Source organism: Perna viridis, chromosome 7 (genome assembly GCF_037379345.1).
Source record: "Perna viridis isolate PV_CMFRI_1.1 ecotype Kerala chromosome 7, ASM3737934v1, whole genome shotgun sequence".
NCBI classification, from domain to species: domain Eukaryota; kingdom Metazoa; phylum Mollusca; class Bivalvia; order Mytilida; family Mytilidae; genus Perna; species Perna viridis.
In genome coordinates, this window is record NC_142451.1 from 42,903,158 (window position 1) to 43,047,336 (window position 144,179).

The following is a 144,179-nucleotide window of genomic DNA, read 5'->3' on the forward strand; positions in this document are numbered from 1 at the left end:
AGTTTTCTTTTAAAAAGCTAACTCGCCATATGGTGTATTTTTTGTAATGATTGTACGTCTTTTTTTTTCTCACTTCATTTGTTATCAATTCACTGTACACATCTACACGTTCGCGTTTTTCATCTATATTTTTAGTTTTCTGTGTTTTCTTACAGTTCCTGTATGTTTTTGCCGACTATGTATGTATATACATGTATTTTTTTTCCGTTCATTATTTTGTTTATATTGACCATGACTTGGTTGCTTTTTTTGGTTACGTTGAAATAAAATCGAACGAAGTATATCAGGACTTTCGTATCGTCGATTTTCCATACACACACGATTGTCTGCGGTTACACCCACCTGCCTCTGCATATTAGATTTGTACCAGTACTTCAAAGGATATATTTAAGCCAAGTAACAAATCTTGACGAATTAAAACCTCGGATTATTTTTTCGTCGGTCGTTAGGACATGATGGTAGTAATAATTATGTTAACAAAATATATATAGCATTAAGGAGCACTTTTAGGATAGTTAACGACAGAAATACTGTCATATTATTCAGTAATCAACTAAAAACACTTCTTCATCCAATTTTTATCAATTTAGATCGAAGATCAGAATTGATATAACAGTCGCCAGAATCGTTTAATAGATTTGTAAAACCTGTTACCATCTGAAATTATCTTACACAACCGCAAGAAAATAGTTCCACTGGCATACCCCATGAAGGTTCAAATGCAGATAGTTAAGGCCACTTTATAAGTATTTTTATTTATCATATTTAATTACATGCATTTGCTATTTAAGCCAATAAACAAATCCAATAAACAACTTTTACTGTGAATTAAATATGATAATTACATGTGTAATTTAGTTTTTATTAACGACCCAATTAAAAATAGTTGACCTCTAACCTCTTATCAGTACATGTTTATTTCTATACTCAAATAAACCAATCATTCATTATATTATATCGATAGATTTAAGTTGCCTAAAAAAGCTGCATACTTATACCCATGATAAACTATTTGATTTTTAGCTTGAAATGAAAACACATCGAGATTATAATAGAAACGAAAAAAACACTCTTAACGTTGACGTACTCCCAAACAGTTAGAGTGGGGAAACGCTCTCGGACCCACGTGGGGTCATGGAGTAGGCCAGAACGTCAACAGAGCAGCTCAGTCGCTAGTAGATCAGAACTCTTACTGAGTTCTTCGGTCGGGTATCCCGAAGGCTGGGCTCCGCTACCTTCTTCTATTAACTGGCATTACTAATAAAATCCCCGTAAGGGGCTGTCGTGCGAGATCCGTAAGGATAGTCAAGACCGTAAAAAACCCCAATCATCATCGAAACGAAAAAGAGCAATGCTGAGTGCCAATTGGAAGGGCAGTTTTCAGATATTTCACGCAGAGCCTGGCGGATCCATATATTTACAATAAGGGGGCAGTGGTTCCGATCAAGAAACTTATATAAAGAAAGAATTTCCAGGCAGTGACTACACTCCCTGTTCCAGGCTAATATTTTAATATTTGCCATTCATTTTTTTTGCTAAACCTTTATAGCAAAAGGGTAGCATAAACCCAGAAAGCATCCAGATCTATCATCCAATGTATCGCGTGTTTTTATTACGGTTGCCGCCTCATGACATTGGAGGCCCGGAGATGACAAATAAAAATGAAACTTTGTTTATAAAGGACGGCATTAAAATTTTGATAATGCATTTCCCATGAATGGTATCAGTCTGTAGTCTGGTGTAGTGTATGTATTTTGTATTTGTTTGACCCATACGAGTGTTATTTTGCAAATAAATATAAATAATCGTTAATTTGTGAACTGATGTGATGATCCCCAACGAAAACAGTCAGACGACATTGTTTATCTATTGGACACGACAGGCACCACATGACAGGTGTTAATAGAAAAGCAGGAGACACTTTCCCTACTTGAGAACCTAGTCAATAAATCAATCAATGTGGTGTCCTATTTACTGTTATCATTTTCATATATTCGCCGCCAATGTTCTGTTTTCTTTTTTTGTTTACAAGTGCCTGTAGTTTGTTTGCTCTTACTATGTTACACAGGCGAATATTTTTCACGTGAAATTCATATTAATCGAGCTTTACGTGAAATTCACATGAAAGTAACATGATTTTCATGTGAAATTCACTAAACACGAATATCGTGTGAACATTTCGTGTAAATTTCACGTGAAGGCTCCATTCACCCGAATTTCACGTGAACTCTGTTACTTAATTTACTTGCTCAACTCAGGTTAAAATCATGTGAAATTCTTGTGAAAATCATGTGAAGTAAGTTTGCCTGTGTAACAGACATGGAATCTGTATAAAATTACGTTCAACGTGCCTTTATATATATTTTTTTAAAATAAATACATTAAAACCCACTTAATTAACATACTCTTTTTTTTCGAAGCAAATTATGAAAAAAACTAATTTCCCCAAGAAAAACATTAATCTTATGAACAATTACATTTGTTTTTTATCACTGTTTAATATCATATAAATTAAACTTTATCTTCGTTTTTTAAATCTCGATGAATAAAGTAAAAAGAAATTCAGAGCTCATTTATATATACATTGTTGTGGTAGCATCAGTTGTTCACAGTACTGGGGCTCTAAAAGAGAGAGGGGTGCAAGAAAACATAGTATCAATTTTCATTTTTCATATTTGCATTTGTAATAAAAAATTAAACTGTTTAAGACTGTAAAAATCCAATACCATCATAGATAATCAATTAATCGGATACTTAAATTAGTAATCAATTAATCACTAAAATTATTAAGTAATAACATGATTACTACAAAAAAGCTAAGCAAATCTAAGAGAAAGGTCGGTACATTTTCAGCACTGAAATCCGACATGAGAGAAGATAAGAAACTATCATAACATTTTGATTTTTTTCACAATTGAATAAGGGTAACAACAAAATTACCGAACACTATTCAGATTCATAATCAAGTTAAGACCATTTTTATACATGTGCTGTTGTTTTTTGTTGCTTTTTTTAAGCGTATTTGGCTTTTTAACAGTACAGGGGAATAGCCGGAAGAGCTGTGAGTGACCGATCAAGATATGAGTAGGATGTTGGCCTGACAATTGATACGATACTTGGGTCTTTGGTTGTTGGATGTAATAATGATATAAAACGTAAAATTGTTTATCATTTACTGTTTCCTCGATGCACGCATGTAGCATGAGTACTACAAAGGGGTTTTTAAACTTCCTTGACCGGAGGAGGAAAATAGGAACATATAACTTTTGATACCAGATTAGCTAGAAAAAATCAATAACCAATAAAAATCAAAATTCACTTATAATTGGTCACCTATCAATCAAACACTTGACCAATGAAATAAAATATAACAAAATATTTCTAGCGTTAAATCGTCACTATTTGTCAGCTTAAAGTAATTTTAACTAAATCTTAAGCCCAATGGACATTCGTCCTTTATTGCATAATTGATCTCGGCTTTATTGTTTGTGTTCACTTAGCGAAAATCGGAACTAAGGAAGTCTTTGTACATAATAACTTGTGTCTCAGAGAAAAATGAAATGATTGCTAAGTTCATTTTAAGTGACGAAAATAAAATACATGTACATACAAAATCAATAAAGCACTAATATAAAATAACACAAAGCTAAATTATGAAAAACTTTTCCATATACAATTTTATCGAATTGTAGATTTTATGAAGGGAGTTTTATTTACAAAATATACACTAAATACACTATAATACCATAACAACAAATCTGTCATAATAGATATTACACCACCGAAGCAGCTGGTTCCTGACTTGGTGCAGGCATTTCAAACGAAATGGTGAAGTAACAAATTTCTTTGCCAAAGTCAAGTTTTCCGAGCGTACAAAATACATTTGATTTTCTTCAGATACATTTTTTTCGCCTTTAAATTTGGCGAAGAACAATTTTTTCCATGTCAATTCAAAGACATTTGTTTCTTCAAATATACGGTTAAGGCAAGTAAAAGCTGAGAGAACAACAAACAATTTTACTTTCACATTGCTGAAAAGAATGTTTTTCTCAAATTTGGAAACAAACTTTCAAAAAATCAATAGCCGAATCCAGACAGTTATATAGTTGCTACCTGAAAAATTAACCATTACATATATATTGATTTCTTGTGAAGTGAAAGAAGAGTGTTTTCAGTCTTGAACAACGATATAACTATGAATGGTAATAATTATGCAACTATCCTGTTGGATTATTGCATTGTTACTGTGTATTATAATTATTTAAATTATTTTTATATATAACCCGATTTGGTCACCTTTATATTTAGAAAGTGAAAGCCTAAATCGAATGCTATATCATGATATAAGAACAATATAACATAAAATAATAAATGGGTCATTACAGTACTAAACATACGGATTTGTTCACAGCGCAGAAAATTGACTTAAAGTTTTCCAAGCTCTAAACAGCGGTAAAAGCATTCGTAAACTCATTTACTTAGTAAGTCTTGTGTAGGAAGATGGGTCGCTGTTCCGGATTGATCTAGAAAGTTTTCAACCGTTGAAAGTTTGTAAGATTTCGGTAATATCACATACCATTAATTCTTATAAGTATTAGAGTATTACTGAGTTGAATGAATTTTATGGTATTTTTATATAATTTAAAGTAAAGAGAACAAGTTCACTGTGCATTATCAAAGAAAAGGGCAATGATTTGATATTTTTATGTAAAGTAAAGAAACGATGTTGAGTTGAACCAAGGACTTAGTTTGAAAATACAACATGTCAAGTATATATACTCCTTATGGTAATAAAATTGCGTCGGGCAACATTACGAGCGGGGCGATAAGGACAGTTTAATATAAAACCAGTTACAGAAAGAGAAAACTACTGACCTTATATGGACATATTATAAAAAAAACTCTGCACGCACATCATATGCTAGTAATGTTATTCTTACAGTAAATTCTATTGTGCGCACAAAATAACTATTTTATGCTCAAAGTATAAGAGCACAGTTTTAGAATTTTTTCAGCACACTTGAACTTTTTTGCATGTCCCTATCACAGCTGCGAGGCAGATAAGCCTACCTAGGGAACAACAAGCAACCAAGTTAAACATTTTATTTTAGTTTGAAATAGGGGTCCACGAAAACAGAGATGATATGAATGGCCAATGAAACATCACACAACAGGTGACAGAGACAGTCGCGTAACAATAATGCTGCTTAGGCTGAACAAAGTTAAGGTCGTTCAATGCTAAAATTGCTGTACATTTGTTTTGGTATGACAGCTGTTTATGTTTGCCCTAATGTATGTCATGGTATACATGTATCTAAAGCCGTTAACTTAGACCTTTTTACCTTAGCAGCATACACGACAAGGATTAACAAAGTATGTTGATGCAAGTATGCATATATAGATATATATAAACACGTCTAAGGTCCATCAAAACTATTGAATTGACGCGAGATGCAAATTTGCGATTTGGTCGCCCCCTCAGCGAGATTCGAACCCGTGCTCGGCCCTGATATATATGGTTACACTGCCTGCACTTAGTCCAACGCTCTAGACAACTCGGCAAATTAGGCTAATAAAATCTTGAAGTAGCTGTATTATTTAAAACAGTTTGCAGTTTCTCATATAGTTTCAATTTTAGAACCGGAAATTGTCAACTCTCAAAAAACTTTGCTTCTTCCGGTTACATAAACACATATAATTACCAGAATCAATGTTCCAAGCAGATATCTTGGAAACATCGTATTCATTATTCTATGTGTAATTATACCAATTACTGTTTACCGTGTTGGCATGTTGTGAATACGGAAGTTGTTTTATTCGGTGCCAACCTGCATAGGGTATGAGTAATATGTTTACTTATTTTTTTTAGTTTGTAACTTTACTGAATTGAAAACTGAACAAAAAATTGTTTCATGCAGTTGTTGATGATTTTGACTATAATGCCACAAGTCATTTCCAATAACTCTAAACGTATCAATTGTTATATTGCGATTTTTCAAAAAACAACCAAACAAAACTCTGGGGGTTTTGACTTCAAGATAATGCCATTTCGAGCTTTATATATTTGTTTCAGCTTGAGTAAGGGTACATATTTTGCTGATATATATGTAAATCAAACAGTTAGACAACACAACTTGCTTTTAACCATTGGAAAACGTAGACAGCTTTTTTTTCATCGTAAGAGGCCGGATGAAATCGGGAGTCCGAAAAAAAAAAACTGAGTTTATTTTGGTTAAAACGAACTTCAAAGCTTATGCGTTTATTAAAGAATCCAAACTAACCATAAGTAACAAGATGATATAAAACTATCTGGAAATCATAAAGGAATTGATCGGTATATGTGCGCGAAGCATGGCATCTACCCACGGAGCATAGCAATTATAAATGATTTTCGTGTTTGCAATTATCAACATCTATCTTAGGCTATTAACCTGAATGAAGCTGTCAGTCTCGCGTAAACTAACGGAATCTGACGAGACTTGAAATTCGCTTTGATCAAAAACAATTTATCCGTTTAGATATGCTCAATGTCTGAATAATATATAATTGAAGAGTTAATATCGAAGACAAATAAAAATACTAAAATGACTTGGCAAAGCTTTTCACTTTTGGCATATTAATATAGGATTCAAATTAGATATGCAGTTGTGAAAACAAATACAAGCAAACGGTTTTGAGCACATTATAATTATCAATTGTGAAATATTTTGAATAAATGGCTGGAATAATAGAAATTTAAAGACAGGTTGATAGTTATGTGACGTAATTATATTACATTTATGGTTTAAAACTCTTAAACTGAAACGAGTGAGTATAATCTTTAAGGTACATGTATATTGTTGAGGGGGAGGAGGACTCCGGTGCAACGAACAAACATAAAAGCTGAAATTGTTTTACCCTGACACAAGACATCTGATATAAGTAATAGACCCAAAAGAATGTGGTTCACTTATTGAATTTCAGTCGTTCTAAACAAATATTTTAAAAGCATAATTATCTTCCCACAATATCTCTGCTCAAAAGTGCGGCTCCCACGCAGGGTAATTATCAAACAAGTGCACAAATCCTATTGATTTTTTAATTCAAGTTTGTTTACTTTTTGAAAGAGTGTCGCGGGAAAACACATATTGAATCTGTCTCACAACTTAAAAACTGTGAGTTTCTCGTTTGCACACACTGAAGCCTTATAGACACGTACCACATAACTGCATAAAACTTAATTGTCGCAGTTTCTTTAACCGAAGGAGGGCGCGGTTGATGTGATAAAAATAATTAACATCTTCAGAGAACAACTTACCCGGAACATTGATTTTATTTTAGTAAATCATTACTGTTGTCAAGGCCAACAAGGTAGGTTGTATGTACATGTAGATTGCTCAAAGTTTCTTTTATATATACTATTACCTGTGTACATGTAATTACATTTCTTAATTAAGATGACCAAAGCGATCAATGCTATTGACGGGCTATCAAACACGTGACTCTAGGCAAACAAGTGACTCTAGGATTTTGTGCATTACAGCTGTGCAAAGTGAAGACTAGAGTAGCCATAGACAGACCTCTTGTATTCCCAACTGTCCATGTCATTACTGACTTCCGTTTCCACGAGGAACTAGGTTGTTCACATTTCGTATATTCTTCTTATCAAGGGAAATGGGACGTTAAGGGGTTCTCTTGGCCCAAGATATGACTGAGAACTAATCTTTACGACTATAGTGTTGAAAGTATAAATTATTATTGAATTTGGAGACTGGTAAAATTAACTAATACGCATGTCTAAATATTATTGCATTAGAATGACAAAAAATCGCTTAAGTATACGTATTTATAAGAATCAGACAAAATGGGAAAAATCAGCAACATGCATGCATGTCAAAAACCCACCGATTTGACTATATAATTTTACTTAAGAAATTCTTAACTACTACCTTTCCTTTATCTCACATTTCTGGCAGACACTCAAGAAACAACATCTTATTTAAAATAACATTCATTATTACATGCTTATAATAAGTAAACATATTAAATTGTTTCTTGGGTGTACATACAGGCATCATTTTCTGGATGTTAAAATGAAAAAAAAAAGGCAAAATAACTCAAATTTCTGACGTCATCACATTGAACCGGGAAAGTCATATAGCATATTTTTTCATATTTATATTAATTTCTGTCTTGAACACTTTTTATGTTGTTACACAGGCAAATATTTTCACATGAAATTCATTCGAACTTAACATAAAATTAACTTGATTTTCACGTAAAATTCACTGAACACGGCTTTCATGTGAACAATTAACGTGAATTTCACGTGAAGACTCGATTCTTCTAATTTTCACGTGAACTCTGTCACAAAGTCGATTTGCTCAATTCAGGTGAAAATCATGTGAAATTCGTGTAAAGATCATGTGAAATAATTTTGCCTATATATAATTTGTAGTTGATGTTTTTGGAAAGGACACAATGCCCTAGGTTCCTTCTCCTTTACATCAAACCCAGGAGGTCATAACTATCGGTTGATAGTTTTTTGCGCCAAGCCTAGAGCCAAACATGAATTTTTTGTGCACTGAAAAATATTTTGACCCAAAAACATTTTTGGCAACGTAAAGGTTTTCTTATTTTATATTTAGTATAGTATTCGAGCGTTTTTTCTTGCAATCTGTGATCTAAACCGAATATGACACTAGGGTCCCATGGATATGTACATGTATGTGCTTGAATCGCTGGCTTTTTATATCCTAGTATTTAATTTTTTTTTCTGCCGTTCTAGGTAAAAGTCTTATATTCTCCTTGTACAGACAGTTTTATCGATCAATGATATTGACTTTTGGTAACATACATTTCAATTTCAATTAACTGTTCTGCCTTATTATTATCAAGTTTCATAATTCAACATTATTAAATATTTACTGTTATGTCATGAATGGTTAGAGCTTAGAATTCAACTTGTTATCCACGTCTACCTTTTTTTAATAATCGGAATATGATTTTTGGAGAATTTTGACACGAATTTATTATTTAATATCAGAAGAAAAATTTGGATACAACCTATAAAATCGAATAAAATAAACGCATTCCGACAAACATTTCTGTGTTTTTCCATAACATTTATTTGAAACTTCTGCTTTGAGTAAGTTTTAAATTTTGTAAAGTTAGTAACATTTTTTACTTAATGCAAATACAGGAACGAATATGTAAATAATGTTGACATAGGTTAAAGTTCGAAGACACACTGTTATAGCTTAGAACACATGCACCGGTGCGAGGTTCCTTTCCATATGAACTATCCTTGGCAGTAGATATTGTTAAAAAAAACAATTACGAAAACTGGTTATAAAGGTCTGACAAACAATTGTTTATTACATTTTCACCTACTCCCTTTTACATGTAGTCCATAGTTTGTAGTAAATTAAGTACATGTATCCTTTCGTACCACCTACCCAAATTCTTTCCACTGTTTTGTTTGTTAAACAAAGCGAATAATCCAGGTTATTTTCGGTATGTAGTGAGACGGTATAAGCCATGTATATGCTAACTACAAAATGTATATGTGTTGGTCCGAATTTAGATAAAAATATTTTTTGCTGTACTTAGTACTTCCTTTTGTTTTCATAGATTTGTCATATTTTTAACAATGAATAAGTCACATACTAACTGACCATCTAAGACTGTAAAAGAAATGAAGAAAGAAGACTAGTGTTTGTGTCGAGTTCAATAATAATCTACATTTATGTATGTTACTGTTGATTTAAACTCGTTGACCAAAGCATGTGGGTCCAAAGCTTATAACATTTCATATAAACTACCTCCCTTTGAAAAAAAAAATGAAAAAAAGCGTACTCGTGTTTTTTTTTTTTCAGTAATGGTAGATATTTTAATCACTCATAGGCAGGGGTGGGTGGTGGCCCGTGCCCTCTTTTGATATCGATATGTCTTTCAAAATTTTATATTTCTTTCAGTGGAAGACTAGGACTTGCCCCCACTATCAAAAATGCAGTCCGACTAGTATATAAATATGAATTTCCGTGCAACATATTAGTCGGACAATCGGATTAAAATACAAGATCCGAATGTGCCAAGTCAAGGAGAGTAGCGTAATTAAAGATTTAATTTTAATTGGATTGTATAGTGGGAGGGAGCAAGTCCCTGTAGTTCGAAAATATTTTAAAATATTTAAAATACTCAGAAAACAATAGAGTTCAATAAAAGATTAAAGAATTTCGATACAAATATATTTAACATTTTATAATAAAAGCAAACAAATACCATGCGCATTTTTTTTATACATTTTTATTTAGGAAATAACTGGAAGCCAGATTAGGTCTCCATTTGTAAGTCTGTGGATCCGCCATTGTTAACTGTTTATTGATAGTATTTTTCTGTGTTTGTTTCTTCCATTTTATTCGTGCTCTTTCGGACTCGGGTCGAGAGATTTAGGAAAGCAGAAGTCAAAGGTTACCATTGATCCATTTTAGCGCAATTGTTATTAAGGGGATATCATACTTCATTGCTTTGGTCTAAATATTTTCCAAATTTATCTTAGATATGATGTGTGGTGAAATAATAATTTTTATATTTCAGTTCGACAAAAATGACCAGGTCACCAAATTTCGAATTCCATATAAATTACAGGGGATTATCCATATTTCTCTTTTATTTATGACAGGTCTATTTATGTTTTTTTTTCAATATTTTTTTCAATTTGAAAAAAGAAAACTTTTCTGATACGCTTAAGGAAAATTTCGGGTCATCGAGCTTATATCTTCATTTTCAATAAACTTAAGACTACTATTTACATTTTTACAAAACATTTTTTTTCATTAATAATTTTCGCTTGAAAAAAATTTTTTGAAATACTTTTTTTTTTGGTATTTTTGCCAGTAATGTATTTTTTTTTTTAGAAATAAAATATTTTAATCACCATATTAATCATTATTTGCTTGTTGAAAGCAATTTTTCTTCACAAATTTGCAGGATGGCAGAAAAAAGATGCTCCGTGTAATAGGGTATAATTACTTTAAACCAAACACTTCAATGACTATCCGATTTGTTACCAATGCATTGTAATCTTGGCTTAAAGGATTGGGAGTCGGCTGTATTCCGCGTCCCTTGCATCAACGATAAAAATTTGCACATATTTTTTTTTTAATACAAAGTGATCATATTAATTCCTAGTAATTTAAGAAGGTAACAATTCCATATTATTAGATTATATATCTGAATTCTGCAGGTATTATTCATACTTGGTAAACAGTTGCAATGATTTTATTAATGAAACTGATTTACAATGTACAAATAGATACTCATTTCAAATTGAACATATTAAAGTTAAAAGTCTTTTAAGGAATGGCTGTTATATTGCACACTGAAATATTTTGAAGGTGCACCACGGACATTGGACTTATTTCAAAAAGACCAAAAAAAATATAACAATTCATTCAATAAAATTTAATTTTAGTATCAAAATTTAAGGAGTAAATCAGCAAAAGAGGTTGATGGCGTCACAGTCACATTACAAAATTTTGTCTATGAGATAATGGACAATTTTTTTTTCATCAAATCAGAAAGCGTGTTGCATCTGAAATTAAATAATATGGTTACTATATGGTTATAAGACGGTCCAAAACAAATAATTATAGCACTATATGTTTACATTAAGCACAAATCCACATTAAAAATGATATAGAAAGCAAACAAACTTTAAAGAGCGTGATTTCCAAAAAAAGCTTATGTACCTCTGATGTATAAAGAATTGAATACTTAGTAGCTGAGATAATCGATGTAACCACTTATTATAATGGGGCCTATAGACCCTTTTGTGGTAAGTTGGTGAACATGCTCAATATACACTTCCGCGAGGCAGGGGTTGGGTAGAACAAAAGAATTTTCCTCGCGGAATTGTATATTGAGCATGCTCTACGCATATTCATCGACTATCCCCCCTACCTCCTTTAGCACAAAAGGGTCTATAGAATTGGAACATGAAAATGGAAGGCTAACAACAACAGTTCTTGTGCCCCTAAAAATCTGACTTTTGACCTTAGAAAAATGGCCATTACAGAGCCGGTTTTATTATAGAGCTGTTTTTGTATTTCTACCTCGTAGTAAGTTTGTTGATTCGAACTAAAAACATTAGAATCACTATTAGATCTTTACGCCGTCAGTATGAAACAAACTTTAAAGTCATTTATTCCCCTTTTCAATCAAGTGGTATTTTTTTTGTTGTGTGATGTATATTTTAACGATTTTGAGGTTCATGCTCGTATCTATCTACAATAAAAAAAACTTGAAATTTTTAATGGTTTTCAACATTATTTATGCTTTTCATGCCAGAATACTAGCTCATAAATAAATATAAACAATAAAACAGGAATTGCCATTTTATAGTTGTCACTCTTATAAAACATTTCTGAATAGGCATAAAAGAATGATTTGATAGCTTTTCATGAAATTCTGATGTATTTGAAAGTACGTGAGATGTTTTCAAAGTTGTTAAGTAGACTATCACGTTTTGTGTAGCATGTATGCTTTTCAATAACTTTGTATGGTAATTATGCATAACTGCATTAATCAACAATGGAATAATTATCATACTTTATAGTTTTAGTAACTATTTATGCTTTCATGTCAAATGTATGCTCTCAAGCTCAAACATCAACAATAAAACGGCTGTTTTCTTTTTTTTTTTTGTTTGTTTGCATGTTTAAAAAATGCTAAAGTTGTCGAGCAAGGAGAATATATTCAAATAACCATATTAATGAGATTCTTTTTTGTTATGAAATTCTGATGTGTTTAGAACGTACATATATATTTTGGGGGGAAAATGTCATATTTTCTATAACTTATTATTTGTTATAAAATGTGAAGATTTTGGTGAGAATTTTGCATGCTCGCATCAATTTACAACAGAAAACTTGATATTAAATAGCGTTTTGCGTTAAGTTCTAAATATCACTTTATTTGTTGTAATTCCATTTAGCATTTTGCATTCTTTTTTTTCTCGTGTTTCTCATTCTAAATTTGTTGACACAGTACATGAGTACTTTGCTTACCTTCTGAGATTGTTAAGATTTAAAGGTGTTAGTGATGGCATTGGCAATAATAAAGAGATAATCGTCTGCAAGCGCCGAATAAAAGTAATCTTTTTCTTTCCAAGACTCCAAGTCATTCAACAAAAAAATAATTGTTCTAATGCTTTTTTTAAATTACTATTTTTTATGTATAAATAATACTATACTCTATAAAATCATGTTTATAACGATAAAAGAACGGTGTTCTAATATCTATCGCATAATATCTCTGTAAAAGATATCCGTGCGACATTCGGATTTGAATGCTTTATATTCATATTTGTTTCTTTTTCTCCTCTTAATAATCAGTATCTTGAGTACACGAATTGTCGCATGAGAGCGAGTGAAATTTCTTAGAAAAAAAAACAAAAACAAAAGCAAAAAAACAAAAAAAAAGAAACCGCAAACACGCATGCCTTCATAGACCCCCGACACATTTTGAACGCACGTGTACCGTGTTGCGACGCTTGGTCAAGAATACCAAAAAGTTCTTTCTTCCGACATTTGCTATTGAAAGAGTAATTAAGGTTACCAAGATTCTAGCGGAAATTAAAAGAATGCAATTCAGGGATAAAGACCAGACATGGAAAACAGACAAACACAACAAAGAAGATAAAATACCAAAAAGTTCTTTCTTCCGACATTTGCTATTGAAAGAGTAATTAAAGTTACCAAGATTCTAGTGGAAATCAAAAGAATGCAATTCAGGGATAAAGACCAGACATCGAAAACAGACAAACACAACAAAGAAGATAAAATAACAAGAACAAGAAACAAAAGAAATAAGCAACTTGGACTCCACTAAAAACTGGGAGCATGGACCGGGTTCACCGGCAGGGTTAGTGCCCTAACATGCACAATAGAAAAGAGAATAAATATGATGAAACGCAACAAATGCATCAGCGTATAATAATATAAAAATGAGAACAACCGTACCAATTTAACTTTTACTACGTTCTAATGTACCGCACATTTATTCACAAAACATATTGCCAATTATTAACAGTGAGGCTTAGAATTGTGGTTTTGGATATACTTTAAAGGAAAACTTTAATTAACTTTATAACTATTCCCCATACTTAGTTAAAATCCCGACTCAAAAGCATTATACATCGTTGTTTCTCCAAAAAAGATGGTACACCTAGATACAAATATATAGTTCTTGCTACAGATTCCTCGTAATTTGTAACTACAATAGTTTTCCATTACCATCGATCTCTTAAGTGTAGGTCAAGATATGAGGCTGACTTCACGGTGTCTGTAGCGGAAATTTATTCTAGATCATTCACCACACATTGCCGTCAAATGGTTGCTTATTCAGCATTCATCAATAAACTTGGCCTTGAACAGGGAACCCTGAGGCATGCCACTTTGTTCTGCTATTCATTCTTTTCAAGTACACTGATCATAAATACAAAATGAACAATGATTAGTATGCGAAGGGTCACCCATTGTAAATTGGCGATTTGTCAACAAGTGATCTAAATGATCAAAAGATCAAAACGGTAGTACAGCAACGGATCGAGAGAGAAAAAAGGGGGTTCTAGATCATTACTGGTCAATGTTAACCCATTAAAATGCACAAAATTAAAATTTTCCAACAAAAAGAGGGGTCCAAACCTTGACCCTCTGGTTCAGCCACTGTTAGAAGGAACTTTAGTGCATCAACATGACTAAAGACTATAAAATAAATGGATATAGTCGGCCTTTAATGCCCCCGCGTTTTACATTGTAATACGATTTAGGTCTATTGCACTTTATTTTTTTCTAAATAGATGAAAGTAAGCAGGTTAAATTTTACCTTTAAATAGCACAAAAGCCTACTTAATTTGTAAGATTATGAAAGATTTTTTCACAGGTACATGTACTAAATATAATCAAAAGTTTTAAATTCCTGTATATGTAAAGATTTAACTCAAGGACAAGTGTTTTAACAATACACGTCGATTCCTTAAACCAGTTTAATGGTCCTTGCCTGTTTTCAACCGCCTATATCATTCTTAAAGTTTTGAAGATATTTATCAATAATGTTTTTTATATAATCCCACGCTTTTTTTCATAGTCATTCGAGCTCTTGGATTTTGACACGTGATCTGGTAGCGGGTACATGTAGAACAGTGGTTGGGCAGGTTCGACAGTTTGTGAAACATCTGCAAAGAGAACCGAAGGAAAAAAGGGTAAGAAGATTTTTTTCTTACTGTGTTAAGAATTTGTTTTTAATATGGTGAATATAAAAATATTAATCTTTATAATGTATTAGAAAAAAAAATACATGTACATTTATTATAGAAAAATGACATTTGTCTTTTTTAAATTATAAGTTTTCATGGTGATATTAAAGTGAATTTTTACCGGTGGTTTACAATCAGATAAAACTTGCTTCAATCTATTTATTCTAATTTTCAGTCGTGTCCTTCAAAATATATATGAAGATTTTATTCCTAGTTCTATGATACTGTGACTCTGATTATATTTTTTCAATAATTTGTTTTTATTTGTTTTGTCATTGATATTACTACAACTTACCAGCATGTGTCACGAAATAACAGCTTAACGTAAATTTTCAGTAGTTCAGGCAGAGCTGGATTCTTGGTGATCAATTTGTTCATGTAATATTATTATAAAGTTGCCCCTTTTTTGTTTTTGTAAAGGTTATTTAGTTAATCACATAAAAAAGGGGTTAATGCCTATTGCATTTGAATCATTTTTTTCAATTAACCTTTCATTTCTTTATGCAAACGCCGTTATGTGATACACAATAATCTTCATCATTTTTAATTTTGCGGCAACATTTACAAACATCTTCAGAAGCGCAACCAGGGAGGGGGTCACTGCTGTTGAAACATTTGGTTATTTTTGTGCATTTTGGGGTAAAGTCAACAAATAATTATATCATAGAACCCCCCTTTTTACTGAACCCCTTCTTATTTTTCACTTAAGAGCATAATACTTCTCTGATGTGGTTGTCATTTCTAAAAGTAAATAAGCATCTCGTCATCCCACTAAGTGCTAGTTTGTCACACAAGTTACCAATATAATGTTCAGCAAACTGTTATTCGTTTTAATTTATTGTATTATTTTTATTTTGAAAAAAAAATCTTAAAACGACGGATATGAAGAATATTTTACAGTAGATTTAAATTTGAGATTTTACACAACATAAGTTACGGTTGATAGGCCATTACACTAATGACTCGTTAGAAATTTGTCACATGGGCTAAGTTTTTGTAAAATCATTATATATTCAATTCCTTAGTACGCTGGATTGATAAGGCATCCCCTAGATTAGGGATTTTTTTAAATATAGTTTTTTTTTCAAATTTTATCCCCAAAAAATGTCTTGCCTCGCTACGCTTGGTCTTTAATTCTATGTATGCCCCAAAGTTGAAGTCCTGGACCCCCTGTAAGTTCTTGAGAGAACTGAATGTTGAATAATATTCTGGATTACTTTTTCGGAGTTTGCTTTTTTTTGTGAACCGCAGATACATTCCAGTAGTGTTTGCGTCTATTATTGTACAACAGTTTGCTCTGCTCTTTGAGACCGTCGGACGTATATCTAATATGAGTGGTATTTTTGTAATAAACTGTACAAACAAAGTTAAACAAAGTTAATGGGTAAATAATGGCTGGTAGGCGTCGCAAAATGCAAAATTTTACTGCTTGAACCACTAGGTTTTAGAGCTGCAAATAATTGGTAACATGGATGTATCACATGCTGCTTTTGGCAAAAAAGCAATTGTTTCATATTTCCAATTGGCGTTTATCACCGTATTTGGGACTCAAATGTGTTTCAAGATCTTAAATGCTTATGTTAAGAAATGTTACTGTAGTCATGGTTAATTCGGCTAAAAATGGAAACCGAAGAAAAAGTGTTGGTCTTGTTTTTTTCTTTCTTTTCTATTCTTTTTTTTTTTTTTTTGTGTCAAAAGTAACTTATTAAATGTATATAGTACTCAGTTTCTGTGAATACTTATTCTTTTTGCTGATAGTCAAATCAAAAAGTTATTGCTCTTGACAGCTTTAAGTAACACGAAAATTTCCGTCTATTGGTTCATTGTCGTCTGTGTTAAAGTAGCGATTGGAACATACAGCTTTCTTCCGTTTTTGATCAAACGGGTTTTTGTCTTAAATAATTACATACGATATATTGTAAGCTGCATTTAATTTAAAAGGTATTTCTTTATCTGCTATATAAATGGAAATGTGACCGTTTCTCCCAGTTGGATGTTAACGGGTTTATAGTTGCTATAGTCCGGCGGTCCCGAACTAAAGTTTACTCACACGTGAAATTGAATTATAAAATACTAGTTAAGAACATACATTAACAATCAAATGATTAATACCTACAACAGGAGATGGAAATTAACAATGATATGAATCAAATAGTATGTGTCTTGGTACTGAATCTCCAGTTTGGGTAGAAATGCAATTAATGGATTTTGAAAGAAGCGAAATGATTGAAGTGTTTTTATAGACAAAATCATAAGAAATGTCAAGTACTCAAGTATCATTCTATAGAAACCGTAGTAATATTAGAGTAATCAGTAAGATATAGTTTGCAATTCCCGGGGTTAGTGTTTTTAAGTAACAATCTTTCTAAAAATCAGACAGAAGGTAATTCATGCATGTCAAAAACTACCGAGTTCTGTATTATGTCTTGTTCAGAAACAATTACTGATCACATATCCAGTCTTAGTTTTTCATTGGTTGTTGCGCTTTTGAGATAAAAATCATAAAGATTGTACATGAAATTTGCACTTTGGAAGAGTTATCGTTCTTGATTTGGCTTCATTTGGTTGACTTCAGTGGGAGATGAATGTATGATTTTCTAAAAAGTGCAGATCTGAATGCAGAAAAGATTGTTGTTATCTGAAAGTATAGCATATGTAGACTGAAAAAGCATGGTTTGTTTGGTGGGTTTTCCTTCACCATGAATCGCTTTACCACTGGCAGTGTCTGAATTTTATGTGGACTGGTACTTAAAACATTTATTTGTTTTATCACGACAAGGGCATTAGATAAAAGTAAATTCTAATACGATGTTTCATATCGTCAAACAGTATATGTCGGTACAAACCCACCTCTAGCACCTGCGCACTGCTTCTTTTCTTTCGCTATTGCTTCGAGACGAAACACTCATATAAAACGTTTACACGATGATTTAACGACTAAAAAGTTATCTAATACTATACTAATACTTATTCAATAGATGGTTTACTTGGATATGTGGTTTATTTCATAATTAATCCAACTTCCATAAGGGGGAGATTAAACGGAACAGCCGTTATTTTGGCTGCGCGTAGGGATTTTTTTTTGTCAAAAAAAATTACCGTATTTGTCATATTAGAAAAGAAATTATTCCTTACGGGGGTAGATTTGTACTCATTTGAACATGGGTTTGGCATTTATATTTCCATTTAACAATAATCGAATATAAATGCCGTATCCATGTTACAATGTTTACAAATCTACCCCCTCCATGAATTATTTTTGAATTAACATTTATGAAAATGCTGTGTTGCACATAGTGAACCCGGAAAGATTCTTCGCAATGCATTTACTTTTTCTATCAAGACAAGGGGAAGCAGCATTGGAAATATTAAAACCTTCGCATGCATTTATTTTTTTTTGTATCACGACAAAGAGGGGAAAAGTGTGGAGGAGGGTGTAGCATTGAGAACAGAAAATTTCATTTATAAAAAACTGTGTTGCACGTAGACATTTTAGGACAATCGTTGCAAATGCAAACTTGTGATCACAACAGGCATTGCTTTTCATATACAATGCATGTTTTAAATGATTATAATAATTTTGAATGTGATCAACAGTAGGCGTTAAATCAGGTTTTTAAATGATCACAAACTGCTTTGCCGGAACATGATTAAAAATAGCCATAAATTTATAAAATTGTATGCATGTATGCTTTTGAAAATGATTTACTCTTTGAAGATATAATTTGTAGATTTAATATATTTTATGGTATCTGATCTTGTATAGCTCTAGTTGCACGAAGAAAAAAATCACTTTTCTTTATTTTAATGGATTTCGTTAACAATTGCAAAAAAAAAAAAAAAAAAAAAAAAAAAAACAGTTAAAGGTATTTGTGAGGGCATAACTTTTTGTAGGTTTAAATTGGTCCGGAGCTGGTATGTCAGTTATCTGCTAGTTGTCATTTGTTTGTGCATTTGTGTATATTCAGTTTAAGCTAGGGACTCCGACCTTTTTGAACTGATTTTTAGGTGTGTTTTTGCTCCTGTCACAAGTTAAAATTTCAGTATGCTTTGTTTCGTTTTCAATTTTAGTTTACGTTTACTTTCATGTTGCTGGAGTATATGGAGTCAACTTTTTCGCTGTATCTGTTTTGTTTCGGGACCAGCTGCAGCCTGCTCGTGGTTTGAGGGTTTTCTCGTTAATGAGTGGCATTGAACAGACATATTATATCCCGGTGGGGTTGGAGTCTCTTTGGCATATTCACCATATCCATTCTTGTTATATTATACAACCAATATATCAGCTATTTAGAATTAGTATGCGTTATCTCATCTCGTAAAAGCAAGAGAAACACCAATTTTTAAAAACAAAACGAAACAAAAGTGAGGTCTATACTTAAGGCTTCAATTCCACTAACGTTATAACCAGTGATGTGTACGAAAACACGTTCTTACCCAAACTGTTCACCAGTTCTCGATTTCACAAAAAGTCGTAAGTGTAAAGTTGATCGCAAGTAATGACGTCATAAACTAAAATAGCATTGGTCCATACTCTCGGTTTTAGTGAAGTCCGGTTTGCTCTTTTACTTCTGTTTCTTTGTACGTGGTATTATGTTTATTTCATTGTTGATTTCTTGTGTTTGTCTGTTATCCTTGCCTAATAGAAATTGATTTTTGCTCGATTCTTGGCCCCCTTAACAACTCGTTCCCTCTTGAAACGCCCACTAACGTTATTTTTATAGCTCAGGGAATAAGAGCAAATGTAACGCGGAGGGGGGGGGGCATGATATGAAAGGGCCATGCTGATTTTTCGTGAGGAAAACTAAAATCTTAGCAGAAATTAAATCGTCAAATGTTCGTGAACAACACAAACAGGGGAAATTTATGTTATCTTGTCAGTTCCGGTTAATTTAAGATTTCTCATGGCTTGGTGTGATAACACAAATACCGGCTTAAACCATTTGAATTTAATCAGGTGTTCTAATTTCTAATTTTATTTAAATTTTATTGGTGTTTTCTTTCCAGGTGATGGTGGGCTTCACAACAAGATCTGCCCTTTGGGCTTGCTGTTGTGTATTGCCTCTGTTTGTCATTACATGTTTGGCTCAAGGTATGTATCTGCATTCCATACTTCTGTGAGGCCATGTTAAGGAAATTATTTATTTTCCTTCGTGTACTACCGGATCAGCAAAATGGCTGTCAGCTAGCTATAGTTGTCAAGTACAAATATTTTGTTTCTTGATTTTTTTTGTCAGTTTTGTCTACCGTTTTGCTATATAAATAATAATAGCTTATGACCGAAACGATTTTTTAAAGAACACATTACACGCCTAAATATACTGAAATCATCAGAGCTGTACAATTTTTGTTACAGCAGAAATCTCAAATACAAAGCGGGTAAAACCGAATAATTAATTGCAACTGTATAAATTAGATATTGGACCAACCAACCATAACCATAAAAAATTAACGGCCCGTAGAATTCTTTAATATGTAGTTCCTTGGTAATTTATAAAACTCTTATTATAATATTTTTCCTATCTATACCTCAATGGGGTTTAAATGAATTGAATAACTTCCTACGCATGAAAAGATATATTATCAAAATCCTATGAATTTTTTTTCATGAAAATGATAAAGATGCGTTAACATATAAACCGCTGACATTGCTAAACAATCGGAACTACTCGGCAATTTCTGCTACACTAAAAATTAACCTCGGATGCAGAAAGTATAATTTTTGCCGGAATTGTAGTCGTACGCGAATCAATGTAAATCTATCCACCTGGTTGCACTACACATAGTAAGTAAAGAACAATAACACTTTCAAGAATTTTGGCGCGAATCGAGGAGCTTAGAAAAAAATAATGGTAAAAAATTTAACCAGATTTACTCTAATTACTGACAGATCCTCCCGCCTACTGCCTCCGAGGTTTTTCTTCTGTGTAACGAGAAAGTCAGAGAAGTTCCGATTGATTGCTGGAAAGATATACATTATTTCCTTAAGCCCGAGAATTTTCGAATTATTTTTACTGTAATTTTGATAATTTAATATTTGATAATAGGTTGTTTATTTTGGTTGTGGTTTGGGGGATAGAAAGTCATTATCATTTTTGTTGCTGAGAAATGGATACAAAAGATGTATTGTATACAGTTAATATTATTGATTGAACTACTACAGGGAACAAAAGTTTTTTTTGACAAGCCATGCACAAATAAGTAACGGGATTAATTGTTCCTTTTTGAAATAATTAAACTAAGTGAAGTGTACTCTCAACGTACTTTTTTTTGAAAGATTGATGCATATTATCCGCTATAATTAATGAAAACCATAGCGATTCATCGCGATTGTTATGAAGTTATAGCATCATGATGAAACGGCATTTGACTTCCATCATGGTGCTTTTAACTTCCGTCGTGATACTTTTAACTTCAATCGCGATGCTTTTGTCAGTTAATAGCATATCGTAATGCTCGGTGCTTTTAATTAGTATCACGATGCTTTTGATTAACAAGTATTGAGATGCTTGCTATATTTGTTAAGACTTTCACGATGTAAATTACAATGATGATGAAAGTATTGTTATTTTGACACGAAGCAACTCATACACGTGGCATGCAGAATGACCACTGGTTGGCGAGTCAGGACAATGTGTTTGATTGGGGTAGTATGCGTAAATGCGAGCCTTTGCTTCAAAAATACCAGACTCAACGTTTCGTGTACGATTGATCAAACGCTCTCATTCTGGTTCTGAACATCTGCTACAAAATGTAAAACAAATCACAATTAACCACTGAATTAATCATGTGCAGACATTATAATCAATTTTTTCCACATATCCTTCTGCTTAAAGGACTTTGGAATAACGAAAAAATGTATCTGTTGGATAGCCGATAAGATTGCGAAGCACATGCTCAATATACACTTCCTCGAAAAAATTCTTTTATTTCACCCAAGCCATACTTTGCGGGAGTGTATACTAAGCATGCTCATCAACTTTCCACAAAAGGGTCTATTCACATGTACAGCATTGCTGCTCATCCCCCAAAGGACTGTTGGACCTCTAATGTCTATCCACAACGCGTATTGAAATAATTGAAGTAAAATAGCCCTTGCCTGTGTTCAAGGTGGTCCTTTCTTCTTTCATAGAACCTTCAGATTGTATTTATGTCAGTTTAGAAATTGTCAATTTGGTGACAGAAAATTAAATGTATGTGTTTACTATTATCTTCAATTAAAATTATTTACTATTTATAAAAATATTTTGAATAAGATTTTCTATTTTGATATTACTGACCATTACAATAGAGTGTCCTTGGAGTAAGAGTCTTTAAGGGATGGGACTATTTAATTTTAATGATGCGTACTTTTTAACCCAGTTTTCAAGGTTAGCCTTAATGTAAATGTATTCCTTTTTTATTACTAACTGTATATAATACAATGTCCATGACAAAAAGGGAGGGGCATGTTCAGTAAATATAATGTTCGCCAATAAGACAAATATTAAGCATCTTCTCTAATTTGACACAACATAGGAGTTCTACACTATTTTTCTTAAACATATAGTTTCATTCGGTTTATTCTTACATGAACTACTTCCCAATAATGCGCAAATTTTACGAAAAATAGGCAGTTATGGCTTCATGGAGGAAAGTTTCGCTCAACGGTGATCCCAGGCAGCAATATTTGTAATATTGAGATGAGTTGACAAATAATCTTGTAATTTTTTAGATATACATATGCTCTTATTGCAAAAAGCCTAGTAAAACTTTCAAATGATAAAAAAAAATATGCCAAGCCATAGATCTTAAATTTGTCATGCTCGCGGGCAACATTCCTCATTTTGGGGATTTTAAACTGGTTTTTATACAATTGAGTGAGTTCATAGTAGTTTTGTAAAAATAATAATAAAAAAAAAACACTTCTCTTTGTAATATTTTTACGAAACGATATGACGTGTTTGACACTTCTAACAGCTTCATCGTCTGAATATAGCTGAAATATTGCTGCTCGGACGCTAAACCCCAACAAACAACATCTAACAGCTTCAGTATAGCGAATAAATGTAGCTTAACTCTGACCCCATTAAACGATTCGACCTCACACAGTTTGAATGGTATTTTTTGACCATTTATCGAAACCTCCCATCAAAATAACATAGATAAGTCATTACCGTTCTATGGTATGTCCTCTAATATAGAATTGGGTATTTTATACAAGTCAGATTAGAAACTGTTCATTTGGTGAACTGGAATTAAAACGCGTGTACCATTTAAAACAATATTTTGAATAAAAGTTTTCTATTTTGGTATTACGTACTGACCACCGCAATAGAGTGTCCTTGAAGGAACAAGAGCCTTTGGGGATATAGTATTTAAATCATACGGTTCTCTTAACCCTTAATATTGGTCAGTCTCGGTTTAAATGTACGTACAGCTGTGGTTGTCCGTATACAGAGAAGGCAACGACGTGTTTAAGGAGCAACCGTTAAATTTGAAATAAAAAGGCAGGACTCACAAATCCAGGAAAAATAGTCAGGACAGTGCAGGCTCTGAAAAAATGCAGAATGCAGGTTTAGGCTGTAAAATTTATGGTTCATTTAATGAAAGAGAAATTTTAATCCTAGCCCACCCATATATATCAAATGGTCGCTCCCTTAGTAGAAATTAAGTCGGTCATTCAGTCAGCCACAAATTCAGCATCGCATTTAAATTTGATACGTGTAACCGCATCACTTTTAAACATTGTAACTTTAATAATCTATTTTATCATATAATACACGTGTATAAATACAGCATTTTAGAATATTTGATAAATCTAAAATGTTATACCTTCCTTTATCACACCCCTGTATTCATATATCACATCCCTTTATCGCATGCTTACTTCTATCATTTTTATTGCGGGGGGAAGGGGGCGGGGGGCTACGAACAGTTTGTACACTTTAAATTCTTCCCTAGTTTAAAAAAGAAGTACAATAAAACGTAACCAAATCTGTATCACGTGCTGTATCACCTTCAATCAGCTCTCGACCTAGATGGTATCAGTCTTGCATTAATTTTCACATAGACTTCTATAGTGAAATGCATATTTTTAGGATTAAAAAATATGTATATTGAATCAATAAAACTTTCACTAATGTATCATTTCTAAGGACATGTTTAAAATGAATTTGCACAAAAAAGTAGGGTAAGTCCACAAAGATCAGAAAGAAAAGTACTAGACAGAAACAGTTTTATGTTATAATGTTAAATTTTCTTAACAAAAAGTTTGTCATCTTATAGTGCTGCGTTTGCTCTTTTTTATATGTAATTGTTCATATTTTTGACAAAACATAGGTTTGTAAAGAGACAAAAAGAAAACGCACTATTTTTCATAGCCTCCATGTTGGTATACCCGCTCAAGGATATGAAATGCAAGACTGGTACCAGATGCTCTCGTATGTATCGGGATGGAATAGCATAATCTTTGTCATGTATTGTGTACCATGACAACTCAAAAGTCTAATTGATTTTAAGCTTATGCTCTCAATTATTAATCATGAAATATCCTTTTTTTATGACACTAACACAATTTTGCAGCAGAGTTAATAATGATGCCTAAATAAATAGGTTTGGACGACTTTGAGAATATAAACAAGCCATATTTTGAATAATTTACACCCACTGGTTATACAAAGACTCATTTTAAAGTTGTAATGCATTTATAAGTACATAAACATTATACCGGATGGTTAAGAAAATATTCGTATTAACTTTTCCCTATTAGTGCCTATTCAAGTTTTGCCGAATTACCTTATACCTAGTTAATTACATGTTTATTTATTCTATAACATCTCGAGAATTGTTTTCGACAACATTAATTGCATAAGATTTTACGATCTACGCATTCTTTACTTGGATGATTGGCTGAAGATTGCGCTGGCAGCCTTTCAATGGGGAGCAACCATTTGATTTTTATAGGGGAGGGAGGGGGCTAGGATCAAATTTTCTATATGCTGCCATTTTATTTTGTGAAAATTTAGGTCCTGCCTTTTTTGTCTTTGGCGCTAAGCGTTTTTAAGATAAACAAAAATATTAGGACACCAATATATCCTGCTTTTGTATTCTTCCTTATGGTATGTCCTGGCTTTTTATTTCTTGAAAATTCCATTCCTTCCTTTTTATTAAAAAAATGATCCTAGCATCCTCACAAAAATCAAATGGTAGTTCCCTTATTCATATTTGTAAACCACCAGGTTCAGATTCAAATGCATATTTTGCATATTGATCCTTATATAATGATACGTGTAAATGCTTATTAATAATGTCATATATTTATACATTTAGACCCTCCCCCGGCGTAGATGAATACGGGTCACTCTTTTGGAAAATATCAATTGCTGACGTCTTAAACATTACTATTTTCCAAATCAGAGAGTTTTTTTCTATAGAGTCTGACAGTATAATCTTGATACGATTTTAAATAGTTGGACAATGGTGTCACTATTCAAATCATGATCCCAAAAGTACCTATCCCAGTATGTGGGTTAATTTCATCCTCATTTCAATACTATATCACATGTAATTATAACATTACTTTAGGATTTCGGAATTGAATTTGATACGCATAACAAACTTTTCTTTAAGACGATTAAAATAATATAAATATTAAGACGATAGATTTATAAATATTTGATAATATATACAAAAGAAATCATTTTAATGGAACTTGATTTAAGTAAATACACAAACGAACATTTTTAAAACATATTTTGAAAGTACTTGATTCTAACCGGCCTTTATCTGTGTAATTAAATCGTTCTCAAAACAGTATTTAAAGTGTTGAAAGAAAACTTTCTTACCATTTCCAATTGTATTTTAAAACAAGCAACTTGATTTAGAGAATTAATCAGTTTTGTGACTGAGCTCACACGATACGTCATGTAAATTGCATGTGAAATTCATACTCTTCTTCCCACTTCCGCTAAAAAGTTTCTCCTTCTATCTGCTTCGTTCGTTCTCGGTGAGCATTTTGTTTTTGTGTTTACAAGATTGCGTCGCCACGTCCCCCGCCGCAAAAAAAAAGATGAAGTCCAAAAGTCCAATAACTCCTGTAAAATTTGTTGAATCAAAATGAAGGCGGTATATGATCAGCTATATTTGGTGTCTGACAACCATACAGAATTTAAACAAAATTCGTTAAACGGTTTTTGAAGAGTTGGGTCCACAAAGTCAAGTGTGATGGACGGACGTACGAACATCGATATTTCAATGTCCATTCAGCGTAGTGTCATGGGCCAAACATTTCCAAAAGCATCATGAAAAACACCTTTGTAGCTACATGTAACTTACTACTCAGTTAACTATCATTTTAATGTAAGTAATATTGAGAGAAAATACAGTCAAGTTCCCTTAAGGTATATTCTTCCGTGATTATCATGAAATTGTAAAAAGAAACACTCAAACTGTATCGATTACCATATAATTTTATAGGTCATTTCGTAAGTTGTTTTTGCCATGTTGACTCATTTGATTTGAATTCTATTGTGCAAATTTTATGGGGAATATGACCAATGGCCCGCCCCAAAATGTGTCACTAGATAATGCTAATTAGTTAAATTTAATTTGGTATAAATAAAATAACGAATTAACGATGCCATTATATAAAGAATGCGAGATTGACCCTGCATCTTGATCTCTCATCTAATATGTTGCGTATTAGAGCTTGTCGGGTTTATTCATGCCATCATTTAATTTAAAATTTAAAAAAAATATCTTTGTTTGTCAAAGTTCACCAGAACATTGTAATCAGAGTCAATTGTCTTCTAAGAATGTTCTTCAATATAATAAGTACAGAGAGTATTAAAAAAGTTGGGTCCCAGAGGGCTTCCAGAAAATGAAGAGGAATTCCATGCTATTATTTGCTCGTTTTGCCAAAATTTTCGCAAAATCAACAAAATTTTTCGATAATGGTGGGTTGGATTTCCGAATTGAACGAATTATGGATGAAAAGTTCAAAAATATACAGAATTGCTTGTAAAAACGCACTTTTTTTTATATAATATACATATGTTTCTAACAAATTATACCTCTTTAAAAAACGTTTATTGTTTACTCTGCCTGAGATAATAACTAATTTATCGTTACCTTTTTTCAGTTCCTCCTGGTGTGCCGATTATATCTGGAACGCAAGTTATCATTCAAGGGAACACAATCACCCTTACTTGTACAGTAACGGGCGGAGATCCGTCACCCAGCGTTAAATGGTTAAGAGACGACGTCATCATTGACGACTCGTACACTCAAAATGGAAACACTGTACAGAACAACTACACATTCGTCGCCTCAGCCAAAGAACATCTTGCTGTATTTGAATGTCAATCAGAAAACGGAGTATTGCAAAACCCGCTGTCGAGAACAAAGTTCGTTGAAGTCTACAGTAAGTGAAAGTATACAGTGAAACCAAGATAGAATGAATCATTCATATATTCAGCAGTATAGTGAAACATATTTTAATACTCTGCAAAACCGAATACCAGTCTTGTTTAAGCCGAATGTGTTCGAAAAGTCATGTCATATCAGTTTTTCACAATGGTAATGCATTATAAACCTGTCTAAACGGAACCCCTTTTGGCCTAGAATTTGTTCTGTTTACACAGGTGTTCGGTTTATACAGGTGTTCGGTTTCCCAAGGTTCAACATACATTTAAGGTTCGAAGGAATTTCAAAAAGTTCAAAACATTTTTTTCGTTTTACTCAAGGCTCAGGGTCCGGTTTAGACAGATTGTCCTTTATATGGTATATGCCGTTTGTATTCTAAAAAAAGAAGCCATTAAATATGTCCATAAAGTTATGTTGTTATTACTAAGAAAATTGCACATAATAACGACTTTATTCCTTCTTTGTTTCCTATAATCAAGATAAATTTTGGACAAAGAGAAACGAAAACACTAAGTCTTGTTCTTAAAGAACGAAAAATTTTAAGTGTAAATACTGGTTAAAATTCGAATGGCCATCTTTGATGTTTTTTTTTGTCACCATTTAGTATCTTTATCGTGAGAGGTGCTATCCTACTATGTTCATGTTTATACACGATTTGGTATGCTTAAGGTTCCACTCAAGTCAATATCTAGGACATGCCTTGTTGAATTGTTTTCATTCATCATTTATAACATGAAATAAATATAGTTCTGAAACTTTGTAATGCATATCTTGATGTGTCATTCAACATAAAAGCATGTGCCAAGTTTTGAAAAAAAAAATTTCAAACTTCTGTATTAGTATTTCTCGAACAAAATAAGTAAGTAATATATTTTAAATAAATCTACAGTTTTCAAAATTCTGACTAAAAGACTGAAATTCAAATATTCCTGATCCAAAATGTATTATGCAGGGTAAGCAGACATTGGTTCCCATGAAATACTTATATTCTTCAGATTTTGATAAATTATGATAGTTTATGCTGTGGTTCAGCTAAATACCAACATCAATAATCAGAAAATATTAAAGTTTTCATTAAAATCTGGTTATCATTTTATAAAAATCGTGCCTGCACTAGAAGTCTAGTATACAAAATATGCGCACCTTCGAACAAAAATATGTCCTGGTAAATCTATAAATTTATTTTAAAAAATAGGTTACAGTAAGTACTTTTGTTGTTTACAAAATGTTTATGTATAAACATGTTTTGTTACACAATGGACCTTGTCTATGGGTAGGTAACTGTATTCAGAAGTGTTGAACAAAGTTTCAGGGATTTACTAGCCACATAAGTGAAAATGAAAAGGAAAATTATTTATCTAGTAGTATCCTAGATTTTGACTTTAGCGGAACCTTGCAGTTAATGTAACTCTTAAGAGATATCTCAATTTAAAAACGTTGATTTTTTTTTATTAAATGATAAAAGTACCCCCTTGTTGCTATCTACCCTAAGAACAAACATTCTCAAGCATCGAATCATCGAACCATGACCTCTGCTTCAATTATCTTCATTTTATTCTCATTCTATAGAACCACCCTCCGACCCCGTTTTGACGGGTCCTACCGATTTCCTATCGGGAACCCCTGGAACCTGGACGTGTACTACAACTGGAGCATATCCTGTGCCAACAATGAAAATGAGAATCGAAAACAGTGAATTCGCTGATCCCCAATTTACATCTACACCAGCATATGACGTCTCCCAAGCAAACTTCAACGTGACTGGTACCTTGACCTGGAGCCCAACAACAGCAAACGACAAACAGAAAATTTATTGTGACGTTTACCACCCACAAACTGGTGATGACGTTAGAACTGCAGATCTGCAGCTAAATGTTGGATGTACGTAAAACAAAATTTATATGTTACAGTGCATTTTGATATTGAACCTGCATGAAACGCACTTTCTTATCTGGTTTTGTAGAAAGTGTTCATGTTCTATTTCATTCATGCCCTAAAACCCTCAAGTGGCAAGCTCTCTTGCATGTGATACGCTATGACGGTAGTGTTAATTAGTCTCGTTCCGGGTTTATTTTTTATCCCTAATTTCTGCTGTAAAACGAAATAAATACCAAAGACCAATTGTTACCTCCGGGTACATCAATATGACGCCTAAATACCCGAATTTTCGGTTTTTGTGTAATTACCAAACTTATCGTATTTTGTTTTTCTTTGATAAGAAGTTAGTCTTAAGTCTATCAACAACCACTTTGTAGACTTATGAATGGGATTTAGGAACATGTCTTGTTTCTCGTGGAATAACACGGTCACGTGACGAGACTCACACTTGTAGTTGATTTTGATGAACTGTTGATGAATGAATGTCGTTCAGGTTGTTATTGAAATGATTTAGAGGAAAATAATTTTAACGGAAACTTCAAGAACGATTTGTTCCACAATCATTGACTTGGCATGGTTTCAAACTATGATTTATCGGAAGGAGGATACGTCAAATCAATGTGCGGCTTCATTTTACAATTAACAATAATTTGTTTACATTAGGAAACTCCGTAATCAGTATAAGGTGCATTAATAATGAAACAGCTTAAAGATCATAACATGAAACACTTTAATATTTTTATTTCACCCGCTATATGTTAAAATTGATGAACAATTGAAAGTTTTAATTCTGTTAAATCTTTTGTTGCCATTACAGCTCCACTTGCAGTCAACGCCCCACAGACTTTGTACGAAACAAACACTGGCAAAACCATCACGCTACAATGTGTCGTCACATCCGGAACAGCTACTCAGATCAGATGGTACAAAAACAACCGTCAACTCAACCTTGCCGCTAATTTTAGACTCACTGGTGGAAACCCAAACAACCCATCCTTGACAATTGCTAATGTGTTGATGTCTGATGCCGGCAATTATCTCTGTGAGGCGACTGATGGCACAGCCACCAAAAATACATCAGTGATTACTGTTACAACTAAAGGTTTGTATTGATTAAGTTCTACTTCTAATCATACTCACGGTGGGGTTGCTATACTCACCATATTCATTCTCCTCATATCATATCAATAGAAGACTTCTATGCTTAGTCTCACGACCCGTGCAGGTCCGGGTGTCAAAAGAAAAGGTCTGCAAAAGCGCTAAGCTTGTCGTAAAAGGCGACTAAATAGTGCTCAGAACCCTAGCCGGGGGCTAGGGCGCTCTACCCACAAATCAACTGGGTTGTGTGCCCCAGGTGGTGGAATGGGGTACCCCTGGCGTGTTACATGCTGGGGTTGTCAGGCTATAATACGGAAAACCTGACTGTAAACCATAGTGGTGCACCGTGTTGGGAAAGATGCCACGTTCCGCGCACGTTAAAAAACCCTATTGTGGTATTCTCTCGGAGTAGGAACCATAGGGCTGCGCCACAGTAGGCTAGATTGCCCGACTCTACCCACCTCTCCCTATTTTCCATGGCAATCAAAATTGCTCGACCCCATTGTCATTGTGTCCCGTCCCATTGTTAATTTCATCATCATTTCGTGATCATTTTATCATCCATTTCATGTTCATTGCCTGAATATAGCTGAAATATTGCTACTCGGGCGTTAAACCCCAACAAACAAACAGCTTAGTCTCACAAAACCTCTTTCTTAAGGGCACAATTTTTATGAAATTTGTAAATTTCTCTCAAGCAAGATATGTTTTTTTTTCTGAAATTTTAATTTATTTGAGTATTTTATATTTTAAATAGCATCTCCAACAACACCTGTGCTAACTGGCCCAAGCTCTGTTACGTCGGGCAATACTAAAACATGGACTTGTGTCTCCAAGGGAGGCAACCCACAGCCGACAATGACAATGAGAATTGGAAATAGAGCGTTTTCCTCTGAACTGACCGTCAATTCAGTTCTTGATTCGACAACCAACACATATGACGTGACAGGAACACTGAGCTGGGCACCACAAAGTACTGACAACAACGGAATAATTTACTGTGATGTAACTCATGAAACCCTGGATGCACCACAAACTGTAAACTTGCCTTTGACAGTCAACAGTAAGTAACTAATATTTTTTTCGAATATTTCTGTAGTGCTTGGGATGTAAAGAAGTTGACCATCAGTATTATGATAATAGATGACGTTTTATTATACTGTTGTACATTACTGAGCATGATACAATCAATCTTGCGGCAGTTAAAAAAAACAACAGAAAATATGTTTCAGATGGTTTTCGCATTGTTACATTTGATGTCCTTTTGTTTTCGTGCACAACCATCTTCACACAAAGTTATTAAAGTAGGGGATATTCATTGATAGGGGTGTCCGTCCGTACTCTCCTCCTTTTCCCTTCATTCCTACCGTTATGCAGAGAGGGACCATCTCGTATCCTTATCTTACTCTTCCTACAGCGCTGAATGAAATTTAATTATACTTTCACAGAATGTTGATTTCGTATTCCCGTGTTGTGCACATTTTATTGTTAATTTTGATCCAAACCATGTTGGGGTTATGAATATATCGGAACATTGGCCGTTGTATCAGTCTCTTATCCGTTCCCCATCCTCCACTGTGGAATGGGATTAAATGAAACTTTTTTTATTAGAATCTTTATTACATATTACCGTTGTGAACCTCCTTTTTTACATTTTGATCCGATTCAGTGTGAGAGTTTCTTATAGCAAAACATGACCTTTGTCATTCATGAATATCGGAACAGTAGTGTACCCATCTCTATACCATGACTCCTCCTCCACTGCTGATTTAAATTTAATGAAACTTTCTTAGAATCTTTATTACATTTTACCGTTGTGCTCCTTTATTTTAAATTTGATCGAAATCAATTGGCAGGTCAAAAAGTGCATTAATAAGAGGTATTAATTTAGTGGTCGTTGCTAAGTTTCCTTGTTTATATCACCCGTATCAAACTTTTCTAGCTATGTACTTTAGATGTATTTTAGATTTAATTATAGCGAACGATTGACTTCGCAATACATCTTCTTCATATCGATGTCGAATATCTAATCATGAATGCTTGCTTCTATTTTGCAGCACCACCACAGCCACCAACACTTACTGGACCCACTGACGTAAAATCTGGTACACCATACACCTGGACATGCACGTCTGTTGGCGCCTTTCCCGAACAAACAATGAATCTACGTCTTGGAAACACACCAATCAGTAATGGTGTCTCAACTAACTCAATATTTGATCAAGGCTCAAAGCTTTATACTGTGACCAGTACTCTTTCGTGGACTCCATCATCAAACAACGCTGGAAATACACTATTTTGTGATGTTTTCCACCCAGAAACTTTAGGCCAGACCCCACAGACTGCAAACTTGCCATTGAACATCCAATGTAAGTTAGCCCTTCGACATTTCACTTCCATTTCAGATTTTGCATGTTGTTGTGCAAGCTTGATTTTGTTGGTGTTGGTGTTTTACATTCTATTTAACTATATGGCACAGAATAATTAAAATTTGTCATCACCACCTTTTTCTAAATATTTTCGTCATAAATCATCTTTCCAATGCATTTTTCCAGACAATCTTGGTATTACGTTTAAGGCCTTTTAAAAGCATATTTATATACATTGTATTCCTTTTTAATATTACTTTTTACAGACATAAAATTCCTGTGGACTTTAATAGTCAATTTAATTACAAGTGACATATATTTATACAAGTAGAAATATGTTTGCTTCTGTAGAAATTATAAAATCTAAACCGAATAGTGAAATTTCGTATTTACCTTCCAATAAGGGGCATCCTACTATGTATGGGACATTAATACCAAACAAGGTTCATCTTTCCTACGACTAACATTCTTACCCTTTAAATATCTAACCCATTTTGAGTTGTTTTGGTGACAATACATTAATAGTGCCGTAAAACATAACAATTAATTTTAAATCAAAGTGGAAATTTTGTGGTTTAAACAATAAAAAGGGTAAGCTTGACTGATTGAATTGTTTTCCAGCTCAACCCCAAACTCCAACATTAACCGGTCCATCAGAAGTAGTTTCTGGAACTACTGAAACGTGGACATGTGTATCGAAGGGAGGTAATCCTTCACCGACCATGTCTATGAGAATTGGCAATACTATTTTCAACAACGAATTGTCAGTCAGTTCGGTATTAGACCAATCCACTAATTCCTACACAGTGACAGGAACACTTCAATGGGCTCCTAATGGTCAACACAATCAACAGATATTACATTGTGATGTTTCACACCCAGAAACACTTGGAAATACACCACAGACAGTCGATCTTCCTCTTACAGTCAAATGTAAGCTCATTTTCCACATACACACCATAGCTTTTGCCATCTACACTTCTAATATACCCTTTCCAGGTTCTATCATTTAGTATTATACTCATGGGGTGAATTTAACATTCCTTCTATATAACGCTTATAAACATTCGTCAACTTGTTTCATGAGCTTTTGTACAATGCTTAAACTTGATTTTGTCCTTTTCTTTGTCACTACTTTAAGTATGTGTTTGTGTGTGTATTCCTCACAAATCTAAGTGACTAAATATTTGGAATGAGATCATAATTTTTTTTCGGTCTTTGGAAATACACAAATCACAACTGTATCATTGCTCTTTCTCTTTGAATATATCATTATTGTACCTAATGGTACTCTACAATGCCTTTAGTCTACTCCATACCTTTGCATGATTTATTGCTTTGTACAAGGCAAATTAGAAACACCTGTTCATTTTTCACAACGATTAACAATTTCCGTGCCAAAATTTCGGACAAGACTGAAAATAAAACATATCAATTGTTACCAACTCTGTATACTAAATCTTGCTAGTAAGATGAAACTTTTTATCAGAAAAAAAAAATTTTTCAAATAATTAGTTATTCAGAACGTAAAAAATATATTTATTTTTTAGTCTTAATGATTTATTTTTCAATATCCAAACTTCACATTTTAAATTGTACAATCTCATATTTTTAGGGTCCCTTTTCTAATAACATTTCGAAAAATGGACTTATGATCACAAGTTCGACCAATTTCCAAATGAAAGAATGGTTTCATGTTTGGTATGCAGCTTTAAGTTTATATGCGAAGTTCATATCTTCCCCAATCAACTTCGAGGGTTTAAATGACAATGTTAGCTGGTAATACATTTGAAAGTAAAAACAAATTGCATCACATTTACTCCTAATTCTACTGAACGAAATGAGATGATATTTGCCATACTGATTAGACAAAAAGGGAAGTCATCCTTTATCAATTCGTCGATACCTGAATAACTAGTGATTAAGAGATATTTTGTAAATCAATCTTTAGCATATCTAGATCTTTATGTATCACACTTTCAAATGCAATCGTTATTGTTACTGATAGCATGTATTCTTATATATTAAACACCAAATTTCGAAATTTTTAACAGGGATATATCGATCTATGTAGATCCTAAAATCTCATTCGGGTTTTTTTATCTTCAGTTTTTATATGCCACTGTATTTTTGTTGTTGTTAGCCACATTGTGAATGCAAATCATCTCTGTTTCCTGGTTTCATGTTCATGATTTTGATGTCCCTATTCATGCTTCAGTACAACTTTTTTGCCGATATTCGCTTAAATATTCTGAAAGTTGCAAAGTTATAATTATTTGCATTATTGTACCTGTTAAAAAGACCTGACCAATTGAATTGTTTTCCAGCTCAACCTCAAACTCCAACATTAACCGGTCCATCAGAAGTAGTTTCTGGAACTACTGAAACGTGGACATGTGTATCGAAGGGAGGTAATCCTTCACCGACCATGTCTATGAGAATTGGCAATACTATTTTCAACAACGAATTGTCAGTCAGTTCGGTATTAGACCAATCCACTAATTCCTACACAGTGACAGGAACACTTCAATGGGCTCCTAATGGTCAACACAATCAACAGATATTACATTGTGATGTTTCACACCCAGAAACACTTGGAAATATACCACAGACAGTCAATCTTCCTCTTACAGTCAGATGTAAGCTCATTTTGAAAACAAGCACCATAGACACCACCGCCACACTAGCTTTACCCATTCCCAGATTTATCGAGCTTTTCAGCTATACCAATGAAGTTACTAAACGTCTTTACATCTAACACAAACATACAGTCGTTTTATATTGTTTTTGTTTTTAACACCACCCTTATACTTTGCATTTTGAGTGTCATTTATTGTGCATTTTTCATTGTCTTTTTTGTAGTGAAATTGAAAAAGTCGTATAATTTTGCCTTGTTTTGGAGCTTCAGCGTATGGATATGCACACAAACACACAAATGGCTACAGGTTTCTAAGAAGCTTAATTCTTTCATGCATGCAAGCTGTGTGTTCCTTTCGTCATCTTGAGATTTGGTCTAGACACACTTCTGTGGTGTAAATACACTTTACATCTTGATTCAAATATTTGTCAGAGCTATGCTTCAACTGTTGTGTAGTATTCATATCTGTATAACTATATGTACTATTCTACAGAACATTATTCTTCCTATTTTCAGCGCGTATTTATTTTATGAAATCTGCACCTACCTGCAATATTTATATTCAACCGCACCTTTAACAGCTTTATGGAAGTTGTAAACAGACATGTTTTGGCCAAGATGAGTCTTATAACTAAAAACCCCGGACGGCTACCTATCCTGAACAGTCTTTGAGAAGATGAATAGGTGCCGACATAATATAAATTGATTTATTTATCGTTTTTGGCTTTGTTTTACCAATTCGATAATGTTTGTTCTAATTGTACACTTTATATTAGGATCTTGATCTTCCTATGTATTTGGGTCTGATGCTGTTGATGGTAGATGACTCTATGAAACAGTGAATATCTAGATTTGTATTTATATTTCGAACTAATCCCGTTACACATTAAAACAATGTCAAGGGAAATATTTCATGTATACAGTAATAAAGTTTATTTTGCAACAAATTCTACAGACATGAAGCTGTTTAGAGATTTCGGATAGAAAGTAAGAGAAATGAGTTCTTCGTCACAATATAGAAAGTATTTTCATTGTGACCATTTATTTAATATTTTTTGGATTATACACAAAACAAGAAACCAAGAGTCTTATGATACCAGTGGAACTTTTAGTCTCCTTGAACAGAAATATTCATTATCAAGTATCGGTGGTTAATAGATTTTGTTTGTACTTTTGGTCATAGCCTGTGCATTATATTAGCTTTTAAGACTGCGAATGGCAAGAAAGTCTCCACTTCCTATTTCATTTTCAGAGGTTTATACACTTTAACATATTCTTGCTAATGACGTTCTTTGCGTCCGTTTAAATGATTCCGATAACTGTTTGCCATATCCTTTCAGCCCTACCCCAGACATGAACTATCACGGGTCCATCGACAGTAATTTCCGGAATAACAAGTAAATGGACATGCGTGTCAGTTGGGGGAAACCCAGCTCCCACTATGTCTATAAGATTTAGACAATCAGTTTTCAATTTCATCTGCCTTAGACAATCAACAATTACGTATAGGGTCACTGGAACACTAAAATGGGCACCTACAAGTGATGACAACCAACAGACATTCTTCCGTGATTTATCTCATCCTGAAACACTTGGAAATACCCCCAGACTGTCAACCTTCCATTAACTGTTCATAGTAAGCTTCATTCTTTCATCTGTCGAATCTTTTATCTTCCATTGGAAAGAATTTTGTTCATAATCATTTGTTCATAATTATTGTTCTCACTTAGACATCAGCAGTTTTCAGTGTAATTACGTAATATTACGTAACAATTCATAGTCCATAACATAATTTCTTACTGGTATATTTTGTCTTACAGCTCGGTCTATAATTAAGTAAATCTCAAAGACCTCTTTGTAGTTTTTATCTTCTAGGTTATCATTAGAAAAATAAATGAATAATTTTTCAGCCCCACCCAATAACCCAAAACTAACAGGACCAAACTCCGTAGTGTCGGGTGAACAGAAAACATGGACTTGTGTTTCAAGTGGTTCCTACCCAGAACAGAGCATGAGTATGAGAAATTGAGACCGAGATATTACAAATGGCTTTGTTACTAACTCATATTTTAACTCCGTTACTTAGCTATATACTGTCACAGGAACCTTAACGTGGGCCCCTTCGAGAAATAACCACGATGAAACACTTTATTGTGATATTACGCATCAGGAAACCGTTGGACAGACCCCACAGACAGCAAACTAACAACTTCCTGTTCAAAGTGAGCATTGAATTGAAAAAAATGTCATCTGCAATACGTTGCGAACCACACACATAGATGGACGTTTCAAAGAAGTCCATGAATTCCAATATGGAAACTACAGTGATCAAGCAATGAGAAATGGTTGTAGGTCACATACTTTTCTGATAATATATAGATTGTTAAAGTTAATAACTAGAAAGTTTTTTTTTCCATGCAGGCCCTTTAAAGTCGTTGCATATAAATATATGTTTATCAGCTGATGCATGTGAATGAACTTTCCTTAAAATTCAAGTTAAGATATTGTTCAAGTTGCCCATGACCATATCGCCATATTCTTTCAGCACAACCCCAGACACCAACTTTAACTGGTCCGTCAACTGTCATCTCTGGAACAACCAAAACATGGACATGCGTATCGGTTGGCGGAAATCCAGCTCCTACAATGTCAATCAGAATTGGCAATACTGTTCTAGTTAATCAACTGTCCGTCTCATCGACTTTGGACCAGACTACTAATACATATAGGGTCACTGGAACACTTACATGGGCACCTACAAGTGATGACAACCAACAAACATTGTTCTGTGATGTATCCCACCCTGAAACACTTGGGAATTCCCCTCAAACTGTCAACCTACCACTAACTGTTCATAGTAAGCCTTATTCAGTCTTTCGAAGCTTTTATCTTTTATTGGGTCTCGTTTTGTTTCTAATCATTATTCTGATCTGCTATTTAACGATTTTCAGTACAATTACTTAATAATTCATAATTAATAAAATCATTTCGTTCTCGCATATTAAGGTGGGTAAGGTTCGTGCAGCTTTTAATTAATGAGTCATAAATAACTGTTTCTCACCATCTTTGGTTTTTTTTTCGCCAAGGTTATCAGTACATGTAAATCTACGGTAATAATAAGGAAACTAAATGAATAATTTTTCAGCCCCACCCAATAATCCTAAACTAACAGGACCAAACTCCGTTGTGTCGGGAGAACAGAAAACTTGGACGTGTGTTTCAACTGGTGCCTACCCAGAACAGAGCATGAGTATGAGAATTGGAGACCGAGATATTACAAATGGCTTTGTTACTAACTCAGATTTTAACTCTGTTACTAAGCTATATACTGTCACAGGAACCTTAACGTGGGCTCCTTCGAGTAATAACCACGATGAAACACTTTATTGTGATGTTACGCATCAGGAAACCCTTGGACAGACCCCACAGACAGCAAGCTTACAACTTACTGTTCAAAGTGAGCATTGAATTGAAAAAAATGTCATTTGCAATACGTTGCGAACCACACACATAGATGGATGTTCTAAAAAAGTCTATGAATTCCAATATGTAAACTAGAATGACCAAGCAATGAAAAAAGGATTTTAGGTCATATATTTCTTATGATAGAATAGTGTCTTAAGTTAATAATCACAAAGGTATTTCATACAGGCTGTTTATGGTCTTTACATATATATTATTCAGCTGAAGCTTGTGAATGCACTTTTCTTAAATTTCAAGTTAAAATATTGTTCAAGTTGCCCATGACCATATCGCCATATTCTTTCAGCACAACCCCAGACACCAACTTTAACTGGTCCGTCAACTGTCATCTCTGGAACAACCAAAACATGGACATGCGTATCGGTTGGCGGAAATCCAGCTCCTACAATGTCAATCAGAATTGGCAATACTGTTTTAGTTAATCAACTGTCCGTCTCATCGACTTTGGACCAGACTACTAATACATATAGGGTCACTGGAACACTTACATGGGCACCTACAAGTGATGACAACCAACAAACATTGTTCTGTGATGTATCCCACCCTGAAACACTTGGGAATTCCCCTCAAACTGTCAACCTACCACTAACTGTTCATAGTAAGCCTTATTCAGTCTTTCGAAGCTTTTATCTTTTATTGGGTCTCGTTTTGTTTCTAATCATTATTCTGATCTGCTATTTAACGATTTTCAGTACAATTACTTAATAATTCATAATTAATAAAATCATTTCGTTCTCGCATATTAAGATGGGTAAGGTTCTTGCAGCTTTTAATTAATGAGTCATAAATAACTGTTTCTCACCATCTTTGGTTTTTTTTCGCCAAGGTTATCAGTACATGTAAATCTACGGTAATAATAAGGAAACTAAATGAATAATTTTTCAGCCCCACCCAATAATCCTAAACTAACAGGACCAAACTCCGTTGTGTCGGGAGAACAGAAAACGTGGACGTGTGTTTCAACTGGTGCCTACCCAGAACAGAGCATGAGTATGAGAATTGGAGACCGAGATATTACAAATGGCTTTGTTACTAACTCAGATTTTAACTCTGTTACCAAGCTATATACTGTCACAGGAACCTTAACGTGGGCTCCTTCGAGTAATAACCACGATGAAACACTTTATTGTGATGTTACGCATCAGGAAACCCTTGGACAGACCCCACAGACAGCAAGCTTACAACTTACTGTTCAAAGTGAGCATTGAATTGAAAAAAAATGTCATCTGCAATACGTTGCGAACCACACACATAGATGGATGTTCTAAAAAAAGTCTATGAATTCCAATATGTAAACTAGAATGACCAAGCAATGAAAAAAGGATTTTAGGTCATATATTTCTTATGATAGAATAGTGTCTTAAGTTAATAATCACAAAGGTATTTCATACAGGCTGTTTATGGTCTTTACATATATATTATTCAGCTGAAGCTTGTGAATGCACTTTTCTTAAATTTCAAGTTAAAATATTGTTCAAGTTGCCCATGACCATATCGCCATATTCTTTCAGCACAACCCCAGACACCAACTTTAACTGGTCCGTCAACTGTCATCTCTGGAACAACCAAAACATGGACATGCGTATCGATTGGTGGAAACCCAGCTCCCACAATGGCGATCAGAATTGGCAATACTGTTCTAACTAATCAGCTATCGGTCTCATCGACTTTGGACCAGACTACCAATACATATAGAGTGACTGGAACACTTACATGGGCACCAACTAGTGAACACAACCAACAGACTCTCTTCTGCGATGTTTCACATCCTGAAACTCTTGGAAATTCCCCTCAGACTGTCAACCTTCCGCTAACTGTACATAGTAAGCTAAACATATCCACTCTTTTGTGATTGTTTTACACTGAAGTCGTCAAGCTGGTTAACATAATTTAATGATGCTTTGAAACTATCCCAAGTCTTATGCTTTGCTTAGTAAAGAATTCATTAAGCCTATTACCGCCCAATCTGCTTTGTAACAGTGATAATATCTGACAAGATCTCCAGTTAGTCAAATGTGCTAAGGCATATATGTATAAATACTTTTTCAGCCCCACCTAAAAACCCAACCCTCACCGGACCAACCTCCGTTGTAACTGGACAGCAGTACACATGGACTTGTGTATCCATTGGTGCCTACCCTGAACAGACCATGAGTATGAGAGAAGGAAACAATAACATCAACAGTGGTTTTGTAACTAATTCTGACTACAATTCAGTAACGAAGCTCTACACTATGACTGGAACCCTAACATGGAGCCCTACTAATAGTAACCAGGACACGCTTAACTGTGACGTAATGCACACACAGACTCTCGGACAAAACCCACAGACGGCTGTATTGCCTCTTTCTGTTCAGTGTGAGCTTTGGAAATATTTATCTGTATATGCTTTATTCCAAGCTTCTGGATGGATAGACATAAATCATTAACGAACCAACAAAATATATAAAATATATATTCTCCAAACTATATGCAAATTTATGTGTACTTTTTCGATTTTACAAGCTTGGACTTTGTAGAGAATTGTTTCATGGATCTTCGTTATTAGAGTTTTAAAACAGTTAGTAGTATCCTTTAATCACCGTCATATTGTAGAACTGACTGTTAAAATTTTGCGATATGAATCATAACTATCACAAAACTGCACACAACCTTTTCTGCACCTAACATTCTGCAAATTGTCTTCCAGCTTCTCCACAGACGCCAACTCTTACCGGCCCAAGAACAGTCATCTCAGGAACTACAAATACCTGGACTTGTACTTCTATTGGAGGGAATCCAGAGCCTTCTATGTCGATTAGAATCGGCAACACAGTTTTAAGCAATGAGTTGTCTGTCTCCTCAGTATTAGAGCAATCCACCAATACATACAGAGTAACAGGGACGCTATCCTGGGCTCCCTCAAGTATCCACAATCAGCAGACGATATTTTGTGATGTTCAACATGACACCCTTAATAAACCACAAACAGTCAACCTCCCTTTGACTGTTCATAGTAAGCAATCTGTACCATTTCATTCAACCTTTACTTCTTGTAATCTCTCTTTTAAATCTCCATCTATGTTTAGTTTATTAGATATAATGAATTAAATTTGAACTGATTCTATGTCAATTTCTTTATTGATGAACTATGTTTCTTAATATGAATGAGCGATATGAATGAGCGATTCATTTCATGTCAGCGACTAACTACATGTTAATGAAATGTTGAAATGGTTTTCCCTAAAATGTAATGAAGCCTCTTTTTTTATATACTTCGAACATGGATGTTCATAATTAATCCTGGATATACATTTACAGCTCCCCCAAAGAATCCAGTTTTAACAGGCCCAAACAATGTTGTGACGGGAAAGCAATACACATGGACATGTGTCTCCACCGGTGCCTTTCCTGAGCAAACCTTGAGCATGAGAGTCGGAAGCACATCAATTACAAATGGCTTTGTAACCAACTCAGATTATAACTCTGTTTCAAAACTGTATACAATGACTGGTACCTTGACTTGGAGCCCTGCTAGTAACAACAATGATGACACTCTTTTCTGTGATGTTTTCCATACCCAAACTCTCGGACAAACTCCACAGACTGCAAGCTTACAACTTTCTGTTACAAGTGAGCATTTTAAAAGAAAACATTACTGTCGGCGTTTTCAATAGTTTCCCGTTATGTATAATGTCCACACTTAGTGCATACTTGCTGATACTTTATATATATAAGGTATGTTTTACTTCAATTTCACCGACATAAATTATGCTTATGCTTTCTCCGCTTCAACCTCACACTATTATTTCAGCTTCTCCACAGCAACCAACACTTACTGGTCCATCCACTGTAACATCCGGGACTACTAATACCTGGACATGCGTATCAATTGGCGGAAATCCAGACCCAAGAATGTCAATGAGGATAGAAAATACTGGTTTCAACAGAGAATTCACTACAACATCAGTATTGGACCAAACATCAAACACTTACAGAGTAACAGGAACCTTATCGTGGGCCCCTGGAAGCCATCACAACCAACTAACATTGTTTTGTGATGTTGAACATGACACGTTGGATAGACCACAAACCGTCAACCTCCCACTGACTGTTTTAAGTAAGCATTGAAATCTTCAAATCTATCATTTGGTACACAAAATCTTCTGAATTTTCAAAATGTAGGACTATATACTGTGCTTGAGACAATCAAAGCTATAAATCATGCATGGAATAATTTTCAAAGGGTTTTTGTGTCAAAATAAATTGCCTCCAATGTAAAACTTTTAACAGTTTCGGTTTTATTTGTTTTGTGCTTGCTATACTTATCAAACTTTCTTACCTCTGATATTCTGCCTTTTCAAACTTTTCTCGGCGCTCACTACTCACTATAAAATATTTTTCAGCACCTCCAAAAGTTCCACAACTAACTGGTCCAACACTTGTTGTGGCAGGAAAGCAGAGCACATGGACATGTGTCTCTACCGGTGCTTATCCGGAACAGACCATGAGCATGCGCATTGGCGGAAATGATATTACTCAAGGATTTGTCACGAATTCTGAATACAATGCCGTGACAAAACTCTACACTATGACTGGTACCCTAAACTGGAGCCCTGCTAGTAGTAATAACCAGGATACATTGTTTTGTGATGTCGTCCACACTCCAACACTCGGCCAATCCCCTCAAACAGCTAGTCTTCAACTTAATGTCCAAAGTGAGCAAAATACCTTTATAATGTAACTATCTGTATGAAACAATATACAGAATAGTACAGGGAAGAATGTGTTTTAATAAATAATTAAAAGTAGATTTGCTTGCAGTAGGCAATATTTGCATCCCTTGGTAGATTGCTTTGCTCTTCAGTTTCTAGTAATACCAAAATTAAATAACGATTCCACATAATTGTACAATGTATCTAATAAACAGGCTGAAGAAATGTCATTTAGAGAATCAAAGAATACAGCTAGAGCCAAAAATGGTTAAAAGCCTTAGATACAAAATAAAAATGCTTTATTCTTTTTCAGCTTCCCCCCAAAGACCAACCATATCTGGACCAAATACAGTCATTTCCGGAACTTCCACTACTTGGACTTGCATATCCACAGGTGGCAACCCTGAGCCAACAATGTCCATAAGAATCGGCAACAATGTTTTCAGCCAAGAAGTCAATGTAAATTCGGTATTCGACCAATCATCAAATACTTATAGAGTAACAGGAACACTTGCATGGGCACCACAGAGCTACCATAACCAAATGACTATATATTGTGACGTTGAACAACCAGAAACAATGGATAGACCTCAGACAGTCAGCCTTCCGTTGACTGTTATTAGTAAGTCATCTTTTCAATATTTGTTAGGGTACCTCTTGTGAAGCAGTAGTGATAAAAACAAAATGATGGTAAGAGAAATAGTTGTTGTCCATGCAGCATGAAAATTCTTTTAACTTCATGAATATCATGATAATATAAGCCGAGTTCTTACATCTTTATTGTCAAATTATTCGCTTTTTCTAAGTAAGCTCGCTTATGCTGCGTTTTGTCAGATGTTTAAAAAATAATTTAACAGCGTTAACACAAGTTTTGTGAATTTAAGACGTAATTATAGTTTATCTTATGAATCGTTTGCAAGATTTCTATTTAAATGTGATATATTTGCATGAAATGCGTTACTAACTTTTTTGTCTTACAGCATCTCCTAAAAACCCAGTTCTTAGAGGACCAAGCACTGTTGAAGCAGGAAAACAATACACGTGGACATGTACTTCATCAGGTGCCAACCCTGAACAGACTATGAGCATGCGCCTTGGAAATAATGCCATTCAGGATGGTCTCGTTACTGACTCTGTATACAACACAGCTTCAAAGCTCTACACAATGACAGGAACTCTTACTTGGACTCCATCTGGCAACAATCATGAGGATACATTGTTCTGTGATGTCTTTCATACTCAGACCCTCGGTCAAACTCCTCAGACTGCAAGCTTACAACTTCTTGTTCAAAGTAAGCATTTTTTTTCTCAGGAATATCGATCAAACTCCTAAGAATGAATGTTTTAACGTTTTGATAAAACAGGTACAGATAATTGAAATAATTTCGTCAATTGTGAATATATTATTTTCCCAATATAATGTTGATGATAAGATGCATATAAAGACATCATACATAGCATCATTTAGTACATTGTTTTATTATTTAATGATCATTAATTCTGAGAGAATCGTTTCAGCTCAACCAAATAAACCAACACTGACTGGTCCGACTACAGTCACAGCTGGATCATCAAACACATGGACTTGTCTATCCATTGGTGGAAATCCGGAACCGGAGATGTCAATTAGAATCAACGACCGAGTTTTCAGTCAAGAAGTTACTGTTAATTCAGTTTATGACCAATCATCAAAGTCGTTCAGAACCACTGGAACACTTACTTGGGCACCATCTAGTCGATTCAACCTCGAGACTTTGTATTGTGACGTTCTCCATGAGGAAACATCTGATAGAGTACAAACTGTCAATCTTCCTTTGACTGTTATCTGTAAGTCATTCAATGAATCTCAATTTAAATATTAACTGTAAGTCGTTCCATCCATCTCTCTGTAACTGTTAACTGTAAGTCGTTCCATCCATCTCCCTGTAACTGTTAACTGTAAGTCGTTCCATCCATCTCCCTATAGCTGTTAACTGTAAGTCGTTCCATCCATCTCCCTGTAACTGTTAACTGTAAGTCATTCCGTCTATCTTCATTTAACTGTTAACTGTAAGTCGTTCCATCAATCTCCCTTTAACTCCTAACGGTAAGTCATTCCGTCTATCTTCATTTAACTGTTAACTGTAAGTCGTTCCATCAATCTCCCTTTAACTCTTAACGGTAAGTCATTCTGTCTTCATTTAACTGTTATGTGTAAGTCGTTAATTAAACTTTACGTTACATTAACTGTTATTGGAAAGCCATTCAGTCAACTTTTCTGTTCCTGTTATATTTAAGTCTCTTTCAATCAACTTTCATGTAACTGTTATCTATATTCCTTCAATCAACTCTCTTCAAACTATTTCCAAGTCTATGGTTCAACTAATTGAACTTTTTTCAGGTTTTTATTCATAAGTCTGACACTCAAAATTATAACTTATTATTTGAAAGCATGTTTATATATCTATCAGACATGAGGTTATTCATGCATGTCAATAAATCACTGAATGGGAAATACTGAAAAGACTACCGTTACATAAAAATATAAAAATATGTATTGTAGACCAAAAATGCATCACTTGTTTGGTGGGTTTTTCTTCACCATGGAAAATTGTGTCTGGATTTTATATGGATTGGTACTTAAAATCAATAAATTATGAATCATGAATAATGAATGATAACTTTGTTTATAGCACCACCAAACAACCCAGTGCTAAGTGGACCAACAACCATAAAGGCTGGCGCACAAGACACCTGGACATGTACATCAACCGGTGCCTATCCTGAGCAGACGATGAGCATGCGCCTCGGGGGAAATGCCATTACAAGCGGGTTTGCCACTACCGCCGTATATAATGGAGCTTCAAAGACTTACACCGTGACTGGAACACTTTCATGGAGCCCCGCTAGTAGCAACAATGGCGATGTGCTTTACTGTGATGTTTTCCACACCCCTACGCTCGGGAACTCGCCACAAACTGCCAGCTTAACACTTAACGTTCAAAGTAAGTAGTCTAACAGTTCCCATTCCTTTTGCAACAAATCGAAAATAGAAAGACATTTTTGAATCATTTGATTCCCTCCACTAATTAATTATATCAATATTTAATAACAGTTGATTTTTCGTCGGTTCGGAATATTCTTTTTTTGTCAAATTGTAAACATGTCATATGTTGAAATTTGGTTTGGAAACAACAAAATGATTCAAATTTGAAACAGTTTCTAAAAATGTTATTCTACAATAGCACGTAAACAATATGATGACTTATTTAAGTATATACATAATGTTTTACCATCTTCACATCTCCTCTAGATTCACCACAGAGGCCACAACTGTCAGGTCCGACAACTGTTACTGCAGGGTCATCAAACACCTGGACATGTACTTCTGTAGGAGGTAATCCAGAACCAACTATGTCCATCAGATACGAAAACCAGGTTTTCAACAATGAGGTCACATTTTCTTCAAATTATGACGACACATCAAAGTCATTTAGAGTCACCGGAACACTCGCTTGGGCTCCATCAAGCATACATAACCTGCAGTCTTTGTATTGTGACGTTTATCATCCAGAAACCCTTGGCAGCACACCGCAGACCGTCAACTTAGCACTCACAGTGCTCTGTAAGTTTGCAAATATTATTTTTGTCCATTAAACAATGTAGGTTAAACGATTATTTTAGCTGTCGATATCAAGAAGTAATGCCTTTAGCCTGTATGAATGAGGAACTTCCTATAATTTGTGTCGGTTCAGACAACTAAAAATTGTACAAACAAGACATTCGGACTACTACCACTACCACTGTAACACTGAACGGAAATCAAACTATCTTGACTTGTATAACCTAAACTTTCACTTTGAAATCAATCTTATGACCTATTTCAGCACCACCAAGACCCCCTGTTCTGACTGGACCAACCACCGTTAGGGCGGGAACCCAAAGCAAGTGGACTTGTACTTCCGTTGGTGCATATCCAGAACAGTCGATGAGTATGCGTATAGGAAATTCCGATATCACTCAAGGCTTTTACACAAATACGGAATACAACGCCATGACGAAACAGTACATGGTTGTTGGAACGCTTGAATGGGCTCCCACCAGTACAAACCAAGGAGAAACGCTCTTCTGTGATGTTACTCATCAAGAAACTCTCGGACAAACTCCACAAACAGCCAGTTTACAGCTATCTGTTCAATGTAAGATTTTCTAATTTCTATAGTATAATTACTGCTAATAATTTAATAGTGTCTTCGTTGTTATTATTATACGAAAGAATTCTTGACATGCAATATGTTTTTACACCATTCCATTCCAAATGAAATTTAAGCTTCCAACTTTTGTGAGTTTAAGCTTCAAGTTATGAAAATAATAGCGTTTATAAAGTATTAACACTCGATTTCTCATCTGAATCCTTTTTACTTTTTCCAGCATCCCCGCAGAGACCAACCCTCACTGGACCAACTACTACCATTTCCGGTACATCGTATACATGGACATGCGTATCAACTGGTGGCAACCCGGAAGCAGCAATGTCCATGAGAGTCGGCAACAGGGTTTTCGCAAATGAAGTTCAAGTCAATTCAGTATTTGACCAGACATCAAGATCTTACAGGGTTACAGGGACTCTATCGTGGGCACCTGCCAGTAGCTTCAACGGAGAAACGTTATACTGTGACGTAACACATGACACACTGGGAGACAGAGTACAAACTGTCACCCTCCCATTGGTTGTTTACAGTAAGTCTTCCTTGCGTTTTACCAAACTTTGAAATATTCAGCCAATTCATATATAAGAAAAATCTGCTTAAGATCTAGAGTAGTCATAAAATGTCCATAGGAATATTTTTTTTTTTGCAAAAGTGGAAAAAAATACGAATTCGTTTCAAAATCAAATGTATTACAGTTAAAATATTTCACAAACACTGTATTCCTGCGAAACTGTCAGTTACGATAAATTAGTCATATTTTGTATACATAGCGCTTATTTTGAATTCTTCCTGTTGGGTTTACCTGACTTGAAGTATGACATTGAGAGTCGGGCATACGAGCAATTGAATACAAAATATATACTGCATAACCTCGTAAGAATATTTCTTCGTGGTCTATCAAACAATTACTTTTTAATAGTCCTATTACTTTAATAGATATGCATGGCTGACATCAAAGTTAGTGCCTTCATATTTTTATTAACAGTAAAAAAATGTAAACGGTTTTGTGACTTCCTAGTGTTTACGTGATAAAATATATATTTATGTTTACAGCACCACCTTCACCACCACAGCTATCTGGACCAACGACAGTGACATCTGGTCAAAGCAACACGTGGACCTGTGTTTCCAATGGCGCATATCCCGAGCAAAAGATGTCAATGAGGATCGGAACCACTACCATAAACAGTGGTATCACTTACAATGCAGTTTACGACAGCATCCAAAAACTTTACAAAGTCACTGGAACACTTGTATGGTCTCCAGCTACCAACAACAATGGCGACACACTTTTCTGTGATGTTACTCACACAGAGACTTCCGGTCAGACTCAAACAGATAGCTTGGATCTGACTATATATAGTAAGTAATTAATAATAAGAGATTTAACTAGCAACCGATTCATTATGTGTGTATGGTTCGTGTCAAAAAAACATTCAGAAGAGGTCAATATTTATGGTATTTTGGTAGAGTAACATCCATGGAGTCCGAAATTTATACTGCATGTTTGCATGGTTTGATCGGCCTTCAAACTAATATAAAGTGTACAGGTCTTTAGTAACACAGTTAAGTTAAAATGTGAATTTATGGTTTTTATCTGAATGTATTACCTTATTATAATAATTTCAGCAACACCACAGCTTCCATTATTAACTGGTCCAACAAAAATGGTGGCAGGAACATCGTTGACCTGGTCGTGCGTCTCTATCGGGGGTTTCCCTCAGCAGCAAATGAGCATGAGGATTGGCTCAACTGATCTTAGCAACTTCCTCACCATCAACGCTGTATACGACGCCAACACTAAACTTTACAGAGTTACTGGAACTTTGGCTTGGGCACCATCTATCAGCCATGATGGAGAAGTTTTGAGTTGTGACGTGTATCATCAACAAACCCTCGGAAATGTACCTCAGTATGCGAGCCTTAGGGAGTTAGATGTCCAAGGTTCGTATTATAGATACCTTTCAAGTATTCTTGAACTTACCTTTTCACAGTTCTTTAAGGAGGTTTCAATGACAGATACTATACATGTAACAAGCAACTCTAAGCCAATTATATTTGTCGAATATTTTTATTCAATTTTTGTATTTATACATTTAGAAAAAAAAATATCACTAGTTCTAAGACAAATTTTCGAAGTGAAACAAGCAAACATGAGGGTTACTGCAAGAAACATGATAAAAGTTTTGCAATGATGCCAGAAACAATTTATTCTGGATTCTGTAAGGTATGAACATGGACGTTGTGTGGTAAATAAGTTTATCTCAATTACTTTTGCAGCTGCTATCGATGTGACCGTACCAAGAACTAACTACGCCCCCAAGGAAGACGATGACGTTACGCTAGATTGCGTTGTTTCATCTGGTGTTGCTACTAGTGTCACGTGGTACAAAGACAACGTAGCACTACAAGTTGCATCAACTGAGAGATATTCTGGAGCAACCCCAAACAGTCCATCATTGACCATTTCTAAAGTCACTTTAAATGACCGTGGAAATTATGTATGTGGAGCAACAGATGGAATGTCAACTGACCAATCAGCCACCGTCTTTGTTCAACCAGTCGGTAAGTTTGTTTTGTTGTCCAAATTCGTATTTGTGAAACCGTAATTTTTAATTAACATAATTTCTCTTCTCACGGATTTGTTTATGTCGATCTAAGTACAGTCAAACCAGTCTTAAGTAACATTCCAAGGGATGGCAAAACCATGTTCACACAGGAAAGGTGGTCTTTATAAACAGATGAAGTTTACATAGAATGCATTATACAAAGAGATATTTCGAACTTGGTCTTTGGAGACAGATTTTTGCTGAATACAGATAATGTAGTTGCTAAGACATGTTTGGCAGTATCAACGATCTTATATATTACATTAAAATAAGCCGTAGTCTTGATGGAGATTTCGTGACATTCTATGCTTGAGTGGATACCAAATTTAAACGATTACTATTATAAATAAGAGTTAATTCTCTTTGTACCAGATATTTAAAAAATCATGCATTTCCTTACAGAAAAAGTCTGGACAGAGCATGTTATTATCACGTATATCCTGGATGGCTATAATAAGCTTGTCAGACCTCAGGATCCTCTAGTCAACGTTACCCATAATCTAGTGCCAAGACACTTCCTTCATTTTGTGAGTATACAAATTTACAATGTATTAAAAATCATTCAGTTGCAAATGATTTACAGTGAAGGATTGGATCTATATGTCATCTTTTTTCCAAATACTAAAAGACAGGTTAATAGTTTTCTTATGGAAAACAGTATCCTAGGTTACTTAACTGTTTGCCTCAATTTTTTCTCCCCTAAGTAACAGGGTAATTACGAATTATTGATGACACCTTTCAAAGCCCGTTCCCCTTTCTCCATCAAAACACTCTTCCAAAATGCCAAAAACAGAGGGAATGTTTCAAGGATAATATGGGGGTTAGAATACATAAATAAAAGGGACATAAACCAAGTGATATTAAAGTTTACATTTTTACGTATTTTTTCTTAATGAAAGGAGTGACTGTTGAGAATGCTAGCCCTGTTCATTCCACCTGGTCAAGTGTCTTACCACATAAATAAATGATCCCATATATTAACCCAATACATTTGTAATGATTTATTTTTATTCAGCTATTTTTTTAAAATTCCACTTAAAGTGTGAATGTCTCAAAGGTGTTCATGTGTGAAGTACAATACGTGTGGTTATGTTATTTTTGTCGTCTGTCTGTATCTTCTTAAAATTAAAAAAAAATTAGTTACTTGAATCAATGAATCATTGGAGAGTTAGAAGTGGAAAAAAATAATTCTGTAATTACACATTTTATTCTTCTGCATGAGGGCATTTATTAAATTTATGGTCTTAAACATTTGCAAGTTGGGTCATGAAAATGCGGTTAGTTCAAACGAAGTGTTGAATTCAATTTATAAAAGAATTTCCATTTGTAAATGAAACCAATCGCATATGAATGACTATAAACGCTGAATTCCATAACTCACATTTTTCAATGTAATGATTTCATAAAAAGTTTAAAAAATATTCTTAATTGCTTGGCAGTGCATTTCTATTGAAATTTTAGAAATAAAGTAAAATTCGTCACTAGTTGTAAGAGGTGGTACTGGGTATATTAATTGAAAACTGGTTGTGTCATAGTATAGAAACATAAGCCTGTATCCAAACAATGCGTGGTAAAGAATTTGCAAAGCAAACATAAAATAATGTTCCAATTTTCGGATCTATACCCAAAACTTATCAATGAGTGGGTAGAGTTTTACAAGGCAACAAGTCAATATTTGTTGTAGTACTTTCAATAATAAGGAAAGTAATAGGTTGATTTACCTATTAACCAAGGCTAGGCAAATCTTGAGGACAGACCAAATAAATTTAAGGGTCAACTTGGCTACTTTACAGTTTTTATTTTTTTCCGGTCTTTTAAAATGCATTTGAATTAAAAACTACACAAATGTATACTAAAAAGTTGATTGAATCTTTGCATAAATTGGTATGGGGCATGTGTAACCTGATGAGGAAGAATTTATATGCTAGGGAGGCCTTTTTTGAAAAATGTGTCACCTATCTGAAATTGAATGTCTACTTGGATCCTTCTAGACAAGAGACGACTTGTATGTGGACCGAGGTGTCCCATATTTTAAACATCCGATTATTTTTATGCCATTGGCCATTGGTTAGTTTCGTAAAGATCTTTGGCTTCTTTGAAACACTTCAAACTATCATGTTTCACGTGTCCAATGTACTAAATACTAATAAATCCGTGATATAAATACTGCAAAACATGATTTCCTTTAAAACATCCAAAGGTGTAAAATGCAAAACTTTATTTTAAAAAGATCGAGAAGTGTGCCTGATTTTTACGACTTGAGATTAATGATTTAATGCATGTAGTAATCTGCAAATGAAAAGCGTGTCAAGACATTTTCCCCGTCGTAAATAAAGTAGACTAGGGCTTTTGACTGTATTAAAATATGTACTTTTGTAATCGTTTAAAAATTCAGCAATAGTAATATGATTTATTGTTCAATGTAAAGGAAGGATGATTATGTGGGGAAGTTAGTTAATGCATGCACAATCCAGGGTACATTCGAACTTTTTTTTTAAAGAAATACGCATTTCATGATACTTAAGTTAAAAATTAAAAAGTGCACATTGCTTTGATAGCATTAATTGTATTTTTTTAACCGTGATGCATTTAAATACTTAACTATATGGGGTTTTAGTAACATATTTGATGACATGCCACAAAGCCCAGCTTATTATTGGGACAAATTGATTTTTAATACGAGGCAAGTGAAACCTGTAACGCTCCCGATAAATATAATGTTTACCACCTTTCAGCGGCTTGTTCTTTTGTGTAAATAGGAAGGCTGAGGTGTTCCGATTGTCTATAGAATTTTTTGCCATAATTTATATTGAATTATCGAAGGTAACGATGGTTTTCATTTGGGTTTCAAGAAATAAAAAAGTTGCCATGATGCTTTTTGAAGCTCCTTAATGAAGATACAAACCGGATACTGAAACTTTTTTCTGGACATAAGCATGGTACAGTTGATAATAATACAAGCATTTGCGCTCCCGGTTCATTTGTACTTAAAATACGTGATTGCAATTTATTTTACATCTTTCAGTTACTCGTAATTCTAATATGACGTCTTCATGTCGTCAAACGGTATATGTCGGTACAACCTCACCTTTACCACCTGCGCACAGTCACGTTTCTTTCGCTGTCGCTTCGAGACAAAACACTCATTTAGAAAAGTTTACGCGATGATTTAACGACTGAGAGGTTATTATTGAAATCAATTATATAAATACGCATATTTAACACATACGATGACATAAATATACAATTTTATTTCTTAATTAATCCAACATCCATATGGGGGAGGTTAAACGGAACAGCCGGTATTTTGGCTACGCCTAGGGAAATTTTTGTCAAAAAAAATACCGTATTTGTCATATTAGCTGTCGCTTGGTGTTAAGTAATCGAATATAAATGCCGTATCCATGTTAAAATGAGTACAAAACTACCCCCTACATGAATTGCTTCTTAATTTTACGCTACCCATTGTATTTCTCATTGAACTAATATAGGCGGTTTTTTACCATGTCTTTTTTTTTAAAACGTAGAATGAACCAGATAGGTAGAGTAAAGCTATCTGGTTTTAAAATTTCTACATCACGTCATCAATTTTACACTAGTTTAGAAGAATGCACTTTGTGTCCCGTTTCCTCCAAGGTCACCTTGAAACTTAACTTGGGCCTATAGGGCGTAATACTTACGATATAATAGCAAATTACATTTAATTTTACGGGAAAATCACAATGGGATTTCATTGTAAAATAATTTCGATCTATTCATGCATTTTCTTTCGCGTTCTTAATCCCTTTCATAAACAATTTTAGTTTGATTTTATCTGTCACCCAGTAAATTATTGGAACCTCATGAATTACTTTAAAATTGTTAGTCACCGTTCCTCTGCCAAAACGCACGGCAGAATATACGCCGAATCCCTCAAGATCTACTGGCTGTCTAAATAATGACAGATGGTTACGGGAGCTTACAACCTACAGAGTGACAAGTAGTCGGCTCGGAGTCAGACTAACGTGTCCGAGTAGCATTACATTGATATGCTTACTTGCGGGCTGATGCTCTGGGAGCTAGCAGAAATAAAAATATGTCTCTGCACAAAGCAAGGTTTGTTCAATTGTTACCTTCATGGTTCAATGAATTTTGGGTATGCAGCTTTACATGGTCTGTGTCACAGAAACTTGAGACTGTCAACACAGCCTTGGACAGCTGTTAACAATTATGAAGCAGTAGTATTATGTATTCTATGAACAAGACTAATCGAAAAAGTTTCCAGAATGTGTGCGAGATCACGTGATAATTATTAGCTATGTTACAAATTAAGCTATGTATATAGTTGCCTTATTTTTAATAGACCTGTCTTATTCCTTCAATAGAAATTAGAATTTGGTGGGTTTTTTTTATTGTATATGACGTTTTCAAACTACTGATAAAACCGCTTTCATTTTAAATGGTGTCCCTGTTCAGCTTCAAAATCTAGTGTTCAGGAGGACCGCCGTAAGAAAATAATTTTTGGTGTTAAGCAAGATTTAAATTATCATTATTTATACATTTCTTCCAGAGGACAACATCCATTTAATGATATAAATTAAATACGTTTAATGTACGAAGCATACTGTGTATAAATAACCGTTGTGAATGACCGCGACATCGTTTTGGTCCTTGTAAAAAGATTTTATTAACGGTAGAAAATAACTTGTCGACACTAATGATATTTTGTTATCAAATTGACATAATTATCTACAGCCCTTGGACACCAACCGCAATTGACCAACTCGCTGGACATGACTGGGCCATGACCTTCAAATTGAGATTTGCGCCAGATCAAGTCGTCTGCCGGAACAATAGTACACATGTATCTTTCCCTCCTCAATCTGATAAAACATTCTGTAAAGTGAGACTAGATAATATTTATCTTTATTGTATTTTATATCAATCACCTTTTCCTTGGTTTGGTTTTATACTTGTTTATTGTTAAAAAGTTTCAAAGATTAAAAGGTCGAATTTGTTCATTATGACTAGTATATTAGTGTTACAAATCATTTATTAACAATGTTTCTTTTGAAAAGAAATACGCGTTTGTGACAAAGCTCTCTTGTATACATTCACAATGTAAATGATTTAAATAGCAGCATTATAAAAATGACATTTTGGTGTGCACAACTATATCTCTTCAACCCTTTTTCTGGTGTCTTATCATGAGTGTCTTGTTAAAATTCCTGTTGTGTAGTCATATTTTTACGAACGCCAATAATTGCTACCCAAATGCCCTGAAAATTACAAAAAAATGTAGAGAGCGTAAATGTTTGTATTATCAACTTGGTCAACGAGATGTAAAAATAATGTATAATTGTCGATTGCTTATAGACAATTGGTCTTCTTATATATCTCGTGTATTTTAGACGATGATTTTTTTTCTCAGGATGGCAGGAACCTTACAGTACAGGCCATGCAGTGTATGAAATGGAACGACCCCAGACTTACATGGCCCAAGGGACAGAACAAAGTCAGTCTGCCAGCTTCAGAAATCTGGACACCTGATGTCGTCTTGCTTGGAGAGTAAGTTTCGTTTTCATTTTTTTCTCTCGAATTTGTTTTTGTTTTTGTTTGTAGCTGCCATTTTCCCTGTTAGTTAAACGCTTGATCTGATACGTATATTCAAATTATTCAATATGAAGTTCTTAAAACTTCTGTGTATTTATGAATTATTATAGTATATTCACAAGTTCTAATCGTTTTCAGGCGTTCATTTAATTGGGATTTTCTATATCGTGTGGGTTTTTTTTGGCATTTTCTGTACTTAATTTAATATGATCCACATTTCTTGGAAAATTTTCCTCATTTTTTATATTTTAAGTTCATTCAATCAAAATGACTGTGACTGTACTCTTGTTTTATAGGAAATACATACCAGACTTCAGCACAAAGGTCAGCGTAACAAAGGCTGGAAATGTCATCTACTGCCCACAAGGACCTATCATGGCTTCGGACTGCCAGGAGAAATCAGGAGAAGTCCATGAGTGCGCATTTAAATTCCTCTCTTGGTCATATGACCTCGTTATGCTTGACATTCGTCTGCCACCCAATAGAAATGCTGATTCACTTGTTGATCTGTCCATGTTCGTTGAACACGATACTTACGAAATCACCAGTCGATGTGGTGTTAGAAACGAAATGACATATTCTTGCCGCGATGGTACCTACGCTGAACTTACATACTCTCTTGTCGTAAGAAGACGAAGACAATTCTGTAGGAATTTTAATGAAAATCCTGTATGTAACTAAACAACGGTGCTATTAGGTCATGATGCCATTTCCTTTGTAAATGTCACATTGCAAGATGTCTTTTAATTAGTATTTGAATTCAGTTAATTCAGTCAAAAAAGGCGATTGATTTTTACATTTTATTTTTCGTAGTAAGGTTATTGCGTTAATGAGTTAAATGAGTAAGGACAACAAACAATGTTAAGACGTTTTTTATCTTCTGAAGTACATTGAAACCATCTATGCCCCGCAAAAACTGACGAACATTAGTATTTGGAACAAGGAAATTAGGTAGCACTCCAGCTAAGGATCATGCGAAATGTGATTCATGGGTAAAAAGCCTACATATTTTTGATACTTGGTTTCAAATGTCATTGTAAACAGAAATAAACATGTGGTTTTTCATATAACCGGTGCTCATAGGAGATAAAAATTAACAGAATGCACTGTAGATTTCAAAATTAAGGGAGATCACTCTGTAAATGGCGCTCAAATACAATAGAATCCACTGTATTTTCAATGTCGAATATCTCCTAAGAGCAGGCAGATTTGAATGAATAATTACACATTTCATAGTATAGACCAATAAAACAACTTAATTACAAAAATAAAAAATATGCAGCCTTTTTTGGGGTGTATCACATTTTTCAGATTTTGCATGATTCTTACAAAGACAGCTACTTAATATTTACCATGATTTGATAAAACAACTTGGTATGCTTTGTCCATACCTGTTAATTTTTTACCTTTAGAATGGAATTGTAGGTGAACTTACATGTATCAATTGCATTTGTGACGGATCTTGAGGGGCGAAGAGAGCGTCAATTTATTATCAAGATGCGTGTCCTTATTACAAAAATTATGGACATGCGCCTCCATATCAAAATTTTTAAACCGCGCCTGATGTTTGCTCAAAAACATTGTATATTCAATAGATAGATAGAAAATACTAGTACATGTATAAGTTTTTGATATATTCCATTATCGTTATTCATTTATTCTAGTTGCATTAAAAATCTAATTTTATTTTATTTATCTACATGTCTTCCTTTCGTTTCGTCTTTATAATTTCGTAATTTAAATGTCTAGGTTTTTATTCTTCTATTTGCATATTTAGATATTAAAGGATTTTTTATGCTTTTTAATTGAGCCAATTTTGAAGTTCATTCAGACGAAATTCTCATCTTTGATTCATTGCCACTTTTGTGTTGTATTATTAAATGCTGCAAATTATTCCGGTATTACTCCTTTGAGCAGCAGACAAGCTTAGATTGAGACCATTAATATTTACATATTTTACACATGGCGTTTTCCTTATCCTTGCATATAATTCATTGAAGGTATGAATCCATTGATATTGAATATGTTTTTCTCATAAATGGGGCATTTTCTTCAATAACATACATTTTGTACGATTTTATGTATTTACACTTGAAATAATATGATGTATTTAATAAATTTATAGACCTTCCCTTGTTTATTATGAGACCAGCCATTCAAGCAGATACTTTGAAACTTTTAAAATATGCGTTTTTTATCATTTGATGAATCTGCAGGAACAAAAATTGCCATTTATTCATAACTAAATTTGGACTACATTGATATGGGTAGCTTGATCAGTAGAATACTTTTTTAAATGTTGGTTGTTTAAAAGAAGGGCCCATACAGATGTATTTGGAAGGTGTTTTTGGTATGTCTGTCGTGTGTACTTATTTTTGTCCTTTGGTTTTAAAATTTACTGTTTAAAGCACGTTTATCTGTATGCTAAACAAGATTACTTAATCAGGTACAGTTTGCAACATGCAGATATTACCCATCACTAAGGGAACAGACTCTAGGCTTGTCAGATTGGCTTTAAGTAGCAGTCCTTATAAACATTAGTCAAGAAGTGATTCATGCATGTCATGATCCATGAAATTTATTTTTAATTCTCGTTCTAAAATAGTAACATGCCATATAAACAGTTATTATAGCTTTTCATTCGGTTGCTGTACTTTCGAGATGAATCAAAGTGCCGAGGCACTGAGTCAAGGAAGACCTCAAAGTAATCAAAAATATTCATGTAACCAAATTGTAAGCTAAATAAACCGATCAAAATTTAGTTCTTTAAAAAGAATAACCTTTTGTTTTAAAGCAGTGTATATTTATACAGTCCGTTTATCAATATATTTTTTGATCTTGTTTTGTATTATTGCTTTGGTATTCCTGGCTGTACACATACATTGATGTCCTCAAATTTCCTAACACTTCAATCAGCAAGTAAGAATCGTTCCACACCTTGAAATTTCGGGGAATACAGGGAATATGATGTCTTAATCACAAATGCACTTTGAGTATAAATCCATCTTTTTTTCTCTCTCCAAAACAAAGAAGTTACTAGTGAACCCATACACCATTAGTACCACTTTTTTATGATGAATCATTATAGCTGAGTGATTTATATTTGTCTGCCTACAACAATGTATGTGCATTTCTTTCACTTTTTTCTGCATGATTATTTCACAAATATGTCTAAGATTACAATACAAGTATCTCTTATGTTTTGCAAATATATAAGTGCTAAGAAGTAAGGCTTCATGTTTTTTATAGTTTTTTATTAAGAGATTTGACATATACATTTAAAGCTGCTTCATGCGACACATACATGTACCAGCACCTGAGAATCATGAACTTTGTCTCATGCTTTGATAATATCCCAGCACAGAAATGGTCTGTTTTGCTTTCTTCTCACTTCATCCAGTGAAATTTCTAAGTGATAACCACTGAAAAGAAATCAAGGGGAAAAATCATAACAGTGTCTGATATATGCAAAATGTTACAATGTAAATTCATGAAAATATACATGTATTTTAACCATATGATATGGAGAAACATTCTCTTGTCGGGAAATATTGTTACATGTACATATAACTTCATGCAAATCAGGCAAAAATTAAGGTAGGGTGGTTATAGTTGTCCCAGGTTTTTACTGGTTTTTAAACCACCTGGTCAATATTCTCACAGTGATCAATACTAGTCGATTGAAATTCTGTCATCATTCATAGTTTTTGTCCTGCATTAAAAATGTTCACATACTATATATCTACTATATTTCGGAGTTCTTAGGTTTTATTCTTTAAATATCTCAATTAGCTGTATTAATTGAGAAAAAATAAACATATCTTTCTCTAAAATAATTCAAATTTATCTAAAATAACATAACAAACTTTACAAAAAATGTACAGTGTATTTCATGAGCACATCTTTGTTTCAATAACTGTTAATAACAGGTAACACAAGTAAGAGTAGAGCAGGTTACTTTTCACCTGTCATTGTTAAAACAACATCCCCTCATAACCAGATAGATCATAAATAGTGGTTTGAAGTGATGATATTAAAACAATAAATTAAAGTCATTTCATTTACCAGACAAAATCATTCTAAATACAGAAAATGGAAAGCTTGCTAAGGATATTGCTTCTTCCATGTATGATTTTAGCTACCTGCTGATTTATAATGATGTTTGGACCTCCATTTCAAAATCTCTGGATCAATCCTTGAATGTTCAGATTTACCTATGAGCAATTAATGTCACATTGTAAAGTAGAAAACAAATTCGATACATGTATTGCTATATTACAAATATCATAATTTCATGTATGAAACCTTTAATTGATACTGTACTGCATATGCCAGTAACCATAGTTAGAGTACATGCACATGTATTTTTGTAGTTTTCAGTATAAATTTCGTGTTCACAGACACACAAATGTAAATTGCAAATTTCGCTATCACTAGTTTTGACAATTTTAAATAACTGTGTACATACAAAGTATATGAATAAATAATGTATACCTTCAACACTTACCTAGTACATTGTACACGTAAGAATGCCCATGAAAATCAGCTCTTAGAAAAGGTCCACTTTTGGTAGCCTTGATATCCAACATATTTTCACTGCACTTTCATGGACACAGAATTTTTAACATAACAGTGTCATTCTTGTGTCATGAAAATCCTGTTTCTAACTTCATGATCTGCATTCTAAATATATGTATCTGGTATATCTTGACAATTTACTAAAAAGAACCATAATCAGTTATGACTTACATGGATATAATACACATGTACATTGTATTGCTATTTCTTTACATTCCATACTGAACAGTACATGCCAAAATCTGTATCACATGCATTATCAACAGGAGACTCCTACATCAACTCAAGGGCCACTGGCCCACGGGGTGATATAGGTCAAGGGTTGATACTGCAAACAGAATTTTGCATGTCATGTTCATTCTTTCTTTTATCTATACAAAATGTACTTCAGTTGTGTTCTGTGCAAGGTGTGATATATGATATACAATATATGTCTAGGGGTGTGATATATGATTGATTGATTGTAGAGGTTTATAGGGTATGTCATATAAGTCTATGGGTGTGATTTAGAGAATGCGATATAGGTCCATGGGTGTGATATACAGTATGCGATATAGGTCTAGGCTGTGATATAAGGTATGCAATATATGTCTGTGGGTGTGATATATAGGGTCCTTGAAATGGGTTTAGGGGTTTGATAGACGTCTAGGGGTGTGTAATATAAGTCTAGGGTGTGATATACAGAAGGCAATAAAGGTCTAGGGGTGTGATATAGAATGCAATATAGGTCTAGGGGTGTGATATACGGTATGCAATATAGGTATAGGGGTGTGATATTAAGTATGAGATATGTCTAGGAGTATAATATACAGAATGAGATATGTCTGGTTGTGTGATATATGGTATGTGATACAGGTCTAGAGGTGTGATATAGGGTATGCGATAAAGGTTTATGGGCGTGATATAGGGTATGTGATAAAGGTCTATGTTCGGTGTGGAAGTTTTGATTTTAAGAACATGTACAAGTGTACATGTATGTGTAATTTAATGGCTCATGTGTCCACTCGCGACTCAAGGACATTACTTTATTTCACTGGAAACCTCCCCCCTTTTTTGATAGTTCAAGATTACCTACTGAATGTGATGAATATGTCACATGAACTCCTTCCATCCTTACCGTTTAAATAGAGAAATTGTTTATGTCTCTGCTCTGAAATCATAATATTTTAACTTTTTATGAGCAACTCGGCGGGGGTTTCTAGAAAAGCAGATGACGCTTACCATACTGGTACACCTGGTCCATGCTCCCAGGTTTTAGTGGAGTCCGAGTTGCTCATTTACTTTTGTTACTTTGTATGTATGATTTTAGTTACTTTATGTTTTTTGTTGTGTATGTCTGTTTTCCATGTCTGGTCTTTGTCCCTGGATTACATTCTTTTGATTACCGCTATAACCTTGGTTCCCTTGATTACTCTTAAAAATTCTGTTTATTTTCTATTTTAAACACTTCATTGTTTGCTACATGTATGCACATGTCTGTTTACCATTTTATTTTATTTATGCACATGTACATGTAGTAATTAACATATATGTACACAGTGCTTGCATTTTATGTACAGAAGTTAAATTCTTGGGATCAAATTAATCACATATGAAATTTTCCAATTAAAAGAAGGAGTTGGCAACCACATGCACCCTCCCTTGGATCCGCCATAGTAATCTATACTTACTACACAAAAGGTGTACATTGCAGCTCCGAAAATCCATCATTACAAGCTCCCGACATCTTCATTAAAAGAGTCAGATCGAGAGAAATAAATTGGCAAATCTCGGTTGAGCTTTCCTCCCTGCGAATGTTCGGGTCAATTTGACAAAACAGTCCAGCTCTCTTCGTCAAAGTTCAAATAGTTATATAATATAATCATTGAAACCTTGCAGTTCTACACATATTAAATAGCCTTCATATCGCTATACGCCGATGTCGTACGTAAAGTAAACAGCACATATTTGACATGGAGTATTATCGGCGGCGGAGCGATATCTTAAAGCACACCTTGCAAGGAGAATAACCCGCGGAGTGTTATTTTGGTAGTTGTATGTTGAAATGTCTACCTTGGTTACGTAATTTGGTTGCCAACGATCTCTAAATCAAGTTCAGTCTTAGACTTCCTTGACAAAAATACATTTGGTTGATTTTGGTGGAATATGAATGTAAGATTTTCTCAAAAATACAGATCCGAAAACAGAAAGGATAATATTTACGTATAATGCAGCATATGTATTATAGTAGGTCACGTGTTTATACACCATGCATAATTTCTACCATTTGCAGTGACTGAATTTCATATGGACTGGTACTTAAGAGGACAAAGTTTTGCATGATATTATTGAAGAGTGGTGGAAATGTAAAATTTGATAGAGCATTTCAGTATAAAGAAAATGCACTTTTAAAAGAATTTAATTCTAATTGGGGAAAGAACTGTCTGGAGTCATTTCCGGCTTTGATAAATTTTAATTTTAAGCTTTTCTGACAGTTGTGCTGCTATAGCCAGCTCTCCTGTAAGTTCTAGCAGAGCCGGTTCTACGAGAACAGTTCTACTAGTAGAACCGGCTGTAATAGCAGAACTGTCTGAAGAGCTGCCCTAGTACTGTTCTAAATATGTCATAGAAATGTTCTTCGGACAATTCTAGGACGGTTTTGTGAGAGGTTAGAACTGCTCTCGTCTTTTCTAAAGCTCTTTATGTTAGGTCGTGACCTCTTTTATATAGACTTGAACTCACATGCATTTTCGTATGCTATACTCTAAATCAGTGCCAAAAGAAATGAAATAATATGCATTAGACCAAATATATCGACAACTGCTTTTATGTAGTGAAAAGGTGGAGAGAGAAAAAATGTTTTTTTCGGGATGCAGATGTTGAACAAAATTATTAGTAAGTTGTGATTAATGTTTTGTTGGACATACATGTAGGATAAAATATAGTGCTGGAAATTGTCAGAAGTTACTTTTTGATAGTTCAAGATTGAAAATTTGACTGTCCTTTTAATCAAATTGTTGAACTCTATGGACCTAAGTTCAAGGACAATGTGCTTCTGTATTGTCTAAAGGAGTCTTTTGAGTTTAATCATCTTGCTTGTGGACTTAGTATAGATTATATCTGAGCTTGTTACATTTTCGCACCGGCACTGAACCGGATTGGAATGACGAAAATGATATCTTTCATCTTATATTGAAGAAAAATTAATGCTCAGCTGATAGGAAATCTTCTTAAAACATCTTTAAATATCAGCTAGCTTACTACCCGTCCGTCTTACACGTTGACGTGTATAGTGCGTTTTCCGTTATGGATCAGTCAATAATAATGGACCTCAGAATACTGTAGTAGTCATCGGCGTTACTTTGGACCATTAAAGTCTTCCTATGACCATTTTCACAGACTTTGGACATATAAATAGTCTGTTATTGTAAAAACACATTTGCTATAGTCATGTATTGACATAGGTGTAATACTACTTTGTTTCAAGTGTTCAAGCTTGATCTGGTTAGCTTGTTAAGACAATGATTTTATCTAAACTCTCCCCGAAAGAACCCTGTGCAATTATTTCTAAAAATGTGTGAAAAAAAATCACAAAATACTCTAGTAGTGAAATGTGTGAAATTGTAATTATCGACCTCGTAGACAGGTTTAAACGACAGCCATCATTAATTCTGCTACATCCGGTCTGAAAATCGGTAAGTTGATATTAAAGTAAGTACAGGTATGCAATGATTTGTGTGTTTCTGTTGAATATAAAATGAGCTTAAGAAACAAAACAATTCGTCCGATTTTATTATCATTTTCTTAATCGCTTAATTTTTAAACCTTGTATTGGGTGTCATTTATGGGTAAAATGACATGGGTATGAGGTTCAAATGGGTAAAGTCTACAATTTGTCACACAAAAACATGGACTTTGAAAAAAATAGACGATAATTGCAAATATCGTTTCCGAAAAACGACTAATCAACTTATGAACATAACAACGCTCATACCAATCGCCACATCTTGATTCCATTTTATGCATGCAGCCGATGAAACTTATTTTGATTTGGTTTTCTATATAAAAATTATTTGCTTTCTTTAATTATATTATTAGTTTCGTCTTCTTTAATTTTCGTTCTTAGCTGTACTAATTCACCACGAATCTTGAGCTGTTGCTATCGATGTTCTTCGTAGTAACAATATTCTGACGCTGACCTAATTACCCACAATTCCTGATTTACTATCATGTGTCAATCCGCTACGTTACTAGCAATCACGTTCATGCACAGACCTCATTCGCTATGTATTACTCCGAACGGCTGCATTCAAATTTTAGCCGAGAAAATTTTCATACCCATGCTTATGTAAGAATCAGGCACATAGAAATGGTCTTGAATTCATTGTTGGTTTAAATAATTAAATCCCAGAGCTGAACCGGTAATATTAGTAACATAGTGATTTAGTGGTCATGTACGAAATTCACCTTGGTCAGTATATTCCATACCCGGCGAGGCGCAGCCGAACCAGCTGTGGAATCTACTGACTAGGGTAAATTCCGTACATGGCCATTCAATCACTATGTAACGAATTTACCCATAAATGTTTTTTTTTTTTTTTTTTTTTGGGGGGGGGGGGTATCGTCAGCCGTAAGCGATGCAAAACGTTTGGTCGCCATTTTGGTGGTAGTAAACTAAAAAACGATAAGTATAGCTAAAATAGTGACCGTGTATCGGAAATACATCGTTTTCACGTGATCAAAATACAGAGCGTCGATTGCTTGATTTCAACTGATAATTATCAGAGGTGACGTGAAAGGTTAAATTAGCAATATGTCTGAAATGCTTTAAAAGTATTTCAGCAAAAAACACTTCTGCATTCTTTAATGCATAACTATTACTGTAGGACGTCGCTGATTCTTGCAAAATGCTTTTATTAAACCATACCAGTCAACATACAGAGGCGGGGTCTAATAACAAGCATGGTTGTAATTTACATAAAAGAAGTGTGGTATGGTTACGAGCATCGCGAAGACCGTGAATAAATCTTTGACTTTAATCTAAAAAAATCTGAAAAAGTGGTTGAGTGGAATTAGTTTATAATCCTTAAATGTGGGGATTTGTCTGGCCATTTAAAGCACATATTATAAAGCGTTAAGCTCCCAAGTGACCGTCTATGGTTATTTATAATACAATCGTTCGATTTGAGCATCCAAAATGTGTTGACAATGTATTTATTGATGATACATTTTGTATACGGGCAGTGACAGTATATTATAGGATTAAACACTATTTTTTTCCAGAATTTATCGTTGTGTAAAATTGAACCATTCACTCACAAAACGAATAAAAGTCCGACGGACTTTTATGTCAGGTTTTTGAGTGGATGGTCCGATTTTACCCATCCATAAATTCTGGAAAAAACATTGTTTAACCCTGATAATTCCCATCCTTCACTATCCGAAATATATTAATATTTTTTTTTCTTGTATGCTCTCATTCGGTGAAATCGACACCCGAAACTGACTTTGCAAATGGCGGCATTCAACTGACAACGTGACAACGTGATTCTCAATTAATTTCAATATTCATGGTATTTATGGGTTACTTATAACGGTATTTTTCAGAAAAATGTTGTTTTAAATATACAATGTCACAAATGAATGGAATAAAGCTGATAATGCCATTCTATTAAGTCTCTAAATGACCATTTTTTGTCGAAACGACCGTAGACATGTTGTTTACGATATGCACATGGAATTTACATCGTTGTAAAAACTGTCATTGTCATAAAAATATTCTTTATTCCTGGTATACATGAATCTGCATCTGAAAATGAAAGGTAAATACATGTAATATTACATGTATGACAATCACAGATAGCACAATCTATATGAATATGGGATTATATGCTGACATCAAAGTCTTTCTACATCACAATTTGTAACCTAATTTCAAAGGTCTCCTCTCTATAAAGGTCACTTTAAGTATTCCCTAGATGTGACTGCTTAATACAGGTTCTGCAACTATCGTTATCATTGGCCGGTTGATTTTCCTTTTATGGTTGTTAGCATCTGATTCATTCCAATATTTTAATCAATGGCGAATAGATTTTCTACGTACCATCATCATTTGCATGTTGCTACATCGGTTATTTGGAAGAACGGTTTGATCGAATTACGAGTCGTCAACACAACGCAAAATCGTACAAAATTCTGTAAATACCATATATTTTATCAAAAACTTCATAATTTAATTGTCTTGAGATTGAGCTATTACAAGAATTTTTTCACCACATAAGTTTTAGGTCACAAACCAGCAAGCTTTGGAATATGCAGTGATATTTAAATAATGTGACAGTTGTTTGTATTAGCAATTTGCTATCGTTTTTTATATTTTAATCTAAGTTGTAAATATGACCCCACATGAAGGCGTTATATTGTTTTAAAAGCTAATGCTAGACTTTTATTGGTAGTTCATGACGTTTTAATCGGACAGTGCGGTTACAAAAATATATTTTGAGCTAAAATAAATGTGACCTTAGCCTCAACATAATTTAAAAACTACTTTTTTTACAGAAAGATAAATGCTTATACAGTGAGGGATCAAGGGATTTCGGGATTCGTTCCCTTTATTGGAAAATTTTGTAGTCGTCGATCAAAATGTCGGCAAAAAATTAACACATAATAGCCTGTAGCCCCCTTTTTCTGGATGTCGTCTGAAATCCATCCCCCTGGACCTGTCCCTGCTGATACTGATTACTTCTGCACTGCTCTTTGTTTTAATTGTCTAATTAGTAAATGATTCTCTCCAACATGGCTTTCATTTTTGTAGCCTCAAAAGTATGTATGTAAATGACACAAAATTTCCACTTTTAACTCTAAATTTCCGCTTACACTGGAAATTTCAACTTTTGAAATATCAAAATTTCGACTTTGAACTTGAAATTTCGAGATTTTATAAGTAAAAAAAAATGACTTTGAAAACAAAAGTTTGGATGTTCCTAAGCTAATTCGCTTTCGTAGATATGCCCCTCCCGGGAAAGAAAACAGTCAAGTACTTTCTTTAAAAAAGATAGCCGACGTAGTACAATTTGTTCTTTTTACTTATAATTTACAGCAAATTACACATGGCACGCAATTCCAATTTCCGATACAGTTTTTTTCGAACGCCACTAAGTTATCAGTATTTGGCCAATCGGGAAACAGAATTTTGACCAGGTCACTTGCGTTTCCATGGAAGAGCGTCTTTAAGGTCAAAGGGTAAAAAGCGAAACTATACCGACTGGGTCGGAGAAAACATAGCATAGAAAAATAGGACGCTGTATGTTCCGTCACAATGATAAAATTGCATGCATGGCGCATGAAGCCACCCGAAAGAATTCGCACAACCATGCAAAGGTTGGAATACGTATTTTTTAAGTCATAAGTAACTCCTATGTTGATACTCGTAGGCGGCGAAAATGGTTTCGGCAAAGAATTTAGTATAAATGTTAATATTTTAAAATATCTTATGTATTTTATAAATCAGAATATTGTTTTGACACTGTTTATACTGGTACTTATTTCAAAGGCGATCATTATTTGTTTTGATAAATAACAAGTTATTTAAAATTATCTATTATAAACGTAACTATGTTGATTTTTAAAGACGCACTTTTTGTCCTTCTGTTCACTTGAAAATACTAAAACCACAATTTTAAATATACAAATTGGCGGATGCAGAGTAAGGGCTGATCCAGGGTCTCACATTCTGGGCGCAAATAAAATGAAAGGCCTGGCGTAGAATGCAGTTTATGGGTTCAAAACACCAACACTAGTTTGAATTTGATCACATATCTTTTTACCCCCCCTTCCTACCCCCCTCCCATTCCGCAAAATATCTCCTGGCCTACAGTTTAACTCTTCTTAGTGTTATAGTCTCTGTACAAATCGGGCAAAGGGTGAAACCCACAATTTTGAAAGTGTAACCTAACTATTTGCACCATCCAAATCAAGGAAAGACAAGATTTTCCGTATAATATTGGTATATTGAGTTATAATTTCATTGATATGCTCTGAAAAATGAACATTTCAAGGGCAGATAACTCTGTCAAGAACCTCATATTTTTAACATTCTATTGACAAAATTTTGAGCATATCCGTAGATGCAGAGATCCAATAAAAATGGCCTTTTCAAATAGAAAAAGCATCATTGAGTGAAATTATGTTGTAAGATCGGTGGGTTTTCTTATTTTTCCCAATGTGTATGATTCCAAAAACTTACAGTTAAGTGACTTTTTGTAAGATTTCTGTCAAAGTTCAACTGAGTCTTGCTCCTACAAAAAACTTAGACATCAATTATTGACCATCAGCGAAAGGAGTTTTAAAAATAATCAAAATTATGGCAATATGAAATTTACCTCAGGCATGGAAAGAAGAAAATCAAATAATTACGTATAAAAATAAATAAATGAATAAATAACATTAAAAAAATGCTGCTGAAAACTGTAATTACAACCCCATCTTTCCTTGACGAAAATGGTCTGTGCTGAATGTAGTTCATAAAAGGATATTTTGACATCAATAGTCTGTGTTCGTAATAAGTACTGACCGAAAAGTGATGAGTATGAAGACTTAGTTTATAAATTCATTGGATCGTCGATAAAATACATATTTACTCAGGGTAAGTATTACCTGAAAAAAATCCCAATGAATTTGTGCATTTCAAATGTTTGATAAAATAACACGATATCAATTTCCAGTAAATATTATCAATTCTTTAATTAGGCAATAATAATTTTCGGTAAACGGAACATGTGTGTATAGACGGATGGACAGTGACAAAATATGATTAAGGTTGCACTATATAGATGGAACTGAGGTGCAGAGTTTCGTACACAAAATTGACCCGGTCTAATTGTGTAAAACTTAAAAGTAAAAGGTGAACCTTGGTGGAAATATTGATTGTATGTAGTAGAGCATTCGTACATAAATAGATGCAATACTTGCGAAAGTAAAGAGGTGTAAAATGCATGCTTTAAGCTATCCGGAAAGTTCAGGTCCTCGCCGGATTGGGTTCTCTATCCTGCACCAACTGGCGGTTTTACGAAAATGCAAAATGTTGCACGAACTTAAAGAATTAAAATCATGAACAAATGAGCAGAAAAAGACACACTTTTATTTGTTTTTTACAATAATACCATGCATGTTTACAGAGGTAAAAGTGTACTTTTTCTCAATCATTTGTGAAAAGCAAATTTAAACAAAGCGAATTTCGTCTCATTTTTAGCTTTTTGACCTCAAAACGGCCTGTCATTACCCTCAAATGCATATTGGGCACTCCTTTGGTCATCATTTAGTTTATACGTACAGAAGTCACAAATTTCCCATACAAGCTCTCGTTCTCGTAAACAAAAAAAAACAAAATAAAACTAAAACAACAATAAAAAAAAACAAAAACAAAAAACAAAAAAAGAAAAGCAAAAAAAAAAAAATAATAATAATAATAATAAAAACTGAAAAAAAAATTGAAAAAATAACACGGAATTTTGATTAAATGCCGGGTTTGACGGTTTTTGCATTCTTGCAACGACGGTTGCAACGGTATCATTTAGAAACTAAAATTATTTAAAAAAAAAAAAAACGTCAAAAGAATTTCGAAAATGAAATAAAAAGTGAAACATAACATTAGCTGTGCATATTATGCAGATATTAAACTGTATAAACAAGTATATGTTCTTACATCTTCAAAATAATACACACCGATTACAAAAGAATTAAAATATTTCATTTAGTCAATATAACGTTTAAATCGATCTGGAATATACCAGTTTAAATGATTTAAATGCTTTTTATTTCAAATTTTTAACCGGATGAAACAGAAAAAAAATAATACAAATTTACAAATCTTGAAATAAAAAGGCCTCTAATTCAAACTTAAAAAAACAGGTTAGGTAACGATTGCGGATAATTTTTTCACACGCCAATGACGTTTTAATTGAGTGTGGTCACTTTAAACACCAACTCATTTTCAACTGTGTATAAAAGAAATTAAAACCAGTTTTTCTTCGTAGTGTACACATGAAATTCTCGTGGACTATATTTACTACCTGTAATTGGCAGAGTTCACAAAGCACCACGGCACTTTGAGGCGGGTTATTGAAGGAAAAGGTTGTGTGTTGTTGGGTCCGGTAGGTAAGTACCTTATTGTTTTTCTTCTTTAAAGGTGTAAATTGAAAGTCAGTTAAGTCATAGTTCATTTAACTGTGAAAGTATTTGAAGAAGTATGAATGGTTCGATGCGTCCTGATTGTTGAAATGTATATCACCGGGAGATTTGTATCGTCGGAGCACTGGCGATATAATATTTACAAAGTGGTATGTTTTTTTTTTCTTTATAAATACATTGCCACCAACCTCGCGTATGTCTAATTGATGTTAAATGCTTATAAACATATTTTAACGGTTTAGATATGCATAGCTGAAGTATAGGCCAGATCCTTCTTACAGAAGAACTGACTAATGAATGCATCAAATACATGTATGATATAATTGTAAATGGGTTTCACAAGTAAATATGCCCCGTGCAGGTCCGGGTGTTAAAAGAATAGGCCTGCAGCAGCGCTAAGTTTGTCGTAAAAGGCGACTATATAGTGCTCAGAACCCTAGCCGGGGGCTAGGGCGCTTTGCCCACAGAGCAACTGGGATGTGTGCCCCAGGTGGTTGAATGGGGTACCCCTGGCGTGTTACATGCTGGGGTTGTCAGGCTATAATACGGAAAACCTGACTGCAAACCATAGTGGTGCACCGTGTTGGGAAAGATGCCACGTTCCTCGCACGTTAAAGAACACTACTGTGGTATTCTCCCGGAGTAGGAACCATAGGGCTCCGCCACAGGAGGCTAAATTGCCCGACCCTTCCCACCTCTCCCGATTTCCAGTGGCAATCAAAATTTCTCGACCCCATTGTTCTTGTGTCCCATTCCTTTTTCATTTCATCATCATTTCATGTTCATTTTATCATCAATTTCATGTTCATCGTCTGAATATAGCTGAAATATTGGTGCTCGGACGTTAAACCCCAACAAACAAAACAAACAAGTAAATTTAGAGTGAAACATAAACAGTTTTTACACATTTTAACCCCCTTCTTTTTCCGTTTAAGGAAAAGAGCTGAGTTGGTGTAAACATGAAGTCCGTAATCTTTCGAGAAATGTATGCAACCAATTCTGACATGTTTATGAAAAAGTCTGGCCTCTGTATGTCTTGCTTCGTTTTCACCTTTAGTTTATTTTTTGTAACTTGAAGAAATAGGGCCAACTCTTCCTCTGTATATAATGATATTTTTGGGCCGGCTGCTCTGTGGTATGAGGGTTTCCTCTTCGTTCATTGAAGACCAATGGGTGGCCTTTGGCTGACATTTTCATCCCAGTGGGGTTGTTGTCTCTTTAACAGATACACCATTTCTATTTTCAAATATATTTATTTAGTCAGCCCGCCTCCCTTTGACCTATTTATTATACATTTTGAGGGGTTTACAATTTGTGCGTCGGCTCTTAAGTAACAATTAAGTTACAATCAACCTAAGTAAAGTAAGTATTAGTGGGTAACATATATATTGTATATCTGTATATTCCAGTAAATAGTGAGTTCATGATACTAAATCTGTAATTCCACCATCTTGGTGTCACGAGTACTTTTACGACCCTGCACCAAAATGGTGGCAACATAATATAATCCTCTAACGAACATATTTAAGAATGAGATCAATGTCCTCGATCGAATTGTCGAATAAGAATATTTAAATTAAAAGTCCATCTCTAAAATATGTATGAAATAATAATTATCTGTCCATATGCAACCTAGCTGTTAGTCCATTTCTAAAATGCTTTATTCGAAAACGATAAGACAGGAATTTCAACTCTATAAAAAGACATTATTGAACAGGTTTGGACTAACGTCTGACGTTAGGGGTAATACCCCCACCCATAGTTGATATACTACCCTTAATATGGTATAAAATTAGAAAGTTTGGGAATATTCGTTTTAAGTGGGATTACTCTCTGTATTTAAAGCATCTTTTCTGAATATGGTATACTTTTAATTCTAATGTCAAACGATTTGCATACATATGTACCTTAGAATATTAACTAAGAATATTGTACTTGTTACTTGATCAAGTATGATGTATTAACCCGTAAAGCCTAATGATAAGTATACCCCCTTCACAGGAAGGGAAACATTACACTCGTTCTCGTGTCCGTTTTCTCCTCCAGTTGTCACACAAATGATTTACACGTATCAAATTATGACCCAGTGCTGTGGTCCATAAAAACATAGGTCAAATTCGGTTACATCTTTTACTGTGCAGGAGTTACTGTCCTTTCCCTAGCTTTAACTGTTTACGGCTTTTGCCTTTTTCATAGACTTTACTGTTCAAGGGCTTTGGCCCTCTTGTTCATGAATTTGGCCAATTCATATGTATTACTGTTCAGAAGTTTATGCCCTTTTCTTACCTTTTACTGTACAAAAAATTAGAATGTGAGGTATCTGTAATCACAAGTCATTGGACTTTTTATGGTTTCTGTAGTTATTCTGTTTAGTAGCATTATATAGTGTATACAAAAGAACTTACTGGTGTTACCATGGAAATAATATTCCAAGAAATGTCAACATTATGCTAACGCTTTTAGTAATTCATCTGAAAGCACTTATTGCAGGACTAAGTCTTGTGATCTATGCAAACGGTCATACAGCTTTATCTTCTTTGGAAGGGTGACTCATTTGTCATTTTTTGTCTCGCCTGCGACGAAAGTGGCAGAATGCGAGACTTAGGTTTTTCTTTTCCGGCGACGTCGGCGGCGGTGACTGCGTCCAAAAACTTCACGTTAAGTTCTCTGATAAGTTCATTTCAACATGAACCCCTTATTCTAGATCAATGATATTTGGTGTACAGATGCATTACCATCATTGCATCACAAATTCATGCCAACTTTAGGCATATACCCACGCAGTCTAGTGCATTTTGTAGTGGCAACACAAAAATGATAATTTTATAATTTCATGTCATACAAAATATGAAAGGTAGGTAGGGTTGCCCCAAACAAACATACTAATATTTTGGCTTTATCGGATGTTCCTAACAGAACTAAACGATTTATTACGAGATCTATTATAAACTAATATTAATTATCTTGGAAGAAATTTTTGATAATTGGTTTAAAGATCGTGTATTACTAGTTTAATGAGTGAAATTTCGAATGTATTTTTAACATATTGTGTCAATGTGTCTTTGTGTGAAAGATTTATCACAGAGAAAATGCCATTTTCTGCTCTGGTATTTTCGTATCTAATGGATTTTCCTAATATGCAACCTTCACGCCAGTTATAAACAGAAAACACTTTTAAGATGTAAATGATAAATGTTAAGAAAAAAACATTTAAAGTGGATTTAAAATTGAGATTTGAACAATAATTTGGAATTTCCATCTTTAATATTCGAACATATATTATTGAAGTAAACTACCAGATATCATGACCTGACTGTATTTCTATCAGGTTGTCTGCCTTGAAGCTATGGACATACTATTTGGGTTGTAATTTACAGTTTCACTCAATTATTTGCTTCGCCAATATACTGACGTTTAATATGTTGTGATAGTTGAAATATACATGCCTGAGTTGCACAATTACTATTTTTCATAAATGATCTTGCTCCTTGAAGACCCTTGATTGGATCATAAAAATGTTTTCTCTTCTTCAGCATTCAATCGATGCACTCCCATTTAATGTTGTGTCTTGTGAATGATCTAATTTCGAATTCTTAGTCATTTTTGTGTGGTTTTTACGTTTTTCAATACTTGAAAGTAGCTAGTACTTTCCAAGTACACTAAGTGCATATGACCGAAACGCCTATCTTTACAGTTTACAAATCGGACGCACCCATTTGATACAACCAAATTAAACAGTTTAGTTCTGTTATTTGTAATGAACCCGGCAATTTTGCTTTTTCAATACTGATATGTTCTTTATATTTTGTCAATGCTTTTGTTCTTAGAAATCAAACTAAGTTTCTGTTGGTTTCGTTGTTTCATCCTTTATTAACATTTACTCAATCAAATACATTAATCAATTTCGAATGATAATTCTCTTACCTTTTTCCCATGGTCCTTGAATTTTATAAAAGGGAAGGGGTAAGACGCCCCTCCTTCACATTGACCTTTCAGACTTCATCGAAGTTCTATACAGCTGTAATGGTCCAAGACATTTTAAAATGGCCTTTTATCGCAATAAAAAGGGTATCTGGCACATTCTGCTTTCATTCAAGGAAGTTTTCTGAGATAAAAAAATTCTGTACGTCCGAAATAACAAGTGTTGACAAATTAAAAAGTATTTAACAACGGTACCACCTCTTTCAGAGAAATTGTGGATTCACAATCTAGTGAGTAATCATATAACCTCTTACTACCAGTTATTTAAATTGATTTTAAACAAGATTTTAAAACAGTTTTTTTTCTAGAAACACTGAAATTTTAACCCATTCAATCACCTCTGTCAGTTAAACGAGAAATTTGTGCGCCTCCCACGTTACAAGTTTCGAGTTTAAAATCTAGAACACTAATACAACATCGAAGTTCGCAAAAAAATTGTAAATTAGCAGCGATTTAAATAATTTGATTTGCACTTTTTCCACCCGACTAATGAAATATGAACGACTGCAAATGTTTACATTGTGTAAAAACATAGTTTAGTCATTCTCGTCTATGGCCGAATTCCCAATTTTTTTATTGCAAGAAAACACAAGTTTTCCATATTCTAATTCTTTAAAAAGTTTACTAGTGTCAATCTGTACTTTTGCACTTGATAAAAAGTTTGTTTGAAGTGGAAAACGTTTTCTGGCCAAGGTGCAATATTTTAGTTGATCAGTCAAAACATTGCGTCATTTCCGGTGAACATTTGCTCTTCGTGCAACGGGAGAGCATGATTTTACTCACAAAATTATTCTCCGCTAGCGAGGACCTAGACCGCTCGGTTTGTCGCTGGCTTGTCACTGAGCGGTCTAGGGTTCGATCCTCGGTGGCGGAGTATAATTTTGTGAGTCAAATCATGCTCGCCCGTAATATTCGAAAGTATCCGAGCTCCTCGACATAATGCTGGGTTCCATACTGTTTCAAAAGCGTTCAGTAAATGATGGTCGATTTTGTTCTTCCTGCACTCTGTCAGCTTGGTTAAACGATTCGGAATTAACATGGCACCAATCCATGTCTTTGTCAACTCTATACTGTACATGTAGCTTCCAATGTGTATGAATATTTTGACCACAAAATGATCTGGTCCTTGATTTTATCCATCGTTTGTCTGGTCCTTGATTTTATCCATCGTTTGTCTGGTCCTTGATTTTATCCATCGTTTGTTCCTTGGTCTTCTTGGTTTGCTTTTCTCTTGTTGTTTGCTTTTCATTATCTACGACTAATTGTGACATTTTGCCCATTACCCCATGCAGCTTGCACGCTTGATCCTCAAAGCTCACGGTGTATAAGATCTGTATATTTGAGATGCAATTTATTGCTCAACTGTTCCAGTTGGACAAAACTGTTCATTAGCATCAAAAGTCAAAGCTTTACTCAGTGTGGTTGTAATTGGTATTCGATTTTACAAAGTTCACCCACTGTCTAGATGAGTGTAATGATAAAAATCGACTTGAGAAAGCAAAAGTACATTTTACAACTGAAAAGTGGACTATCCAAATTAATATATTCATGACTTATCATTCATTTCAATTTGTCTGCTCCTAGAAGATAATCCACATTGAAAATCCAACAGTTTCTATTTTTTTGTCATTTACAGAGTTATCTCTTAATTTTGTATTCTACAGTACATGCATTCCCTATAATTTTTATCTCCTAAGAACAAGGGTTATATGACAGGCCATATGTTGCTTTCTGTTTACTAAAACCTTTTAAACAAAATATCAAAAAATTGAAAAAAATCCATGACTCACGTTTTGCATGATTCTTATCTGAAGTTCTACTTAAATACTGCATGTAACTACCTAATATATTGAGTGTAAGAAATAAATAGATTTAATAAAATCCAAAGTTCTTTCACAAATGCAGAAGTTTTCAAATCTGCACAGGGCATTATATTACAACAGCAATAGAAAAACGAACTGATGTAGTGAAACGCAATGCTACAAATTATGTCATGCGCGTAGAGCACTAGGGGACACATTTGGTTGATATGAATACCCTACTAAAGACAAACAAAAAGACTGTTAAAGATATTTTCAGTTTAAGAGAAAAAAAATGCATGATTTTTTGCATGTATATACCGATTGAAAAAGGGCATGCGAAAGTGTCATAACTTTTTATTACATTCACTTTCTATCTGCAGTTAACTGAAAAGACCCCTTTCACTGAAAAAAATATGAATTTTTGAATTGCTCAACCAGAATCACGCAAAGTTGTACAACAGGTTGAAATGTAGATGGGTTAATCTGTTTTTATGGCATAAATCATGCAATGTTAAGATAATTCTTTCACCTTCAACCTTGTGAATATTTACCTGCCTAACGATATCAAATAAGGCTTCCTAATTTTATACCTGTCAACTTCAGGAATCCATCCTTTTGATTTGACATAAAGCTAACCGATCAAATTTCGATAGTGCTCATCTTCTAATTGTCCCTTCATAATGAAAATGTTCATATTTTGTCAATTCATGCATTATAGTGTTGAATAATGTCTATATTATCCCGCCATCTATGTCCGACCAATTGAGAGGGTTATTAATTTATTTTTTGCAGTTTTCTCAGAATTCTTTTATGTAATTTAGATCTCGACCATGCGAAATTATGTTTTTAAAATGCAGTTCATCACTATGGTATGAGAAAAAAGATGTTTATTTTATTGTACATAAAACATGCGCTAAACCTGCAGTTTTAATGAGCTTTTTGAGCTTTTCTGTGAAATACCCTTTCTCAGAACATACCTGTTGCAATAAGGAATTTCTAAGATTTCAAAGATAGTGAGAATTTGAAGCTTGAAGTTATTTGTTTTAAATCAAACCACAGATAGTTCAAATTCTTCATTAAAAAGCCGATGTTTCAATCATTCTACAAGTTGTAACTTGATGTTTTTTACCAAACACTAAATATAATATAGTCAATGGAGCTACTTATTTACTAGTAAATATTCTTATTAAAGAACTTTTCTCTTTTTCAAATGATTTCAAAGTCACATTACAATCCAAGCAAGTCATTAGGCAACAACAATTTTTATACTTTGGGGGAGGGGGAGGGAGGAGTGGGTCCTGGGATTTTACTGAAGAAAAGTTATTCAAAAGTTGAGCAAAAAAAAAATCGTTTTTCTCCGCCATGGACAGAAAAAAATATAATGATTCAATATCCCCCATTATTTAATGTAGATTTTCAAATAAAATACTTGACTCCGGCTGATGCCGAACATTTTTTTCAAATTCAAAATGATATCCCAGGCCCCCTTGAGACGAAAATGGGTGTGCCTTAGTACAACTGTTTAACACAGTAGTCGCATATACAGTTTTCTATCATCCATACATAATGCATTTTTCTAGAAATACGGCAAATTTTCGATTCATTATACAGAATAAATCTACTGTGATACTAAAAATGGTCAATCATACCAGGTGCCTGTGTACTGATATTATTTTTCCTTGCTATGCCTTGCAACTCGTACACGAGATCCGTTGCTCGAGTATAATGACTTCAACTTCGGTACTCTTGTGCTCGTACAGCAAGCGTTTTTTTATCGCGAGAAGTTTAGGGAAACCCTGTTGAAATTTTGAATTGATTAAGTCGTATTATGTAAATATATCACTGAAGCGTAGATATCGATCACCATTTCAGTTTAAGTATTGCATGGAAATGTTCATAAATAACATTGAATATAGAACACGCTCTTCACCATTAAAATAACTATGCCGAACTAATGGATGGTCGATGTGGGGTAGAACCAAGAAAAATAATCTGGCAGGGATTGTCCAACAACTTTCTAAGGCAAAGTGTACCATATTAGTACAGGCAAAAATACTCTTCTATAATGTCCAAATTACAATACAAACGTTTCAAATTGTGACTTTTCTCGATTTGTTTTTAGACACGAATGAATGGTTTATCATATACCTTTGTTTGGTGTGCGACTTTTATTCTGAAATTCAAATTTACCTAAATCAACATTTATTTTAACCAATTTTCACCTGGTACTTTGTGAAAAGATATAGGAAGACAAACATTATACTGTGTAAATAGCGGTTCTAAAGTCTAATTATCGCCTTGTTGATGTATGATTACAGCCGTGTATCTAAAAGCTTGTCGTACAACTTACGGGTCGATGACCACACTCTTTCAGTGAATCTTGACATAACTTGGTACATGCGAGGCACGGGGATATTTGCAATATTAATGTCCGGAGATGCATTAATTTACCAATATAATGTATTACATGACATTACATGAAAAATCATTCTGTCAGTTATGGAACTTTGTTACATCATCCGCCATTATTTACAAATGACGTATTTTAAATATCTAACCAACAATTCAAAAAAGTAGTCATAATAGCGGAAGAAGTCCTCAAAACGTTATTTAATGCGAAATAAGTCATAGCTTTGAAGCACTGAGATCTTGGATTCAGTCTGACAGGAAGTAATGTCTTTCAGAACTTATAAAAAGTTCGTTTTTTTCGTATCTTTTATTGTATGGTGTTCAATAATTATTTAAATTAAGATACTCTTTTTTCGTTTTCGACATGCCATATCTTTCTGGCTTTAGTGAGAAAGTCCTAAGTACGAACGCTAAGTAATACCAGTCTCACTAATTAGCGACAGGTGATGTCAAGAAGTGACATGGACAAAAATGACAAAAAGGGGAAGGGATAGCGACAAGAGGACCAGACCCCTATATATTCAACTTCGTCCTGTAACAGGTTATCAATACAAGCGGAAAGTATTTTCAACTCCATTCCGCGATTCAGTTGAGGTTTTGATTTAGGATCAAATTTTAATTTGCATTATAAAATCGATTAGAAAATGAATTATAAGGATTGCTTTTAATTTTTGACAAAGGCATAATCAACTTTGGTGCTTTTCCACGCGGTTCGTGAAATGTAACCTGCTGTAAAGGAAACCAAGATTCTAGCGGAAATTTTAGATCACATTTTTGAATTCGTTGGTTAGATTAAGTTGGTTATATCGTATAACGTGGTTATAACAGCAGTTCTTAAATGAATGTTTTGATACTAGACCTGTTATAGGGAGATTTTCATTATATTTACTTGTAAGTAAAACATGATTCATCCTTAATTACTACTTTTAGTGTCCCCGAAATCGTAACGTCAGTTGCCCTTATTTTAAAGCGTTTATGAAAATGCTGATTATTTAAGTAATATCCATCAATTGTCGACCAAAGTCTTTTTTTTTTTGCATACTTATTGCGTCCGTCCAAGTGTAGCACCGCCTTACATTTAATAATTATACACTGTCAAAGCAAGTACTATAGATGGTCAAATATTGTCTCTAAATCACACAATATGTAAGTAATGAACCAAAAAATATTAAAGGACCTGCGATTTTAGCTTACAGTTGAGTGCACTAATAGAGTAGAAGTAGTTGAATGTCAAGATTTTAATCTTGTTTTTCTTTCTATCAGCTTATCCTAGTTTAGTTTAAACCGATTGCTACAATTTAAATAAAAGAGCCAAGTGTGCAAATTTTCGGTCATTTGTTTGTTTCAGTAATTTGCTTTACATGCGGTCTTTACCAGAGCGTGAATGTTGGAGAACTATGACAATGCTTGTTCATAGCTTGCTTCGCTATACATTGTCGTACATGTATTTTTAGCCTTCGAATATTTGTGTTGCTTAATTAACTGACTAAATCATAGACGGGTTTTTTTTATGTTAACCTATTTCCGGAGGGTTCACAAGATAATTCGTGGTAAAAAAAACCCAAAAAAACAGTTGGGTAATTGATACACAGGCAATTGTTGTTGACGTGAAATTCATTTGAAATTTACTTGATTTTCAAGTGAAATTCAATTATCGTGAATTTCAAGTGAAAGATTTAATAGCTTGAATTTCACGTGAACTCTTTCACAAAGGTCATTTGCTCAATTCAGGTGAAAATCACAAGAAATTTGTGTGAAATTCATGCAAAACGATTTTGCCCGTGCAGACGTTAATTTGAAAAAAAAGGTTCCCAAAGCTTGTAATAGCGCACTAGAATAATTTTGTATATGTTGACCAGTGACCTTGAAGTCTTTAATAGAACAAGGTCATTTGGCTTTGCGAAACATTTTAAATGGTAGTTAAACTAGTAGCCTTTTGATGTATCGTTCATCATACAAGTAGCTTGAAAGTTTTTAAACTTTTTTTCAGTATTGAAAGCCAGTCCTCATCGTCAGAATGGGTGTAATGACAGGAGTAGCCAGAAGATTTAGTCTTAACTGTCTTCTATTAATACTGGCATGTTTGCCAACATTTGCCCAAGGTAAGATTCGATTCTAGGCCATGTTTACTGGTGTGAGGTCGGAATTATTGACAGTTTACTTCCTTTGTGAGAATTCGCCTTAGGCGCTTGCTGACCTTACCCCAAACAGAGACATCGAATACAATTGAAATGGAAATTAAAGACGTCGGGCTAAGTTGTTCTATAGTTGGCGTGATTATCACACCAGTCTGTCTTTATGATCAGTTTAAAATTTGGATGTTTTCTGCGGATTAAAGTAGATGTAATTGTAGACTTTAAGGTCGAAATATTTGGAAGTATTGTGACGGACTGGACATCATAACATGCACTAGAAAAATGTTTTACGCCATTTTTATGGGTTACTAGATCAGTTAATGATGAGTCATTATAATGAATTACATTTACTTTTTATCCCCATCAAATTGGAAAATTGGGTAACTAAGCATCCGTCCGTCCACTAAATCCATTTTCAAATGCATCTTCAGGCCTTTTTCTTTTTTTTTGTTTTGTCAGATAATCATAAGATTTGATTTTTAGATCAACCCCATAGTCCTTTGTTTACAGTAGTGAATGTCCAGCGTGTACGACCATTGTAACTAGTGAGACACCTTAGCTGTTATGGATTTTAATGAAACTTTATTTGATGATGGGTATCATATTTAGATGATAAAGAAATTATAATGCTTATTCTGATTCTTGTAAAGGAAGCTTATCTAATTTAAAAAGTTAGTAAGATTACCATGAATAAGTACATGTGAAAATGGTTTGGTAGCTTTTTTTAGCCTGTTCAAATTGTTTCTGGTTTCATTTTGGTATAGTAGTTTGTACATAATACGTTTACGACTTTCATTTGTACACATATAATGAATTTCATTCATACGTATGTTTATGGCTTAATTTGCTCATGTGTTTTTTTGACTTCTATTAGTACATATGTTTACGATTTCTATTAATACATAAATGTATGTTTATGACTTCGTTTGTCTTCTCAGTACCACCTGGTGCGCCATCCATCACTGGACCACAAGTGATCATTATGGGAAACCAGTACACATTGATATGTACAGTAAATGGTGGAATCCCGACGCCGACGGTCAAATGGCTTCGTGACGACAGTGTGATAGACGACTCATACACGACAGTTGGCCAAGTAACAACAAACGAATACACTTTCACTGCATCATCAGCCGAGCATCTGGAAGTATTTGAATGTCAATCCGAGAACGGTATTCTTCAGAACCCACTCTCCAGGACGGTCTTCGTGGAAGTCAATCGTAAGTATTTATTGATTGACTTTTCAAAGGACATTGCTTTAATCATTTAGTGGTTTCTTTTGTGACCATGATCACAAACTATATATATACGTAAAGCGACTTTTGGCTACATGTATTATTAAATTGGTAGTCTCAGCTTAATACATACAAGATGCATGTATTTTTAATTTCAACTGAGAACTCTTTTTTTTTCTTTTCTAGGGGCACCATCACCACCAGTTCTCTCTGGACCTACTGATATTCTCAGTGGAACCCCAACAACATGGACCTGTAGATCTGAGGGTGCTTATCCACAACAGAGTATGCAAATGAGGGTCGGCAATAATGTTTTTGCCAATGAATTCTCAAGTAACGTGGTATTTGACACAGTAGCAGAGTCTTACATCATGACTGGTACATTGAACTGGGCCCCTACTATGGTAAACAACGGAAACACTCTGTTTTGTGACGTCTTTCACCCTGCAACTCTTGGTGCAAATGCCCCCCAGACTGTCTCCTTGCCATTGACAGTAAGATGTGAGTAGATACATTTTGTATTCAGAAGAACACATCATTGTAGAGCTTAAAATTATCCTATTTTTGGATGATTACATTTTTTTCTTTGCTGGGACGCTGTACATGTAAGTGAGAATTCTCTATGCATACAATAAAGAACTTTCTGCATTTCCAAGACTGAATAAATTAAATCAATTCTGTATCATATTTGGTAATATCCACTAACATAGTCTATGTTTTACAAATGTAGGTATGGAAAACAAGTTGATCCAATTTTTTTCCTTTCTGTTAGCTTCAAGTTAAGCATGAAAGATATGCTTAACATCTGACTTCAAGGTTCGTAACTTTGGACATAGAACTGTAAAATTCGACTTACTAGTTTAAAGATATACGAATTTTCAATTTCAGCACCACTTGCCGTTAATGCCCCAAATACTTTGTACACACCAAAGGTTGGCAATCCCGTGACACTGCAGTGTGTTGTCACTTCCGGAACAGCAACACAGATCAGGTGGTACAAAAACAATCAGTTGCTAAACTTGATTGGCAATGCACGATATTCTGGAGCTACACCAAGCAATCCTTCTCTTACAATCAACCAGGTTATTTTGACAGATTCCGGAAATTACATCTGTGAAGGAAGTAACGCCAATACTTTTAGAAACACAAGTGTTATTACAGTTTCACCAAGATGTAAGTATACAGAAAAGGAATTCTTTTTACCTTAGAAGATTTTATACAAATGGGCCTCTAGTCAGTATAATCAAAACAAGGCCTATCAATTGTTCCATTCAGTCGAACACTGCGTATAGGATCTAACACATTTCCTTTATCTTTTCTGTTCAGATGACCTTTTCGGAATCCATGGGTTTTTCTCTTTTATTAATGCTTTCAGACTCAAGACAAATGACATTTGATTGCCTGATCAGAAAGGTCGTCAGAACAGAAAGTAGAATAGAGTGTTAGATCCTACGTGCATGCGCAGTGACTGAATGGAACAATTGATAGGTCTAATTCTAATTAGATTGGGCCTTTGAGTATGCACTTGCCCACTTAAATATACAGAATCATATTAACATTAAACTTTGTCCAATAACGTTTTTCTATCACAGTACTTAATATTAAAATTTGATTGAATGTTGGTTTTGTTTGGAGCAGTTCTTGTTCTTTAAATGCGCCAGGGAATTAATCTAAGATTGTTTATTTCACAAAACTTCAATGATTTTTTTTGTATCATAAAATCCTTCAATCTTCAGAAGTTACAGCCAACTTTAATTGTTATTTACATTGTGATGCATGCTTCATAAAAATAGTACAATTATATGCAATTTTGACATCCGCTGTCTTTCGCTTCCAGCAACCCCATCTACACCAATACTAAACGGTCCAACACAGTTGACACAAGGAGAAACCGGAACATGGACCTGTACATCCAGGGGAGGTTATCCAGAACAAAGAATGGGAATGAGGATAGGAAATTCGAATTTCAACAACGAGCTCTCTGTTCAATCTGTATTCGATAACACTGCTAGGACATACACACTGACCGGCACATTGGTTTGGGCACCCAACATGGGCCATAATGGCATGACTGTTTTTTGTGACGTAACACATCCAGAGACCTTAGCTGCACCACAAACTGTCAGCTTACCACTCACAGTACTTTGTAAGTTTTATTGAATGTTGGTTCTGTTGGGAGCATTTTTTCTTTTTAATGCACCAGGGACTTAAATTGAACTGTAGTTTATTTCACAAAACTTGGATGAATATTATGCATGAAATGAGAGGTTGCACTTTGTTAATGTGTTTGATATTTAATTTTCAAAGTTCATTTTCACAAAATAACACTTTTTTTTAATTAACACATCTTTAAGTTGACCTTTGCTGTTTTGACCCTGGTCCACAAAACGGAAACTGATTTTTGAAATGCAAACGACCGTGGCCGTTGTCGCGTACTAGTAGAATAAAAGGTCCTATCCCCTGAAATCCCATTTTTCTTGCAGCTCCATTGTCTGTCAATGCACCGACAACCTTTTACAATCCAACGGAGGAAACATCCGTTACGCTTACTTGTGTTGTTACTTCCGGAACTGCCACCGGGATAAGATGGTACAAAAATAACCAGCAGATGTCAATTAATGGAAGGTTTTCTGGTGGAAACACAGCAAATCCATCCTTAACAATCATCAACGTCCAGCTCAGTGATGGAGGAAACTACATCTGCGAGGCAACTGACGGATTTTCTTCACCTAGAACTAACACTATAACCGTTCAAGTACAAGGTAAGGATCCTTAATGTACAATCACAGGTGTGATTGTGATAGCTTGGTCGGGGGAGTGAAACATTTTTCGGTTATTGATTTTTCTCAGTTTTGTATGCTTTCCATTTCTCTAACAATATATTATCTTATTATCGTAATTAATTAGTCTCCACAGTTTAACTGTATTGGCCCTTTTCAGTTTTGTTTTCCTAAGCCATTTCATTGGTTTTGTTAATTTTTTCTATCTTTTTGTTGTTGTATCAGTAACAGTAGATCAATATATTTTGAAAGAGGGGTCCAGATAAAAGGGGTTAGAGCTATTATTTACTCATTTTTGTACAAATCTTGAACGAAACAATTTTCCAACAAAGAAAGGGTGTTTCGACCCACGACACCCCTCGGATCCACCACTGTTATATACCCTATGTGTAATATTAAATATAACCCTTCTGAGTAGCAAGTACATATGTACTGTTGAATTATTGTCTCGTGAACATTTTATACTATCCACACCATTTGATGATCCAAAATGAAAGCATACTTGGTCAACATTAATGTGCCTTAGCTGTCAATTTAAGCAGAAATCTATTAAAACGTTTACTATAGACAGACATACAAGGGACAACCCATCACCATCGTGACAACTTGAAAATACATCAGCCATTTATGTGCCGTTCTTGGTAGATTTAGAACTATTTCGAGATTTCCCTCTTGTACAATTTTCAGTGCTGTTTTTTTAAGTGCATGTGTTTAAACTTTAGGACAAAAAACATAAGTAATGTGTGACATATGTTGATCCATTTTTATTTTTTATCTTGATGCATAGTTTAATTCCATGTATGAGTAGCCCCGTCATAATTTTCATCATTTTTTTCACAATTTTTAATCGGATCTTTCAATCTAGTACAAGGTTAGAAAAATGATATCCAGACAATCTTTCCATAAAAGAGATCTTGCGATCTGAGTCCTGAATACCATATTTCATTTCTCAGAGTAAAAAGCTTTGATCTATGACATACTTACTAGTATAATAGACATCACTTATGTTGTCAAAGGTCTATACATACTTTAAATTGTTTGGTAAGCGCATAGACAGCTCTCAAGTTTCCCATTGATATGTTTTATTTCTGTGCGTTGTAAAGCATGGGATCTTTTTAATAGGTACTCGTTCTATGAAGTGGTTTAACGATTATCATTTTTGTGTCCGACCTTCTTGTTGTGTGCATTTAAATATACCAGTCGATCCGCACAGGCTTCTTAATATTTAAAAAAAAAAGTCGGTTTTTTTACCACAACTGAATTATATTTTCTTTGAATTAATACCTAGGAGTTTTTTTTAGTATTCTTTGTAACATCTGAAGCTGTTAAAACGTCTACCGTATTTTTCCGTCCAAAATGTTGCCCTTTTATTTTTAAGCAAATGGTAACAAAATCTGGAGGAGGGGGTATTTACTGTGAACATAGGATTACTCTATATGGCCGCAATTGTGCTATCAAAATTGTAAGCAACTGTAAAATTTGTGCCCAGTTGACACTTTTACTCATAATAGTACAAATTTAAACCCTGTCAGAACATGTTTTGTAATTTGCACTAAATTCCCCAATTAAAACTCGCAAATATTGATACTATACAAGTTTTTAAAATGTTTTAATTATTTGCATTCTTTGATGATGTTTGTGTATCGTCCTTCTGACTAAACAGTGCTGTAATCAATACTACAACCCCAACCGAGCGTATCTTTCCCTCATAGTATAGACCCTTCTCAATTCCAGGCACGAAATAGCACCATAGTGATGCCTTTTGTTGTTTTCAAGTCGCCCCTTGACTGTGCTCGTACCATCTGGTTTTTATGACGGCGTTCTCACTGGTTTCCCCATGATATCTGTATTCAATCTTGACAAATTTCAGTACAAGGAAACATATTTTAAACGTTTCATGAAATAGTTGCATTAACTAGCCTGATGTTTTAAAAAAACTTGTACCGACCAATTAAAATATTTGAAAATTGATGTTTGGACTTAGAAAACCGGTTCCTGAACAATTTAAAATAGGATAATAAACGCCCTTTAAAGATATATTTATGTAACAGAGCTTTAAAGCCTTTATAGTTCGTGTTTCCCTAATATTTGAATTAAAAAGTAGAATGGAGAGAACACCGGCATCTGTTTCGGTTTTTATATACTCGTTGAGTTACACACAGTGTGTGTTTGCTTCATGGGATATTTTTTTCATTTTATTTGGAGGAGGCGTTCGTGATATTTCATCAAAACATTATTTCTGCTTTATATTGAAATTCTATAAGCCTTCCAAGATAAGAGGTTCTTTGGCGATTTATTCACTCTGCGATTGTTTCCCTTTCCTCTTCCGTCTACCCGCACGTGATATTTAATGAGTAATTGTGTGGGTAGAGATGTTTACCCTACCGGTGCATCATGCCAATGATCCATGTATTTATGATGTTTGGGTTGCTAATTTTACATTTAATTCTTTGTACGTATTATGTTGGTAATTTCATGTTTTATGTTGCGTGTGTTTAATTTCGTTGTCTAGTGGTTATCCTTGGATTATGTTTTTTTAATTACCATTCGAATCTAGGTTCCTTTGATTAACGAACTTTGTATGTATCATTCCACAAATAGTTTTTCATATTTGCTTCCCAGTAATAATTAATATTAATTAAACTTTCCGATAAATATGTAGTCTATGTAAAATATAAGTCTAAACCGTTGCGGGACCATTAGTTTGGTCCCTGAAGACTGTGTTGTCATTATCTTTATATGCCTTTTTTGTTCCACAGAGAAACCAGCCACCGAATATTACATTATCACCACCGTTTTGGATGGCTACAACAAACTTGTCCGACCCATTGACCCAGTTAACAACATCACACATTCTCTTATTCCAATGGAAATCATGGACTTCGTAAGTATTATATCAAAATGTTTTTGTATACTCTTGGCATATGTGCCACACCTTGAATTAAATTTGGAGTTGAGGCTTTTAGTTTAGGTCACATATCACAAGCTTGGTACACCAATACAGCCATATTCTATTCTTTTATTAAATTTAACCCATTATGCTCATCATACTCGTAGTATGAACTATATAGCATATAATTATTGATATTGCCCAATATTAAAGAGAGGGAGCATCTTTTTACTATATCGTGGTCTAATAACTTTATTTGTTTCTAATTGCCGGGGAAGGGAAACCAGAATGGCATTCAATAATTCGGTACATCTACAATTAGTTAATTCTACGTTTTATTTTCGGTGAAGTGTTTGAACTAGGCAATAGGAAGTTACTGTAAATCCACTAGTACATGTAAATGAGTAATCAAGGGAACCAAGGTTATAGCGGTAATCCAGTGACAAAGACCAGACATGGAAAACAGACATACACAACAGAGAACATAAAGTAACTAAAATCATACATACAAAGTAACAAAAGTAAATGAGCAACTCGCACTAAAAACTGCGAGCATGAACCAGGTGCACCGGTAGGGTATTCACATTATATATCCCGAAACAATTACGTACCTTTCCTGAGGCCGAAAAAAAAATTAGTTCTGTTTCCTGTTACTAGAAAGAAAAAATGGGTAGAAAGTGGAAAACTTATTTAGTTTTCAAAAGCATTTCACATTGAGTTAATTGGGAAACAATCTAGACTGAAACAGTGGGGAGACAATCTAGACTGAAACAGTCCAAACTGAAACAGTGGGGAAACAATCTAGACTGAAACAGTGGGGAAACAATCTAGATTGAAATAGTGGAGAAACAGTCTAGACTGAAACAGTGGGGAAACAGTCTAGACTGAAACAGTGGGGAAACAGTCTAGACTGAAAAAGTGGGGAAACAATCTAGGCTTGAACGGTGTTTGAGTCAAAATGGCCATAAAATGTTTAGGGTAGGCAAGAATAGAAAGTAAGGTCGATAGAGCAGCAGGAAACAAACATGTTTTTTGGCCTAATATATCACGTGCGTAACAACTTTTCTCTATTACAGGACAAAAAGAAGTTGGTGATGCAGGCGATGCAATGTATGAACTGGAACGATCCTCGTCTGTCCTGGACACGTGGACAACCACGTATCAGTCTCCCAGCCTCTGTAATCTGGATCCCTGATATCGTCTTGTATGGACAGTAAGTATGTTACTTTATATTTAATTTTGAAGCGGTGCTCGGAGTTGTGAATCGGGTCAGATTTTTTATGGTTGTGATAATTGATATTTCGTTTTGTCTAGGGTGACTTGAATATACACGTTCTTCAACGATCGATTTGTCTTGAAATTGAGTATTGCAACGTGAAATAAGCTTTTGAAGGACGTGACTCAAGTAATCGCTTAAAAAAACAATTACGGTCAACTTGTTGATGTGATGTGGTTACATACTGTTTACAATGACGTTTCCTCATACATTTTAATCCGGATTTGAAATCATATGCTTAACTCCGTGGGAGATTCTCGAAGAGCAGAAGGCTAAATCCCTATACCCATACAGCCAGTTTTAAGTGGAGTCCAGGTTTTTTTTTTAAATTCATTCTTTAGTTATGTTTGTATTCCTATAATGAGATATTTACGGTGTCTTGTTTTCTTGCTCTAGTCAGTCCCCGAATTTTGAATATCCTGCTCCTTGTTTTATTCACAGTCGCCTTGTTTTGATGGTCTTACGTTTTGTAAACGAACTGAACGATAGCATCGTTTTAATAATTTTAATAAAGTTACTGTTCCAGTAGTTGTGTTCACTTCCGAATAAAGCACCGATTCTAAACTTAGAGCTACACACTTTTCTCTTCTTTTCACAGGAAATATATGCCAGATTTTGATACTAAAGTCATCGTAATGAAGGATGGCAGTGTTACTTACTGTCCGCAGGGACCACTGATGGCTACTGACTGCACCGAAAAAGCCGGTGAAAAATACGAATGTACTTTTAAATTCTTATCTTGGTCATACGACAAAGTTATGTTGGACAAATACTTCCCGGGATTCCTGCAGAGACCATCCATTGATATGACGGTGTATAGAGAACACCATGAATACGAAATCGTCAGTAAATGTGCTATCCGTAACGAGATGACATATCCATGCCGTATCGGAACCTATCCACAACTTACTTACACTTTCGTCTTGAGCCGTGACCGGAACTTCTGCATCAACCGGTCAATGAACCCAACATGCAACTAAACAATCAAAAAGGAAGTTATTTCAGACAATAGAATATTAAATCATTATAGAATGACTGAAATAAATATAATATTTGTATGAATTTACTAGTAAGCGATGGTTGTTATGTAGATAGTGAAGATAGAGGCTATAGTGCTCAGCTCCCAAACTTTGTAATGCTCAGAATATTTTTGTATAATTTGTTGCCTTAGTATAAAACATCTGTTAGACATTTTGTAATTTATATACATTTATATCATAGGTCATTTATACAATAAATATACAATTAATTTAACATATTATTTTCAGCCCTTTGTCTTACCTTATTTATCCAACTATTAGAATCCACATTTCATTGATTTATACAAGTCATTCTCTATTTTAAAGCTTCCAGTTTTAAAAAAATAAGATTGTAAATTGAACCTCTTTTTGGAATACTAAATGGAAAAATATATAGGTCTCGGCAACTTTTTGAATATACCCTGATATTTAGGCAATAATGCCCCATGCTTTTTTCTTGAGATAGTCGTTTTACCCAAGTAATGCGACTCAACTAAGACTGCTCTTTCAAGATGTGGATACACAAATTTTGACAAAAGGAGAGGAATCCACAGGGGTTACAAAAAGAGATTTCTTGGCTCGTTATTATTTATCAATTTTATATGGTATAAATTGTCCATTCCTGACTCACGAAGACAAATTGCTATTACATTTATAAAACCTACATCTTAGAAATAGTATCAACAATTATGTATGATTCCTAATAACCGAAAATACAATGATATATTTTGAATCTTTCAAGAATTGACTTTTCCAAGTTTTATTTTTTTATATTTCAGAGTTGTCAAGTGTGATCTTGGTATTTTTTTTTCGATAGGCAGACATTAGCATTTTACAATTAACAAGATCATACTGCAGAAGTCAGATATGTTGGTTTGCAGTAAACTCAATTGAAAAAAGTAAATCAGATCTTTAAACATTATAATTAAGAAACCTTTTATTCAAATGCATATTTGCTTTTTTGGGGAAAAAAATGTAAGCAATTTTAGTCCCCATGAAATCCTTTTTAAAAAGTCACTTATTGAATGCTGGTCATAGTTCATACTTAAAGGGAAAGTTTTTTTTATAGAAAAGAACACACGATTAGTAGAACTTTCATACATTTGTTTTACTTTCCTATGCAAAAAATTTATATTATATTTAGTAAACGTTCCAAACGGAACACATTTCTGTGGTTTTGGCGTGTCGTTTGATTTCACGACCATTAGAGATCACTGGTACAGCGGGATACTTCAAATGTCGCAAAATTGCGTTAAATCAACGAACTCTAAATGTTCCTAATGACTCGGACAAATTGTCACTTGCAGTTATCTCAATGACCAGAAATGTTCAACTAATTATTGTTAGCCTTCAAAATGCGGTCAATCACGCCGTTCAGGGGACAAATTTAAGATTTTTCTAGAATTAAATTTAAAGCTGCATTTAATTAGCTGTCATTTTCGTATATTTTTGTTTCTGTTGAAATATGCCTTAACTTCGAATTATTTCTACTAAATTGTACTTTTCCAGTATAATTTCATTTGATATCCACAAATAAAATGCATTAAATACATGAAATTGGTTTCGATACATACATGTGTATTGTCTTGAAAGACAAAAAAATCGACCTAGATAAATTCGTATGCATTGAACTTCTGGTGATCTTAATTGAACTTCATGCTGTAAGGGTTGATTCTTTAATAATAAAATCTGATTGCAAAGCGAAAGTGGTTAATCAACGGCAAAGAAGACCGGCGGACTCGAGTCGTAAAAAAAGTTCGAATATATCAACGCAAGGATCCAATACACGTATTGTGATATAATGTTGCACAAATGTTGTCAATAATTGTCATTTATTTGAAAACTAATCAAGAATTGTAAACAAGACACGTGCTTACCTGTGTATCCGTTATTGTTATTTTTTTACCTAGGCGAAAGTATTTATTTTTAACTCCGGTGAATGCCCTGTCGCCAATTTTCGGAAGTAATGGCGAAAAATAATTAGATCAGAGCTATCGATCTTCTTTGATTAAAAAGACGTTGCTTTTACAATATTTTGAAGGTATTATCGGCATTTATTGCTTCAATTGCAACACTACAAACTTATTACATTGAGCACAATTCAGTAGAATCAGAACTGAACAAATTTGGCGGCTAATGCAGCTTTATCAAATGGAACAAAAATATGCCAACGGATATACAATATGCCAACGGATATACAATAAATTTGCCAACGGATATACAATAAATATGCCAACGGATATACAATAAATTTAAACAGTTTTATTGGGAATCGTAAATTATTCCATTTTTGCACTAAAATATCCATTACTTGCAGTATGTTTTAAAGATGGGAAAATGTCACTTTTTCTAACACAATCGACAAGGAACACAATGCGGAGAGAAAAAAAAATGACCGCAACATCAACTAGCAATTTTTATGATATTTATGTAGTACAATCATTTATAGTATGGCTTTCCAATTATCTACTGATGTATCCATGATTAAAACATAAACAGCAATTTTGGGGGGGGGGAAACATTGCTGATGTTATTGAAGGGGTTACACATATCGCTTAACTTGTGAACCGGTAATTGTTTGAGTAAAACATGCTAGAGGCTGGCAAGTGTCCCCATTGAATTATAATTTTACTGTTTTCTCGTGCTTTCATTTGTCTGTCCTAAAATCTACATTTACTAGGTAAAAAGTAAAAATGTAACCTCACTTTACAATTAATTTGTATCTCCTTAAGGCACTTTTATAAGAATTTGCATAAAAAATGTTATTTGTAGTTAAAGATTCTTTTCATGATAGGTATAAATTCGCACAAATCATCTTACATTTGCATACTATAGAGAAAAGTCTGCATCAATGTCTGGGCTCATTAAATCAGCTCCAAAGTTGTATTTTGTTTTTTTTTTTTTAATTTACTTCTATTTTATTACAAAAGAAAAAACACAGGATAAATTCCATTTTGAAACCTGGAGCAGGTAGGAAGATATTTATAGTTAATGAAGTAATCCTTACAACGAAAAGCGTTACCATCCGTAGGTTAAATTGGACTAACTTCTTTTATTTTTCTTGGTGTTTTAAAACGAATGTCTTGTTTATTTTTTCTAAAAAGAATGTGAGCATATGTACATACCCTATTGCTGAATATTATAAAAGATCGCCATTAAAAAGCTTTGGCTTTTCATCCATGTTATACACGTTGCCAGGTGAGCTCAAGTTTATTTCAGTCCCAACCATAAAAAAGTTGCTTTCTTAACTGTACGAACATGAAATCAAAGAACTTACACTTATTTATTTGCGCAAACATACTTTGTTTCAGCACAACTAGTGATGCTTGCGCCTGTAACACTTTACGAGCCGACAGTTGGCTCCTTGGTAACATTGCGATGTCTTGCTTCTTCTGGTACTCCAACACAGGTCAGGTGGTTCAAAGCTGGTCAGCCTATAATAATGTTTGGAAATTCGGGAATGTCTGGTGCAACCGTTAGTAATCCATCACTCACTATAACTTCTGTAAGAATGGCAGACGCTGGCTTTTACATCTGTCAGGGTTCAGATGGTTTCGTTACTAGGAATACAAGTGCCATCAATCTGAGCCCCAAAGGTAAGTTACATGTATCTAGTATCCTGAAGTCCTTTTTAACATTTGCTTGTAAAATAGTTGAATTTTGACAAGGATACTTAAATGTTTTCTCTTAACTCGTTATAATCGATCGAAAACGCTTCCAAGAAATCTCCTGAAAGTAATATCAGTTAACTGAAAACTTGAGATCAATGTCCAAACATTTTCATCGAAACTAAACGGAGTCCGACCAACAATATATTTCTTTATACTAAAAAGGTAGATTACTGGTGTTGGTTGACCCTTCTAAACATTGCTGTATCTTTTTCGACACATTTTAGCGTCGCCATCGTTCCCTGTATTGACCGGACCAACAACAGTTGTATCTGGACAAATAGGAAACTGGCAGTGTGTATCTCGGGGTGGATTCCCAGAACCAACCATGTCAATCAGAATCGGAAACGACGATTTTGAAAACGAATTGAATGTACGTTCCGTGCAAGATCCGACTGAAAAAACGTACACACTAACCGGAACGTTGTCCTGGGGTCCCTCTATGAATCACGACGCACAAACAATGCATTGTGATGTTTTGCATCCTGAAACCCTCAACTCGCCTCTAACAGCAAGCCTGCCATTAAGCGTTTTATGTAAGTACATTGAAAATACAATCATTAACGAACGAATATAAAAAGTTGAGCTGAAGCAAAATGTGTTGCTTTTTATAATTTACCATACTTCAAGTTTCAGTTAAAATTTTAGGTTTAAATTCAAGATATCTTAATCGTTACCATGAATGAGTTTTTCACGTTTATAATACAATAATGATTATCATCTATGGTTTTGTACTACTGAAAGACCTTGATATGTGAAGGCTTAATTCAAAAGTAGAAAAGTGATACCAGCTGTTTTAATTTGAATGCAAGACAGAGCACTCCCCGTCTACTTTTTTGTAGCACCATTGGCTGTATCAGCTCCAACAACTTTCTACAACCCAATGGAAGAAGAAACTGTGACATTGACGTGTATGGTCACAGCTGGAACACCATCATCTATACAATGGTACAAAGATGCTCAACCAATTAACATACTCGCATTTTCAAGACATTCTGGTGGCAGCGTTGGAACCCCATCTCTTACAATTTCAGACTTACAAATGAGTGATTCGGGCTCATATGTTTGCGAAGCTGCAGACTCTTTTACCCAAGTTAGAACTTCTAATATCATGCTTGCCCCAAGAGGTTTGTTGATAATCAATTAAGTTAAACGAATTATAGAAAATAAAATAATTTTTTTTCGGGGTGAATGTTCCTCTTTCGTTGTCATTTTTTTCAATTTGGGTTTCTTTTTTGAGTGCAAATTAATTTCTATTATGGTAATATCAATGTTGCACTAATTCCAGTTCTAACATTTGTATTTACTATTCTTCTATACTAGGGAATTTAGAACGGAGGAACCAAAAAAAATCCCACGAATGCAACTCGACGAGAAAGTAATAACTCGAAGAATATCAATTTTCTTAAGATTCATGCATGTAAAAAAACATCAAATTTACTTTTATTTCTTAATATCCAGACACAGTTGCAGACCATATAATCTGTCTTAGTTTATCATTCAGACGTTGTATTTTCGAGCTAAAATTACATGGATTGTGTATGAAATTGTCTCTTTGCAAGAGTTGTCGTTTTGAATACAGGAAGGACTACTGTTACGTAAAAATTGAGCTAAAGCAGACAAAAATAAGTATCGTTTATTCGGTGAGTACCATTTTTTTACACCACGAATCATCTCACTCTGAGGCAGTGTCAGAATTTTATGTTGACTGGTACTTAAATGGATAAATAATCGCAAAAAAAACATTATTTTTTTTTTACAATTCAAGAAAAGCCAGCAACAGAATACAATATCATAACAAGCATTTTAGATGGATACAACAAGTTAGTGAGGCCTCGAGATCCTGTCGTGAACCTTACACATTCACTGATTCCAACTGAGATGGTTGAATTTGTAAGTCAAAATATTTTTAAAGATAAGTTAGGAGATGGAAATAGTCTTGTCAGTGGTGGATTCAGAGGGGGGTGCAGGGGCTTTGCACCGCCTTTTTATTGGAAAATTTATCATTTTCATGTGTAAAATTTAAAAAAAAACTGGCAAATAATGTCCTAGCTATCCCCTTTTCTGAAGAACCCCGGCTGGCACCATTCTTTTTCGAAGTGTCTGGATCCGGTCCTGTTTTGTCTAGTACAAGCAAGAACTTTACGCTATTTATGCTAATGGTTGTGAGTGTTGGTTTCTGTCAAAGATTTCAAAATTCAGTAAAACCTGTCTAAACCGTACCCTTAATGGACTCTTGGTTCTATTTAGACAGGTGTTCGGTTTACCCAGGTTATAAATATACTATACCATATCCATTCTCCTTATATTAAACGGTTTAGACAGGTTTCTGATTATTCATGGTTCGGTTTAGACAGGTTTCACTGTATTTGTTACTGTACTTCAAATAAAATGAGCAAGAATGAAACTGAGTTGTATAATATACGAAATTATGTCCGTCGTTCCTCAATGTGGAGAATCAATTAAGACTCTAAAATTAACTATATAACTAGACTATTTCAATCAGCCTAAGTTCCGGAAGACACCTTGGTAAACAAGTTGATTTTTTATAACTTCAGACGTCAATGTGAAATATTTAACAAAAATATCTGATATTTATACAGGATAAGATGCATTTAGTTTTCCATGGAATGCAGTGTATGAGTTGGAATGACCCCAGACTTTCGTGGACAAGAGGCCAGCCAAGGGTCAGTCTGCCGTCGTCCGTTATCTGGATACCGGACATTGTTTTGTATGGACAGTAAGTATCAGTGATACCAAAAAATCGCAGTCACGCGATAATAACCCGTATGTTTCAACATAGTTAACAAACATCAGGAACATTTGTATTGTAAGGTATGTTATAGACCTACTCACGAGGAAAAAAAGTGCCTTGATCTTATCAGTGTCAGTTGTTTCATAAAAAGCCGTTATACAAGTTAGCTTTGTCGTTATAACGAGTTCAATTAGTCGTTTAAACGAATACGTTAGGTCGTTAAAACAAGCACGTTACTAAATATAGAATCTACTACGATAGCGAGATGATTATAAAATTTCTCACATTTTCAATTTTTTATTTTTTTAATTTAATAACGAACAAGTAACAAAAAGTCGTTATAACTAACAGGTAACTATATTGTAAGTTGTTATAATGAACTCGTTAATAAATCGTTATAACGACTTTAAAAAATGAGAAGCTTCATCTGACACCAATGTGAATCTTGCTTGTAGAACTCTTAAAGGCATGGTAGACTGAACTTTTTATTTAGTCATGCTAAAATCTTTCGTTTTTAATGACACCATACTCAATGTCCCTTTACGTGTAATTCACTATTTTTTATTTTATTTTTATTGTGGCTACCTATTATCAATTACGAGGTCTTGGGAGGTCGTTTTTTGATATTTTTGTACAATTTTTAAAACCATTAAAATACGGCAATAAAAGAGTGCAAATGGACTACTTGATATCTAATCTGATCGTATTAAATAGCAGTCTTTATAAAATTCAGACGAGACGTGATTTATGCATGTGAAAAACCCACCAAATTTACTTTTATCACTAGTTCAGAAACATTTCCAGATCACATACATTATAACAATCATAGCTTTTGATAAAAAATATATATACTAAGTAGATTGAGTATGGAATTGGTTCTCTACAAGCGCGTGCCATCGTTCTTAATTTGTTTGATTTTAGTGGTAACGTCAAATATTACGTACAAAAATGTAGATACAAAAACATCGTTTCTTTGGTGCGGGTTTCTGTACCATAAACCATCTCTACCATAGGCCTTGCCTGTGTTTTGTATGGATTGGTACTTAAATTACAGGACACTCTAGATAGGTTAAGTTCAAAGACTCCAGTAATTTGCTGACTCCGGAAAACCCATTCAATCTCTCAGGTCTTCGGGAACTTTGGCTCGAGTATTATTGAATTCAATAATCTCATTTCATATAGGCGTAGGTGTATATTATAATTTCTGCTTTGATTAGTAATGACACATTAATAGTGTGTATTTAATTTTTACGTCAATAAGTTTTATGTTTTAACAAGCCTGTTTATATTTGCTCAAAATCATTAGTGCTCATCCTCGGTCATATTAAGCTCGCCTCGAGTCAATTATTTTGTGTTGACACATAAATATAGTAAACCACAGATATTTCGTAGGTGTTTTAACTATGTGTATAAGAACCCGATTTGTCACGCTTTAATGGTGACCTTTTTCTTTCAAAATTGTTTTGTCTACAGTGAATACTTCATCTTAAATCTTTACCAGATTTGTATATGCGTTTACATAATTATAGTTAAGACTTTGCTATGAGTAACTTTATATTTACAATCAGCCAAAAATAATCATCACCTCTGAATTTTATAGATTCTAAAGGCTTTCAAAAAAAAAAAGTTACTACCTAGTCTTAATCCAAGCATAAGAATTAATAGCGAAACTGGTTGGCTATTTGAAATTGTGTCTTTTTTATATTCAGACAAATAGTGCTAAATACAAGGTGCAAAAAAAGAAAAAAAAACACCAAAAACAAAAACAAAAACGTACAAGCCATATTTTAATAACTATTATAGTCCTTTCTCTATACAATCTTATTTTGCCGAAAACCATTAAAAAATTCCTCTTAAATCAGCCAAATCAAGAACGATAACTCTCGCAAAGTCCAAATTTAATTTTTTATAATATAATCTTTTTTCTTCTTCTTAAAAGTGCAATTGAAAAGATCCAATCGCGGTCTTCAATTTTATATACGCCAACGTTAACGTTCAATCATGGATTTGCCCATGTGAACTATTCCACGCAAAATGAATAAGAAACTAAAGTTGACTTTGATACATTCATCAATCTCATTTGATGATACATGTAGACTGATTGTCACCATTTTTTTTCAACATTTCAACTCCTACGTTTAGACGGTGTGGTTACGTGAACATTTGTACGGAAAGTAGAACTGTGCATTTCGATGATTCGTTTACAAGTCATAATGACTAAATTTTGGAACTCTATCTGCGTTCGTTTTTAAAATGTCAAAACACTTTGAGAGAATTTCTTTCAGAGAGCCCACAATAGTTTCCTAGCTTTTGGATATTGTAAGGTATATTGTTAAGTGAAAATATCACGGTCTGGTCTGAATTTATAAGAACGTATAAAGTGTCGGTGTAATTAGTCTGAACAGCTTAAATGAGTTGTATGTACAATACACATGGTTAAAACGACAATGTACATGTGTTTTCGGTACCTTTACATTTACCAATCTAGTCCTTGATAATTTTTTTTCCAGAAAATTTGTTCCAGACTTTAACGACACAAAGGTTATAGTAATGAAAGACGGAACAGTGACCTACTGTCCCCAGGGGCTTATTACAACAAGGGACTGTACCGAACGCCGTGAGGAAAAGTTTGAATGTATCTTCCAATTCGTGTCTTGGTCTTACGATAAACCTATGATGGAGAAACACCACCCGGTGTTAAAACCGTCAATTGACATGACTGTATACAGAGAACATGATATATTTGAAGTATACCAAAAATGTTCTTCTAGGAACGAGGTTTCCTTTAAATGTCGTCCCGGAATCTACCCACAGCTTACCTACAAGTTTGTAGTACGCCGGAACCGATCTTATTGTAGAAACCTGTCAGAATCTCCGACTTGCAACTAGTACCAATTCATCCTTCTAATACCGAAATGGATTAAAAACTGATTATTCATGCCGGACTTGCATGCGTGCAGTTTCAACTTTATTGACATACAAGTGCTATCCCTAGTCAAAACAGTATTTGTTTACTTAAGTCTTATATTTGATAGACTTGATATATTGGCTATTTTGAGTGCAGTAATTGTGCAATTTTGTTACGATTTATTTGTCTGGCAATACATATACGCAATAAGCATGTTCGTGTTTCTCTAATGAATAAGTTGAATGTGATATGATAAAAATCGGAAGATGCAGTTCCGATATGCACCGTATGAGTTTGACATTGGTAGTCATTGCCACCTGAAGAGATCTTGAGTGAGAAATGTATGCCTTCTTGGAGAGATGCACTTTTTTTCAAAGTGTTAAATGAAATTTCACATTGAAACAATGACCATTGATCACTTTCTGAACCATGACATCACTTCGTCCATCCCTTAATACTCCAGTTAATATAAATATGTTACTTCATCTTTTAACTTATGTCAACTGTACACAAATCAATTAATCAACCATTTTTACCCACTAAAACTCACAAGGATATCCCTTGTCTTTACATATAAAAGCCCATGGTAATACAACCATGTGCAAAATACATTTATGTTAGGAGTTTAATAAATCCAACAGTTTTACCTTGAGCCAAAGATGAAAGCAATGTGCAGCCGACACATTGTGTTATGGTGATTCACCCACACATAGAAAATGGAAAAGCCTAAAACAAAAACAAACAAAACAAAACAAAACAAAACAAAAGAAAAGAGAAAAACAAAACAAAACAAAAATGTTTAAAAACTTATAAATTTGACTTTTGGGTCAGTCAGAGTGTGGTTATGAATTTTCGAGACACTTCGTCTCATGGTGATTCACATATGAGCCAAATATGGTATGTCTGTGTCGAAGAACAAAGAAGTTATGGACCAGGCACGTATCCACGCTAACAAACTAATTTCAACCTTGAGGTCAAGGGTCAAGGTCATATTGAGTTTATGAATGTACGCGACACATCGTATCATGTTCAACTGCCCCTTTAAGAATCATCGGTTTTGTCTCTTTGAATAATGCTTTCTTAAATCTGATTGGCTGATCAGAAAGGTCATAAGAACAAAAAGTAGAATGATGGAACAATTGATAGGTCTAATTTTAATAACATTGGGTCAAAGGTTAAGGTCCCCAATTAGAAAAATAAAAAGTCATAAATTTGCTTCTACTTCATAACCTAAAGACTGTGAATGACACTTGCATAGATGCTATAGCTCGGTTCTAGGTCTAGGATGAAGTCACCAAGAGATGAAGACTTTCGAACTGCAATGGTATTTAACTGATTTCGAATACCATTGTGTTCAGAACATTGTACATTATGCCTTACAAATTCAACGGTCAGGGGAAATAATCTCTTAAACGCTTTAAAACCATGGGATATGTTTTGATGTTTAAATGCATAAAAAACGTCCTGCATTATACTGCATGTGCAAAACTTGATGCATTAATGAATACTTACTCTAGCTTAAATTTAAGTGAACATTGAGTTTTATTTAATTTCTTTTGAATGAATATGATTACAAACATCATTAAAACTGGTCAAATATTTCAAGTGCTTCTCATTCCTCAATGGACGCTTCTACATACATTTTAAGGATATCAAAGGTAACTATATTTCAGTACTTAAGGACGAACCACTAAATAAATATTAGATATGTCATTATTACGTTCATATATGAAAGGAATCCATCAACCATTTATTTCACCAATATAAATTAAATATGAAATATTAAAAAAAACACAGGTGACTTAATGTACCAGTACAGGCCATTCTAGAGATTATGCCTTACATGGATTATATAATGGATGAAATAAAGCAAGACCATTTCCCTGGGAAAATATGAGTGCGATGGTTTATTGTCACTAAAAGAAGTACCATAGAAAGTTTCCCACAAAAAAAAAACATCTGCAGTCATAACATAACGATGTCTGTTTAATATGGGGTTGTTTTTCAGTTGAGTTCGTCGTTGGATTCACATCCACATTTTTGTGTTCCGGATATCAGGTGGATGGAACATAGAGGGAGCAAGTCCAACACAGCGACAGAATTTTATGTATTATCACTGATAAGCCAGGTCTTACATTTTGTCTGTGCTAATTAAAACGTAAATCGAGCCCTTTTTCATAATTGTCTGATAAATTTCCAATATTATTTTCTATACGCCCAAAGACGTTGCAACCCAAGTTCCCCAAATGCAGTAAAGAAATTGCAGCATTATCCTTTGTCCGAATCTTTAAAAAGCGTGATAATGTGTAATTGGTCTGCTGGATATGGCACCAGTTTGTAGATGAGACCAATTGTTCTGCTTGTCTTTTTTAACGTATTAGGTTTAAATCCATCGATCTTAATGTACCAGTTATTTGCACTGATCTGAAGTTACGATATTTGACTCGTTCAATTGACAACTGGTTGACATCATTTAAGTCCACTACGATTTGTAATTTAGTGTCCTTATTTTTGGACAGTTTTCTCTTTGTACTAGAGTTTTTCATTTCAAAACTGTGAACAAACAACAGTTTGGCTTTCAATAGGCAATCTAGAACTCATTAACAACAATTTACACAGTAGTTATTTTAAATTCGTGGAAACTCATACAATGAGAACGGCGCTTATTGTAAAAGAAAAGGGAGACAACTTTAACTAGACAAAAAGAACATCGATTTAATGTTCCATTTACATGTTTGATTTATCAAACGATTATAAAAACTGTGTTAACCATCGATTAATCCAACGATCTTATTATTCCACTCATTTTCGTCAACAGTCAGAATCGATACGTCACATGATAAATTGAAAAAAAAATGTTCAATCTAAAAAAAAAGTGTGAATCGAACAAATGTCATTTAGATACATATTTCCCCAATAACAACACGAAAAAATTATTTAAGTAAATCTAAAAAAAAATATTTAAGTAAATCTAAAAAAATAAGTTCAATTCTTTACAGCAACAACCTTATCGAAAACAATTCCTCCGGGTAGAGCCACAATAGGGAACTACCATTCCGGCGCTTTGTGCGGAAAAAGGACCTATAGTTTCTCCAAAAAAAAAAAAGAAAAAGAAATGCAGGATAGAAAATTTGATCCTACCCCTCAAAAATCAAATGTTTGCTCCTTAAAGTCAGATGAAATGTTATATTCTGCCAACCAATATATATTGGTGTTTTTTATATATTTAATTTATCGTTTGGTTAAAAGTCATATGTGTAGCAAATATCTTTGACCTGTTGTGTATTTTCCAAATGTCATCGGGCGACTTTGCTGTATACACACAAGCAACACGCGAGTTAGATGTCATGGTATTGGTTACAAAAGAATAATATTTTTGTTTAGATATAATATATTCAATTGGTATTTTTCCATTCAAATACAATATTTTGTCAATTTTCGTTTGAATGCAATATTTTTTATTCAATTGGTATATTTTTTCCTTTAAATGCATTTTTTTCATTCCATTGGTATATTAATATTGCGTTTAAATGCGACTGTAATCATTCGAATGGTATATAATATTTTACCTATGCCACACTTCTATGACGTCATGAGGTCATTGACAAGTTGAAACAAAGTTTGCGATTGGTTGCCGTTATTGCATAGATAAAATATAGCAGTCGAATAATAACTATCGATTCTAATATGACGTGTTACAAAGCTCTTTAGACCACAGTCACGTTTAAAAGTAATAAACACACGACCAACATTTCGTGCAAAACATACATGTAGGCTGCGGTTATTCAAAATATGAAGAAACTGGTCTCATTAGAATCGATATAAATCACGGAAACTCTATTTTATCATTGTTTTACCACGGGCTGGCCATTTATGTCGTTATTTGAAATAATGATAATGACATTAATAATATTCATGATTTATTTCGTAAAAACTATTGACCAAACTTTACGACAAACGTGATGACATTTCATTCAGGATTGTCAACTTTCCTTTCATCTGTGGCAACATCCCTTCAACACCTGCGTATGGAGTGTTCATATCACAACTCATACGTTATGCCAGAGCTTGCCGAAACTACGCAGTCTTTTTGTATCGTGCTAGAACTCTAACAAATAGGCTTCTGGAATAGGTTATGTTGCTACATGATTGAAGTCATCACTACAGAAGTTTTATGGTCGTCATCATGAACTCGTGGATCGTTATGGTGTATCCATATGCACCATGAAAACATATTTATTCAGCGGGTCATAGTTTTCCTTTCCTCGTTTGTCTACCTTGGACTTGACTTTTTATGAGCAACTCGGCGGGTGTTTCTAAAAAGCAGAGGACGCTTACCCTACCGGTGTACCTGGTCCATGCTCCCTGTTTTTAGTGGAGTCCGAGTTGCTCATTTGCTTTTGTTACTTTGTATGTATCATTTTAGTTACTTTACGTTCTTTGTTGTGTATGTCTGTTTTCCATGTCTGGTCTTTGTCCCTGGATTGCATTCTTTTGATTACCCTATAACCTTGGTTCCCTTGATTACTCTTGAATTTAAATGAAAAATTATACCAATGGAGTAAAAAAATATCCCATTGAAATGAGAAATGATACCAATTGAATGAAAAAAAGTTTAAATAAAATGTTATACCAACTGAATACAAAAAATATTGCATTCAAACGAAAAATCATACCAATCAAGTGACTATTTATATACAAATTGAATAAAAAAATATTACATTCAAATGAAATTTTTGCAACCAATACCGTGATAGAGTTATTCTTAGAATTGTACACAACGTGCATATACGGCATTTCAATGGAAGGTAATATCTTAATTTCACACGGAATTGATGTTTTGCTACCAACAAGCTTGAGAACTGCCAGGGTTTTATATAGTTATTAGAAGTTATTCAGGAGTTTTAAATGGACAGACAAAAAATGAAAGCTATATTATCATAAAGTATAATCATTGTCTAGGCTCGATTGTACTTGTGTTCTTTCAAAATATACGTTTCAATTCTCTGATGACAAATGAAAAATCTCACAAAATAAACTAGAAAGTGAACAGTAAGAATGTGTATTTTTTTTCAGAATGTTTTTAACAATTCTTTTATCAAGAAGTCGGTTATATGATCAAAATAACAGTGTTATTGATGATGATGTAATACACCATCTTATCTAAATAGGCACGACATGATCATACTTTCCCCGTTCATCCTTGAATTGTCGGTTCCAACTGTCAGTGGGAATTTAGTGTGGACAATTTTTGGTACCAGGGCAAAAACAAAACAAAACGTATTAAACGAAGTGAAGCTATATTTGCAACACACGTTCAGTAAAATTGTAACGGCAAGCATCTAGAAAGTTCTGAACAAAAGAAAGGTGTTGTCGATCAAGAAATTTATAAAATGGGGAGGGGATTTTAAGGCTTTAATTCGCTCATTTTGCCCAGGTTTTGCACAATATGAACACGACTAAAGGTGGAGTGTATCGATCTCCTGACACCCCCCACCCCTGATCCGCCACTGTAACAGAATATTAAGTGTTTTTCGTCTGACTTACGCACAAGATATCCTCAAATACAAAAATAGGTCAAAAACTAGTTTTGAGCTATCGAAAAGAGGAGCAAAACAAACGAGGAAACTTTAGTAGCACTCAGATAAGAATTATGCAAAATGGGATCCATAGTTGGAAACCTTACACATTTTTATTTTTTATAAAGAGCAGACAGATTATAATGAATACCGGTAATTGTACATTTCATCATACAGACCTACATGTATAAAGCAACTCAATAACAAAAATAAAAGTGTGTATCCTTTTTTGGGAGTGTATCACAATTAACAAACTTTGCATGATTCTTAAAAAGACTACCACTTAAAGTCTTACACTTATGTCACCCCATACCGGAGTAACCATATCAATGATATCAATTGATCTACTTTTGAACTGTCGCAAGTTATGATGAAGCTGATTATATTACATCTGTTCAGTTGTTCGCGGCCCTCTTTGATTTTTATAACGATATACTATTGTGTGTGTGTGTATTCCATTTAATTTTAATACCAACTTGTCTTTCAATATTTACAATGTACGACGAGTAAATTAGGTTACTCTTTATGTTTTTTTTTTTTTTACAACAACCAAAACAAAACCCTATCACTGGCCATAACACCAATAATCTACCGATATCAAAGATTTATTTTATTTTGGTATATTTGCCGAGTTCTTTGTTGCTACTATTATATATAATCGCGTTTAAAATGGCCGTCGGTATGTGATAATTGGAATTATAAATTAACTTTCCCAGGACAAAAACTGAATGGAATCGCGAGTTAATAATATTCATTATCCAAGCACTCCAGTCAGATTTTAAATGACATAATTTCGAAGTAGTATTTAATATTTAGATTATTCGTAATTAAATTTTTATTCCTTGTGTACATACAATAAAGAGAAGGTCATGATAAAATTATGTAAAATCCGTTTTAAGAATGGCCGATGACAAATACTCTTTGGAAACAGAACTTTATTTTTAAATCGATAGTTTAGTTAAAGGTCAATTTAACGGGTGGGCAAAAAGCTGTAGAACCTGTTCTTATCTTCTTACCTGTATTTCTACCTGCATTTACTTACAGGTAAAACCCCGCGAAGTGGACACACGTTCAAAGACAGCGAGAATCTCGGAGGGCTTTGTAGGTAAGACCTTAACTTATAGTTTTGTCGCTTTTGCTCTATGGCAAATTGTATATATACACTATTGTATGAAATTGCTAAATTTAAACTTAAAATTCTACTTGGCAAGATATTGTTGATTTAAAACCGAACAGATTTTTAAACAGATTTTAAGTAATGATAAAACATTGGCGATAAACCATCCTTAAATGGTTGTACATTAAGGCCGTTGATTTTCTCCATTTTGATTTGAATAGTTATGACAATGACTCGTTCAGACAACACACTTTATGTGTGTGTGTGTGTGTGTGTTTTGAGTAATTGGAGCATTACTGAACTGGTTTTATTTTCAAGGAAATTCAGTAAATGGTACATCTCGCACATAATGCTGTAAAGGTGTAAATAGTCCACTACATGTTTATCTTTTTTATGTTCTATCTGCATTAATAGGCAAACCTCTTTTTACGAAAGTTCATTTACATTTGTGCCTATATTTGAGCTTACTTTCATTTCTATGATAGGGGGCAATTAACAGTTTGGTTGTAACCCTTTGTTAAGGAAATGCAGGTTTCATTGAAATGTGAAAATGTCTATTCAAAATGATGTGATGAAAAATACATCTATGTAGTTGGTCTCTTGACCTAGTAAGTTATCCACCTAGTATTTCAAATATCCTTTTTTCGCATGTCAGAATAATTCATATGCTTTTATTTATAGTACATCTAGGAGGAAAGAGGGATGGGCGGGGTGTTGGAAGTTTATTAGCTTCTAAATGCACATAACAGCAAATGTATTTTTGATTAAGCAATTTGACATGAATGAAACCGCCCAGTTGACCTTTTGGTTAGTAAAAAACGAGCTCATGTACAGCTACGTAAAAGAGAAAAAGCTTGAAAATTGGAATTGATTTTTTTCCAAGTCAAACCTGCTGTTATAATCTCATGCTTATACCTTTTTATTTATTCACAAGTTTATCAAGAGGCTAAACTCAGCATAGCTTACGTAAGAAAAGGGTACCGTGACCTTTATTTTTAAAAGAATTATTGGGGATTTAAATTGTTTATTAATGAGTAACCTTCGTCTTTTTATTTCATTAGAGAGAGGAAGTTTGATTTGCTGAAAGGATCACCAATCGGGACCTGCGACCATCATGAGGGGTTTTCTAGGCTCCTTTGTTTTGACTGTGCTGTCTGTGCCAGCCTTCACCCAAGGTAAGATTATTCAAGTGTAAACTATGGTACTTAAGGATAAGTTATCAAAAGACAAAAGTAATCGGTCGGACCAGTAAAAAAATCCATTAAATATTTTTGGGAATATAGAACGAAATTTGATTTGATCCGTTTATTCTATAAACTGTATATCCAGTTGAGAACTGTCAATGTTTTCTGTGACTTAATATATAATGCCGAAACCTATTCACAACAGCATCATATTTGTGGTTTATAGATTTTAAGTATTATTCTGATATCAAATATACTAAAAAATGAAGATTGTAGGAAAGTATTGTGAGTGATGTTTATTGTGGTCCAAGGTCGACAACTCTTATTAAAAACCTTCAACTCGTTACATACTTTACTTTACACACATCCATTCAATGGACGGGATTCAACTTATTCAATTCGCAACATTTCCCAATTCGTGACTACATTTGGCACAAGATTTCACAATGCAGTGGCCAATATGGTTAATAAGTCTAATCAGGTCACAAAGTCAATAAAATTAATTAAAGCATTTATTTGGGTACACGCTTTGTGAGTGCATGGATTTTCATCCTTGAATCCTTCTAATGCACTTAAAATGCTACATATTCATGTTCTATGTCAGCCAGTTTGCTTCCGGTACTTTTTTAGTGTATGTGCCAATTTGATGGTATTGACAACATTTCGTTTATCTTACAATTAGAAGCTTTGGAGTCCATTATTTAGGTCACTAGGGTACAACATTTACAATCATGAAATGATGAATGGAAATATTCTCATGGTTTAAAAATTTCGTTGAAAAGTTTTTCACACTACAGTACTTAATTATGGATTAAATTTATTTGTTAAGCAAATAATTCCAACCTTGTGAGTAAATGTACCAGAAAGGAACCCACGTTGATGGTCATGTCAAAATGTATTTCGGTTTATTTCAAAATATGTGACATCTAGATACTGTTTCTTAACCATAAAATGTACTTTGATTGTTTTATATATACGAAAGACACAAATTTTTCTGTGAACCGTTTCCATGTTTTTTTAAAATCATGCACAATAATTCAAATTATAGAAAATTTAACATTGCTCAATATATGAAAAGGATCTGAAGTATGGATTAGAAATTAATAAGATATTTGAAATGAAATCGGAGGGAAAAATTTGACAAGGCAAAAAGTGAAAAAAAAACATGAATCTTCGAGTTTTTAAACCTTTTAAATCGATCCCGTACGTCTTGTAACGTGTGTGTAAAGCATTTTAATTATGCATAATTGGCTTTGCAAACAAAGCATTGAATTGTTAGCAAACAGAGAAAGCATTAGTCAATTATTGTACATATATTTGAAAGTAAATCTCTGAGAGACAAGTTTGCTTTTTGTTGACTCATTCATTAAAATCGGACACAAAAGACCGAACCCTGATTGATACACTTATTACATTGTATAATCCTGTCTTTAAAAGATACGTTAAAAATTTGAATAAACGAATTTTGGCCCGTTATTTATTGCATACGGATACTTGTTCTATGCACGTCAGACAAACGTAGGCATAGTGGAATGCACATACCTTATTTTTTACATTAAACATGTATACATGTACTTTTGGCTAGTATAGTTATATAAACAAATACATTTTGTACATACATGTACATGTCTTTATCTCATGTAATGGCTAATAACAAACATCTGAAAATTAGATCTCAATCAATGCCCTCGTATCTTTTTTTTATTCGAGCAAGGATTATTTACTAAAGCTTACTAATTACAACAAGTTTAATGATTTAACAATATTAAAGTTGGTCTTGAGATATAGTAATGAAGTGAGCTAAAATATTAAGACAATTCTTGTATTTAACTGTGAAATAGGCATGCAAGAATACTTTTTTCATTGAAACGCCTACCAATTTTCATTATGATAACGATTTCCATCTACAGAATTATATATATTTTTGTCACATTTCGCTGGTTTTGACGTTCAGTGAGCATCACAATGGGCGTCTTGAATGAAGCAAGAAGTGCTCACCTTTACGGTGCAATAAAATTCATCCTCGGTTTTAACAGGTTTTTTACTGTTCGTCTGTTTGTGTGTACTTTGTAGTTTTTAGACCGAGCAGTGCATGCGAGGCTAACGATTTACGTTCAGACAAAACGGAATAGGTATCAGACAGGCCTGCAGAAATGGGTCAGGAAAGTGAATTCAAAGTGAAAGAAGCGAAAATTTAAGGAAAAAATAAATGAAAAAAAATAAGACAAAATTTAAAAGAATTGTTCACAGTTTCTTGATCACGTACGCTTCAATAATTATTTTTCAAGTGGACTACTGCTTTTACCTATCCTATCTCGTCCCTTTCGGCTATCGTCCATTTTTTCAATGACTTAACAAACGTCAGAAAATGTATGGTGCATTGGAATGTAATTAATTAAATTACGATTACTTTTCCATTTTGTGATTACAATTACTATTAAATTACTCTTTTTTTTGTGATGTAATTAATTAAATTACAATTACTTTCATCATGTAATCATGATTATTTCGATTACTTTTGATTTCTTAATACTTTTTTTCAAAGATAGTAACTTATATCACAAAATCAAACTTTGGCATGATCTGGTGACAGAATGATAAACAATAATGAAGTTTACATATGTGTTTGGGTGTTTGGACACAAATTCATTCACTTTCCACTTGATTATAACAGTGAAAACATTTAATTACAATGGTTTTTTTTTATAAGATCAATTATCACCACGCTATAAGAGAATGAAGCCCCAGACTAAGATATAAACTTATTTTTTAAGTCCGGTGCTTTGTTGTAGACTGTGCCTAACTAATATTAGTTTCTTTGTGTTCTGCGACTTCATCTCCGTCTTTTGTCATTCTGGTACATGTATTTTGAACACAGATTCCCCTGTTTTTCTACATCTTTTTGCCCTTTAGTTTAGCAAACATGTATACATATATGTATGTAGTCATACACATAACAATCCAATGAGTGTTTTTAAAAACGATGCACATTTATTATATACACAAAGGCATTTTTGATAGTACATAAATGGGTAAGGAAGTAATAAATATCTAATTTTTTTTTCAGTCCCTCCCGGAATTCCAATTATAACGGGACCTCAGGTCATCGTATTTGGTGACAGTGTGACCTTGACTTGTACAGTTACTGGAGGTCAACCAACACCAACCGTAAAATGGCTGAGAGATGACACTGTTATTGACGATTCGACGTTTACTTCCGGTGGATCGGTTGTCAATGAGTTCTCTTTCGTGGCTTCCTCTGATGAGCATTTAGAAGTATTCGAATGTCAGTCAGAAAACGGAGTCCTCCAAAATCCTCTTTCAAGAACAAAGTTTGTTGAAGTTTATAGTAAGTTTTTTGCGATGATAGCCAGTCTGAATACTTTTTTTCAAGCTATATATATATATTTCGAAGTGTGAACTATCGATATTTTTTACATCGGGAGCATTCAATAAATCACTGCTATTTTATAATAAATGTAAAGTAAGTGTCTGAAAATTATTTTAAAGTCATTTAAATATCGTATAGATGTGAACATATATATACCCTTTTCGTAGGAAAGCCCACAGCTCCAGTACTAACTGGACCAACCAGTGTTATCCCAGGTACAACTACGCAATGGACCTGTGTGTCCGAGAAAGGATACCCAGTTCAATCCATGACGATGAGAATCGGCAGTACAACATTTAACGATCAACAGTTCACCGCAGTAACTTCATATCAGTCAGGAGACAAGTCATACACCGTTACTGGTACCCTCAACTGGGCCCCATCAACAGCAAATGATGGCCAGACCTTGACTTGCGAGGTTACTCACCCCCAGACAGGAGATCCACCTCAGACCGCCACTCTGCCACTTTCAGTCCGATGTAAGTATTTTACCGGGAAACTTAAGTTCTATATCCATGTTACCTGTATGTTTTTTTTATTGAGAATAGAACGAATAAGAAGTGAATACAAAATATAGAATACACGTATTAATTTGTATTGTACTAAAGACAAAGTAATAATGCACCCGTTAGTGTTAACTGAGGGTTTCTTATTGTAGAGTGTTAAGTATCAAGTCAAGAAAATAGAGTATCGAGTTGAAAAAGTCGAGTGTCGAGTTGAAAAATCGAGTATCGGGTTGAAAAAGTCGAGTATCGAGTTAAAAAAACTGCATACATATTAATACCAACTTAAAGGTAATTCACGTGACAAAAGTAATTTTTAAAACGTTACATAAACAGTAAAAACGTCCATGGAAATAAACTTAAAATGTTTAAAGCGTTGTTTTACAAAGATACAAAAATGAAACATAGCAGTAGAGCCATGAAACTAAAACCTAAATAGATTTTTCATAATTGTTTGGTTAGATGGATATTCGGAGAATTTTTAAGTTGGACAGCAGCTGGATTGATGGGTTCAAGCAAATTCGACTTATTGCAGTGAAATTCTAACATTGTAACCAATTTTAGACCAAAAACAGTAAAGTGGGCGATTTGCAGAGAGAAAAAAAAAACAACGATCCGTCCGCTCGTCAGGCCCGCCTGTGGACATTAGAATGCTGACAGAAATGAAAATAGACGGAGATGACCGATTGATATACTCATGAGATGTTATACAATAATATCAAAAACTGAAGTATGACTGTTATAGAGGAAAAAAGTTTAACAGACTATCATAGTAAAAATCCATAGAAAACGTATTAAGATTTTCTTTCCTTTTTTCTCTAAAATATTTGTGTGTGAGGGTTTTTTCTTTTGATTTTCTGGAATGATTATTTTTTTTTTCTTCTCTGGCAAGACGTCATATATATACATGTCATTTTAAAACAGGAGTTTAAACAATACTTGTACGACTCTTAAGCGACTATGTTTCTCCAATCAGCGATAAGCATTGATTAAAGACATTCTAGGTTTGAACAGTCAAGCGTGCATACGACTTTAAAGGAGTTTTTATTCATTTGAATATTTCTTATTAGCTTTACAATAAGACTTTGTGGAATTTGTGCAAAAATAAAGAAGGAAAACTATCACAAAAGTCTGCCGTCAAATGTATCTGTGCAAAATCACGTGATAAAGAGCCTTAGACTTGAAGATTTGCCATTTTTAATAACAACTTTTTTTATAATCTTTCCAGAATTTTAAAAAATTCACAACCCCCGGCTTTTTCGAATAATTTTTTCACACGGCTACCAATTTTTTAAATTCTAGACTTTTTTTTCAGGATCCTGAATGCTGCATTTTCTGATGAAATGATACTTTGTACGATATTTTCACAGAAAGGACAGATATAGACAATTTTATTTTATAAAAAAAAAAATTCAAGCAGTTTCTTTGAAAAAATTGAGTGGTCCCTAACTTATGGCCAAGTGTATACTTTAGGAGTTATCAAATAATTTGAACTTTAATTTTGTTTTCTAGGAAAATTGAACCCAAGGCAAAGTAACCTTAAACATTCGATAACATGGACGAATTCATGAGACTCAAAAAAAATAAAGGAGATCGATTATATCATATGGTGCTATACTTTACTTCCTATTACACCATGCTTTTCCTTATATGACTAGAATTTTCCTCTTTGTGAAAAATACCACGATCAAAGTATTTATTACCCATATCATACATTGTATAACAAATTGTAACTCCGCAAATTTTCTAATTTCGTCTTGGATTTTCTGAATATTTTTTTCTGTTTGGACAGAACTAATTTGACTTAGGAAACACTTTACTTATGATAAGATGTGGTTTGGAACCATTTTTCGTCTTCCACCGACAACAAATTTGAACACCGTCACGTTTTATGTGCGTACATGTCTACTTTATACCAGGTTATTTTTACTGTTACGCTCTTGACACGGGACATTTCTCAGATGTTTAAATATAAAAAAAACTACAAGGGAGTGTCTGTCTTTTCATATTTTTTTATCTTCATGTTTCATGTTTGTTTGCCATATTTATATCTATTCTGTAATTGTGTTTTTTTTAACTAGATACTCGACTTTTTTGACTCGATACTCGACATTTTTAACTCGATACTCGATTTTTTAACTCGATGCTCGAATTTTTCAACTCGATACTCGACTTTTTTCTCTATACTCGACCTTTTTGACTCGATACTCGACTTTTTCAACTCGATACTCGACTATTTTGACTCGATACTCGACCTTTTCAACTCGATACTCGACTTTTTTGACTGGATACTCGATAACTTTATCACAAGTGAATCTCGTGTTAACTGTGGGGTTGTTGATGAGCATGCTTGACATATACTTCTGCCAGGAAGTACTGCGGGTAGAACAAAAGAATTAATCTCACGGAAGCGTATTTTAAGGATGCTAACTACTCAGCAGTTAGCATGAAAGTCCTCTAGCTGCTGCATGCCATTCAATTGTTTTTTGTCTTCAAAAACATTCTATACAAAATTCTTTCTTATCCTTCTTTAAACTTTAATATTTAACAGAAACCATTGAAGTAAAAGTGGGATTCAAAAGTCCATTTTTTAAATTTTTATATATTTGTATCTGCCTTGTGTATTTCAGCACCATTGACAGTGGTTGCTCCAGTAACATTCTACAACCCAACAGAGGGCGACACTGTAACTTTAGTATGTCAAGTGACAGCAGGAACACCCACTGGAATCAGATGGTATAAAAATAACCAACCAATCACAGTAAGCGGCAGATTCTCTGGGTCACAAGTTGGCGGCCCATCCTTGACTATCTCAAATGTCAATATTGCTGATGGCGGAAATTACCTTTGCGAGGCAACTGACGGGGCCGTCACCGTAAACACCAACACCATTCAGGTCACAGTCACTGGTACGTTTAGCTGTCCTTAACTTCCAAGTTAAAGAAAAGTTAAATCTGTTCTAAGGGAGATAAGTTGCAAAAAGATAATCCTAGATCTTGCTTTGTGACAAATAGAATTGATATTGACAGACAAAAAATAAGCTCTTCGGCTCCAGTGCCATACATAGTATAATCCATTTGATTTCTATTGTGTAATCCGAGGAAAGAGTAATCAAAGGAAAAAAAGGTTTAGCGGAAATCAAAAGAATGTAAACTAGGGACAAAGATCAGACACGGAAAATAGACGTACAAAACAAAGAACTTAGAATAACCAAAATAATACAAAGTAACAAAACTAAATGAGCAACTCGGAAAAACATGCAAAGCGTACACTTCCTCCTAAAATTGGGAAAAATATTTTAGCATGATTTTCCCCAAATTTCTCGCACTTTGCTGTATTATATGTAGTGCTCCCATTATAATATCTTATGCGCATGACTATTTCCTATTCAAGGTTTGGTACTTCTATAATTAAATTAAATGCTAATTTAAAGTATGTTTCTATACATGCATATTTACATCATTGTAGAGAAACCCGCCACAGAATATGATATCATCACAAGTATCTTGGATCATCCCTACAATAAACTTGTCAGACCAATTGATCCTGTTGTCAACGTCACCCACTCTCTCATTCCAAAGGAAATGTTACATTTCGTAAGTTTTTGATAAAGTTATTGTAAACCAAATTTTGTTTGATTGTAATTTTATGGCATCTTTGAATATTCTGACTGACTTTGTATACAAAAGTTAGTCCTTAAAAAATGGATTCTATTTGATTTTCAAATGTCTGTGTCACTTCGAGACTTACACATTTTTTTCATAGCGACAATATGGTCGTTAGATGCTTTTCTTTTGCTTACATTAGGGAAAGTTAGTAGCAGTTCATTAGTAGGTGCTTACCTAAGTTGCTATAAATGCAGGTAATATATTGCGTGTACCATTTATGAAACTCGGAAGCTCGTCCTTCAGTGTTAAATACGAGGTATTATAGACATATGTAGTAATGTTTTGGTTAACCAACGGGTCTTTGATAGCCTACTATGTGTCTCTGTATTTTTATTCCAGTAAAAACTGTCTGAACCCTTTTGGACTTTAGAATTGATTGTATGACATTTGGTTTACCAAGATTCAAAATACAATTAATTTACTCTAAACTAAATGGTCTTTAAAAATTGTCTCGTACAGAAGGCTTTCGGATAGTTCAGGGTTCGTTTTAACTGTAATATCTTAGGTTGGTGTATCATGGGTTAAGTCGTTTAAAGCCGGCCTTTGACTTTGGGATTTTGCGATTTATCTCATGGGCTAGACCTGAAGGGCATGACAAATTTGTAAATGGAATTCTATTCAAGTTGCACCAGCGCATTTTCCCCACGTAGTGATTTCCTTAGTTTTCAGCTAGGTTGTTGATCGTCAACTGCTACTCTAATTGGGCATTTTTTTTTCGTTGATAAGCACTTTTTAATTAAAAAAAAAATACCAATCTTATAAATACATGTATAGCTAATTTCAGTATGTTGCACACGGGTTTATATAACCAAATACATAAGAAATTTAAGATTCAAAGTCGATTGTACACAAAAAGTACTCAAAATAAAAAAAATATATGTATCGAAATAGGAAGCCAAATCAGGCACCGATAAGTTCTACCATAGTAACTATGTACATTATTGTAGCCTATGTTTTATTACTAAGGACGATGGCACTATCAAATTAATACTTTGAAGGCCAGTGAATCAAGTGTTTTTTGCTGTTTCAGAATGGTACTCACCTCCGGTTCAAAGCTATGCAATGTATTGATTGGAATGATGGTCGTTTATCATGGCCAAGAGGACAACCAAGAGTCAGTCTTCCATCCTCAGTCATCTGGCTGCCTGATATAGTCTTGTTTGGACAGTAAGTATACAGACTCTGAGTTTTAAATATTTTTTAAGTATAACTTACTCCTAAGATAAATGTGATATTAGAAATTTCAATGTGCGCTATAATTACCTGATACTGTGAGATTAGAAAGTTTTGAATGTACAGTAAAACTTGTCTAAACCGAACCCCATTTACACTAGAATTGGCGCTGTATAGACAGGTGTTTGGTTTACCAAGGTTCAAAATACATTTAAATTTAGAGTAATTTTAAGAAGTGTATGGATTAGACAGGTTATTCAGGATTTGGTTTTTAGATAGGTTTCACTGTACAATACAAATGGAGACAAAAATTACTCCAATGACTCTTAATTCTCTTTCATATTTTCGAAATGATCCATTAGCTAAGAAAATCGTACACACATTTATACCAGCGCTAGTAGTGTGTTTTATGTGTAAAAATTCGATAGTGTAATATAGGTTGGCATACTAAGGAAGTCATAGCAGACAAATTTGAGCTTTGATATTTTGTCATGTTTTTTGTTTATATTACCAATACTTAACCAACTATTTCCTTTTTACAGGAAGCTCCACCACGACTTTGAGGCAAAGGTTATAGTTATGAAAAATGGAGACGTCACATGGTGTCCAGAAGCCATTATTAGCTCAAGCAACTGCGAGGAAAAATCAGGAGAGGTTTTCGAATGTAGCTTCCGGTTCCTCTCTTGGTCTTACGATAAAGTCATGTTAGACATTTATTTCCCATCTGTCCTAACTCGCCCATCCATTGACATGTCCATCTACGAAGAACACGATGATTATGAAATCACAAGCAGATGTGCAACACGAAATGACATGACATATCCATGCCGTATCGGAACATATCCAGAGCTTACTTATAAATTTGTCGTTCGCCGCAGGAGAAACTTCTGCAGAAATCTTTCGGAGAATCCAACATGTAATTAAATGCACAATCAGCCCTCTGCTCAAGTACAATCTATTCCTGTGTGTGCAAAATATCTGACATATATATATATATCATAGTAACTTGTGATTTATGTTGAAATGTAGTAGAAAAAGAGCCCTAAACAATCGGTGGAAAGTATGCATGTAGTAGTCGTTAAAAACTCCAGTTGACCTAATATTTATATACAAACATAGTACTAAACCACTGTATTACTTGTATACATGCACACTGATCTTGTGATAACCATATATTTATACGAGTTATATTAAAAAAAATGGTAATACTCTATCTTGTGTTTGTAGTTTGTTTACTAACTTGTAATGTTGTTTACTAACTTGTAATGTGTTCCCATATAAACAGAAACTGTTTATTGTCGTGTGATTGTTTTTGCGAAGTTCTCATTCCATTTCAAAATAGTACATAGATATTTCAACAGTTTAAATAGTAAACAAAAGTAACATTTTTACCATGAATAATAGTGTTCAATTTCATAAAATTCGTTAGCATATAATTGATCGTAAGTTTTGATGTCATGACTTACGACCGATTTTATACTAACGACTTTTGTGTTAAATTTGACCCCTGCACACCTTTTTCACAGAAAATTAGTGGTAAGTTCTGACGTCATAATAGATCAAAGTATTGTGACGTCATAAATTACAACTTTTTTTTTTCTCTTACGATTTTTTTTTTGTGAAAAGGGCTGTAAATTATCTTAATACATGTTCTAGTGATCAAAACATGTTGAAGATGTATTACTTTTCTATGCACCGGTCACCGGATGAAAAAAAAATGTCATATTTGACTTGTTTAACCATCGGAACTAAGCTGAAAGTGCACTAAAAATGAGAAATTCAGGAACAGATAAAAAAAACTGCCGAGATGTAAAATTTTCTAACAGTGGGTTGAAATAAGACTATAGGTTTCTTCAAAGAAACAATAGCTGCCAGATCATGGATCAGTTGTTTCCGACTTAAACTTCTATAGTTCTCAACTGTTGCCCGACTTTTTGTAAGGACTACGTTTTAGTCTTTTACTATAGATATTTTGATAAAGTATACAATAATAAAAAGTAACATGTTTGACTAAGATACGTTTTTGTGTTCAGGTTCAAATAGACAAAATTTGGCACATTTTTTTATCGAAATATTTTTATCGTTTTGTGAATATAAGTCGGAACTTTAATCAAATGTATGTTAATTATCATTCAACATAAAGCACACTGTCAGGTTTAATAAAAAAATGTTTTCAACTTTTTTTTTGTATTTCTCCAATATCAAAAGTGTAGACATATTTTGAAAATTATCTACAATTGTCGGATAAGTTTGTCCAAAATGTATTTCGTCTGCTTGAAAAAAAGAGATTGATTGATTGTTGGGGTTTAAGGAGAAAAAATATGTCCGCTTCGAATTTGAAGAAATAGAGATAATTTTTCTTTGTGTCTCAGCTAAATACCAATATCAATAATCATACAAAATCGAAGTATTCCTTAAAATAAGATAATTTACTACAAATCGATGGTACATGTAGCTTACACAGTACTATATATGTAGATTAAAAATGTTAACAGAAGATTTGCCCCCCTTCCCTCGCCAAAAAAAAAATCTTTGTAAGGCCGTAAATTAACTTTATGATGATTGGGTTGAAGACTGTACTTAAAATCTTATATCAAGTGGATATCATATAAACACATTCTTGAAAATATGACTACAATTATTTGGTAAGAAACGGCTTGATTTTGACTTAGAAACTAAAGCACATGAGGGCATATTAACTTGTTGGAAAATAATGACAAAAAATAAATAAACGGTAGAAACATTAACAAAGTTGAAGTGAACACTTTTGTTTTCTCAGATAAGTATTTTAAACCATATTCAAAATATTGTTTTTTCCCAAATAAAGTCTTAAAGCTGCATTACCTGTCATTTCATAAATTTTGGTTTCTGTTGAAATATACCTTAACTTCGAATTATTTCTACTAAATTGTACTTTTCCTTTATAACTTCATTTGGTATCCACAAATAAAATGCATAATATACATGAAATAGGTATCTATATATTTATTGTCTTGCAAGACAAAAAATCGACCTAGATAAATCCGTATGTATGTGACTTTTGGTGACCTTAATCCGCACATGTGCTGTAAGGGTTGCTTCTTTAATAACAAATCTGATTGCAAAGCGAATGTGGTTATTCAACGGTAAGGAAGACCGACGAAAAAAGTTCGAATATAACGCAAGGACCCTTTTGAAATTTACCTATTGTGACATAATGTGGCTCAAATATGGTCATTATTTGTTTGAAAACTAATCAAGAAGTAGATGAAATGAAATAAAAACAAGACACGTGCTTACCTGTGTATCCCTTATTGTTACTTTTTTTTACAAAGGTTAAAGTATTTTTAACCCAGATGAATGTCCTGTCGACAATCCTCGGAAGTAATGGAGAAAAATAATTAGATCAGAGCTATCGATCTTCTCTGATTTAAAAAACGTTGTTTTCACAATATTCTTTAGATATTATCGACATTTATTGCTTCAATTGCATTACTACTAGCTTATTTAATTGAATCAGCAAAATTCAGTAGAATCAAAACTGAACAAATTTGGCAGCTAATGCAGCTTTAAAACATACAATTAGCATGAGGCATACCACATGAATATATAAGAAAACACTGTACAAACACCATGATTATTAAAATTTTAAGTTTTAATTTGAAAATATAACTTAAAACTTTTATCAAAGACGTAAAGAAAAAAAACAATCATACGAATTCAAAGTAAAACAAAACAAATTAAGCAAAGATTTGAAATAAAGCAAATTATGGTTACAAACGTTGCAACCACCACCATAGATGTCAACAAATATCGTATAAACTTGTATATCACAATCATTAATAGTTACTGTTTCGAAAACATGGGTATTTCAACCTTTGTTAATAACATCACCACAGAAGTTTCATGGTCGTCGTTTCAATTTGATTGGCCAATATGAAGTTCTGGTAAAGACAAGACTGGAGATCTTCAGTTGCAATGTGACGGGGAGTCAGCATCTAATGTCACTCCCGTGTTTTAATGGCGTTCATTGTGTTTGTGGTGACTTGTTTTGCTGATATATAATTCTTGTTTATTCTTTTGTTGGTTGTGTTTGTAGATAATTCCTTTTTCCTGTTTTCATTTTTGGTCGTGCACTCGGATTTTGCCGTCTCTAAATTGTCTTTGTATTTTGATAATTCAATATCTGTTTATAACGATCTACAGTACTTTCTACGTTCTAAATTTTTACATGTATTTACTCAAAATGAATGATTATTGCTAATCAAAATTCTCCAGCATTGTTCAGTTCCATGCAATGCATTTACCCGCAACATTTATTCCTCTTTTTTCATAGTATTTTCTAAGATGGCGAATCATGATGAACAGGAAAATTCGTTCCTTGAAAATTTTAGTTTAACATGAACTCACATTCCACAAACCCATGAAAAAAGTGCTCGACATCGTTTCTAGTCTTCAAACTGGTTTTAAAACTTTATAACTGTCAAGATGGAAGCAACCAGGACGAATCTTAATCTGTCCACACGGAACACAGTGGTAAAACACACTTTTATATTAAGATCAAAACCGATTTGTTCAAAAGACAAAACGCTATAAATCGGGTACACATTTTTTTTATGGTGGAAAGCATTGATATATAAGAGACTCGCCAAATAGTGGCATGTCAACGCTGAATACATCATTAATCTAGAAATTAAAATCGTTTCGTATTTAGTACTTTTTGGTTAAAAAGAAATAGAAGACAAAGATAAGATGTGCATGTAGAGGACGCTTACACTACCGGTGCACCTGGTCCATGCTCCCAGTTTTTAGGGGAGTCCGAGTTGCTCATGTGCTTTTGTTACTTTGTATGTATGAATTTAGTTATTTCATGTTCTTTGTTGTGTGTTTCTGTTTCCATGTCTGGTCTTTGACCCTCGATTACATTCTTTTGATAACCGCTATAACCTTGGTTCCCTTGATTATTCTTTAACAAAACCGTAGTCTAAGTTACGAATTACACAAAAATACGACAAAGCATATCATGTACATAAAGGTTAGCTGTTATTTTAAGGTACTGTGTGGGATATAAGAAAGATAACTGTGTGTTTAAAGATTTATTTTCAGTTTTTTTAATGATTTAATGAAAAAAACTCCTTTTGAGAAATATTTAGTGAAACAATATCTGTACTATCGATGAAACTTTCTTACAAAGCGGGTGAATTCATTTTCCATGATTCTGATTTCGAAATCATCTATAGCCTATCAAATAAATTAAATTACTTTCACCAGCCGTCAGTTTTTGTTCATTTACAATTTGAATAACTATCTCAATCGACCCATTGCCATTTCTCACTCCCAATTCCGAATTGCACCTTTGCAAAATATTCTAATAAAAACAATGACTAATAAGACTAAAACAGTTGCATAAACCTTAATTTTTTTCAAACCCCAATCACCCCATTCAATTCCCAATCCCCTTTAATATTTACCCCCAGGGTAAAATTGGGAAACTCCATTCAAGGATTCTACTACACTGTACCTGTGTAAATATTAGTCGCATTTCATGTACTGTAAACTTATTAATTTGGCTGATTTTGTAAGTTGAATATAATTTATTCGAGGATATTATTATTAATTTTCGCAGTTCCAATAAATAATTAGCGTTAAATATAATGTTTAAGTACTAGTTTTCGCGATTTTCTATCCAACACGAACATAGCGAAATTTAGCACACCGCTTTATTTAATACATTTACATTATCGCATTATGATATATCTGTAAAAAGAAGCTGTAATTTGCTTTCGGGCGACAGCAACCAAATAAAACGCCAGTTGTAGAATAATCTCCAAACATGTTTCAAATGGTAGTGTAAAATAGATTAAGATATGGCATCAAATACATGGTTTATTTGCTATAATTCAGGTACAAATAGCACTAGTCTGATAGACGACAGTAATAGTGGTGAGGATGACGGTGACTCAAGTTCAAGCTCAAGTTCCCAGGATTCTGTCGATGACGACTTCAGCAATAGCACGATGACTACAGACACTACTTCATTGTACGATTAAACACTTTGTCATTATGAGTTAATGATGTACATAGATATAAATACCTCAAGAAACTGGTCTCGACTCGGTAACTCGATCTCGTGACTCTTCCTTTCATTTGAACTTATGATATAATAAAATAAGAACGGATGATTCGAATGGTTTCTTTCATACTGCCATGTGGCAACAATTAAAAAAGGGGAATCTTTCAGTTAAAATGTTTAATTCATCTGCAATGCCTTAAGACGAAATAGGAAGGAAGCGATCACGGTTGCAGTGTTTCAGTCTTATAAGTGTTTTGCTGACATAAATATAGAGAATATTTAAATGTTGCTTTATATATTTATGGATAATTGGCACAAGGATTTAAATATAGAAGGATTCGCATCTCGTAATATCTCGCGTGGCGAGAATTCAGTATACAAGTCACAGCTACTTGCCGCCTATACAGTCAAAATTAGGTCATATAAAACATTGATATCACGAATGCAGGGGAAGCTACAGCTATAAACATCCTTATATACACCGTCAGACCATTTTTATCAATTTAAAACAATTTTTTTTAATGATCGTTTGGGTTGTGAAGGAGTTAGAGTTTTAATATAGGAGGGAATGCCTTTCTCGAGGGCGTGACTCCTACCGCCATTTTTTTAATCAACAGTTGGTAAAATAAAAACGTTGATATCATGCAAGAACGGGAGGCTATTGCTACAAAATTTCTTATATACACCCTCGGACTATTTCTGATCAATTTGAATTTTCTGATGATAGATCGGGTTTTGAAGAAGGCGGGGCTACGCAGTCAGGAGTCAAAACAAAACCTTGTACAAACGTTGATATCACAAAAGCTACAACTATAAAACTCCTTGTAGATATCATCATACTATTTCTGATCATTTTTAACAAATTTTATGACGATTGATCGGGTTTGGAAAAGGAAGTTTGAATTTTTAATGGGGAGGGAAGCGCGCCTTCGAAAGTAGGACCAGGTTGAACATTTGATAAAAGATTAAGGTATCGAATATCGATCGAGGTAATGACCAAAAACAAAACATTGAAAAAGTCTAGAGGCAACTTGAGATGGGATATATATTTTTTTTCAAACCATATGGGTCAGAATACCTACAGTTATCGTTATGAAATATTGAAGCGATGGAAATCGTCCGCCATTAACAGGGCACATTCAGCATCAACGAAATGCATCATGGGTAATCTCGCTGTATATCGCCCCACGCAACATATTTATTATTTTTCTATGCAAAATTGCGCGAGATTCCAATCCTTGCTATATATAAATCCTTGATTGGCAGCAGTTATTTATACATGCAATGTACACAAGAGCATTATGTATTCAAATATAAAGCATTTTTATAAACGAATTAGATATAGTGTCAATAAAGTTTGATTAAAGTGTTGTGTTTTGTGTCTTCATTAACGTATTGTGCAAAAACATGTTATCACCTAAAATAATGGCTTAACAACTGAGAGAGATATCTGTTAAAAGATTTATTTCAACAGTTTAAAAAAACGTTTTCGAAAAGGGACAATCGGATTTTACTAACATTACCAACCAAAGTTATTCCCCTTTCCATATATACAATACCCTTTTAACCTACAATGTAATTAGGAGAGCTGGTGCTGTAGTGTTCTTTACAATTCAACATATACATGACACAGTAAGACAAAAGAAAACAATAAAAAAATGTAAAAATCTTTATACAACAAAGTTGATATTATGCAGATAGATGGATCTGCAAAATGTATCACCATACCTCTGTCAAAACTTCTAACATCTATACTCACGGCTGTCAAAGAGCGTCTTCAGTCCTACCACGACACTGTTACTCCCCCGTAGTGGTATTAATTCAATGTGTATTCTTAAAAATTCGAAAGATCTTCTGGAAAACCTCAATGGAAGAGGGAGCTTTAACGCGCTATAAAACCTAGATTTAATCCACCATTTCGTTTGAAATGCCTGTACCAAGTCAGGACCATTGCGGTACCAGCTGCTCCGGTGGTGAAATATCTATTATGCTAGATTTATTTAGACTAGACTTGATAATGAATCGGATTAGTGTTCGGTCCTTTCGTTGTTACTTAAGATTATTATCAGAATACAAAAGCATTAAAACCTATGATTTTCAACTCTTTATTCTTCTATTCCTCATACTCTGTTAAAATCCCGACTCGAACAAATATACATCGCTGATACTCCAAAAAGACAAAACATGTAGTTCTTGGTAGAGATTCCTCATACTTACTAAAAAATAATTCCGAAATCATGTTTTCAAAATGCCGGAATTTTTTATCGACAACATATTTGTCCAGTGTGGTGGACGCGTATTTCAACAAATGGTCAGCATTCCAATTGGAACAAATTGTGCTCCTCTACTTGCTGACCTATTCTTTCACTCTTATGAGGCTGACTTTATAGCTGATCTAACCCAAAAGAAGGAACATCGTTTAGCTAGATCTTTTATTCTCAGTTTTCGCTATATAGATGACGTATTATCGTTAATCAATCCTATTTTCGAGGATTTGATACATCCCATCTACCCCAAAGAACTTGAGATAAAGGATACTACAGACAGTGTGAAGTCAACCTCATATCTTGACCTACACTTAGAGATCGATGATAAAGGAAAAAATATTGACCAAACTTACGACAAACGCAATGACTTTTCAATTTCGTATTGTCAAATTTCCTTTCGTCTTTGGCAACATTCCTTCAGTTCCGACGTATGGAGTTTTCATATCAAAACTCATACGTTATGCCAGAGCTTGCCGTAACTACGCATATCTTTTGTATCGCGCTAAACTTCTTACAGTTAGGCTCCTGGAACAGGATTATGTTGCAACAAGTCATCACTACAGAAGTTTTATGGTCGTCATCATAAACTCGTGGATCATTATGGTGTATCAATCTACACTATGAAAACTGATTTGTTCAACTTGCATTCTTTTGATTTCTGCTAAAATCGTGGTTCTCTTGATTACTCCTTAAAACAAATTCTTATTTCATACAATACTTTAAAAGTTTTGAATATTTAAATTTAAAAAAAAAAAACACATTGTGTATCCCACCTTTTTTTGTCATTGCATGTGTATTTAAAACAAATACTTGTGAAAGATTGATAGACCCTGACATACGTAGTGGCAAGGTTTTGTTGTCGTGTGTGATGTTATCCGTTTTTATTGCAAATGTATGTCCATCTGTTCGTCCGTCAATCTCCCCATTTTTTCCACATAAAGATATCACATGATATTTTATAACCTTTGCACTATTTTTAAGTACTTTAAAATACAGATCAATGTATATATATTTTCAACATAATCTCATTAAAAAAATGTTTTGAACACTGTCTCCCCCATTGTGTGATATCAGATGATGCACGCGAACAGATGGAAGGCTTTTACTCAAACTTTATACAAATGTTTTATAATATAAAATGACGTCATTTAAATGTCAAACGGTCTATTGCCTAATATATCTTACCCGGGGAAATTCAAGATACAAGAACGTTATCGTTATATTTGAACAGATATGATTTATGTAACTGCTCTTGAATGGTATAAGCTTCCCACCATATACAATCCCCCATTTTCATTGTCCCCATAATCATTCTCCATTGAAAATTCCCATCCCACCATAGTATCCCTATTGCATATTTCTTATCAAATTAAAGTTTATTTTTTTTCAAATTTATTACATTAAATTAAAATAATTTCCCTATCTTGCCCATTCAAAATCCCCATCCCCTATCCCCAATTCCATATCCCTATTCCCAATCTTCCATATACCATACACTTGGACGTTTCCCCCATACAAGTACTGTAGGTATGGTATTATTATTATTTACACACGTTTTGCTCTTTTACCTCACTAGGGATCGGAATCAGATAATCGAGAATAAAGACTATAAATACTATACCCCATGTATTATTTGATTTTCAAAATTCATTTTCAGTACATTCCCATTAGGCTGTTCGAAAATTGTGGTTTTCAGATGAATCGGAGGATTGTTTTTACCTTTCCATATGATCTCAAATAGAGGCTAAACGCAAAACCCAGAATCACCAATATTTCCATGCTTAACTCTTTCAATTCTTGACATAACGTTATAAATATCTAAATCATTCATAAATATGTAGAAAACGAAGCGACATAATGACCAAACCACATGAAGGCAATTTTAAATCTTTGTGTGTATATTTATCTATGAAAATATTGAAAGTAACATGAACAGATCTACAGGAATATTTGTGTAGCGTCTGTGCATCTATGTACCATAACTACAGAAAAAATGAAGTTGTATGCGTTGTCCTGCTATGCTTACCCCCACTCGTACAACAGGAAGTTGATATCGGAGAGCAACCAAAATTGCCTACAACATATACCCTTTCTATATGAAACCACACGCAAAATTCGAAATTACAGTCAATCCATTGGGAGCCGAAATTTTTGCACCGAAGATATCTTTTTCATTCCACATAGTGAAAATTGAACGGACGGACGGACGGACAAGATGATACCGATATACCACCCACTCGTTGAGTACGGGTATAACATCTTTTCCACTTGATCCATGATATGACAAAAGATAAAAAAATATCATACTTAAGTTGAATGTTTTGTTGGAATGGTAATCTGAAGCTGTAAATCCTTTATCTACCGTTACAAATCATTATAAATGATAATAAATATGAAAAAGTAATCAAAGGTTTCGATTATCAGTATTGTGCTTCTCCATAAGGTTTGTTTACAATACACCTGGTTTGATAGAGCTATCATATTCACTGCTTGAAATAACAATGCACAAACATGCACGTTAGTATAGATTCTATTGGATTATAGGTGCTGATTTGAATGCAAACATATTTTTATCTTCAATAGCATATACATGTAGCTTTTTTTTACCAATGTCATCGTTGAAATAGTCATATAATCTCCTTTTTATTTTGTCTTTTGTGGGCTGTCTTGTTTAAGCGTAACAAAATTTATTCAGAATATCCCTCTTAATTTTATAATGATGTTTGAAGCAAGTAGTCATGTCAAAACATTCCTATGTGTCAATATCTAAATCAATATATTAAAACTATTTGAGTAATGCAAATATATTCGAATTTATTAAAATCATGTTTGTTGTAAATTAAATTTGCGTAAATAATAAAACAATATAATAGAATTGAAACACTGATTTTACAAAAAAGCATTAATAACATTCCACAATTCAAATAATAAAAAAATAGTATTTTCGAAATTAAATAAATGTCAGTTGTTATCAGCGATTGTGTCTTGACAATCAAGACATAATAATTGATTAAAGTTTATGAAATTAGATTTAATTCTTTTTTTTTTCTTCTATTGTATAAACATTTTGACTTCTTAAAATAGTCAAAATATCTTTTTTTTCAATTGTTGCCTAATATAATTTATCTTTTGACAAGTAGATTGCTACAATAACACTACCACATTTAATTTTACTATTATTTTAATTACAATTAAACAATTTCAATCAAATGATCAAATTATGTGGTATTTTAGCTACTTTACAAGGTTAAACAAATCAGATAAAATCCAAAATGTTCCGAACAATAATAGTTAAACTTTCTTTTCCCGTACACCGTTTACAGCTATAAAAAGTTAATAAGAAAATGGCCGTTTTCATCTGCAAATCTGTTGAAATTATCAGATTAGTAGGGTTATTAGGTGTACCACCATAGACTGGAATTAAATGAATTAAGCAACAACAAAAAAACGTGTCTGGAGACGAAACATTATCTCCGGAGATGATCGCGTTATTGTAAGCACCAAAAGCGATAATTAATTGTAATACGAGTTTAAAGTTTTGTTAAGTTCCTTTTAGAAACAGAAACTCTATATCACTACATTTCCGTTTGCTTCTGCAAGAAAAAAAATCAGACACGGGAAAAACACATCGGGAAATGTTCAATTGAAATAAAATGCATACTGGCGGTGATATTTATTTTATATTTCATCACATTTTTTAGATAGACCTGGCATGAGCAATTCATAAGAAGATTCTATAAAAACGAAAGTCGTTGACGTATTAGTATTATTAGTCCATGCTCACAGTTGTTGGCAAGGAATTGGAAAGAGTTTGTTGTCAGTTCTATTCATTAAATGATAATTTGTCATTTCATTAAAGTTTTTGTCTATGTGGTATCCATGAATGAAATAAAAAACAAAAATAATATATATGCCTAGAATGTTCTTTTTTAAACTTCTTAATGTAGAATGTTTAGTATGATGCCTTTATCGTGAGGTTTTTAACTTTCATTTCTCTTTTCCAAAAAAATATCTGCAAGAAGTGTAGTACGATAAAATGAATCCACCAACATCTAAAATGATAATGTTTATGATAGTGTTTTCTAACGGAACAGTTCTGGTAAAAAGCACATTTGTCAAAACATCGGAAGCCATTCAAATAATAAGCAATAAAAGAAAAGAAAAACAGTACTAATATGAGAGAGCCCCGTCTTTCTGGACACGCTGAACTACAATTCTCTCACACAACTTAACCTTATAACGTACATAACTAACAAACAACAAGATACTCGACATGGAAAACATTTGTTAACTTATAAGGAGAATGGATATTAAGAATATGTGGAAAAAAACAACCACCACATCAGGATGAAAAAAATATCAGCTCGAGGCCACCATTGGGTCTTTAATGAACGACGAGGAAACTCTCACACCACAGGGTAGGCAGCAGCTCCCCCCCAAAAAAAAACATTATACACAGACACAACGAAATAGTTGCCGCTATATACCCCAGCAACAAACTAAAAACTTAAATAAAATAAACTGAAAGTGAAAACGAACTTATGATATACAGTAAAAGACAAACTGCGAAACATTCATAACTATCTTTGGTGCGTGTGCCCTATCAAATATCCACGAGTCGTTTATTTGCAATGTGACGGGCACCGGTGTCGGAGCAGGACATGCTTACTCGGGCATATAATTAATGTGAGAGTTAGTATTACAGCTGCTTTAGTTGTTTGTGTGTACAATATAGTTTTCTTTATATGCAGTTTTATTTATGTACATAGTAACTGTATATGTTCAATTGTTTATATGAGAATATAGATTGGCTCAGATTTTAGCCACTTGGATGTTGATGTGTCCCAATTTTCTTCTTTTTTCGATGTTTCTGTACTGTATATACTTGCCAAAAGTAACTATTTGTATGAACTTACCATATTGCTCAATTTAGATATATGTTTTAATGAACTATATTTTAAGTTTGGATATCAGCTTTGTTTAAGAAGGCAACACAGGTTTCATGTATTGAAATTATGGGAAAGTTTAAAAGATTATATTTACTGTGGTAGTAGCTTATTAACCTAACACATCAGTTATTAACACTTCATTTAGAAGTAGTTATCTACTATTAGGAAATTAATTATAAGTTACATCAAGGGTGGCACCTTTCAGAATAGAACTAATGCGGAAACTCGATATTGCTGTTGAATAGTCACCATACCTTTGACTCACTAGCTCTGTTGACCCTCTAATAGCTTCAATCTATAATTATGACAGTTTATTATTCATTTGTAAAGCCCATCAAACACAAAATACGAAACTCTTCATTTGTGTCTTTAAAACGTTTTAATTGATATAGCGAAAATTGATCTTTAAAGAAAAAAACGTTTTAATGTGCAAATTACATCGTTTAATGAAAGAGCTTGAAATCAATGCTCAATTTAACTTGAATGTTGGATTTTTGTAAAATTGTTGCAAATGTAACCCTACACGCAAAGAAGGACAAATTCTTATTAAATAGAAATAATTTCAGCATTTATTTGACAATTATTTATGTTAAACGTATATTTTAATGTTAATCATTCACGAGACCAAACAACAAATGTTTTTAGTAAGCTTATTTCTTTATGTATGTAATTGCAATGTAAAATGCAAAATCATTTATTTTCAAAGGTATTTTACCTTTGGAAAGAAAAATCTTCAAGATTTACATGAAGTAATGTTAAATTTTAAACTGCAGTTTGATACCACTTCATGAAAAGACTAGAAACTCAATTGGTCGATACCCCGCTCACTACCCAAAAACATGTAGAAAACCGCAAAAGTCATTCACAGAAACAAACAAGTGTTGTACAATGGCATCACGAAATAAAGAATGTCATCAAGTTCTATTTAGCTGTATTAGAGGTTGCGAATACGAATGAAGGACATACCAACAGACAAACTGATGAACTTTTTGGGGTTTAAAAACACGTCGGTATTGTTGAAATTCAGCATTCATTAATAACGAAGAACACAACATCAAAAGCATCATGAAAATGTAGCAGATCCAGTTAAATTCCTCTAAAAAAATATAACATTAATGTACAAAAATGATAATGATAAGCCAAGCTATTCCTTGAATTGCAAACGCATTTGGACAAATTCCATATGATAGCGAGAAAAACCAACATCTCTAACCAATATCTTTCTGACTCTGACATTATTCAAAATGTGAAAAGATAACCTAGTTCTAAGCCAATCAGGCTCCACCATTCTTTTTTAAGGTTTAGTTATCTGTATTATTTATCTGAATAAAAAAGTTTGATAAAGTATAATTGATTGCCAAGTTTGATGCAATGTATTAAATTATAAATTACATATACAAAAATAAATAAATAAATAAATAAATAAATAAATAAATAACAATGTAATGAATATATAATGCGAAAAGTTCTGTCGTCCTTTATAAAAAAATGTAACGTATGACCTTTCATTAAAGGGTGAAAATTATTTGCATTAATATTGTCTTATCATTGACACTTTATATATTGTGTCTCATACAAATACATCACCAATAAAAAAACAAAACAAAACAAACAAAAAACAAACAAAAACACAAACAAATAAACAAAACAAAAAACAAAAACCAATAAACAAAAACCAATAAACAAAACAAAAAAACAAAACGAAAACAAAAACAAAAAAAACAAAAAACAAAAACAAAAACAAAAAAACTAAGTTCAAACAATAAAACATAAAATGAAATGTTCTTCACATAATTCCAACGAATATGTGGAACGACCACTTTTCTCTATAACAGACTCAATTATTAGCGCCGAAGGCTAACCTCCTTTTTATGATACAATACAATTTGATACTTCTTGTCAATTATTCCGCAATCTTATTTCCGGTGATATCACCAGAAAATTTCGTCATCTATGTTCAGAAGTTGTATCAGACGCTTTTGGCGCCTATCCTGGTAGGTAAAATCAATTCTAGTAATTTCATTGACTCGGATTATTCTACACCACTTTCTGACTCTTCCATCATGTTTTTGAACCGACTTTTCTATTGTATTCTTCAGCGTATGTTTGCACCGTGTGTGTTTGACGCATCCAATTCGTCAAATGTTATAGTTTCGATTTCATGACAATCAATAGTAAATTAGTCGATAATTTTATCATAAAGTAACCATTCCTCTTAAAATTTAAACCCATGTAACACTTTGGATTCAATAACATATTTCGTTTGTCAAGATGACACAAAAGAACTTTTTTTAAACAAAACAAAAAATCAAAATCAACTCAATAGTAAACACTTCCCATATGCACACACTGCGTCATAAATAAAATAATTGCAATATTTTTTTCAGAATTTTTACAATAAATACGAAAATATTTGTCTTACACAAAAAGCAAACAAGGAAAATTTTATAATACGTTACACCTTGATATTTTTTTTCAAAACTGTATCCAATGACGGGCATTGTGCAAACAGTATGATTATAAAATAGTTTTATTACATTATTCAACAAGACCTCGAAACGTGGAATTTTTAATACATGTTTATTATTTAAATAATACAACTTTGTATAAAATTGCCATAAGACGCTGTCATTAAAGACTTCTTGAATCCGTATGTGTTCATTGATCGGTATGGTGTCTCCAGTAGTAATGCTTACAGATCTTACAATGTCAATTAGAGGTAATTGTAGTGTTTTATTTATTACCAACTTACTAGGAATAAAATTTTCTTTTTAGTTCAGAGGCAGTCAACTGCCGTTAAATGTTGCATAAAATTGCAGCGATGACTAGTTGGACTAATTGTGGCATGCTTTGTGACAACGGTACACGATAAAGTCATCACTGTCCTTTACGACATATGCCGGAAAACGCAATAACGACTATCACAATTTGATCTTTGTCAACTTAAAACAAAACCATGCTCAAAATAATTTATTTTTGTTGATTTTTCAACACTGTGTAACATTAAAACGTAAAGGAACATGCCATGTCACTTAAGTGTCACCATGGATCAGAAAACAAAACTAATAAAGTAATTGAGAAATTACACGGTATGAGAGCACATGATTAACACGTTAATTCAGTACCTCTGCTTCCTAATGGAGAGCCGTTTACTCTCATTGTTTTATACAATGCCAGAATATGGTCTGATATTGTCGTTATAAACTTCAATGTCGTAAAACGTTTAACACGGCAGATATATCTAAGCATTAATTGGGAATCAATATCTTCTTTTGATTTAACATGACCGTTTTCAACATTTTTGTTAATTACCGTTCTTGCGACAGACAACTGAATAAAGTGTTGATTCGTTAGTCCACAATAATATCAAATTAATTAATCTAACCGGAAACCGGAATTCCTGAATAAAAATGACACTAAGGAGTAATGTTTGATGAGAGATACTGAACCTATGAAAATACCCGAGTAATTTTAATAAATATTACAAAAGATTCTCTTATTATATAGGGTCGGATATTGTTTGTTTGGTTTATCAAGATCTAAAGAACCTGGGACTGAAATGATGTTAAAATAAGACAGTCAAAAGCGGGACCTTTAACACAATGGAAAAAAAAACGAATATGGCATAAACTATTGTAATGCTGATTTATTAAACCATTTATTTCAATTTAAGGAAATAGCAAAAAAGTCTTCGACAAGATGATTTTATATCATGCTGGCACTGCATACAAAAACAGTCAAAAGTTCTAGGTAAAAATGAAAGGACAGATAAATATAATCAAATCCTGTCAGATTTTGCGATAACATGTAAGCAGCGGTGTATTTCTTCTATTATAACAATTATATAAAAAAAATTGAGTTTTAAAGGAAATTAAAATGTTTTCGTTTTTTATAGTAACAGCTTTTAACTATTTTTCAAAGATACATCACCCAATATGTGATAATTTTGGGCCTTTGTCTATTGTTATTGCGATAATCATGCACATCTCAGTGTCCGACGAGACAATAACGTCGTATAGTACAGAGTCCACTGACAATGACATCGTGCATGTAATTCTCAACAAGATCATGACGTCACACAAGCACTTCAGAATCCGACAAGACAATGACCTCGCACAAACAGTTCAATGTGTGACAAAACCATGACTTCACACAAGCACTTAAGTGTCCGACAAGCATACCAATGTCCGACACGTCAATGACGTAACACAAGCAATACAGTGTCAAACAAGACCATGCGTCAAACAAGCACTTCAGTGTCCGACTAGACAATGAAAGAATGATGTCGCAGAAGCCTTTTTGTGTTCGACAAGATCATGAGGTAAGGACAGCCTTCAAAGATAATCTACGACAGATTACCCAATACCTCAAATGAACTTTGACCGAAGTCAGACGAAAAAGTAGCACTGGATAGACCGATACTTGGACGTCATGCAAGAACATCAATTACATTAATTATTGAGTGAAATGTATTAGAGACCTTTGGAATGCTTGATAAAAAGATGGATAACATAAAATATATACTCAAAAGAATTATTTTAGATGCAAACTAAGTGGCAGTTTCAAGGATTATTTTTGTGTTCCGGAGGACAATTAGGAATTACATCGGGGTTTGGAGATTAGCGAAAAATGAATCACACTTCGCAGGGGCGGATCCAGGATTTGAGTTTGTGGTGGGGGGAGGGGGGCGTAAATTGAATTAAATGCCGTGTAAAGCAAAGCAAAAAATATTATGGGGTGAAACTTGTTGTGAATTTTTTTTTCTTACCGATTTAGGTGGGGTGGGGGTACGCCCGGTACGCCAGTCCTTGGATCCGCGCCTGCATCGTCTCCGCTATTTCAAGTGGAATGTCCTATGTGTAAATCAGTTGATTTGAGTGGTCCCTTATATACGTTATTATATGTATGATTTGGTCCAAGCTGCAACCAAACAAAGTCAGTGCCAAAATGTATGGAACCCTATAGAATCAATAATTAAAGGAGTGTGACCAGACAGCTAATTGCTAGAAATCGACAAGCGACTTAAAAGAAACGCTACCGTACGGAAAAGATTTGAAACCTCATACAGTCTGGTAACGAGGGGATGTGTCTACTGAACAATATAAACCTGACGATTCAATGAGAGAATAATCAAGGGAACGAAGATTATAGTGGAAACCTAAAAAATGTAATCCAGGGACAAAGACTAGACATGGAAAACAGACAAACACAACAAAGAACTAGACATGGAAAGCGGATACACACAGCAGAGAACAAACATAAAATAACAAAAAAATACATACATGTATCAATTGTATTTGTACGGATAAAGATGATCTTTTATGTCGATCTGTACGAGGCAGTCAATTAAATGCAGACTTTAATTCCATATTTTTCTGAAAAATGAATCACGTGATAAAATCCCTGGCGTGAATTATTAATGAAAGCAATTTAATTAAACATTCATATTGATGACGATTATCTGGACAAATAAAACAGTTTATAAATTTGATTTCAAGGAACTAATATTGCTTTTTTCACCTTGATAAATTATTTTTGATAGCGCAATCATATCAACAAATATCACACTGTTTCGCCTAAGACAGAATAGGCAAGGTTATTACTTTTGACCTATTCGTATAATACCGAAGAAGAAACTTGAAGAGGTAGTAATTAATTACTTAGAGTTAAATACTTGGCACTCTTATGACAAGATCAATTGTCTGTCACAGAACCGTGATAATTCGCAGATAGCTTTCAATTTATGAGGGATTGATTAAATTTTGACAATATTAGATGTCACGGCTGGCGTAAGACTACCACCAGTCGAGTATTGAGTGCATTAAATTTCAAAACCGTTTGAACTTTTTTAGACGGATCCCCTCATATTTTGTTTAATGTGTCTACTTTAATTGAAAGTACAAGAAATCCAATTGACCTTAGTATTTTAAAACAATAGATATCGTAAAAGCTATTTTGTACTTCATTAAGAAGGTTTTGAGGCGTAGTTAATAGAACAAAAATAACCTAGCTATCACATTACCTATGATCACCCGGAGTGCTCCCTTGCTGAGGAACATTGAAAACTTATTCTTTTAAAAGTTAGATTGATACTTTAATACAATTAGAATAAGTTTCAGACGTGCTAAACAAGTTATAATTATGAACATGTACAATTGCCGCATAACTTTTTTCCTAAAGAAACAATCCACAAACTATAAGTGCATGTTCTTGAAATTGAAACAAACTGACAAGCGAATATTAAATGCGTAGAAAAATAAATTCCTTCAATACAGTTTACAACAATAAATTAAATATTAAAACCAGTAAACTATTTTCGGATTATTTAATGAAACCAATGTTTACATGTAACAAAGGGAGTAATCTGGGAAAAACCTAGATTCAGCTTAAACAACATTAATTATAGTCTCCAGGGTTATCAGAATTAGATTTGAGCAACGATAGAGCTATAGGAATAAAAAAAATTTATATACATATCTTTTTTTCAAAACAAATGATAAATATACACGCCGAAATAAATCATTTACAAAACAGTCATACGTAATGTCATAAAAGAGTACCTGACAATCGTCTGAATTGTTCCAATAGTTTTAATGGTAATTTTTAACACACGATGTTAAGGTTTGTCTTTATTTTCAATGCATTATTTACATGCTGTTTCTCCTTTGCCATACCCTGGTAGAACTCATCAATGCTGGATTTGGCTGCCTTTTCAATGATTTTGAGTATTTCTTATAAAGAATTCATTTTTGAATCTTAAGGAGGTAGACCTAGGGCAAGGGACATAACTCTTGAAATCAATGATATGTTTGTATCATATTCAATTTTACCAAAGCCTATCAAGCTTTCATACGAGAAAGAATGAAATCAGTCCAAGTTACTTTGATGCTTACACGAGATTGATGTAAAATGGTAAATGCAAACGTTCCAATGATTGTAAGGGTTATGTCCCTTACCCTAGGTCTACCTCCTTAAACTTCCCAAGTATGTTCTAAGCTGCTAATGAAAGGTAACTCCTTGAAAGACTTCTACCGCATGCAGAAATTTGCAATAATTATATGATACAGTAGGTATTTGTATTGATTTCAAATATTAGCTTATGTTCCAATGACTTGTATACGTGCCCACTCAAAGCTGCTTTATGATATGCCTTCTTCTGTTTTTATACTCATTTTGTTTTTTCGTTTGTTTGTTTTTACAGGTTTATATAGGTTTACCGCTTTTCGTCCACTCGTCTGTCCTAATACACTGTTGCTAGTTAATCGAAAATGCTATCTTTTTGTACAATGTTTATTTTCTCAGCTTCTCTTTTTAGTTTTCAGATGCTCCGGTAAATAAGCGTCCTTTTAATTATTAAATTAAAAAAATAATTTTCTTTTCTTAAATACCCGGTGATTAATCGCGATTCATAATAATGGAATTTCAGTTTCCCATGCCTATAGGCGCCACCATTATTGGTTGAGCTGTGACGACCCGAAGTCGGTTTGTAATGTGAACGTAAATCGGTGATTGATTACCATGTCCGAAGGAAGCGCAAACTGGGAACTATTCCCTATGATTTCAGTCTAAAATACACAGAAGAAAATATTGAAGCACTACATGTAAGCAAATATCAGAAAACATTGACAAACGATGGTACTTGCAGCTAGTAGACTAGTATTTGTGAGGAAATCGAAAGGCTTAATCTACTTCAGAAGCGTGTTCGTGTTGCCGGTCAACTGTTTGAATATTAATAAATAGTCCAGTCATAAGCTTGACAAGGTGGCATGTTTTAGTGATTAGAAAAACAGGATTGTAGAAATATTTACGGAATGTTCTTTGTTTACATATTAAAATGCAGTTCTTGTATCAGTACCAAACCGACTTATTGACGTCACGAGCTTATCGGGAGTTATCGGTAAAATTCAATAAAGTCTGTACATGACCAGACATGGAGAACAGACAAACACAACAAAGAACATAAAGTAACTAAAATTACGTACAAAGTAACAAAAGTAAATGAGCAACTCGGACTCCACTAAAAACTGGGAGCATGGACCAGGTGCACCGATAGGGTAAGCGTCCACTGCTTTTCTAGAAATTTGTGTATCATTGTGAAGTTATGTTTTCTATATTTACGTAATACGATGTGCCTCACGATGTAACGTGAATAAATTATACATGAAGGACAATGAAAGGACTCTGTTTATATACCACGTTGTGTTAATCAAAGCTATATTAATTATGTAATATAATATATTTAACTAGAGCTCTACCTAAGGATTCGGTAAAATGTGATTCATGGTTGGAAAGTTTACTGTAACATATTTTTATTTTTGATAAACAGAAAGTAACACGTGGCTTTTCATATACCCTTGTTCATTGGAGATTGAAAAAAAATCATACAGAATGTAGGTCAGTATAATTCGATATTAAGGAAGATTACTCTGAAATGACACTAAAATACAATATAAATTATAATACTTCATGTCAATTTGCTGAATTTTGATTAGTTCAATATGAGGGTAATATTCTGCTCTATCATATGTCTAAGAGGATGATAGTTTTTTTGTCTATTACCTTCTTGTGAAAAGCTGAATTGGTTCCGGTCAAAATTATGTACCAGTTCAATCGTTGTCAGTAATCAATATGCGCAACGTCCATATCAATAACTGATGTAACATCGATTAATAAACGAAATTCAGCAGACGTTAAATATTTTAGTTAAAATGCCGAATCTACTACGAGGCTGTACCCAAACATTTCTGATCGTATTGTCAGATTAAAAAAGTGATTGAGTTTGGAATGGAAACGAAAATTAAGTGTTCAACTGAGAATTTATGCCATAATTGAAAAATTTCCATGCACTGCATTATTGACCTTTTTTTTTTTTGTTTTTGTTTTATTTTGTTGTTAATTATACCTCGTAAAGGCTAACGGTAACAGTTTGATTAAATAACTGTTTAACATATAAAAAAACAAATAAAACAAACAAATAAACAAACGAAATCATCTTATTGATATTTCTGTTTGTTAGCATAGAAAAGGTCCGTTGCCGATATACTGAATTAAGGTCACAAAAAGGAGTGTGATCCACAGTTGACGTTTACAGTTTCCAATGAATGCAATCGAAAGAAAATAAAACAGTTTCATTAAGAAAATCAAGACTATAGACAATCATACAAAACTGATTGTAAGGGCTTACTTTGAAAAAGAAGGATAATGGAACATTCAGTATAATAAAATAAATACCATATCGCTTAGAGAGTGATAGAGACTTTGTTACCCCTTGAAAATACATTGTCACCCTCGGCTACGCCTCGGGGTAACAAACTGCTCTATCACCCTCTCAGCTATATGTTATTTATAAATTATTGGATTTTATTTAATGTATATTATCTCCTAAAAGTAGACAGATTGGAATGAATGATTATACATTTCATCATATAGACCTATAAAGTAACTTAATACCAAAAATAAGAATATGTAGCCGCTTTTTTTAGGTGCATCACATTTTACAGAATTTGCATGATTCTAACAAAGACTGCTGCTTAATTATCCTTGTTTTCTTATTGTTCTGTGTTTTTGCTAAATCGTTATGTATACGACTTCCAATTAAAATTTTATAGCTACTGTAACAATAAATCATAATGAGTATGGCACGAACTCCTTTTAGATGGAGTTGGAGATTTAAAATAATTTGTGAACACGATTAAAGATAAAACATATCTAGAATAACTTGGAAAATTGTTTTTGAAAAAAATACAGCCTGCGTAATAATATGGTTGAATTCAAAGAAACCTTGGTGATTATTGGGCAATCTATAGATATACGCATTTCAATAATGATAGGTCAAAAAGGCACCAAAACAGTAAATGAAGTAAAATTGACGGCCACAGTTAGAAATGGGTGACAAGACCACTCGGTCAGTTAGGCTTTATTAAAATTATTGCTTTTGCTAGCCAGGTGATTCCTCATCGTAGGTTTAATCTAGGATTGTAGATTACACGATGTATGGTAGTACAGGTTAGCTCTTCTGAGCATCAAATTAACAATATGTAAATATATCATTTGGAACTCTTTGAAAATTATAATTAAAAAGTAAGACTTAAAACACGTTCGAAAACAAAGCTCATAGATTACGTGCTTTTGAGAAGAGTGAACATCGGGTACATATTTCATGACAATGTTCCTCTTTATAGCGTCTACTTTGACATACCTTCGAAGTATAACTATATGATCCATAGACCTAGTACAAAATTGCATGCTTTGTTGTGAAAACTTTGATTTTTTTGGCATTGACAAATCCTCTACAGAATCGTAAAGAAAAAATGTCAGAATTAATTTTGACAAAACGTATTTAAAATATATCTTGCAAACTTATCAATTTTTTTAAGTCGCCATCATCCCGATACTATCTAAACGTCGAGTCAAACAACGGTCTCTTTAATTATCCGAACGTCTAATTCCGGGGTCTATTAACAGGCAACACCTTGATAAACGGACAAAAGATTTAGTAATTACGAAAATTAGAAAAATGAACAGGAAATTATAACCATTTTGAATATAATGAAAGTAATAAATACACTGTTAAGTCTGACGCAAAAGAACAAATGAAAGCGATTTTGTTAAATGTCTTTATTCAAGTTCAATTGGTCTTGTATCCTACCAAAAAAGTAATATATTGTCTACAAAAAGAAAGCAAAAAAAAGATCGTGAGTAAGCTTTCTGAAATCTTAAGGACTCCTTATTGAACAATTAGGGTAATTAGTAAGTAGTTATATCTAAAATGTTCATTAAGCATTTTACTTTCTTGTTTAATATTTGCCAAAGACAAAAGTTAAATGATTTAAGAAACGGATTCCTATTTAGTTAGTAAGGCCTGTTTTGTTTTTAAAACACTTCTTATGAAGATTATTAGAATCATTTTGCATTCCAAAGTTGTAAGTAATGAGCTGATCTCCCTGTAAGAAATAATTGCGTTAACTTTTATTTATAAAAATCCACAGTAAATTATAACAAAGACACGTGATCATTTCATCTTTCACAAAGTATTAGAAAATTTTTGATAATTTTACATTATTATATTTTTTAATAATGAGGCTCAGGGGAAAATACACATAGGTCCTTTATTTGTCTGGTAATTGTGGTCAAATCGTATCAATTTTTTTCAAAAGGAAGTGATTATACATATCTGAGAACTTAATTCCCGCCGTGGTATCTGGAGCAGCATCGTCTACACTAAGTCCACAATCTTAAACCACTTGGCCACTAGATGAATATAGTCAAGCGCCATCGACCTTCATATATTTTGCATAATCATTTTTGGTGAGTCAAAATCTAGGACTTTTTTCATTGAAATGGTCACATGTATATTAAATGCAGCTATGAAATTTGTTATATGCATCTTAAGGAGGTAGACCTAGGGTAAGGGACATAACTCTTGAAATCAGTGCTATGCTTGTATCATAATCAATTTCACCAAAGCCTCTCAAGCTTTTGTTTGAAGGAGAATAAAATTAATCCAAGTTAATTAGATGCTTGCATAAGATGAATGTAAACGTTACAATGATTTTTAAGAGTTCTGTCCCTTACCCTAGGTCTACTTCCTTAATAAGCTATTCAACGCAAAAGCACACGTTATCTTTTGGGTAAGTATTTTTTAACTTTTATATTTCTAAAACAACAAAAGCGTAAACTACCTATTCTATATGCTGTCAAAGATCAGATTTGAAGTATGAAATTCGCATATTCCTTTTCATAAATGTAATGTGCAATTACTGCAAAATATCTATGTTAGCATTAAAATATAGTAATACTTATCATGTGCTCAATATTTAGGCTACAGAACGTGTTGATTTCTAATTAAAAAATCGCCCTGCTAAAACTGTCGGTTTATTTTGAAATTTTATGCTTACTTCTATGTTGTTTGTAAATTTGTTTGATATTTGTACTGAATTTAGAAGCTTTTTAACAAAGTTTCAGGGATTTGTTACAGTGAATTTTTGGTAATAAATAACCCGAATAATCCAGTCATTATATTACATTCCCTACGATCAGTGAAACGGATACGGAGAGGGATTTGATTATTCGAGTTAGATAATAAAATGATAAGTTATTTCCGTTTGACTTCAGCGGAACCTTTACAAACATTGTCATATTGTACCGCAATGTGTGGGTTTCTAAGCGAGGGAATTAGATAAATATTGAATAGGGTACAGAAACGTGAATTGATGTACTCCCGCTCAATACATATAAACATCATAGCTGCTGAGGTGATCATGAAAAAATTCCATCCCATCGAAACAAACCGGAAATGTGCCATTCAATGCGCAACACTAAATATTTGTTTCTAAGCCGTTTTATTTTTTCGTTTCGTTGATTTTTTGTTCTTGTCTTCCAAATTTTGTTTCTTTTTGTGTATGCTCGTTTCTTAGTTAAGTTATTTACATGTAAGCTCTACTTCTATGCAAAAACGCATGCCAATTCCGTTTTAGCAAGGGGAGGTAACGATTATATGCATGACGTATCTGTATACAAACGTAAAGGAAAGAATTCGATAACAGAAATTATTTTAGTTATAATCATTAATTCTTTTAAGTGTAAGTTTTAATAAGAATCAGGTAAAATGGGGGAAATCAGAAATATGCATGTCAAAAATCCATGCACTGATCTGTCTGTATAATTTCTATTAAGGATGCTTTCTCAGTGCGAGAAGACCATTATTTGATCTCTACATCACTGGATTTGCTCAGAAATTTATCAAAAGAATTTTAACAAAAATGATATTTTTGACAGATTTATCTGCCCTTGAAAGGTTCATTTTCAATGCAATTATAACGCAAGTTACCAAAGTTGTATTAATTTATTGAAAATCTGTTTTTTTTTTTTCTTGTTTCTGATGGTGCATGTAGTCAAACTGAACTTTCAAAAGTGATGGGTTTTTTTTCATACCATGTTTCACCACTGCCTGGTTCTTAAGGAGACTGACACTTGATACAGAAAACCCATTTATCAACTGTCAGGGGACTAAGAAACTGCGGTGATGATTTTTTCCAAAACTTAACTTTATATTTTGATGAGCGTTTAGTGTGCTGAATCTTTGACGTAAGCCACACATTTTTATGTCGCAATAGATCAAGTTAAGACATTATCGTCAATGTAAAGCACTGACGGTCTTTGAAAAGGTTTGACAGGACAAAATAGTCGTAGGTTCTTCAATAAGACAAATATGGATTAATCAAATTGATTACAGATAGTCTTATAAAATACATGATTCGCAAAATGTACATTATATGTTGTTGGCCAGAGAATTGATATTTCTGACAACAACTTTTTGACCCATGACTTAAAAATTTAGTCAAAACTGGCAAAAAACATCGAATTTTATAACTCTTAGAATTGAAACCTAGAACTGTTGAAGTGTTTTAATTATCAGAAATTAAAACAAAGGAAAACAAACTCCAAAACGCTAAACAACCAGTAAAGAATGCTGAGATAGAAATAAAACATTATTATTGTAGACGACAGAAAAAGAGTAAAGCCACGTTTTGAAAAATGTACAATCTCTAAACTTATTAGAATCAAATATATAGTGAGTACAGTGAGTTAAGACAGTAATACTAACAAGATGTAATTTACTGAAAATTAAACTCAAAGAAAATTGAAATTAAGTGAGCAACTCATGCTACAAACAAAGACTTTGAACAAGACGTTGCAGTGTAGAAACCTCTTCAAAATTGAATTGAACAAAGTGTTGTGAGAAAGAAAACTATTTTTTATATGCCACTGACTAATATTTTATAAATTGCATTTATGTGACCAAAAAGTAAAGCGAGATCATTTCAAAACTCAAGATACTAATCACAATTATATATACATACTGAAAATTTCGGTATGCTGTACACGTGTTTTAGGGATTAAACTCTCAACTGCATCTTAAATTGCAACCTAACACTTGGGAAGTTCAAAACTTCAAAAACACATTGTATACATACAAGAAGTACTAACTTAACATATCGAAATAGAAACTAAAATAAAGCACCGATACAAATTTTATCAGAGTATTACAAAAGAGCTACAGTGTTGTAGCTCTATGTTTAATACACGGCATTAGCGTATAAGGTGCATATGCAACGATCAACTACTGTGACGATAGTAGAACGTTTGTGTACATCTCCGACTCCTAGACACTAGACACATTGCATTCGTCATGCAAAGATACATTCCTCTGTATATGCAGACATGCCATATGCCACTCGGTACTTGTTTCAAGACTTCCAAGGCATACAGACGACAGTAACCTTTCAATTAACTTGGTCCCTGTTTCTTCAGTATAGTATATATAGGTGAACATTTAATAACAGTTTACAACTTGTTTTCTTTCAATTTCTGTAAGATGCATTTTGTTAATTTCGGTCTCTGTATGTTTTATTTCGTTTGTTTCGAACTGTACGTTTTAAA

General features: G+C 33.7%; 2 protein-coding genes across 2 annotated transcripts; both read left to right on the forward strand.

Annotated features, from left to right (window-relative positions):
- Positions 1 to 7,333: 7,333 nt before the first annotated feature.
- Positions 7,334 to 58,382, forward strand: LOC148612801 (uncharacterized). Its single transcript, XM_088594544.1, has 33 exons — positions 7,334 to 7,350; positions 15,130 to 15,244; positions 20,303 to 20,387; positions 27,417 to 27,698; positions 29,270 to 29,581; positions 30,396 to 30,680; positions 31,434 to 31,739; positions 32,734 to 33,045; positions 33,667 to 33,978; positions 35,373 to 35,684; positions 38,229 to 38,540; positions 38,829 to 39,140; positions 39,453 to 39,764; positions 40,052 to 40,363; positions 40,678 to 40,989; positions 41,216 to 41,524; positions 41,856 to 42,161; positions 42,467 to 42,778; positions 42,960 to 43,265; positions 43,552 to 43,863; positions 44,174 to 44,482; positions 44,841 to 45,152; positions 45,379 to 45,687; positions 46,533 to 46,844; positions 47,153 to 47,464; positions 47,727 to 48,038; positions 48,271 to 48,579; positions 49,104 to 49,412; positions 49,680 to 49,994; positions 50,331 to 50,615; positions 51,062 to 51,186; positions 56,070 to 56,206; positions 56,548 to 58,382. The coding sequence occupies exons 3-33, from the start codon at positions 20,306 to 20,308 to the stop codon at positions 56,930 to 56,932; spliced, it is 9,039 nt and encodes a 3,012-aa protein (XP_088450670.1). The 5' UTR covers positions 7,334 to 7,350; positions 15,130 to 15,244; positions 20,303 to 20,305; the 3' UTR covers positions 56,933 to 58,382.
- Positions 58,383 to 70,698: 12,316 nt separating this feature from the next.
- Positions 70,699 to 117,682, forward strand: LOC148612802 (uncharacterized). Its single transcript, XM_088595407.1, has 23 exons — positions 70,699 to 70,963; positions 81,179 to 81,290; positions 82,262 to 82,543; positions 82,745 to 83,059; positions 83,447 to 83,731; positions 84,396 to 84,704; positions 85,042 to 85,320; positions 88,098 to 88,222; positions 89,305 to 89,441; positions 90,103 to 90,482; positions 93,835 to 94,119; positions 94,419 to 94,727; positions 95,034 to 95,318; positions 95,960 to 96,084; positions 96,795 to 96,931; positions 99,457 to 99,834; positions 108,339 to 108,352; positions 110,802 to 111,083; positions 111,293 to 111,604; positions 114,259 to 114,537; positions 115,097 to 115,224; positions 116,327 to 116,463; positions 117,012 to 117,682. The coding sequence occupies exons 2-23, from the start codon at positions 81,206 to 81,208 to the stop codon at positions 117,391 to 117,393; spliced, it is 5,250 nt and encodes a 1,749-aa protein (XP_088451533.1). The 5' UTR covers positions 70,699 to 70,963; positions 81,179 to 81,205; the 3' UTR covers positions 117,394 to 117,682.
- The last annotated feature ends 26,497 nt before the right edge of the window (positions 117,683 to 144,179 follow it).

Excerpts from the sequence above, each read along its gene's own strand:
- LOC148612801 (XM_088594544.1), top strand. The coding sequence starts at position 20,306 with ATGGTGGGCTTCACAACAAGATCTGCCCTTTGGGCTTGCTGTTGTGTA. Across the intron at positions 33,979-35,372 it reads TCTTCCTCTTACAGTCAAAT|CTCAACCTCAAACTCCAACA; the intron begins GTAAGCTCATTT and ends ATTGTTTTCCAG. Across the intron at positions 42,779-42,959 it reads CTTACAACTTTCTGTTACAA|CTTCTCCACAGCAACCAACA; the intron begins GTGAGCATTTTA and ends CTATTATTTCAG.
- LOC148612802 (XM_088595407.1), top strand. The coding sequence starts at position 81,206 with ATGGGTGTAATGACAGGAGTAGCCAGAAGATTTAGTCTTAACTGTCTT. Across the intron at positions 81,291-82,261 it reads TTTGCCAACATTTGCCCAAG|TACCACCTGGTGCGCCATCC; the intron begins GTAAGATTCGAT and ends TTGTCTTCTCAG. Across the intron at positions 83,060-83,446 it reads CTTGCCATTGACAGTAAGAT|CACCACTTGCCGTTAATGCC; the intron begins GTGAGTAGATAC and ends TTTCAATTTCAG.